This window comes from Lepidochelys olivacea (assembly GCF_965140295.1).
Source record: "Lepidochelys olivacea isolate rLepOli2 genome assembly, chromosome: 19".
In the NCBI taxonomy this organism is placed as follows: Eukaryota; Metazoa; Chordata; order Testudines; family Cheloniidae; genus Lepidochelys; species Lepidochelys olivacea.
The window spans coordinates 5,993,209-6,134,740 of NC_140429.1; the positions used below are offsets into that span (position 1 = coordinate 5,993,209).

Genomic DNA, 141,532 nt, shown 5'->3' on the forward strand with positions numbered 1-141,532 from the left:
TCTTCCATTTCACACCCTGCCCCGCCTGCGGGCCTGTCCCCACCCGCCTGCGCTCGGCGGGGTGAACGTGTCCCCAGCAGGGGCAGCGAGCCGCACGGCCCTGGGGACAGAGGGCTCACCCTGTGCTGGGACGGTGGCTTGAGGCAAGCAAATGAATTGGACGCAGCCGCAGCCTCCAGCCACGTTCCTCTGCCCGGTAACTGCAGAGGTCTTGCGGCAGAGCTGGGGCCCGGCGAGAAAAGCAACAGCAGGGTTCCAGGGTAGCTGCTCACTTTCTACCTGCTCTGCCCCTGCTGAGCAAGCACTTTCCTGGGCCTCCAGCCACCGAACAAAATGCAAACTGTCCTGGAGACTCCCAGCTGTGGGGAGGAATCAAAAACAAAGGGTCCAGCCAGTCCCGCTGCAAAGGAGCCAGGCAATTCTGTGGGCATGAAATTGCCAGAGGTAGCAGAGTGGGGCTCAGCGAGGCACGTGTGTGTGTCACTGTGAAGCAGGTTGCATCCCCCTGCCGTGGACGGGCGCTGGGCTCCTTGCGCAGGAACCCACGCACCAGCTGCAGGGAGCAGGAACCCCGTTCAGCTTGTCAGGAGGTTGGCCACGTGGTTAAGGCACAGGTCAGGGCGCAGTGCCCCGCTAGGCCACTGACTCCATGTGACCCCAGGCCAGTCACTGCTCGCTGCCTCAGTTTCCCCACCTATAAAACGGCAGCCTGGCTTCCTGCATGACCATGAGGGCTCGCCAAGGCTTTGAAGCTGAAATACGCTAGTGAGGTGCTCCAGCTTGATTCCCCAGCTCCCAGGAGCAGGGAGGATCTGCAGCCCTAGATCTAGGGCAGACCATGGGTCCCTGCTTTCAGCCACCGTATGATGGGAATGCACAGGGGCACTTCACAGCAGGAGAGAGAGAAACAGGCTGCTCAGTGGGGTTTTAGGAACAGTTTTTTGGCTGCCCAGGGGCCTGTGCTGAATCCTGCCTTCCCCAGCCCCATGTATGGCATTGGCACCGGCTTCAGCTCCCTCTACCAGCAGCCCCGCCCACTCCAGCTGCTGCGCCCTGCCTGGAAACCAGCAAAGGGGCGTATGGATGGTGCATAGCCTCCGGGTACCAGAGGGATGGAAGGAGCGGGACAGGGAAGGTGCAGCCCCTGATCCCGTCCCCGCACAGCACCAGCCCTGCAGGACGATGGCGATGCTCCTCGCATGATAATCCCAACACGTCAGCCCACCGGCCTTTGAGCATCTTCTCTGGGCTGCACCCCCGTGCAGGCCCAGTGAGAGCCGGCGGCGGGAGTGAGCAGATGGGGGGAGCATTCACCCCACAACATGCATGTCTGTACTGTGGGGAGAGCAGGTGGTGAGGACATGGGACTAGGTACCTTTGCCTGGGTTTGAACCCAAGGGCTCGGTGCTGCAGGGAGCAGGGCGGGGCTCAGTGCAGGGGGCTCTTCCCCCACACGGTCAGGACTGACCCCAATTCCCCAGTGCAGTGCTGGGGGGGGTGGGGGCTCAGTGGGGGCGGGGCTGACCCGTCAGTCCATGCTGACCCCAATTCCCCAGTGCAGTGCTGGGGGCGTGGGGGGTGGGGGCTCAGTGCTGGAGTGCTGGGGGGGGAGGGGGCTCAGTGGGGGCAGGGCTGTCCCGTCAGTCCATGCTGACCCCAATTCCCCAGTGCAGTGCTGGGGGGGGGGGCTCAGTGGGGGCGGGGCTGTCCCATCAGTCCATGCTGACCCCAATTCCCCAGTGCAGTGCTGGAGTGTTGGGGGGGGGGGGGGGGGCTCAGTGGGGGCGGGGCTGTCCCATCAGTCCATGCTGACCCCAATTCCCCAGTGCAGTGCTGGAGTGCTGGGGGGGGGGGGGGGGGCTCAGTGGGGGCGGGGCTGTCCCATCAGTCCATGCTGACCCCAATTCCCCAGTGCAGTGCTGGAGTGTTGGGGGGGGAGGGGGCTCAGTGGGGGCGGGGCTGTCCCGTCAGTCCATGCTGACCCCAATTCCCCAGTGCAGTGCTGGCTGGCACTGTGGCGATGGCGTGACTGATGATACAGCAGGGGGCGCCCTCCCCCAAGTCAGTACCAGACCCACTGCCCCAGCATGGCACCGGACATGCCACCCTGCCGGAAGAGCTGCCTGTCCCGGGAGGCCCTGCCCACTCATGGCTATCCTAGGGGCATGGGACATTTCTCCAAAGGAAGCAAAGCGTCCACGGGGCGTGTTGGTGAAATGCTTGGCAGCTCACCAGTGGTGCAATGGGCATCCCCACGATCGGGCTCGGGGGGGGGGCACTATCAGGGTGGCAGCACCACAAGGCGGGGGCCGATGACAGCATCTCTCTGACCCCCCGCACCCTGTGTCTCCGCTGCAACCTCCCACCCATCACAGCTCCGTGCCCCAAGAAGCTGGGGGTTCCCTCGCTCTCCCCTTGGGCAAGATGCCCTTTGGCTCTGCAGGCAGGCGGGGTGTGTCCAGCACGAGCCCTGCGCCCACTCTCTCCAGCCAGGGGTGGAGCTGGATGCGCCTGAGCCTGTCTGCTCCTGGGCAGCCTGGAATTGGCCCCAGGAGAGGCAGCTGGAAATGGGCAATGGCTGCAAGGGGACACGTAGCAGGAGCTGTTTCCTGCCAGGCTAGGGCTGTAGAAAGCAGCCCCGTCCTCTCACGCGAGCACCAGGGGGCGTCTCCTCTTCCCACCCCAGCCTTGTGCCTTTACAAGGGGAGAGCCGCAGGGCGGGGTGCAAAGCAGCCCGAGGAAGTAAAGGACGCAGATGGCAGGGGCAGCAGCAGGGCACGTGCCCCATGAAGCGCCCGCAGCTGGAGTGCAGGCCGGGAGCACATGCAGGTCACCCTCCTCCACCCATGCAGCGGGAGCCGGCTGGCAGGGGCTCCCTAAGCAGGCAACCAGGGCTCTGCTTCCCCCGCATCCCCGCCTGGCACTGCATGAGGCTGGCGTGTTGCAGGAGGGAAACCAGCCCCGCCAGCAGCACCCGCTCCACCCCGGCACAGTGCCCAAGGCAGCCGTGGCTGGCGCCTGCCCCCTGCCCACCCCAGCGCAGCACACGACGCCCCACACCACGCAAAGGAGGCCAGCGCCCCCGGCCGCAGAGATCCACAGAGAGTGAACTTTTATTTTCAACAAAGACAGCGCCTGCCCCATGAGATAGAAATGGGGGGGGGTGCGGGGAGGGGCCCCTCCCAAGGTGGACTCTGGGGTCTAGGGGATGGAGAGAGCCCCCTCCCGCCTGGGCAGAGCAGGCAGAGCGGAGGTGTGAAGAGGAAGAACAATGGCGGGCGCAGCGAGCGGCAGGGCGGGCGCCCCCCGCGGCGGGCAGGGGGGTGGGGCTGCTTCCATGGGGCGTCGGTCCCAGGTGCACACGGTGCACTGCGTGAAGAGATGCCCAGGTACAAAAGAGTTCGGAGCCGGCTCCCCCGCCAGGACGCGCCGCACAGAAGTCGGGTCCTGCCAGCGCCCGCAGAGAGCGGGGCTGGTGGCACTGGCGAGGCAGCAGCGGGCGGGAGGCCGGTTGGCGTGTGCGTGTCCGGGGGTGCGTGGCCCTGTGTGCGTGACCCTACAGCCGTGGGCGTGTGTCTCCAGGGGTGCGCGCGTCCCGTCGGTGACGACGTCAGAAGGGAAGAGAAGAGAAGAAAGCCCACAACAAAAGGCGAGAGGAGGATGGTGTGCCGGGGGGAGGGAGGGAGCACGGCCCCCCCCAGGCGGGGGGGAGCAGAGTCCAATGGCCGAACGAGGAAAACAAAACCCCCCACAAAAGGGAAACAAAATCCGATTGTCCTTTTGTTTGCTTCTCCCTTCTGCAGCGCAGCGTGGGGCTCCCCCCGGCTCACACCTCCGTCTGGAAATCCCCTTCTGACACGTCCAGGTTCATGCACGGGGGCTCCCAGCTGGCGCATTGCAGCTGCAGCTTCTCTCGCTGCTTGGGGGGCAGGGAGCTGAGCGTCATGGCCTTGAAGGTGCTCCAGCTCGTCTGCTGCTCCTCCGGGCTGGTCACTTCCTGCGCAGGGCGGAGGAAAGAGACGCATCGGGGATGTAACGGAGCAACAGCACCGGTCCCGCTGGGGCTCAGCTCCCCCTCTGGGCCTGGGCAGAAAGAGAGCTCCGTTCTCCCACCCTTGGCCTGCTCTCCACAGGCTGTGATCGCTGGGGCTGTCTGTCTCCCTGGGGCTGGGCAGCTGGGTCCCTGGGACTCGCTGTGATATGGTCATTATTAGGAACAGTTTGGCTACTCAGCCTGGCAGCACCTGCAGTGGAGAACTGGGGGGCAGGCCCCCTATGCCAGCCTGGCAGGGAAAAGGGGCCTTAGACCGGGCAGGAACCCAGAAAGCCACTCGGGGGAGGCCCCGGCTGGCGTAAGGGCTCTGCAGTGGCCCAGGCCCCCATGCAGGGTTGCCGTGGGAGTGCACCGCACCACGGCCAGAGGGGGCCCCGAGCAGCAGCACGGCCCTGGGCAGAGAGGGAGCAAAACGCAGCCAGCAGGATGTTTTGCACCCATTTTGCGCAGTTTTGAGGGGACACCTGAGGGGCAGGGCAGTGGGGACCCAGGGCCGGGCAAGGGGAGGATGGAAAGTCCCCCGCTCCCCTCTGTGTTCCTATTCCCTTCGCAGGGACCAACTAGCAGGCAAAGGGCCAGAGAGCAGATGATTTGGAAGCCACCTGGAGAGAAGGACAGGCCGGGGTGCGCGGCCAGAGGACAGGTGGGTGGAAGGCCTGGGCGTAGCCAGAGGACAGGAGGGTGGGAAGCCAGGACACACAGAACAGCCAGAGACTGGGCAGGATGGATGGGGCGCGTGCCCGAGGGTGGGCGGGCAGGACAGGGTGCACAAGGGCGTGCGGATGGGCAGAATGGATGGGGCGGGTGCCCGAGGGCGGGTGGCCAGCATGGGAACGAAGCCTGGGACAACATGCATCTGAGCCCCAGGTGCCTTTGCCTGAGATGAAGATGGAGCCTGGGGAGGGGCCTCTGGACCGAGAGCCAGGAGGGTGTGGGGACAGCATGCCGGGGGGGAGAGACATATGACACAAGGGGGTGGAGATGGGGTGGGGGGGCGAGGAGGATGGACAGACAAGCTGGGAGGCTTTGTATGAACTACAGGGTCACGCTGGGCAGCACCGCGGGAGGCCTTCATCCTGCAAGGGACAGAGCGAGGATGAGGATGGGGTGAAGACGCTGACGTGCCAGGATCCCTGTGAGCAGATGTGACGAGGACTCAACGGGGGGGGGATCTGCGGGGGCACAGGGCTCCCGAGGGGCAGCAGCTCTGCCCTAGGCTCCCGCCCAGGGATCCCCCCTCCCCAGGGGCTGGTGCTGCCGAACCCGCGGCTGGGGGTGTCCAGGCTCTTACGCTGGATGTGCTCTTCTCCGCCCCGGCCGAAGAGACGCTCCACCGCTTCTCTCTCTGGGGGGAAGCACAGGAAAGGCAGCTGGCGTCAGACACTAAGGCACAGGCCCCCCCTCCCCGCGGCTGAGTCCTATGGCACCGGCTACTGGACGTCACCCACCTCAGGTGCCTTATGGGTGGTGTGAGCCCCCAGGCAGCCCCCCGGCTTGGGGGGAGGGGTGGGCTGTGACGCGCAACGATATTGACCTCTCGATTCGACCATCGGCCTAAGCAGGTGCCCAGGGGTCCCTCCCAGCAGGGGGAGATGAAGGGAACGGGGTGAGGCCCCCCAGCCTCCGCGGTCCCAGCCTTCCCAGAAGGGAACAGCCTGGCAGCGCTGGCTGCGGCGAAGCGACTCAGGCCAGCAGGAGGCGCTGTGCAGCACAGATAACCGTGCGCGAGCGAGGTACGGATGGTCACAGTGCCGTCCGTGCGAGACAGCCGACACCGGCCGGGGAGCGACAGTGAAGGGCTTCCGCAAAGGCCAGCGACCGGCAGCTGCCTAGGTCAGTAACGCAGCCCTGCGCGGGGATGTAGGAACAGACCAGCCCTGCCCCACGCCGACAGCCTTACCTTGGCAGCATTGGTAGCAGGTGCCCGGTACCGATCCATCGTGTGGAATTTCTGGTTCAGCTCGCGGTAGAGTTCGGAGTGGCGCTTCCTCGTGTGCATGACTTTCTGCAAAGGGATTGGGGGACGGGGAACGTACGTACGTCGAGTCAGTGCCGTTTCCACGGATACACAGCATCATCCCCCTCACCCCCCCACCCCTGCTCCTGGCCTATGGGAATAATGGTTGTTCCTTTACTCGTTACAGCAGGGGAGCTCACACACTGGATTTCTGTAGGACCCACGAGAAACAGTCGCTATCATTGGTTTGTGTCTGACGTTTCTTGGCAACAGAGTGGCAGGAGGGACTCCAGCCCCCTTTCAGGACTCCCCCCCGTCACCCGCCCCAGCAGACTGAAACAGTCACACACGTGCAGCAGGTCAAAATTTAGGTGCTTAAATTCCTCGGCGGTTCCCCCTTCCCACCAGCTGAAATGACCCTGCCTGATTGGGAGCATCAGCTCCCTCCATGAACCTGGCGAAAATATGCCCAGCACCCCTCCGGCGTTTTCATCAACTGTGAGCGCTCTTTATTGCCTGGTATAAAACTCCCCGGAGCGCAGCTCCTATTTCACCGGATTCTGCTTCAATTGGGCCAGGGATGCGGTTGCAGGAGGGAAATAAATAAAGGAGATTTTATTTCCCAAACCCAGCCGAGCTCCTTGCAGGGCTCCTCCCCAGCCCCCACCTCTCCGCAGAGACCAAGCACCAACCACCCTCGATCCCTCTCGGCTTCGGGCAGGACGGCGCTCACCGTGCCACGGGTCCCCCGAAGCCCAGAAGGGAGCTCTGTCACCGCGTCGGTGCCAAGGCACCAGGGATCGCCGCATGAGCAGCAGAAGTGGGGCGGGTCTCAGCGGCGCTTACCTCGAAATCCAGATCTGAGTATCGTAACCGCTTCCTCTGGGGGTGAAATATACGCGCCAGCCAAACCAAACCGAAAACGGGGAGGGGGGAAAAAAGAAAGATCTTTATTGGTCTAGCCGGCAAAGGGGGGAAGAACATGCGCTGGGGCGAGGGGCTGGGAGAAGGATGCCCATTTACACCTGACTGAAGTGACTGCTATTCTCACTGACGTCAGCAGGAGACACCCCAGTCTGCAAAAACTCGGTCCCAGGACCGGAGGGCAGCAAAGCTCCCCCTTTTGGCTGGATTTCTCATCGCGGCTCCCTCTACTAGGATGGGACCTCCCCTGCCCTCATCTGCATATGTTAATTAGCCACAGACCCCTGATAGGCTAGCAGCTGATACCTGGGCTGCCCAAAGTGTTAGAGGGGTGGGTACCACCGCTATGGCAACCGTTACTATAGCGTCTGTCCATCTTTTAATGCAGTTAGCCTCCCAGCCCCGCTCTGATGTGGAATGTGGGTAACAGCTACGACCTCATTTTAGAGCTGGGGACTGAGTGACTCGCCCCACGTCACACACCCGGTCTGCGGCAGAGCGAGGAATTAAACCCAGGTCTCCCACGACCCAGCCTGGTGCTCAAAGCACTGGGCCATAGCAGCAGACACTTGCCCCGTGCTGGGGTGAGGATCACTCCAGCCCTGGGGGCTTTGTGATTCCTTGTTACTACCTGGGAGGGACGCTAGGTACCTGGGCAGGCCCCAAATCAGACCTGCTTTAAAAGAGCACCCAGCAGGGAAATGTCCTCTAGCCATGCGGCTTCTGTCTCTCTTTGGCAGCAGTCACTCTGTCACCAAGAAGTTGAAAGCGATACGAACCCGTTACTCACACAGTGCGGGCGCCGTTCATCGGAGGAGGTGAAAGCACCAGCCAGGTATTAATTTAACCTCCCCGGCCAGGCCAGTAGCATTATCCCCACTTGGCAGTTGGGTAAACAGTGCGGTGAAGTGGCTCGCACAGGAAAATTAGTGGCAGAGCCAGGACGAGAAGCCAGGAGCCCTGACTCCCGCAGACCCCACTTCCAGCCGCAGACAATAGCCACCATTTTGACGTGTCACACAGAAAAGGGATGTACAAGCGCCCCCTGGTGCTTTGCAGCCAGTGGTTAATTAACACACACTATTCCCAGAGCGGGCCTTTGTTCGAGGGGGGACACCGGCCATGGGGTTGGGGCTCAGCCAGGCGAACGCACCGGCTCCTTCTCCTGTTCAGATGGACCTTGGGGAACAGCAGTGAGCTAAAGGGAAGGTAAATGCAACAAGAGACAAGTGCTGCCTCCGGGCTCCTCCCAAGGGATGAGACACACCCCAGAGCTGGCAAGGAACTGCTCAAAGCCGGGTCACCGCACGGATGTGCACTGGGTGGGACAGTCCTGGGTACAAACGAATCCCAGCAAGAGCAGGAACAAGAGCCCCCTGTGCGTCACAGCACGATCAGTCCCCGAGACGCAGCTTCGCACACCCTGCTGTGCACACGCTCGCTCTCGCACACACCTTTGCACGTGGCCTTGCACACGCTCGTGCATGCGGTCGGTCACGCATGCTCAATAACGTTCACTGTCTCTCTCATATACTTGTTGCTGTTTGGCACATGCAGTTACCACTTGTGCACTCTCACACACCCACACCTGTGCATTCTCTTGCACAAACACACGTATTCACACACACACACTTTCTCAAACACACACACTTGTGCAGCCCCTTGCATGCACACACCTCACTACAGATGTGCACACTTTCGCCTGGTCCCGGGCCCACCCGCTCCCCCTCAGCCACCCAGGGCAGCGGGCTCTGGGCCCGGGAGCGGGTGAGCTCACCTCGAGTGACCCCACTTTCATGGCGGAGCCCGGCACCGTGCGCGGCATGGTGCGGCTGCGCTCTGTGAGCTCCGAGGCCAGGATCTGCCGGACCGTGGGGTGCTGCTTGAACTGAAGGCCATATGGGTGCTTCACCGTCCCGTAGGGCTGGTTCAAGTTCACATTGATGTGGTCCACCGAGACAAAGCCGGGGTAGACCTCCGACTCGGCCGCACGGTGCCCCTTGCCCACGTGTGGCACCTCATCCACCTTGATGTTGAGCTTGCCCTCCTCCCGGCCGAAGGGCTTGAGGCTCACAGTCCGGCGGGGCAGCACCATGTAGTCGCTCTCTAGCGCCGGGTCCGGCGCCCGCATCCAGCCGTAGTCGGCCTGCCGCAGGTTGCTGTCCGCGCACAGGTAGACGGGCCCCCGGCTGTCCAGGTTAACGTCCTTCTTGGCGGGCAGGTCGCTGAGTTCGTTCAGGCCCTTGTGCGTCAGCTTGGGCACCTGCACCAGGATGCCGGTGGGCGGGATGTTCCCCGGGAGGCTGGAGAAGCCCAGGCTTCCCTCGGAGCTGGGGTGGAGCTTGGGATCCTCATCGCCGTCCAGGGAGATGCGCGACAAGGTGCCCGTGATGGTGGAGGGGTTACACGCGTTTACCTCCTTGAAGAGGACTGGCCGGGGCAGGGAGAAGAGGAGACGTGGGTCAGACGTGGACAGGCAACGTAAGGGTGTCTCCCAACCTCCAGGGACACTGGGATGGGGTCAGACTGGCCCTGACCTAAGTGGTGTTAATACCAGGCTGTTAGCCCCGTATGGGGGGGTACCCACCCCCATGGCGCCTGGCTGGCGCTGCTCCTCTTAGCTCCTCCTCCTTGATGCTAAGCCCCAAGGGATGGCATGGATCTGTGGCGATTCACGTCCCTGGCTTGGGGGTGGGGAGGGGACACAGCACTGCTCTCCCTCCCAAAACACCCCACAGGAGCAGGACCAGGCCTCACCTGTCTGACACGCCAGGTTAACGTCCTTTTCAAAGTCTGTCTATAAGAACAGAGAAAGAGGGGGAGAGAGACAGAGCGGGGAGAGAGAGGGAGACCCGGAGGGATGAATGCATCACAGGCAGCAAGCAGGGCCAAAGGAGCCTGGCAGCAGGGTCCCCGGGGGTCTGGCTACACTGCAGCCGGGAGGGGCGATGCCCAGCGTGGGCAGACGCATGCGAGCTCAGTGCGAGTAGTGTGAATGTTACGGCCCTGGCTAGCCACCGAGTCCAAGCCCTCCCGACCCGCTGGGTACGAGCTGGGGTGGCTAGTCTGAGCTACCGCCAGGGCCACAGGGTCCATGCTGCTCGTGCATAGCCCAATCTGCACGGGCCCCGTGCTGCCCAGTCACCTCTGACCAGGGCCGCATGCCGTCTGCTCGCCCGGTCCTGCCCCAGCCCAGGCCCTGAGCTGTCTGCTTGTCCCCTTGCCGCCCCAGCCCGAGCCCCGGGCCGTCTGCTCCCCTGTGCCACCCAGCCCGTGCCCCGTGCCGTCTGCTTCTCCCCTTGCCGCCCCAGCCCGTGCCCCGTGCCGTCTGCTTGTCCCCTTGCCGCCCCAGCCCGGGCCCCATGCCGTCTGCTTGTCCCCTTGCTGCCCCAGCCTGGGCCCCGTGCCGTCTGGTCGCCTGGTGCCGCTCCAGTCCAGGCCCTGAGCGGCCTGCTTGCCCGGTGCTGCCTGGCTGATGCTCACTCACCATGATCTGCACCTGTCCGTTCTTACAGGAGTCGGGCGAGTTCTCGTTCTCGTCGCTCTTGCACACGCCGATCTGGCACTTCACTACGTCCTGCACCTGGGCGAAGCAGAGGCCGCGGTTACTGCCCTGGGGGTTGGCAGTGAAAGAGGACCCCTGCTGCCCTGCCCCACTCACAAATGATTACTAGGGTCTCCACAACAGCGCGTCGTGCTTACACGCAAAGGGCCCCCTTTCCACAGTGGGACCCCGCCCCGCCCCTGCATTCCCACCCGCTGTTTTGCACAGTCAGCGGGCGTGCAAACCCTCAATCGCTGGCAACGGGGTGTGCACAGAGCGCAGGGCTACTTGTTCCGCCAGGGGTGTGGGGGCAGACTCACTGAGACCCCTTTTTCTGCAGAAGGAGTGGAAACCATTGTGCAGCCGCTGGCGTGTGCAAGGCCAGGGGTTTGCATGTGCAAATCTGCGTGTGCAAATCCAGGGGCAGGCCGAGCCACAGACAGCTGGAGGAAGGGAAGGACAGATGGAACCTCAGCCCCCGGATCAGACCAGCAATGGAGTTAGAACGGCCCCTGCCAGGGCTGTGGGCGTGAGCGCTGATGGCGGGGCAGGGCAGGCAGTGTGGGGCCCCACCTCTCGGCGTAGGAAGCAGTGCACCGTGATGATGACGAAGCCCTGCACCGAGTTGAAGACGGCGAAGAGGACCTGGAAGAGGATGGAGCGCCGGTCAGTCATGGCGAGCACGGCCGACATCCAGGTGAGTGCCAGCAGGGGCAGGACCACGCAGGAGCTCCACAGCGACGCCCTGGGCGGGGAGAGGGAGGGACGAGGGTGAGACAGACGAGCCCCGGCGTCAGTCGGGGGGGAGGCTGCTGTTTAAGAGGAACGGCGGCCGTTCCCGAGGGAGCTGCGGGAGCCCAGTTGCCAGCGCTGTGGGGGGCTGAGCCAATGTCCCAAGGGCTAGGAAAACCAGTGAGTGCTTTCCGCCTGCCCTCACTGCAGTCTCGCTGGTGAGAGCTGAGAGATCCCGCCTGTCACCCAGGCTGCAGGTTACAGTGCGGGCACCGTCCAACAAATCTCCCGCTTGTAGCCCCCCTGGCACTGTCCCTCCAGGCACAGCCCAGCCGGTTCGTGGCCTCTCTGCCAAGTCTGCCAGACTGCGTGCCAGCTTCTCTGATGGGGGCATGGAAGAGAGACCCAGCAAACGCATTTCAGGTAGGCCAACACCATCGTTCTCAGATTGATCTGGATTTGACCCAGGCTCCTAATCCCATTCCCCTGAGCTGTTCAGCACTGCCTTCCCAAACTGCATAAAGGCCCAGAGTTTTAAAGGTATTTTAGGTCTAAATCCTATTGACCATCAAATGGATTCTGACTCCTAAGTGCCTAAATCCCTTCTGAAAAGGAGCCGGAGGCTCCTAAATCAATTAGGCGTTGCAATGCTGAGTGCAGCAATGCTTAAACACCTTTAAAAATCTGGGCCTAAGAGCCCCATCACCTCCTGGGGTGAGAAAGACCTGCATCTGCTGAGGAAGCTTGTAGCTTTGCCTGCAACGCCAGAGCCCATGCCCCAGCTTGTGTGGATGAAGCATGCAAACTCCTGCAGAAGTGAGCCAGGCTCTGCATGCAGAGGACAGAGTGGCAGGGGGAACGGCTCATGCACTCAGCTCGTTAGATTTAACTATCTTCTCATTTTAACCTCTCCTCTTGCTGCTCTGTTCAGCTGTTGAAAACTCATTAAGTGACAGGCAGAAGGCAAAGCCTCCCGGAGATTTAAGGGAGAGAAGTTGCAGAGTTGGGAACGGAGAGCCCGGCCTTCCTTGCCATGATACGGGTCTCAGCTAGCCCCGGCCCAAGGCACTCAGATCCTGGGCTTGGATTACAGCTAAAAAGTCCTTCCCCACCCAGCTTTAGGGGGAAGCTGAGATAGCAGGAGGCAGGGATTTCCCTACACCCCTGCATGGGGTGTTTACCCCCCCGAATTTCCCCAACCCCCACCCCCGAGTTTTGTGAACTAGTTACATGTTACATGCAGTGTTGCCAAATTAGTGATTGTTTGGAAATTTCATTTGAAACTAAAACATGTATACACACTTTAAAAGCATATACAGTGTATGATAAAATACATGTATCTGAAAAAGTAGAATAGATTTGAAAAGTATGAACATAGACTAGCTTCCTTGTACAGCTGTTTATGACCATGTCAGTGCATTCATTTCGGTGATGTTGGCCAACCTAATAATTTCAAATTATGATTTGTAAGCAAAGTCTAAATGAGCTCTCCCTGACAGCCAGTGATGAGCTGGGAGGGAAAGGCTTCAGGATTGGATTGTATTTACATTCACACCTAATCTACCTAGGTATCCAGCAAACAGAGCGGTGTTGCCCAAGTGATAGATTTTGGCTGGGGTTGGGTTACAAATCACTTGAATGCAGGGGGTAGGGGGGGAATGAAATGTTGTTATTCTTATTGTAGGAGTAAAGGGCAGTAGAACTGTCCTTAGCCTGTGCTGATTGAGGGCATCAAGAGAGAGGGTGGGGACAGCTGTTTTGCTTGATGGTCTGCCTGAGTCCCAAGTACTGTTTGACCTGCCTCTCTCCGCTGTTTAAAGACAGAGATGATTAGGCTCCACAGATAGTCTTTGTTTTGTTAAGTGACCACTACAGCTGAAATCACTGAGAATCAGGTCTAAGTGCTTAGGCCAGCTGTGCGACAGTGTTTCTGTGGCAGAGACGGCCTAGTCTGCACTCGCAGCGAGGTTCCCCCACTGAGAGCTCAGCTGAAATCACGGAGAGCTGGGTGGAACCTCAAGAGACCAACTCGCAGAGGTCACAGCGGCAGGTGGCAGCCGAAGGTGACGGCGCAGGGCCATTGGCAACAGAGCGATGGAGTGAACGGTGGCACAACGAACAACAGTGGCCAGAGCGAACAGTGAGCAGCTGGAGGAATGAGCGAGGTGCCTTCTTGCCCCCAACCTGGGAGGTGAACTCATGTGAAAGCACCTCTGAACGCTGAGTCTCCACTGACCAAGGACAACACCGGTGAGTGTTAATGAGGCTGTTAAGAATGCTGGAGACACAACACAGTTCATGCAAACAAACATGGCCGTGGCATCCTACTTTCTATTTAAGCAAGAGATACCACACACTGCAGACTGGAGGCCAATGTTAAGTGCATTGTCACGTGTTCATCCTGAAGTTGAACGCTGGTTCCGAACACAACCAGCAAATGCTCACTGTCTTTCTGCAAGAAACTCAACTGACTGGCTAGACATATGTGGTGCAATAGTGAAAGACTCAACAGTTGAAAAAGTGAAGACCTCTCTCACCACATTCAGAAAATTTGCATACATGGCTGACGAATGCACCAGTGCAAATGGTCATCAAGTATTAAGTCATTGTGTATGTTGATGTCAGGGGTAGGCCAGTAGATGCATTTCTAGATGTTCAAGTGATAGAAGAAAAATTGGCTGCATCTGTGACAATCCACATCTTAGAAGAGTTAAATGCTTGTCAATGGGATCCCAAACAGATGGCTGCTTGTGCATATGATGGAGCTGCAAACTTCTCTGGAAGACATGGTGGAGCACAAGCTTTGCTCAGAGAAAAGAGTAACCCTGGTCTCTCCTATACACACTGCAGAGGCCATCTACTCCAACCAGCGCTAGTACAAGCTGCAGACTCTTCAAAAGACATTAAAAAAGCTATAAATTTAATGTCTTCATTATATTCTTTTTTCAGCAAGAATCCAAAAAGACTGAATATCTTGGAAGATACAGAAGATACACTGGGACTGAAGTTCAAATTAGTCCAACCTAGGAAAACCCTCTGGCTTTCTCATGAGCGATCCTTGACTGTTGTCTCAAAATTACTCCAGCCATTATTACTGGCTTTGGAAAGTATCTACCAAGATGAATCTAAGTAGTGAGGCTGGTGGATTACTTTTGCTACTACCTTCAGAGAAGACTATTGCCATTCTCTCCCTTGTAAGTCTACTGTTGAAACCACTTGGGTCACTAAACAATGCCATCCAGGCATCTGCTACAACAGTAGTAGATCTTTGTCCAGCAATAGAAGCTACATTTGGATCAATCCGAGAGCTATCCACTGAAAAAGTACTGGAAGAAGCAAAGACTTCAGTCCAGAAGTTGACTAATGAAGGCATTTATATTGAATCCTTAAGTGAAAAGGCAAGAAGTGTTTGTTAAGACAACTGAAAAAGTACACAGACTTGATTCTTAAAAATCTACAACGACTTCTAGATTCTACTCAACCTCTACGTAGCTTTTACAGATCCCTGTCTTATAAAACACGACAGTTGAGTGGAGTGAGGCACTACCAGCAAATGGGCTGCCGTGTGCTCAGGACAGAACAGAGAATTTGAACACAGAGTGGAATATCATCCGACGAACGAATGAAGATTTGACTTCAACTTCTCTTTTATCATCACTAGTGGCTTGACCCGATCTTTACGCTCTGTTTCCTGGGCTGAAAGAAGTAGGAATGCATCTCTTGCTACTCCCAGTCACAACAGCTACAGCGGAGCGTTCGTTTTCATCATTGAACAGAATTTTGTGTTTTGAAAGAAGTCGCCTTCTGCTTGATCATGTGAATGAACTGATGAGCATATCAATGGAAGGAATGGAAGTACCGGACACATGAGAAGCCACCAAAGATGAACGCATTCAATTCAAGAAGTTCATTAACAGAGTTGTGCAAAATTATAACAAGAAACCAAGAAGGATGTAGATGGAGTGCTCCATAGAAGGCTTGAGTAGCTAACTTTAATTTGTGTGATGATTTTAAAATCTAATAAAATGGTCATGAAACATTTTTCAGTTTTTACTCTGGTGCCACACAGCCCTCCTTCACCCTCACGGTCTCACCCCTCATCGGCCCTGACCCCCACCCCCATTTCAATTCAATTCCTGGGGAAAACACTTCCGGGAGGAGAATGAAACCTGAGGGCCAGGTCTGATCTCGAATGCGCTGGGCTCCAGTTCCAAACTGCTCCACACCTTGGGCCAGAGGTGCAAGGAAGCGCTTGGTGCACTTCAGTGAGCTGAGTCATCATTTATACCAGTGCAAAATGGGCACAAAAAGGCCTTTTGGGCCGATGCAAAAACACGGACAAGGTGCAGAGCAGGGCTGGATGAGACCCACTGCATTTACACTGGTGTGGCTACTGGCTGGAGTCACTCCTGATTTGCACCAGCATGCGAGAGAATCGGGCCTGCTGGGGAAACCAGCAGGAGGGCCTCCCTCCTCATTTCTGGTGGCTATTGGCCTTTCTTCCACTGAGCCCTGTATTCCTGAGACAACATTCCAGGCGGAAAGCTGATGCCAGATGCCATTAGCAGTGATGCAAGATAAGCCAGGGGACGGCACAGAGTGTGCGCCCACGTGCCTCTCTCTCTCGCCATGAATAGCAGCAGAATAATGAGAAAGGATTCGGGGGAGGACGCGGGGGAACGAGATGATAGAGCACAGACAGATTAACCATGAGAGCAGCCTCTGACATGGAGATAGCCGGCTAGCAGCTCCCCTGCACCCCAGCCATGCACATGGACTGACGATGGCGGAGCACGCCCCCACGCGGGGAGTCTCCAGGGGTTCACTCCAGGCCTCTGGGGCTGGGCTGGGACCCCACAAGCATCGTGAGGATTTTGGATCAGGGGGTGCATAGCAGAGCCCAATGTGGGAGGGTGACGCATGGGTTAGAACAACGTGTGTGTGCGGGGAGCGAGATCTGGGGGAGTGTGTGGGGGCTGCGGGGTGCATGATGCATGCGGGAGTGCGGGGGGCTATGGGAGGTGTATGGGGGCACATGTGGGTGCAATGTAGGTTTGAGAGCCTGAACCTTCCCATTCCTGCATTCTCTGCCCAAGCACAAGGACTTCGATCTTTAAAAAAAGGATTTTTTACATTGTGCTTTTGGGGAATTTCCCCAACAACGTAAGGCCCGTTCAGCGTGGCCGTGTCGCTCCCCAGGGTCTCTGGCTGCTGTCAGCAACCCCACCACCAGCGTCCCAGTGTAAGGGGTTCTGGCACCGGCAGCCCTGCCCCGGGGCCTGGCTGGGAACATTCTCATCAGCTGCTGGGTTCGGCCTCCGGTCATGGGGAGCGAGGGTCCCCTCCTGCTGGGGTGGCCGGAACCAGCCCGCATCCCAGCACAGCCCAGACAGCGCCGGAGACTGGACTCAGCTTCCCTGGTTTCCACACATGCTGCCCTCCCTCAGAGGGCAGCCAGGCCCCCACGGGACATGTCCTCAGCCACCTCTCTGTTGTGATTGCCCTGGGGATTCTGGTGGCAGGAACCACTCGGCCTCTGGACTGTGACCCACCAACCGCCAGAAACGGACCGTCTTTTCATCACTGCTGCCATGGGCAGGATTCAAACCAGTGGTGGAGAGGGGAACGGCTCTGTAAGGCACTGCCAGTCCCCCTGAGCCATGGAAAAGGAACTTGACCTAGCCCCCCACTCCTGAGCCCCATGTTACACCACCACATGAGGTACAGGCTCCCTGCAGCAAGGACAGGGGACGTATCAATCCCCCGGAGCTTTTTAGCTCTTTGCTACCTTCCCACACTGGCTGCCCTCTTCCACTCACCCCCAGCTGGTCCCGACTCCCCTCCCCTGCTCATCTCCTCGTCCCCTCTTCCCCATCACTGATCCCCTTTCCCCCACAATCCGCGCCCTCCCCTGGGTCTGGGACCCCACCCCCTTAGAAGCCCTGCAAGGTCCCAACATACAGAACACAAAACAACCCAGCCTGGAGATCTGGCTGGTCATGGCTGCAAAGCCCCCGTTCCCCCATTCCCACCCCTGCCCAGGGAGGGAGGGGGGACGAGCCCCGCCCCACGAAGGACCTGCATGCACACACCCACACAGCCCCAGGCCAGCCAACGCAGGCCCCGGGGCAGCCCCGAGCACACGGCATTCTCCAGCCCCGGGGCGGCAGTGAAACGGCTGAGCGCCCACCAGGCAACGCCCCCTCCCTGCCGTCCCCCCGCGCCCCGGCCAGCGGGAGAATGCTGCGCCCCCAGGTCACGGGCAGCGTGGCCACACACGCGGCAGCGCGAGCGAGCACAGAGAGGAGCCAGCGAGAGACTAACATGGCGCTGCTGGCGGTGGCGGAGGTCAGGGCGGTGCTGGACACCACGCCGCATTTGGTGCATTTCAGCAGCAGGCGGCCGCAGGCGGGCTGCTTCCAGCTGAGCGCCCCACCCCCCACGGGAGAGCCATGCGCCGGCCAGGGGGCAGGGAGGGGCGGGAAGCGAGGGCACGAGGCAGGCGGGAGGGGACGGACGGACACATACACCAAGCAAATGGGAAAAACAGAGAGAGAAAGAGAGAGAGAGAGAGAAATTGTTAGTTGCAGGCCGGCACGCTGGATGGTTAGCGACAAGCACGGGGCTGGCAGCGCTCGCTGGGGGGCTCTGCAGTAGGATCCCCTCTTTCCCTATACGACGGGCATGCCCCCGCCCAAGCGCTCCCCGCCCCTCCCCCGTGGGGGAGAGGTTCAGCAATCTGGCTACCCGCTGGTAACGGGTGCAGGGCCTGGGCAGGAGCCGTGGGCACGTCTGGGTAACAGACAACGGGGCAAACACTGCCCACTTGCTGCGGCAGTCAGCTCAGTGCCACCCCCCATTCTGTCTCCCCAGGCCTCCAGCTAAGCCTCCTGGGCGGGGCGGGGCTGGGGGAGAGGGTGCTGATGGGTGGCTTGCGTGTCTCTCTTAGATCGGAGGAGGGCTCATCTGTAGGGTGGGGATGGCATGTCGCTGGAGCTGGGGGTGAAGGGCAGCTCCTGGAAATCCACACTCCACCCACCCACCCCGCTTAGCTATGTGAGCTGGGAGCCTGCTGAGGACTGGGCAGACTTCACTTCACTTGTGAATGGCTGGAGCCGAGCCCAGGTGCAACCAGGGGGCGCACTGACACAGCCAGGGTAAGGAGGGGGGCTCTTAACACCCTGAGCCTCCAGCCTCCCAGAGCAAACGGGACATGGACTGTCTGCCACTGCCCCCGCTCCTCCTGACTGCACCTGGGCCTCCAAGGGGCAGAGGGTATTACCTGCCTGTGTGTGCCCTCCCGCTCGCCCGCCCCACCCGGGGGCAGCCCTGGAGGGCACTTACCCGGCCCGCTGCTTTTTGGACTTATCTGAAATGCCGTCCCGAGACATGAGCTTGTTGAAGACAATGATCCCAATGAGCATGTTCACCTGGATGCGGAGGGAGAGACAGAGACAGAGCCCAGGTGAGGGGCAGGGTGGTGACCCCACACAGGGGACCCAGCACTGGGCAGCGCCCTCCCCTCCTGCTCTGCCCCCACCCCAGGGGAAGGGAGGGACTGAGCTTTGTGAGGATCATGGGAGAGTTCAGAGAGATTGTGGGGAGAGCTCAGCGGCAGGGTCTGGGCTGGGAACGGGCTGGGGTCAGGGGAGGAGAAACAGGGTCGTGGGGTGCGAAGGGGAGGGGCTCCCTGGGGCTGGGGGGCGCCAGGGCCCGAGGGGGAGACGGCAAGAGACAGGGGTTGGCTCTTTTCTTCAGCCAAAGACGTGCTCCCAAAGGGCAAACACCTACCAGCACGATGACAGCAGCGGGGCCGACGAAGGCATAGAGCAACCCGCCTTCCAGGGAGAGCCAGCAGCTACAGCGGGAACACAGCGCCATTAGGGGAGATGGAATCCCCTCCCTATGCCGCCCCGTCCACTCCCTGCCTCCCCACACTGACCATGGCCCATCTCCTACCAGGGAGCCTGGCTCCTCGCCCCGCCCCGCAGCCCCCAGCTCTTGCCAAGTCTGGTGTCCCTCGCAGCGCAGAGCCGGGGAGCCCCTGCGGCCCCAGCCCACTGTGCACCCCCAGCCGGGCTCATTCCAACACTCACTAGCTTGCTGTTCCGTAGCCTTTGGTCCGAGTGAAGCCGACAGAGACTGCAACCACCAGGGCTGGCAAACCTGGGGAGGGAGAGGAGACAATGGCCAAGATCTGCAGAGGGGCTCAGCACCCACCTGCCCCACTGACACCACTACCCTCCATTTCCTCCCCACTGACACCAGTGCAGCATCCCGCCCCCGTGGCGAACAACTGCCCTACTGCCCCCCTGAACAGTAAGAGCTGCTGGGAGCAGAGCCGGGGGAAGATCTGCCCCTGCCTGTGTCTATAGACCCAGGGCAGCAGCTGGAGAGCAGACAGAGCATGCAGTGACTGATGCACCAGCAGGGGACCCCAAGCCACCCAGCAGCGATGGGGGGCTGGGATGTTCAGCTCCAGCACATCTAGACGTGAAACAGCGCAGCGACCCACGGCGCCTCTGGGTTCAATCTGCCCTGATGAGAGCGGGGCTCATCGCACGGCTCAGGGGCTGGGGTGAGGGTCAGAGCAGGGACTCCTGGCTTCTATTCCCAGCTCTGCCACTGGATTTGCTGCGTGACCTTGGGCAAGTCACTGCCCTGCTCCGTGCCTCAGTTTCCCCACCTGTGAAATGGGAGTGATCGTCCTTAGCTCACCCCAAGGCGGGGTCTGAGTGTGACCACCATTAACTCATGCATGCAAGTTCTGACCACTAGACCCCGCCCCTTCCCTAAGCAGGACCCGCTGCTCGCGGGGAAAGCGAGCGAGGCCCCTTACCCCATCCCAGGCATAGGAAGCGCTTCCTGACCAGGCGTGTACGGATCCTGCCGATCACAGCCAGGTAGGACTGCCAGGCCTCGGTCAGCACCCAGCAGAAGGACGAGAGGAAGAAGAAATGCAGAAATGCGGCTGTCATGGTGCAGACGCCCTGCAAGGAGAGAGAGATGGCAATCAACACAGGCACACCGCATGGAGGTGTGGGGTGCTTGGCGCCTCTCGGGATCTGGCCCGAGTAGAGCGCTCGGGCTCCCCACACTCCCTGGCATTGTTAATAATGGGCTGGATTCCCCCTGAATTAGATGGCGTAAATCAGGAACAACTCCACTGAACCCAATGAGTAGGAGCGGTGTAAGCCAGAGGGGAGCTCAGCCCAGTGCTCTCATGGCTTGGATGCATCGGGCACTCAAATCCCTGGTAACAGGTGTGACGCTGGCAGACCAGGTGCCAGCTCCTGGCAAGGTTCCCACGTCGAACACTGACAGCTCCAGAGCTGGACTCCGTCTGGCTCACCTGTGTGTTAGCACGGCTCCAACAGGTATGAGATTGGAAGAAAGCTTGTGAGTCGCTGCCTGAATTAACCCCACTTATAACATCCGTATCCCATACGGTACAGTAATATCTCAGTGGTTGTATTCTGAGACTCTGAGACTGTGTAAATCACCAGACAGGAGAGAGACATTAATTAGTGTGACATTAATTAGGCCAGTCTTCCCAAAAGGAAAGGTCCATGGATACCAGACGGACCACTGGGGGATGGTGCACCTGGAATTTCCCTGCCTACCCTCCACAAGAGAACAAACGAGATTTCAGAGTAGCAGCCATGTTAGTCTGTATCCACAAAAAGAACAGGAGTACTCGTGGCACCTTAGAGACTAACAAATTTATTTGAGCATAAGCTTTCGTGAGTTACAGCTCACTTCATCGGATGCACAGAATGGAACATATAGTAAGATATATATAGATATACATACAGATAAGTTGGAGGTTACCATACAAACTGTGAGAGGCTAATTAGTTAAGATGAGCTATTATCAGCAGGAGGCAAAAAAAAACTTTTGTAGTGATAATCAAGACGGCCCAGTTAGACAGTTGACAAGAAGGTGTGAGGATACTTAGCTTAAAGAAATAGACTCAATACGTGAAATGACCCATTTCAGAGTAGCAGCCCTGTTAGTCTGTATCCGTAAAAAGAAAAGGAGGACTTGTGGCACCTTAGAGACTAACAAATTTGTTAGTCACCTTATAGACTAACAGACGCATTGGTGCACGAGCTTTCGTGGGTGAATCCCCACTTGAAGTGGGGATTCACCCACGAAAGCTCATGCTCCAGTACGTCTGTTAGTGTATAGGGTGCCACAGGTCTCTTTGCCGCTTTTACAGATCCAGACTAACACGGCGACCCCTCTGAAGCTTGAATAAATATGTGGACATATTGAATCTATTTCCTTAAGTAATGGCAGGTTTCAGAGGAGCAGCCGTGTTAGTCTGTATTCGCAAAAAGGAGGACTTGTGGCACCTTAGAGACTAAGTGAGCTGTAGCTCACGAAAGCTGATGCTCAAATAAATTGATTAGTCTCTAAGGTGCCACAAGTCCTCCTGTTCTTATTTCCTTAAGCTAAGTATCCTCGCACCTTCTTGTCAACTGTCTAACTGGGCCGTCTTGATTATCACTACAAAAGTTTTTTTTCCCTCCTGCTGATAATAGCTCATCTTAACTAATTAGCCTCTCACAGTTTGTATGGTAACTTCCAACTTATCTATATATCTATATATCTTATTATATGTTCCATTCTATGCATCCGATGCAGTGAGCTGTAGCTCACAAAAGTTTATGCTCTAATAAATTTGTTCGTCTCTAAGGTGCCACAAGTCCTCCTGTTCTTTTCGCAAAAGAGATTTGTTGCCCTGCTCTCCTTCTCCTCCCCAGGAAGATGAGCCATGTGATTCCTCCCATCGGCGGAGTTTGCAGCTCAGGGCACACGGCAGGAGGGGGATAAAAACCCCAAACAAAAGGAACTTGGTCTCTCTGTGCTGCTTGGAATCTGGGGGCCAAATGTTTCTAGGCACACGCAAGAGATCCCCAGGGACTCAGCCTGGGTTAGCCCTAAGGGCCATGTAGAACATGCTCATGATAGAAGCTTTTATTGCCTTTTGAAACTTAAGATTGTAACTCATTTGTGTGTCTGTTTAACCTTGTCACTGCGTCTCTGGTTTCCTTTTCCTAGCTCATAAATCTTTAGCTAGTTTATTACAGGACTGGCTACAAGCGTCTCTTTGGTGTGAGATCTGGGGTGCAACAGGGGTCCTGCTGCAGCTAGATCCCAGTCCTGGATGGGCATTGTGTTTACGGGGGGAGTGGATGGTGCATTCCTAATCCCTGTGGGCCACCTCTTTGGTGATATACACTGTAAACACACACCCGAGCATTCGGCAATAAGGGAGCACTGTGCCCCATCACTGTGGCAGTCCACCCTTTGTGTAGAGACCAGGGGCTGCTCTCTGGTCCCCATCGCTGCAGTGTCTGAGACCCTCATGGATTTATCCTCACACCCCTTGTGCAGGGAAGGATTATCCCCGTTTGGGGAAACTGCAGCACAAAGAAGGGCAGAGATTCAGCCAAGATCCCACAGCAAACCAATGGCAGAACTGGGGACAAAAACCAGTTCCTCTGAGTCCCAAACCAGGGAATCATCCACAAGACCAGCAAATCCAACCCTCTCTGAGAGACAGCATAAGCTCAGCATTTGAGGGGTTAATCCCCTGGCACCTAGGCTGGGTTTGCCCAGTGTGAAATCCACTGGATGTGACAAAGCCTCCATGAGATGTCAATCCCACACTGACTTAATCCAAATCCCATCTGCCTCTCCAGCCAGCGAGGGAATCCGGGGAGAGAACGCGCGGTCCTGGGGCCCAAGCCACGCCACAGAGATGGTATCTTGCTGTGACCATCAGCACACAAATGTTTCAGCACACAGTCCTTCCTTACTGCAGGCAGGGCCAACACACAGTGCTGGGACACACACTAGGATGCAGGTGCATGCTGCAAAGCAATTCAGAACAGGGGACTGTTCAGCAGGATGCATCGATTTAAAGGCCACATCCTGCCATTCCAAGCTGCTCTGCCCGCAGCTCTCCGGCTGCAAGGCCCCAGGGAAACGTCCACCAGGTGCCTGTCTCTCTCCCACTCCCCTTGCCCTTTGCAAGGAACACGGCGTGCCCTCACCAGGTGCCCAGCCGGGCAACGCCCCTTGGCAGCTGTAATGGGGCAGAAGCCAAGGAAGCCCTAGGCCAGACTCTCACCTTACTGAGCATATGGGACTGGCCCACCAGGATCAGCACATTGGAAGCCAGGATGGAGACGCAGAAATTCAGCAGGATGATGGAGCGCTCCGATTTGATGAACCTGCAGGGAGGGCAGAGGGAGGCAGGTTGAAGGGATCCTGGGGCTGGGCCCCTTGCAAACATTCTGGCCTGGTTTCTCTCTAGACCTAAGGTGGAGAATGCAGGAGATGCGCAATAGACTAATGGCCTAATCAGTCTGGTAGCCCGTCTCCAACAGCGGCCAATGGAGATACGTTAGAGGGCAGCACGGACCTTCACATAGTGCATGGAGTGTGTTGGCAGGCAGGGGACTCCGTCCTGACCACCCCACCCCCACTGGGGATCAGTTTATGTCCTGAAGCATGAGGATGGAGAGTTTATTTTATCCTAGGGAGTGTGACTCCAGGGGCTACCCCATTCATTTAACAAATACCCAGGCTGGGATGAAACACCTGCACTTCCACGGCACCTCGGGAACACACCATGCTACACAAACGTGAACCAATTAGGCCTTCCCACATCCCTGCGAGGTATGTGAGGGTAGGTCTCTGCTGCAAAGCGAAGGTATGACTCCAGCCCAGGTAGGCATACCTGTGCCAGCTTTAATCTAGCTGGTACCTAGGGTCCCTGCCGGGCTTGTGCTCTAGTTGCCAGCCTGTGCCACAACATCTACCCTGCTACTCATATCCATGCTAGCTAGATTAAAGCGAACATGGGTATGCCTACCCTCGCTACCATCACAACTTCACTTTGCAGTGTAGACGTACCCTTAGGGACACAGGGACGGCTTCACCTCTGGCGGAACTACAGCCCCTTCTGAAGCAGAACGTGGCAGCCATGTGAGGGTGCCCACCAACACAGCTCAGAGGCGATTTAGGGAAGCAGCCGATAAAATTTCCCTGAACTGAGATGTAAAAACGTTAAATACTAATTTCAGCTCTTTGACTTAATAGCATCCAGCAGCAGAGAGTCCCACAGGTGAAGGATCCATCACAAGGGGAAGAAACCAGTTCCTCTTCCCCCCCATTTCAGATGTGTCTGAGCCCTTTTACTTTCAATTCCAGGACAGAGCAGCGAGCCCCACAGCTCTTCTCTGTGGCAGGCGTCGTTTGTTGATAAACCTCCACCCTAACCGTCTCTTCCTCTCCTCCTTCGCAGACCGAGGTGCTCCTCCTGCAGACACTTCCGTGCATGCTTCCTTGTGCACCTAGGTGGCCCCATCGCATTCCCTAGCAGGGGTGTGTGTGTGTGGAAGGGACTGCAGGATTGGGAGCTAACCTGTCCTAGGTGGAGCTTGCAAAACTGACGAAGGGATTTGGACTCCTGGTTCCCGTTGTAGTGAACAGCATCAGCACTGAAAGCCTCATGCCTGTACAGCTCCTAGCACAATGGGGCCCCGAACCCTGCCCGAGGTTGTTAGGTGCCACTGTACATTAACGGCCCTCTGACTCTCTCCTCGGGTGGACCCTCCCCCCGCATCTCCGATGGTACAGCCTGGGGATCTCAGACCTTTTCATGCCTCGGCAGCAAGGGAGGGCCTGATTCTGCTGTCCCTCTTGCTGGTGTAAATCGGGAGTGACTCCGCTGAGCGGCACTGATGCAAGTGAGGCAGGATCAGGCCTTGCAGAGCCCTCCTGTCTGTGCCTCGTGCTTGTGATAGAATAGCCGTTCTAGCAGGGCACTACCATGCCCACCATTGTCTTTCATGTGCTAAGAGCTTTGTTCTTTTCCTGGAACAATAGATTCAATCACGCAGTGGCTAAGCTAGTGCTCTTTCCCTCCCCACCCCCTACTCCCGATGTCTCTTCCTCCCTCTGCTCTCTCGGCACACGCTTCCCGGCTGCCCAACCCTCACCTCTTCCCCTCCCGTTGCATCCTTCCTGCCAACGTGGCCTCTCCCCCACCGCGCCCGCTGTGCAGGGCCCTGCTCGAGGAGCACTGCCCTGGTCCTTGCTGGCACCCATCTCTGGGCCTTGTTCTGTTTCTGCTCAGTCCCTTGGGAGCCAACGGGGCAAGGACGGGCCCCCCGTTCATAGGGCACCATGACGTTCTCTCTATTATTGCCCATCTCCTTTCCACTTGATCTGGCCCCTCGGCCGATTTGACCGTCTCCCCCAGGATGCCTGGGGCGATGCTCGGCTCGACGTCCCGGCAGGTTATAGCTGACTCGGCCACTGTAGAAAACCTTGACACAAGCTCGGAGACTGACACTGCTTCAGTGCCCCCAGCCCAGCCGGCTTCCACCAAACAAAAATCTGTCAACCATTCCCCCCAGCCACCCAGCGGCTGTCCCCTCCTGCTGGCAATGCCCCGGCCTCTGGGCTGGTGCGGAAGAACAGAGGGAGAAGGGTCCGGGGATGGGGCCGACCTACCTCCAGAAGGTGGCATAGATCACCAGCAGGGTCAGCAGGGCCATACAGGAGACAGCGCAGCCGATCATGAGCGGGACGGAGGGAGTGCCTGAGGGGTCCATGGCCTGCCCGGGAGGAGAGAGGGAGAGAGGTGCTGAAAACGGGGAGGGGGAGGCGTCCCGCCGGAGCCAGGCTCAGAGGCTGGAAGGAGGGAGCGCCCCTGAGGAACAGGGGATGGAGCTGCCCAGCACGGGGGGGAAGGATGGGTTCGTTGCTGCCACAGGGTCCGCGCTGCCCCAGGGCTGTATCACTCGCGCACAGCCAGTGTCCCTGGGGTCCCGGAGGCTGCTCCCTCCCCACCCCAACCCCGGGAAAGCCCAATGTGCCCATCACACACCTGAAAAGCTCCTCCCGCAGTGAATGGGGCAGAGCCCAAGGCCTACGGCACCAGGCCTCTCTGCCCACCGCTCCCCAGCCCCAGGGGCCCACCGGCTTCCCGCACGCTGGGGCTTCGGGGAGGGGGGCTTCACCGCAGCCTCTGGGCTGCCCAGGTGCGTTCCTGGGGGCACCTCTCCATCGCCCTGCCAACCGGGCACGCTCCCAGAATACCAATGGCCCAGAGCGGCCGCAGGGAGCTGGGTGGCGCTCAGCTTCGGGGGGGAAGACCGCCCCGTCTGTGAGCGCTAGAGTGGGGAGCAGGCCTCCCAGACATGAGGCAAGATGGCTCAGTTCACATCCCCTCCCACCCACCGCTCCCCTCCTCACACGTTACCGCCTGGAAGACCTGCTAATGAGCCTTATAAATCCCACCAGGCAGCCTGCCTGTGACTGGTGCAGAGCTCTGATCTCACCACACGCTGCAGTGCGGGCTCCGAGGGGAGACCAGAGGAGTGGGGGGGGGGAAGAGTGGGGCACTTCCCCACTCTCTGCACAGCTGCCCCTGTGCCAAGGGGATCTATTCATGGGGGGGTGGGGGGAGGCTGGGCTTTGCATGATGGGAAACCTCCACGCAGCTGGGCATGGGACCCCTTCAGCATAGCTGGCCCCCCTCTCGCTATGGCCCTCACCACCGCCGGCCTCTCCGCAGCGACAGGGCAATGCCCCTTGGTGTGAATTCCAGTGCCCCGGTGTCCTGTCCCGCCCCTGGGCTCGCACCTCTGTGCCAGGGCTCACGCTCAGCCGGCAAGGCAAAGGAGAGAGTCCAACGTTCGGGGCCTCAGACTGAGAGACAGCACCTGGCTCTAGGGCTAGCAAAGCCATCGGAGCAGAAGCACGGCCCAACAGTGGTGGGCTGATCCAGACCCACCACTGCCACAGGACCGGGACCCATAAAGTATCCCCCACCCTGTACCCATAGCCCCAGGGGAAGACAGGGACACAATGCCCTGTCTCCCCACCCTGTACCCATAACCCCAGAGGAGTTTGGGCCAAAATGCCCCCCACCTCCCGCATACCCATAATCCTGGGGGAGGACAGAGACACAATGCCCAGCCCCCACCCCCGTACCCATAACCCCGGGAGAACAGGGACACAATGCCCTGCCCTCTACCCTTTATCCACAACCCTAGGGGAGTTCAAGGCCAAAATGCCCTACTCTGCCCTCCTGCCCCCCGTACCCATAACCCCAGGAGACAACAGGGCCAAAACGCCCTGCCCCCACTACCATTTGCCCATTACCCTAGGAGAAGACAGGGCCAGAATGCACCCCTCTCCCAGCCCCTGCACCCACAACCCTGGGGGGAGGCTGAGCCGCAGCAGGTGCCCTTTGTTGGTGCCACCCCCACCTGCCCCCAGTGGGTTCCTGGGTGCCACCCAGCTTGGGCCCATTGCTCTCAGCATGGGATAAAGCGGCAGGCAGGGGCCTGCGAGGAGCACCGAGCCCAGGCCCAGATTCTCCACCAGCTCCTGGCGCAGGGAGAGAGCCAGAGCCGGGGAATGTGAGAACAGCAGCGGGAGAGAAGGGAACAGGAAAGGCTCAGCGGAGAAGAGGCAGCGGGATGGCACAGGGGGCATCCCGGGGGGCCCAGCACAAGCAGCAGCTGTCCCCTTCCCAAGCTCTTCCCTCACGCACGATTCCAGCCTGTCATGAGCAACGGGGGACCCCCCATCTTATCCCATCTCCAGCCAGAGCATCAGCTCTCCCCAGAGCCTCCCGCAGGCCCTGGCAGACAGCACCGCCCCCTCCTCCCCACTCCAGCATCAAAAAGCCACCACCATCCTCCCACTGGGGTGGGGATGGCTGGTGGAGTTTGTGCACATCCCAGCCGCACTCTCCAAGCAGGGAGGGGTTATTGTTACAGAGCCCCAGAGATCCGCGCTGGGTCCCACCTCCCAGCATGGCACTGTCCCTGCGACGCTTCGGGACCACCCCCTACGATCAGACCCCCCTCCGCACACAACCCAGCTGGCGTTCCCGACCCTGCAATCCCACCCGGCTCTGGCTGCCGGTTCCCGTTCAGCCCAGGCCCCGCGCCAGCCAAAGACAAGAAGGGAAATTTGAGGGCGCTGGGCTGGCGTCACCTACCAGGTCCTTGGGCAGCTGGGCAAGCACGGCGTAGGTGGACAGGTGGCTACACAGGCATTTGGTGTGAGCCGGGAGGGTCTCCAGCGTTTGGCAGCTCTCAGTGTCCCAGTTTCCAGAGCCAGCATCCCTGATTAATGGAATGGGAGAGCAGGAGAGAGAGTGATTTAAAATGATCAAACACACAGAGCGCCCCCAGCCCCTCGGCTCCTGTGCCGACTTAACCCTTTGCTGGCGCTGCCCACCCGACGGCCGCATTGGGTCCTGCGGGGGGGTTTTGTCTGAGCGGCACCAGGGCACTGTCTGGGCGGCTGCTTTCGCTCGTGACCCAGATGCTGGGGCAAAACCCTGCCCTTCCCCCCTCCTTGCCCAGGGCTGCGCTGACGAAAGCCAGCTCAGCTCCATCCTCCTCCCGCTCTTCCCCACCCCCCAGATGATGATCCCTGGGGGAGCTGAACACTGCACACAGGTCTGATTTAATCTGAAGGCTCAGGTTGCTGGCTGGGGTCGGGGGTTAAACTCCAGCGAGGAAGGGAGGGGAGCCCTGTCCCAGGAAGGGTGGATGGAGGCCAGCCAGGGGTCAGAGCCAGCTCTTACCCCTGGGCTCTTCCATACCCCACCTGGCTTTGGGCTTTTTTTTGTTCAACCCACATGTATTGAAAGCTAACGAGAACAGAGGGGAATTAAATGAGCCAGGCCAGGATCCAGGCACCTGAGCCCTGAGTGACGCCGCCCAGGAGGGGGAGCACCCGTGCAACAAGGCATTACAGCCTGTGTGTGGGCAACTGCACACGGAAGAGCACACCTGCGAGGCTGCGCACGCGTGTGATACAGGGCACGATTCCCTGCACGCACGGGCTCACAGACACGTGGCTGGCTGCGTGCAAGGTCAGAGGTGTGCGCACAAAGGTATGCAAAGCTGCCACTCCCAGCCAGCTGGGGACACCCCTCCGCCCCCGATCAGCCTGGAGTTCACCCCTGGAAATCCCAACTGTGGCCTGAGCAACGCTCGCCCGTTCTGGTTACTTTAACCAACGGCAGAGCCGGCACTGTCCCCCCCGCGGGCTGGGGGCTCCCGGCATTAACTGAAGTGGGTGGGGCACCCTGTGCTGAGTCAGCCAGCCACCGATGCAGCCAGCTGGGAGATGCCTCTTCACCCCCACTTCGGCTCCCTCTCTCCCCCGCCCCCTGCACTTGCTCTGCTGTTTGGAAAGGAAATGGGAGGGAATGGAGCCAGCTGTACCAGGCCCTTTCCCCGCTGTCTGGGTCTAGGAGCCTGCCCGCCCTACCCATGTTCCTGCCCTGCGTGTGTTGCCGGTGCCAGTCACGGGCTCAGGAGCGCTGGTGCGATTGCCGGGAGGGGGGGCTGTTTCTGGCGGATTCATTTTGAACGTACCCACCTTCCTGCAAACCCTACTCTGCCGGGAGGGGCCATTCCACAGGGTCTCCTGCTGACCGGGACGTGCCCTGGTGCCCCGGCAGAAATGTGCGATAGCATCAACTTTGAAACACAGGACACCAAGGGCCCGCGGGCCCATGTGTCGGGCGGGTGTGCGAAGCCCTGCATCTGGGCGTGCGAAACCAGCAGTGAGGGGCACCGTGAGCCCAACGCCACCGGTGCCCAGGGCTGGAGCCCCCAGGCTCCCCCTGTCCCAATGGCTGCACCCCATTCCCTAACAGGGATGAGCATTTACAGCCCAGAACCCACGGCTGGCGTTTGCAGAGGTGCCAGGTGCCTGCAGTGCCCGTTGGCTTCTACTGGCATGCCGGGTGCCCAGCTCCTCTGGGGACCAGCCTCTGTGACAGCAGGCATCATGGACAGGCCCTGGGCCCCACTGCCCCTCGCAGAGTACACAGCACTGCCATGCAGTAACGGGGGGGTTCAGGGCTGGGGGAGCTGAATTCAGAGCTACCCAGGGCTGCTGATTTAAGAGGCACCCGGGCGCCAAGCGCTACCATGGCTATGGCTGGGGAAGATTTTACCCTCCTCCAGGCAGGCATCCCGGCCTGGAAGCCTGCAGCAATGGGCCCCTCATTACTGCTACCGGAAGGGACTGCAGGCAGCCGGAGCTGTGGGATCTCCCTGCAGCTAGGGCAGGTTCTGGGCCTTGGTGCCCCTTCTGAGCTGGTGCCAAGGTTCCTGCCCCACTGACTGCCCAGCCCCCCGCCACATCAAGGGGTTGGCAACTACCCACTCCGGGCATTAGAGAGCCCTTCCTGGGTGTTCACTAGCGAAGGTGCCGGCCCATCACTTCAGAGATGCCAGCGATACCTGCTCCCTGCGATGGAGCGCGAGCCGTGGCTGCTGCGGCTTGCCAAGGCTGACAGCGTTGCAGCGAGGTTGCTCTGGCAACCCGAAGGGAGGCTGCAGGGCCGGGAGGCTGCGCTTGGCTAGATCCAGAGTTAGCGAGGGCCAGAAGGGACCCCCGGGATCATCCCGCCCGACCCCCTGCCACGCAGGCCACCGAACTCCCCTCAGGGACAGACAATAACGAGGTGCTAAGGCCAGGAGCAACTCCCCCCCCCTTGGTACGGCCCCACTGGCCCCCAGCTCAGGCAGCACTGCCATCAGAGTGCACGGCCAGGACCAATGGAGGCCGCTGGCTCCCCCTCCCCGTCTCCCCCATGCCACGGCAATCTGCCCCACTTTATCGCTCTCCCTCCTAGCGCCGCCCGGCCCTGGCTCTCTGCTCCAGCCCATTGCTAACAAACTGCGTCTGGCAAGCTGCAGGCACCAATCTCCGGCTGCAAGCGGGTGCTAATCAATACTGGTGTTAGCAAAATTAACCCATGGCCACAGGGGGCTTGGCCTTGTTCCAGTCTCCTCGCCCTTTAAATGCGGACGTGACTGCCCAGCCAGGACAGGGAGAGGAGCCCGTTTGATCTCGCCTTGCTGTATAATAACCCGGGCACCAAGGATAACAAGATGGGGAGCTTTGCTCAGGGCTCTGCCCGGGATAACAGGGGAAGTTTCAGCTCGGGGGAGCGGACAGCACCACACAGGGCCCCCCACATCTGGCTCACTGGCTCCCTCCAGCCAATGGCCAGTCCCCTCCTGTCATAAACCTACAGCTAAGGGTAGCATAAAATCCCTCCTTTACTTGTAAAGGGTGAAGAAGCTCAGATAACCTGGTTGGCACCTGACCAAAAGGACCAATAAGGGGAGAAGATACTTTCAAATTTGTGGGGGAAGGTTCTTCTTTGAGTTCTCTCCAGAGACAAAGAGAGAGACCAAGCAAGTAATCTAACTCCTACTGAATGATACATCTAAACTTACAGAAATAGTAAGTAATAGCAAGGAAATGCGTTAGAGTATCTTTTGTTTTAGCTTGTGAATTTTCCCTGTGCTAGAGGGAGGGTTATCACTGTTTTTTGTAACCTTAAAGTTTTGCCTAGAGGGGAATCCTCTGTGTTTTGAATCTGATTACCTTGTAAAGGTACCTTCCATCCTGATTTTGCAAAGGTGCTTCTTTTACTTTTTTTCTTTATAATAATGTTCTCTTTTTAAGAATCTGATTGGGGTTTTTAGTGTCCTAAAAACCCAAGGGTCTGGTCTGTGCTCACCTGGTTTACGTATTTGGTTGGTAGATTATTTTCAAGCCTCCCCAGGAAAGGGGGTGAAGGGGTTTGGGGGGATATTTTAGGGAAACAGGAATTCCAAGTGGTCCTTTTCCTGAATCTTTGTCTAACTTACTTGGTGGTGGTGGCAGTACCCATCCAAGGACAAGACAGGATTTGTGCCTTGGGGAAGTTTTTAACCTAAGCTGGTAGAAATAAGCTTAGAGGGTCTTTCATGTGGGTCCCCATATCTGTACCCCAGAGTTCAGAGTGGGGAGGGAACCCTGACATCCCCAAACGCCAATGAGGTTGCAGTGGGGAAGGCACCAGAGCAGCGGAGGTATTTACACCCCGTTAACCCTCCAAGCGTGGGGGTCCCCTTCTCATCCTCCTCTCCTCCTGCCAAGAAACCACAGGCTCGCCTGGCTCACCCACGACCCCCCTCACACAGTCCCTGGTCCTGTCCAGTCAACCTGCCTCTCTGTACGGGGCTCAGCAGCCAAGGTGGGTGGGCAGTGCCTGTGGGGCGCCTGGGGGCCCTGGCAGCGTGTGGCGTAGGGGGGTCGGGGAAGGTTTGCAGCAGCAGGGGAGCGGGGAGCCTGCCCTCTCCACGTCACCCGCCGTTTCCTGTCGATTGCGCGCGGCCCGGCTGACACTGCAGGGAGGGGAGGTGGCTGGCTCTCACCAACCCGGACGTGCGTCCATCTCCCGCGTTCTGCGGTGGGAGGACGGTGTGTAGTGAACACCCTGCAGAGAGCCCGGCCTCCGGCACCGAGCCCTCAGCTACCCAGGAAAGGCAGGTGGGTACCAGCTCCTGACCCTGCAGGGGACCAGGCTCAGGTCCTGGTGCAAGGGCCTGCCAGGGGCTGGAGAGACCCTTCGAGACCCCGCCGCCATCCAGGGAGCCCCCCGAGAGACAGGCCAGGCCCAGAGCTGCACTCACGCTTTGGAGTAGTCCCAGGTGACGCACTGTGGGTGCGAGGTGCCCTGCAGACAGACAGAGCTGGGTTAGCAGAGACCCGGGGCTGGGACAGGGATGCCCCTTCTCTCCCCGCCCCCACTCTCACCTGCCCCTCTCTGGCTCCGGCCATGGCGGGCGGGAGGCGCTCTCCGATCTGAGCAGGGCCTGCTGCCCCCGCTAGCCTCATGACTACCTGCCCGCCACAGCACGGGCCCCTAGAGAGTGGCACAAGGGAGGGCACCAGCAGGGGCCGCGGCGTCTGGTGTCACAGCAGCATTGAAGCCAGGCAGACTGGTAACACGTGGCCATGGAGACTTCCTCCGCAGGCCCCAGCTAGGGCAAGCGGCAGCAGCTCCGGCCTGCGCCCCACTCGCCCAAGGTCAAGCCAGCCTCTGTGGGTGGGGACTGAGGGGCACTGAGGACCAGAATAGCCGGTGGTATGGGTCTGGATGGCAGAGCACTTGCACGGCTGAGAGGAGGGGCGGGCACACAGGACTGGGACAGCGGGAAGGCTGTGGGTGGAGCGGGTGCCCTCAATAGCAGGGCATGCAGGGGTGGGCGACGGGCGAACATTTCTCTCCCGGCTGAGACCCCCCTCGGAATGCACAGCACTTACATTGAGCATGTGGGAAAGCTCCACTGAGATCAGGGGCTCCGTGGGCTTGGTCAGCGGGCGGACGGTCACGGTGAGCACTCGGGACGTGACGGCCAAGGGGCTCCTGTGGAGACAAGGGAACGGGCTGGAGCCAGGACACAGTGCAGGGCGGTACAGGTGTCAGGACAGGGCTCTCTGGGGGCTGGCACGTCCTGCTGTTGGTCACATGCGTGTGTGTGTGAGCGTGTGTGCACACAGCGTTACAGGACTGTCTTTGTCCAGACAACACCACGTTGTATGATCTGAGTGTGCATCTCATAGATATTTAGGTCAGGAGGGACCATTATGATCATCCAGTCTGACCTCCTGCACAACGCAGGCCACAGAATTTCACCCACCCACTCCTACAAAAAAACCTCACACCGATATCTGTGCTATTGAAGTCGTCTCCTTACACACAGGATGTATAAATGGTAAGTAGTGAAGGGACCTGACCTCTGCCGTAACCCAGACCATGGGACTACCCTGACTTTAATTCCTGTTTGATCTAGACCGTACGTTTTAGAAAAACTTCCCAGCTTGATTTAAAAATTGCCAAGGATGGAGAATACACCACCAGCCTGGGTAAGTCGTTAATTACCCTCACTGCTTTCCAGCCGGAATTTGTCTCACTTCAGCTTCCAGCCATTGGACCTTGTTGGATCTTTGTCTGCTAGACTGAAGGGCCCATTATCAAATTTCGGCTCCCCGCGGAGGTACCTCCAGACTGCGACTGAGTCGCCCATTCCCATTCTCGGGGTTAGGCTAAACAGGTCAAGCTCCGGGACCCCAGCCCTCTAAAGCACGTTTCCCAATCCACTCACCATGCTGCTGCATATACACCACTGGGTTTGGTTTTCCTTGTAGCTGGGCATTGTGTATGAATGTACGACTCCTTGATTGTGCGTGTGTGTGTGTGGATACACACACCTCTTCTGTAGGTAGGGGTGGAGGGTGTGCACAGGTGCAGTTTTGTTTGTGCACGGGTGAAGTGCGTGTGTATATACACACACGCACGTGCCCATGAACGCATACAGCCCTCTCGGCTGCCCCACATTTCAGTCCTGAATTTTCCCCTTCCCACACAAACCTGCTGCTTCTCTCTCTTTCTCCTTCCTGTTTTCGGCGACTGACAGCAGAGGCAGGTTGAAGGAACCCTTGTTTGAGAGGCACTGGCTCCCCGCCTTGCATCTCTTGTACAGCAGCAGGCTAAGACATGGACTGCGGGAAGGCACTGCCTGGGGATGCTAAGTTACAGAAACCCAGACAGGTGCCTGCTCTCATCTGCTGCCCCCTCGCACCTCCAGCACCCACCTCCTCTAGGAACCAAAGCCTCTGCCCACATATGGCGCCATCTGTGCTGTCTTGTACCCTCCCCCAGCCGATTCCCCCAGCCCCAATAGGGTCCACCCTCTCCCTTACCCGCACTTGATCCTGAATCCAGGAACTAGATCTGCTCAGGGCTCGATTCTTCCCCCTAGCCCCTCTCCCCACACACTCTCAGGACATGCAGCAATAATTCCAGTGGGGTCACAGATCAGGGCCCACGGCTGTGGGTCGCCCCCCTGCAGGGCCCAGCCTTGTCTCACCCCCCATGGCTCCATTTCAAGGTAACGAGTGACTCGGGACCCCACCATCCCCTGCCCCATTTGGAAGCCCTGGTTACTGTCCCTACGCCCCAGCCACCCACCCACCTGGGAGGAGGTAAGATGAGCCCCAGAGTGCGGTACAGGATGGCCCCGATCACGAAGTACGATGACTCGTCCATTTCTGCAGAGAGACGGGAAGGGGACAGAGCCATGGTGAACAGGGGTCAGCACCCGTCCCTGGGGTCCGGCTCCTCCCATGCCCCCAGCCTGGGGACAGGGACCCAGCTGGCCCTCCTGGAAAGGGCTGCAAGTCGTTACGTGCCCCCCTTTTCCAATGTGCACCCTTCCTCATGGCCTGGGAATGCAGACAGGCCCCTTCCCCTGCCCTCCGGCAGTTGGAGGTGGCTCCATCCAGAGGAAGAGGTTACAGTGGGGGAATGGAAGCCAGGACTCCTGGGTTCTACTCCCTCCCTGCTGTGACTTGCTAGGGTACGTTGCTGAACGGCTCCATGCCTCTCTTTCTCCACCTGTAAAAGGGGGTTAACGGTGCCGACCTGCAGCAGTGAAGTGCTGGTAAGGGGAAGGGCTTTTAGCAGCCGTCCCCAGCTCCCGCCCCAGCACACGCCAGTCCAGCCATGTCTGTGTCCCAGGGTGCACTTGGCTACCCAGCCTGCCTCTCTTCCAGGGCCCACACATGAACAAGGACACCTGCAACATGGGGCTGCAGACACACATACGCATTTGCAAACCTGCATGCAAACACAGACCTCACCCCTGTGCACACACAAACCTACACACTCGTAATCACATGGGAACAAACACACAGACACGCACAAATAGCAGCCCCTGCTGCTCTCCTCCCGGGGGCCCCGGCCCCGCCTTACCAGAGGAGGAGAGGCTCAGCACCGACTTGGGGATGAAGAGCTTGTCCTCCGAGTGGCGGGCCCAGTCCTTCATGCCCCGGCGCCCCTTCATGGGGAAGTTGATGTCACTGGAGACGGCCGAGACGGGCTCTCTCTGGATGCTGATCACTGCCAGGGTGGGGACAGGGAGAAAGGGTCACTTCCAGCTCCCGCCTGCCTGGGCACATTGGCCAAGCTCAGGATGCCCCGGTGCCCCTGCCCACGGGCCTCCTGACACCTCCATGCCCCCAGGCTCCCAGCCTCTCTGCTGCTGCACTGCCCAGCGCTGCACTGGCCTGGACGCCTCATGCCCCCCTCAGAATAAAGCAGCCCCAGGCCCCGCCCCAGCCTGGCCACTCACCCAGGTTGTCGGTAACCACGAGGGAGCTCTGGAAGGCCTTCAGCGCATCCCCCACCAGGTGGATGAAATCTTCCACCACCTTCATGAGGTGCACGGAGCCGGGGGACACCTGCGGGCACAGAGAGGGGGAGAGGCTACCGCAGGGGCCCAGGTATGGCGGGGAGGGAGGGTAGCTCCTTGCCACTTGCCCCCACTGACAGGGAATGGGACCTGGACGGTTCCAAAGGGTCCCCCCAAATCATCCCCCCCAAATCATCCAAAGGGTCCCCCCCATATCATGTGCAGGGACACCCCAACTTCCCAGAGCGTGGGGGAGGGAGGAGAACAGGAGCTAGCGCTGATCCAGGCCATGCTTAGCTTTAAGGGAAGGGGGGGTGCTGTGGGGAGGGGGTTCCCTGCCCAGGCAACAGCCCCAGCCCTTTCATCCAGAGCCGCCTCCCCCTCAGCCATGCCAGAAACTGCCCCCCACAGCTCCAGCGCGCCCCGGTCACTCCGACCGCCCAGGAGGCTCCAGCCACCCACAGGCAGGGAGCTGGGCTCCCCCAATTCCACGGGGCCACCAAGTTGATACTGGCAGAGCCAACCTACTCCTCCCCCCCCCCCCTGTATAGCTATTCAGAGACCCCGGCCCATGGGCTTCCCCTCCCCGCCAAAGCCTGGACCCCCTGCATAGATATGCCCACAGCTCCCCCTCAGCCTGCCCCACCTCCCCAGGGCACCTCAAGCCAGAGACCCCTCCCCGCAGGCAGCCGCCAGCCCAATACCTCCCACAGCCGTAGACGAGGCCCCAGAAAAGCTCCCAGACCAGGTGCCCTGTAGACGGGGCTGAAGCCATCTGCTGACGGGGGCTCCTCCTCGCCCCTCTAGCCTGGGCAGGGCACTGGAAGGGCAGCCCCACAAGCTAGGCTGGCAGCATTGGCACCATGCCGCCCCCCGCTCTGTTGAGAGCCTGTCACAGCCACAGTTGTGCTGCGCCAGCCAAGCGCCTGCCTCCCTGGCCGGCTGGCGCCCGTCCCTGAGCAGCCGGCTCACCTGCTGGGCGTCCTCCCACTTGTCTCTGTTCTCCGAGTCCACCATGTAGCTGACCACCTGGAAGAAACGCTGCAGGGAGCGGAGGAGAGGAGAGGGGGCGTGAGGGGGTGGCTCTGCGACGCACGGGGGCATGGGACAGGGGGCTTCCCCTGGGCACGTCCGGGAGCCTCGAAATTCCACTGCCCTGAGAGTACCCGCACCTGCACGTCCAGGCAGCCCTGTCACCCACACCCCCAGACGGGACCCCCCAGCTCCAGCTGGGATTCTTCCTGGCCCTCCTTGGTTGCTCCCAGCCGAGGGTCACCAACTCCCCCCACCCTCCCGGTGGATGCCGAGCATCTACACCCCAAACCAGCTCGGATCCAGGCCACCTTTGGCTGCTGCTTGTCAGCCAGGCAGCGCCAGCCTGGGAACGGGGCACCCCAATGCACAGAAACCACAGAGCCAGACACAAAAGGGGTCATGCCAAGACACTAGGGGTGAGCCCCCCACAACAATGCCAGACAGAGGGCAGGGAAAGGCAGCCAGCAAAGAGCCCACGTTGGCCTTTCCACGGTGGCCCGGCCTCCCGCGTGGGACCTGGGCCGGGCCCCCGGCTCTTCGCAGGGGCTGGCCGGGCGGTACCTGCACGTCGTCGGAGGAGGGGATGTAGGTGGCCCTCTTGAAGGTGTCGGTGACGTTGCGCAGGATCTCCACCGAGAAGAGCAGGTCCCCGCTGTAGTACGTCCTGCGGGCCATCAGCTCCAGCAGGCTGCGCACCACCTGCGACATGCCCTCGCCCGCCAGCATGCGCTGCCCCTTGGCCAGGTGCTCCCGCAGCTTTCCATGCAGAGGGACAGAGATGGGGGAGAGGGGAGATTACCCAGCAGCAGGGGGTTCCCCAGGTCCCTCTCCCAACCCACCCTGAGGCAGCAGCCGGACAGGATTTCTGTCTGGGAACAGCACAGACATCCACAGGAGCCATCAGGGTGGTTACCCATGCCCCACCCCCCCCACACATGGCCCGTCCCGGGGAAGTTCCCCATGTCCCACCCTATCCCAGGAGCCACCATTGCAGGGCCCAGGGAAGGAAGGTGCCATACCCAAGCCAACCCCTCTCCAGGCCCCACACCGCAGCCCCTGAGCCCCTGTGGCCCCCCAAAGGTGGGCGTGGGGCCAGTGGATTAGAGTAGGGGCCAAGGAAATCAGGAACATTGGGTCCTAGTCCAGCTTCTCCATTGAGTCACTGTTCAGGGTGAGTCACACCCCAACCTGTGCCTCAGTTTCCCCATATGTCAAATGGGGATAACGCTAATCAAGGCAGCTCCTTGATCTACCGCATCAGAGCGCTTGGCCTTGCCAGGGAACGGGACACACAGCGAGAATGGGGAAGATGGCAACACAGAGGGATAATTAGCATCAGCCCCCACCTCTAACCTGGGGTGGGTGGGGGAGGGAGCCAGGGGCAAGGACGTTAATTAGGTTCCATTGCAATGAAATATTCATGCAAAGCAGCAATTTGGCTGGCGGGAGTCAGGGGCTGCTTGGCTGCTCTGTACTGGGGGAGCTTTTGTCTGCCAATCCCGAGGGTCAGCCGGTTTCTGAGCGCACCCTCTCTGGGAAAGGGGAGGGGGAGGGATTGGACATGGGGGCAGGCTGGCTTTGCAGGGGCTCCCCTCTCTCCCTTTAACAAGGCATACAGTGAGGACGAAACGGGCATGGGCGGGTCCAATGTGCGTGGCAAAGCCACACAAGGCCAGGAGATCAGAGCCCATTGCGACAGGCATGCCTGCGAGGTCTACCTGGCGAGCACGGCATCCTGCCCAGCCAGCGGGATTGCGGCCAGACTGGAGTCGCGGGTCAGTCCCCATGGCCTTGAGCTGCAATGGCTCCTTGGGCAGCTTGTGGGACTGGGGAGGGAAGGGGGCAGACAGCAGCGATCCAGGGGCTGAAGGGACTGATGAGGAGGGTCGGGTCACAGGGGATGGAGACAGCTGGGGCGCAGGGCTCCCAAGGATGGAGTGGGGCTCAAGGGCTGGGAGAACTGGAAGCCAATGGAGGAAGGACAGATCCGACAGCGCATCAGCGGCCCCAGCCCAGGGACCTATCGGCCCAGCGGGAGCCCCGTGGCCAAGGACGCTGGCCCGGGGGGCTCGACCAAGGGGACGAGGCTGATCCCGGGGAGGAGGAATGAGGCACCTTCTCCTGCAGCAACGACTGCAGCAATCCCCACCTTTGGAGAACGCCAGATCAAAGCCGCCCCCCGACCAGCCACTTCAAACCACGGCCCAGGCACCCGAACCCACTGCAAGCCCTGGGAGCCCCCAACCGGCCAAGAAACAAGAGCCCCCTCAAGGAAATGGCCCCTGCAGTCAGGTGGCTGGCGGCACAGGGCACACGGGGGGCGCTCAGCAGAGCGGGGGGGAGGGGGCTGGCTGGGCGGCTCGCTCTGTCCCTGTACAAGGGAGGCTCAAAGCAACGCGGCCAGCAGTGCCAAGGCCGTCCCGGCACGGCGCCGGCGAGAGAGGAGCGGGGAGAGAGTGCGTGGGCCCACCGGAGCGTGCACCTACTGAGAGATGTAGGTATCTGTACTCGTGGGAGATGCAGCGGGCAAAGCTGGGCATGCCCCAGTACGCCACCCCGTGGGCATTCAGCAGGCACCGACGGCTGGCGGATCCTAGACAAGAGGGGAAAAGAAGCATGGAGCACCCAGCCTGTGCAGCCCGAGCGCCCCCAGCCCCTGCCCCCACGCCACCCCCCAGCCCCAGTGCCCAGCGCTCACAGCCCCCACGCCCAGCTCCAGCCCGCAGCCCCATTGCCCATAGCCCCTGCCCCCCAGCTCCAGAGCCCACAGCCCCAGGCTCAGCTCCAGCCCTCAGCCCCTGCCCCTCAACCCCAGTGCCCACAGCCTTCCAGGCCGAGCTCCAGCCCCAGCAACCACCTGCAGCCCCTGCCCCCCAGTGCCCACAGCTCCCCAGTGTGCCAGCAGCCCCTGCCTTCCAGCCTCAGTGTCCACAGCCCCCAGGCCCAGATCCAGCCCCAGTGCCCGCAGCCCCCCCCCCAGAGCCAACGCACACAGATTCCCCCAAGTCCCAGCCCTAGCAGCAGCCTGCAGCCTGCAGCCACCCAAACCCCACCCAACAAGGTGCCATGGGGAAGCCAGGCCGGGGAATCAGCTCTTCTAGGAAGGCAGCAGAATTACTCAGGGGCCAGCAGCCTTAGCTCAGCTTGTTCTGGGGAGTGCAAGGGGGTCCCGGGGAGCAGGCAGGGTCATGAGAGAAAAGAGCCTGCCGGCAAGTGAATCCCATAGCCCACATGCCTGGCCCCCCTCCCCATTCGGCTCTCAGCCCAGGTGGGAGCTGGGGCAGAGATGGTGCCGCGGCCGCTCACCGGTGGCGTTGGGTGGGCATTTGTTGTAGATGATCTCGCCAGCGGCCGTCTTCTTCCAGGTCATCAGCATGACGTACTCGTCCTTGCACATTTCATGGTAGGCTGCCAAGGGAATGCGAGGGTGAGATGGGCCCCCGGACGGCTGCTCTGCATGGATGGGCCACTAGACTGGTGCGGGAGGAAGGGGGGTGCCTGCTGGGCAGGACTAGCAGGTATGTGGCCGGTCAGCTGGTGGGGTGGAGGGAGGACAGGCTTGAGAGAGGGAGCTGGACGGACAGCGGGCGGCTGGAAGGACGGATGCAGAGACGGTGGGTGGGTGGAAGGACAGACGGACAGGTGGAGAGATAGCGGGTGGGTGGAAGGACGGACAGACGCATGGAGGGACAGTGTGCGGGTGGAAGGCCAGACAGACAGATGGAGGGACAGAGGGCGGGTGGAAGGATGGACAGAAGGTGGGTAGGTAGAAGGACAGATGGCTACAGGGAGCGCAGGCAGGTGGAAGGACAGACGGACGGGCTGGCTGGGTGTCAGGGCAGGACAGGAGGAGGAGGAGCTGGCTGGACGGAAGGCATCACACCAGCTGGTCAGAGAGAGGCAGAGTCCTTGGGTCCCGAGGCAGGGGAAGCCCGCGTGCTGGGCTGGAGGCTGAGCAGGGGTCGGCAGACTCTCCACCAAGTACCTGGGCACTTCTTCTCATTGCACGTCTTGACCTCCTCTCCAGAGCCCTCGCATGGGTAACCTTGCATGCCCGTGCCCTGGCACATCCGGAAACGTCTCTGCCAGCCCGTGTCGCACGTCTTGGAGCACAAGCTCCAGTGGTTCCATGGGCCCCACTTGCCGTCGGCTGCGAGGGGGAGCAAGAGATGCATGTTAGGGCCCTGATGCAGGCAGGGCAGGGACCAGACAGACAGACAAGCGAGAGGGACTGCCAGAGACTGGGACACGGCCGCGCCAGCCCATAATGACTTTAATCAAATATTCTACAGATTATTAAACCCATTAATCAATCGTTTCAGCTTCATTTCAACCAAACGAGACAAATGTCCCCTTGTGTCCCAGGGTGTCCTCGGCTAATTAGCACCACCCCCGGCATTCCTGTCCTTTCAGTCCCAACACCCCTGCCCCCCAAGACCCACGCTCCCACCCTCTGCCTGCTGTGACGATGTGACGCAGCAGGGAGGGGGGAGTGTTGACCTGGGAATGTGCCCTGGGGATGGGAGACCTGAGAGCCTGTCACCTGAGCCAGGAGGGGAAGGGAGGTAACACCTCTGCCCAGGAATGTGGACGGAGGCTGCAGCAGGGAACCTGCTGGGTGGGTTTAGTTTCAGTTTGAGGCTGGGTGGAGGAACACAGGGAACCCCAGGGCTGGGGTCTAAGCTCCCTGCTCCCCCAGAAGGACTTGACTGAGGGGTCCTGGGTGTACCCACAAGCTCTGTTGTGGACTGTGTTCCTGTTGTCCAATAAACCTTCTGTTTTACTGGCTGGCTGAGAGTCTCAGTGAGTCCCAGGCAGAGGGGTGCAGGGCCTGGACTCCCCCACACTCCGTGACACCTGCCAATCCAGAGGAGCCCAGACAGAGCCCGCCTGCTCTCCCCAGGACCCCCTCTGCGGGCCCGGCTCCAGCCACCTATGCAGCTCCCCATCCCCCCTGCCTCTCCTCCTGATGCTCCCTGGTTCAGTCCATTGGTTGTACCCCTGCAGGGCTGGGGGGACCTCCACCCCCAAAGGGTCAGGGTCAGGTGCCACAGCAGAGTCCAAGGAGACGCCGCTGAGGTTCGAGGCATCGGCCAATGGTGGGTCAGTATCGCTGCCAGCCTTGCACAGATGGGGAAACCAAGGCGCGGAGCAGGGAAGCGACGCACCCTGGGACTCTCAGCGAGGGGGGTGGGTTTCGAAGCCAGGCTTCCCGCCTCCTAGCCCAGCGCCCCAGGCTTTGGGTCACGCCGCCCGGCCTCGCCACTGGCACGCAGATCCAGGGGGCGGAGCGTGCAGCCTTCGAGCGGCCCAGAGCGGCAGGTTTGCAGCGCCGCCCGCCGATCTCGGAGCCTTGTGGGGCTCAGCAGCTTGGCTCCGGTCTCCCTCCCCGGATTGTCTCTCCCCCCTCCGAGCAGCCTTGATGTGCCACGTGACCTGCCAGGAGCCGGCGCCCCCGACCTTTCCATGCAGCTCACGGCAGCCAAGTGATATTTAAAGGTCAGCAGGCACGTGACAGCAGCTGCCCTTGCTTTGCACTGGGCCGAACACCTGCCCTCCCTCCAGGGTTGGGTGCACAGGGCCTGTCTGGACCCACCCGAGGGACCGGGGCTGACTGGGAATAGGGGGAAGGATCAAGGCCAAGCCAAGAGCATCGTCAGGAGACCTGCCCGCCCCTGTCCCGGGGCCGACTCTCACAGACCGGCTCACCCCGCGCTGGCTGGCAGGTGCAGGCTGGCAGGAAAGGACCATCCTCTGCACCGAAGGGCCACCAAGGTCCGGGAAAGGTCCTTGGCTCCGCTCGGGGTGCACGTGAGCCTATGAGACAGCTGCACCCTGCACTGGTGCCCGCTTGTGCACACTTGCCCAGGCTGCATTTGCACATACCGACTACACTGAAGCACACACAGGCAGACCACGAGTGTGAAAGCGGGAGAGAACCCTGGGTCTTTGGGGCCGCCTGCTGGACTGACAGCAAACCTCCCCCGGCTAGCGGCAGGGCTAAGGGTTAAACCTCTCTGCGCGGGAGCCTGGGCTCACGCTGAGCCAGGCCAGCATCTCCTTGGATGTGTCCTTGGTCCTGGCAGCAACTGACCAGCCACGGGGCCCTTCGTCAGGGCATCTGCTGCTGCTGCACGCGCGCACGAGTGGTTCTGGGCGGTTGTGAAGGTTCACGCCTACATGTTCAGCTCCCCATGCTACCGGGCGTGCTCGTGCATGGGCGCATTCCCAGAGCTACATGCCGAGTCCGTGCACCTGGGCCAGCGGGCTCCTAGTGCCATCGCGAGCGCTCACACGGATGCTTGTGCCCCCCCCCGTGGGAGCCATGGACCCCTGGCAGGCCCACGATGCCGCCGTGCCATGGGGCTAGCGCTCGAGCCCAGCGGGGAGCCACAACTATCACCAAGCGAGCAGGAGCCCCCAGGAGATGGAGACGGGTGCTCCCCAGCTCTGGACGTACCCTGTCCCCCAGCTCCTCTGCTTTAGCTCTCATAAAAGCTGACCGATTAGCTCTGTGGCGGGGAGAGGCAGCCGGGGCCCATCTCTCACTGTCGCTTGCTGACGGGCAGCTCCATCCCCACTACTTGGGGATTAGCGATCCTATGGAGCGCAGCTGGTGCCGCAGACGGGTTCACGGGCCCTGTCTGTGGCTCAGTTTAAATGTGTTTACGCCGAGTCTGGGACCCAGCCCAGGGCCTGCCATGGAGCAGAGATGCCAGCTGCTGCGGTGGCCACAGGCTAAGAGGGACAGCCGGAGCTGCTGGATGCAGAGATCCCGAAAGAACAGCTGAGACCGGGATCAGAGACCCAGGACAGCAGCGGGCTCGGGGAGCAGGACAGAGCCCATTCTACAGCGAGCGCCGCACAAACCTGGATCCGGGAGACAGGGCACCCTGCACAGAGGGTCAGGCAGCTCCTCCCACTGCACATCAGCAGCGGGGCGGCTCAGTGTGAACAAACCCCCACTCACTAGGCAAACCATGCCAAGCGTGAGGACACATGGACCCCCCCCCCACCCCTGCACAGCACCACTGCTCACACACATTGCGACGCCCGGGGATCCTCCAACATGGCACCACGGGTCACACCCACAGTGACGCCTGGGGATCCCTGCACCCTGGCACGGCACCGCTGCTCACACTCACAGGGACACACGGGGATACCCCCACCCCAGCAATGCCGCTCACACTCACCGCAGTGCATGGGGATCTCCTGATGCAGCACCGCTGCTCACACCCACAGCGACACACGGGGATACCCCCACCCCAGCAACGCCGCTCACACCCACAGCGACACACAGGGATACCCCCACCCCAGCAACGCCGCTCACACTCACCGCAGTGCATGGGGATCTCCTGACGCAGCACCGCTGCTCACACTCACAGGGACACATGGAGATCTCCCCACCCCGGCACGGCACCGCTGCTCACACCCACAGGGACACACGGGGATACCCCCACCCCAGCACCGCTGCTCACACTCACCGCAGTGCATGGGGATCTCCTGACGCAGCACCGCTGCTCACACTCACAGGGACACATGGAGATCTCCTCACCCCGGCACGGCACCGCTGCTCACACCCACAGCGACACACGGGGATACCCCCACCCCAGCACCGCTGCTCACACTCACAGCGACACTTGGGGACCCCCCAACACGGCACCGCCGCTCACACCCACAGTGACCCACAGGGACCCTACCCCCAATGTGTCACTGCCACTCACGCACCCCACGATGCATGGGAACCCCCCCCCCCCCGACAGGGCACTGACACTCACATCCACCAGGATGCACGGGATCCCCCGACACAGCACCACCACTCACACCCAGGGCAATGCAGGCGCCCCCCCCCCCGACACAGCACCACCACTCACACCCAGGGCAATGCAGGCGCCCCCCCCCAACACAGCACCGCTGCTCACACCCAGCTACCGAAAGGGGGCATTTACCCACCCAGAGGCACTCCTACTCTCCCGCCAGAGTCCCTGTGCAGGGGTTGGGCCCCAACATGCCAGCACCTGCCACGTGTGGACTAGTCTGCACCAAAGCAACGCCCAGCACGGTGTCCCCAGCTTCTCCGAGCTCTGACGCCCTCCCCGTGGCCTGTCCCAGCCACGCCGTGCCCTGCTGCGCCCAAGCCCCCTGCCCCCCCACAGCGTAAGGAGCGCGCGTGAGCCTTACTTGGGCAGTTGGGGTTGATGCACTCCCTGGCGTCGGCGTGGGCTCCTTTGCACTCCGCCCAGCCGTGGCCCGAGACGCTGCATTTGCGCGTGCGCTGCTGGGTCCCATTGGAACACGACACCGAGCACCGGCTCCACGAGCCCCACTCCAGCCACTGACCTTCCACTGCCAGGGAAAGCACAGGAGAGAAGGTGGTTAGTGCGAACAGGAGCTGGGGGGACGGGAGGCAGGGGCAATTCCTCTAGGCCCTGGTGTCCAGATCCAGGCACGAACCTCGTCCTCCCCTATCCGGTTAGGAGCTTCGGCCACACATTGGCAAAGTGTGCATCACATCCCGCTCTAGTGGCTGGCCGGTTAGAGGGTAATGGCCTACTACTGCTGCCAGCTAACAGCTGCTCCTAGAGCTGAAACTCTAGCTGCCTGTGTTGTGGTGTTCGAGGTTCTGGGTTCACCTCCTGCCTCCCCGCGGTGGTTACGGTGCTGCCACCCAGGCAGGGGTCACCAGGACTCGGCCCGCTCTGGTGGCTCCTGTTCCCCTGCACGCCAACGGTGCTACAGTTCAGCAGAGTGCTGCCGGGTAACAGCCTGCTGCTCCCGCCGTGGGCTGCCGGTGCTTCCGGCGAGAGAGCCCCAGGCTCCAGCCACGGAGGGTGGGGGGCGCATTGCAGGGGGACTCTCTGCCTTAGCCCCAGGAGTGGTCCCGCTGCAGCGGCTCAGCGGACAGCAGGCCAAGACACACTTGGGCCTGCTCCCACCAGCCTCTTTACAGGAAACACTGGGGGGCGGGGGTCTGTGGGCATCCCCAGGGTGACCCCGGGCTGAGACGTGTGAGCAGCATCTCCGCTGCACGGCAGAGCCGAGATGCATCCGGAGAGCGGAAGGATCCTGCCCTGACTACGCCCCCCCACTTCCCCCACACCAGCAGAGCAGGATGAGCCATGAATCCTCCCGCTAGCCCTTAGCAGGGCCCTTACTGGGGTGCAGAGCAGACGCGACTCCTCCCCTCTGCAGCTCCCGGTGGCGCTCCCACCCGGCATGGATCTTTCCCCGGGGGGGGGGGGTGTCCTGCCAGGCCCAGGTGGGAGGGAGCGTTAACGAGCTGCCAGGCAGCCCAGAGCAGCAGGCTGGCTCTGCAGGAGCACCCGCAGGTCATCTAGGCCCCCGTCCGCCTCCTGAGCATCCAACTCCCAGCCCCTGGCCTGACCCGTGTCCTAAAACCACCACCATGGAAATGCAGCGGATCCGCTCACTGAAACCAGGAAGGAGAGAGAAACTAACCGACGTGGGGCTCGGGGATGGCCCCGCGCGCCAGGGGATGGATCTGGGAGACAGGCCCGGGTGGGGCAGGGTGGAGGCTCAGAAACAAGCGAATACGTTTCCTCCCCATCGCTCTCGATGCACTCCTGGCCCCAGGCCCCTGTTGGGATCACACAGCTATTCGCCCTCCCCACAGGCTGGTACCAGCCTGTCTGGCCCGTCAGCCGCCCAACAGGGCAGCGAAGAGTCAGCTGGCAATCTACTGCCACAAAATCAATAACTGGATGAGAGAGAGAGAGAGAGAAAGCGCTTCGGGCCAGATCCGCCACTGGTGTGGCCACCACCGCTCGACAGCAAGGGGACCCGGCCCACTCGCTCCAGTGGAGCAGGGCCCATCGACCCCAGCTGGGGCAGTTGTTCTTTGCCTCCCCTCACTCCCGTTTCCTCCTCCTGGCTCCTGGTGGGCACCGTGGGGCTCTGGGAGGGTTCCCACCCCAGCATGCCATGCCATCCCCCGCCCTGGGCCACTGCCCAGCTCTGCCCTGGAGGGAATTGCTCGTTAGCCCTGGACACAAAGCTGCTTACAAACGACCCGCCTGCAGCCTGCTGGGTGCTACTTGTCAGCTTCCCCCCCCACCGACAGAGATGAGCGACACCCGCCCACCATGCTGGGTCAAAGGCAGAGCCCGGAGTGACCCACTGCAGCCCAGGTACTGTGGGGCAGCAACCCTCCACCCCGGGCCTCTGAGCTAGGGAGACACCCTGGAGACATGAACAGCGTTCAGGGGGAAGAGCCCCCACATCCCCGATCTCTCGGGGAGTATCCCAAGGGGCCGTGTCAGGACTCAGCACGGAGGTGGGGGTTCCACAGAAAGGGGGAGCCCCTCGTCCTCTGCTCTCCCCCGGCCAGTGACGGGGCGGGCAGGAGTCACCGCTGACGGAGCTACACGCTGCCCCTCCTTTAAAGCAGCAGGCACAGATGGGGCGGCCACCCGCAGCCTCGCTGGCGATTTCACCTCGGCTACGTCCGCTGGCAGCCCCCGCCCGCTGGGGAGCTCTGGCTGCTGAAAGGGAACTGGCAGCAAAGTTCCCTGATGGGACAGGCCCAGAGCCCCCCTATGCCTGGCACTGCTCCCAGAGGGGTCTACTTACAATCTCAGCTGGCCCATTGTATGCTCCTGCCCCTATAGGGCCCCTTCTCCGAATCCCCACAGCTCCTCCCCCTTACTCTGCCCTATATGCCCCCTCACCCCATCCCACAACTCCATTCTTGCCCATAGAGCTCTGCGTACCCACATCTCATGCCTCACTACAGCCCCATCACATCACCCTCCTTTGCCCTCACACCTCCCTCCTCCAGCGCCCCAGGGAACAGCTGTGGCCTCCCGGCGCGCACAGGGCCTGTGAGCTAACAAGCCAGGCTGGGGCATAGCACGATATGCCACCCAGATGTCTCACAGTCCTGTCTCAGGAAGACTCTGCTCCCGTTCCTCCTCCCCAGCCCCCGGGGCTCTCCCCCTCCCCACAAGGGGCTGGAATCAAGGCGACCCTCTGGGGACGCTCAGTGTATTTCACGTGCATCCCGCACGCCCACAGAAATGTCACTTGCTGAGCCCGCCGGGGCCCCGGCCGAGCTGCCACACGTAGTGAGACGGCTGCGTTTGCTGCTAGCCCCCGGATCACAGGCACTGGCCCCATCGGGAGCTGGACGCAGGCCATTCAGCCCCAGAGCTGGGGAACCTGGGCTTTAATGTGGGGGGATGTCTGTCTAAGCTGGAGTCACGTATCCCCCTCCCAGTCACCCCAGCCGCCCTCTTCGCTCGCACTCACACCTCGCTCCCCTGGGTCACCCCCTGCCGGCCTCATTCCGACCAAACTCCCGTCCGAGTCCCCTTCCAACCCGCTGTCCTAGCTCAGGGAAAGGAACAAACGGGCATGCCTCGTCCGCTCCCCAAATCATCCCTCTCCAGCACGACATCTGCATCCCGTGCCACAGCCCTATCAGTCCCCCCGCCCGCCCCTCGTGATCCCCCCACACACACACACACGTTGCTCCCTGCACTCCGAGCCTGCGTGCCGGCTAGCGGATAGCTGAGGGGCAGCCGGGGGACGGAAGATGACCTCGGTACCAGTCTCTCTAGGCTGTTCCCAGGGCTCTCAGTCCCGGGGGGAACCTAACGCATAGGACCTCAAAAGGTCTTTGCCTTTGATTTCAGTCCAGGCTGGGAGCCTAAATACCTTTGAGGATCAGAGCCTAAGTGCCCTGAGACCGCCCAGGGACGGGAGCTGCCTTTTCTGAGCGTGGCGTGGGGCTGTCTCCGGGGGCGAGGCCACCTGAGGGCTTCGAGGGATGGCCAGGGAAGGCAGGCAAGCGGGAAAGCCGAGCGGGAAAGTGCGGAGGAGAAGAGCCAAGGAGCAAGTTACTAACCAGGGCAGATTGCGATATTGCAGGGCTTAGTCTGCACCTCGGGGCCCTCGCAGGCCTTCCCGCCGTGCTGCGGAGCTACGCACTGCCGGGTTCTCGTCCTGGCCCCTCGCCCGCAGGTCACGGAGCACAGACTCCACGGGGACCACTCCTCCCACAGGCCGTGCACTGCAATACAGCACACAGCAATCACGCCTCCGGCCTAGCCCGCGCGCAGCAGACGGCATGGCGGGGGACAGGGATTGGGGGCGCTCCGTCCCAGGAGTGCAGGCCCGCACCCAAAGCAGCGCCCCCACGGCAGAGGGAAGGCCTGAGCTGCTGCACTGAAGACCTGGAAGCACTTGTGAAACGGGGCTCAAATCCCACCGTGGCCAGGGAGGCATCACAACCCTCGTTCTACGGGTGGGGAAGCTGAGGCACGGATCAGCAATGTGACTTCTCCAAGGCTACACAGTGAGTCAGTGGCAGTGCTGGGAACAGAACCCAGGAGTCCTGACTCCCACTCCCCTGCTCTGACCACTGGAGCTCTCCTCCCTCCCCGGGACTCAACGATCACAAGAAATGTTCAGAGGGCAAGGGGGCCACAGAGATAGCAGAGGAGCGAGGGTCTGTCTCCCACACAGCCAGGTCAGACTTTCCTCCAGTCCCTAGTCTCAGCCACACCCCCTAGTATAACCTCCTAGCTAGAGCACGTTAACCCAAGGCAGCCTTTTCCTTCAGGCTGGTTCCAAAGGCTGCGGTGGCAGTGAGGTGGGGCCAAGAGTGATTAAAAGATCCCAGTGAACGCTCGACATGGTGGGAGATCAGCAGACTCCAAGGCCCAGGGGATCTTTGGGTGATGGCCACCACACCAGGGGGTAAACCGGGGACCTCCTGAGCTAACCGCATGAGCTGCCACAGCAGAAGTCAGGACTCCTGGGTTCTATTTCCAGAGCCGCCACTGACTCGCCATACGTCCTGGGAGGAGTCACTTCACCTCTCCGAGCCTGTTTCTCTCGCTGAGCCTCTAACAGACCCACATTCTCTGTGGGCATTGCACAGGGGTGGAGCTGTAAAACGCCCCCCACTGGGTTACAGCGGGCACCTAACGCCCTTCGGGCCTGTCTACACAAGAAACGAGCACTTATCTAACCTCAGGTGTGAACTGAAACCGATTTAGTGCAAGCTCCTGTGCAGACACCCTTAGTCCAGTTTCGCTTAAGTCGATTAGGAACAGGTTTATTTACGCCAAAATAACCTGAAACCAGAACAGCCACATGTGGCTTTGCTCCAGTTTAACTAAAGTGGTTTCAAAGTCTATTTAGATTAATAAAGCCTAAGTCTACAGGGGACCTCTGTGATCCTCTGGTCGGCCCTCCTGTGTAGCACCAGCCAGAGAAGTTCCCTGAAATAAGTTGCGTTAGTGGCACCTTCCCCTGCAGACAAGGCCTTGAAAACCTGAATGTCCGGCTGCAATCTGATGCGTGTGGATGGATCCACGTGGGACCCCACTGGCGACCCCAGGACCCTGCCTAGCTGTGAGAATCCGGTCACAGACTCCGATGGCAGGACCACACACTAATTGGGTCACAGGGTCATGGCCCGCTTGGGACTTATAAAAAAAAAATGGTTATTTTTCAAAATTCCAGTTTCTGATTTTTAAAAATAATTCAGGTTTGTTAAAAATAAAAGAGTCAACAAAGGAACTGAAGGACTTGTGGCACCTTAGAGATGAACTAATTTATTTGAGCATCAGCTTTCGTGAGCTACAGCTCACTTCACCGGACGCATTCAGTGGAAAATCAACATCCGATGAAGTGAGCTGTAGCTCAGGAAAGCTGATGCTCAAATAAATTGGTTCGTCTCTAAGGTGCCACAAGTCCTCCTGTTCTTTTTGCGAATACAGACTAACACGGCTGCTACTCTGAAATAAAGGAACTATTGCACGGGGGGCGAGAGGGGGGATGCTCCTGTTCCTCCGCTGATGTTTATAGGGGTCTTGCCAACCACAGTGAAACCGATGAACCAAGGAGGGGAAAGCAGTGAAACCGACTAGATGCAAAGGGCCAAGTTTCCACTGGTTCAGCACCGGCAGTCAGAGCCCTCGTGCTTTACATTTCCATGGCTCCGCCGGCAGTTTCAACACCTCGCCCATCTTCAAAGCCTTTGCATAGCATCTTTAGTCCTCAGGGAAGTGAAGTGAGCTGTAGCTCACGAAAGCTTATGCTCAAATAAATTGGTTAGTCTCTAAGGTGCCACAAGTACTCCTTTTCTTTTTGCGACTACAGACTAACACGGCTGTTACTCTGAAACCTGAGCTTTCTGAGAATCAAACAGCAGTTGGGAGGGATAACCTGAAAGCTCCGGGAAGAGGAGGAGAAGACCGAGCCATCACTGAGCTAAAAGCCTTCAGCCTGGAGAAAAATCTCCTCCTGGACTAGAGGAGGGGACACAGCCCGCGTCAGCCCGTGGCTGGGGAACGCAGAGGAGAGTTATGACATGACAAGCAGACTCTTTCTGCCCACGCTGTCATTTTATGACAGCCAGGAAGCCCCCAAAGGGGGCCAGATTAGACTGAGAGAGAGAATCCAGCTGCAGGGAAGCAAAGGCCCTGATCCTGTAATGACCGTGGCTCCTTGAGCCCACCCGCAGCTCATCCGAGGCCATGGCAATAGGAAGAGGTCAACTCTCAGAACAGCTCCTACCCCCGCCCCCACACAGCCCTCCTCTTGCTTGTGGGGATTGAGCCCATGACAAGTCTGTTGGGTTTTTTATTCCACTAGCACTTGCAATGAAATGAAGCCAGGCTTGGCAATCAGACTGGGAAGATCAGGAAGGGCCAGAAGGGTAGAAGATGGGGAGGCCCTGTCTGGACTAAGATTCAAGGCGTGGTCTTAGCACACACCTGCTAACACATATGGCAATCTAGGGTGGACAATAAAAATAACACCGAGCCCTTTTCGGCCCCAGCTCCCATCATTATCCCCACTGTGTCGAGGGGGAAATCGAGGCAGAGAACTGGGAAGTGACTTACCCAGGGTCACCCAGCAGCGGAGCTGGGAATAAAATGAAGGTCTCCTACATCTCAGCCCAGGGTTCTACCCACTAGGCCACACATGCCAGGCCGACTGTAAGTCAGCCAGTTTAGCACGTGTGAAAGGCTCTCGCTTGTAAGGTCACACCTCAGCCCCTGGCCTGGACAAGGCCCCTGGGCAGGTGGCTGAACGAGGGAAAACACCGATACCACTCACAGGTCTGCAGCAGAACCAGTGTGGTGCCTAGTGTCCTTCCCAGCCTTGGAGCCCCAGACCAGCCAAGGCCAGCGACACGCTGGGCCCAGTCCTCTCAGCTGACGTCTGTGGGAGCGGAAGATGCTCAGGACCTGGTCTGGCAATTCAAGGGGCTCCCCGCGCTGCTGGCCACTGAGCCTAGGGGGACCAGATGTCCCGATTTTACAGGGACAGTCCCGATTTTGGGGGCTTTTTCCTATATAGGCACCTATTACCCCCCACCCCCGTCCCGATTTTTTACACTTGCTATCTGAGCCTGAGCCGAGATGGATCACTGAGCTGGCTGGGTGCGTGTCAGGTAGGGAGACTTGCCCCCACTCGGGAGAAGCTGCCCACCTCTCTCTGAGCTCCCAAAGACAACGCCACCCCGGGGGGCGGCTAGGCTAGCCCAGTACGGAGCCAGGGGGTCGGGTGGGTCTGTAGTCGGATGGCCAGCCCGAGCCGCCACGGACACAGGGCTGTTTTTGGCACCTTCGCTCGAGCAGAGCATGCCTGGGCACATCTACCCGAGCAGGGAGTCACCCTCCCGGCTGCTGTGTAGACATGCCCTGAGTGTAACAGCACAAGGCACAGGACCAAGATGTCCCTGGCAGCCAGGGAACCTGCTCCCAACGGGCTGGCCATGCACAGCCAACACTCCAAGCGTCACGTGCCGGCTACCTGCGCTCTAACCCTGCAAGCTGGTGCCGGGGACACGGCAGCTACAGGCCCCGTCCTTCCATGCCATCGCATGCACCATCTCTATGGGATCCAGGCAGGCGCCGTCCTCCCCCGATTGAATCCCTCCTTCTACCCAGGCAAAGACTCGTTCCCTACCCTAAAATACCTTCCTCCCTGCTGGGGGCCTGTGTGGGGCATTTCCCGCAGCAGAGAGACACCACCTGGCAGGGGATTGCTGAGCGCTTTGGCCAGGTCGCCAGCCCTGGGAGTTTCAGTTCGTGCCCAGGTTCAGCAGGGGAGAGTCAGGGCACGCCTGGTCCCTGCCTCACTCCCCACTCGGGGGCTCTGGTTCTGTCCTGTGGGTGAAGGGAGCTCAGCCCCATGGCACTGCTTGAGCCTGCAAGCAAGTGTCGCGATGGTTTTTGTGGGTGCCTGTCTCCACTCGGAGCTGGGCTGAGAACCCACCTAACTCACCGCACCAACGTCATCATCAGGATTATCTGCTTAGCATATCAAGATCCCGGCTGGTCAGCGTAACGTTAGAGATAAATACACCACGCTCACACATGTCAGCGCCTCGTGCGTGAAGCCAAGGTTCAGTCCTACAGAGGTGTCCCCTGGGGGACAGGATATGGGCTACACCCTGCGTCCTGCACGTCTCTCGCTCAGGCCAACGGATTAACTACACTGGTGTAAATGAGAAATCACTTCTCCTTACCACGACAGAGTCACTCGGGATTCACGGCAGCATGAGCCAGCTCAAAGCCCGGTTCCGCATCCCCTTTGAGAGCTGGATCGGGATCTAACCCCGCCCACGCTGCACTGCCCCAGGACAGAATCCCCGCCCCGCGCCAGCACCTTGTGAGGGGCGGGCCGGGGTCTGGTCTCACATGCCCCAGGTCAAGTGGCTGTCCTGGAGCCAGTGGCTTCACCCCTCCCCGACACAGCTGAGATCAGGATCCAGTGGGCGGATCCCAGAGCAGGAAACCAGGCGTAGACAGGACAGGAGTTTCTCACTTGGCCCTTAGGATGTCCTGCTGCTGCTCCCCCAGGCAGGATGGGAATGGCTCATGGGGAGCCTGGGTCCCCCACGGGAGGGTGGTGTGGGGGCTGGGAGAGAGACCATCACTCCAGCTCAGGAAGGGGGAAAGAGAAGCCTAGGGTCACCCCGTCCCTGCCATCCTGATCCCCACAGCTCACCTACCTGGCCAGCTGACGCTCACTGCAGCCTGGGACGGGCGGCTTTGCGCATCCTAGCGATACAGCATCTCTGCACCCCCATGGGGCCAGTTTGTGCCCATGGCACAGCCGGTGGGTGAGAGGTGGGGGCAGGGGACCCTAGTTATGAAATGGAACCAAGTGCCACAACTCCCCCCTCCACGCTGCCAGCCCCCCCGTACCTGGGCAGGTGGCCGTGTTATTGCATATCCGCGTCTCCCGCAGCAGCCCGCTGCACAGCGTCCCGTAGGGAGACGAGACGCAGGAGCGTGTGCGCACCTGAGAGCCCTGCCCGCACGTCAGGGAGCAGACGCTCCACTGGGACCACTCCTCTGCGGCGGGGTCTCCTGTGGGGAGAGAGGGAGAGACACGCGTTGGCCAACCGGCCTCTTTCAAAACGCAGTGTGCCCCCCAGCCGGACACAGACACGCACACAATGCCCAATTGGCCTGCGGAACTCACTGCAACATGCTGTCATTGAGCTTAGCAGGGTTAAAAATAAAGGGACTGGACATTTATCTGGAGAGTGAGAGGAGCCAGGTTTACACTGGGGAGGCTTAATAAAACACAGGAGCTTTGGGAAGGAATCAAAGCCCTCCTGCCCCAGGGCTAACCTCTAATGGTTCTAACTAATAGGGGTCAGGAGCGAATTTCCCAGGGGGCAGGTTATCCCAGAGCTGCAGGGTTTATTGCACCTTCCTCTGAAGCAGCTGCTGTGGGCCAGTCGGAAGCAGGACACTGGGCCCTGATCGGATCCAGTCTGGCTCCGTTCCTAGGAAAGCTCCATGGCCAGTGGCGGTTGGGCTGGCAGGCCCAGCAGCTGTTTGGCTGTGTGGGCCCAGGGCTCCATCTCTCTTTCTCCGGTGAGCAGGTGTGATATTGACATTTACAACAATCCGACTCTTATTAAGCTTGATGATCCGTTTGAAGTTACTGGACAGGCCAGCAGTAGGGATATCCATTCAAATTAAGAGTGAACGTACGCAGGAGGCCTGGGAAGGGGATTATTATTTGCTGGAGACAGAGAGAGTGGAGATTAGCTGGAACGGGGCTCCCAGCAAGGTGCTCACACACTCAGTCAGAAATTAAAGGGTGGGATAGAATTTTGAGCGGTTATTACCCATTACAGGCTGGGTCCTGCTCTCAGCTCCGCCGGTGTAAATCAGAAGTAACATCACCGAAGCCAGTGGAGTCAGCTAGTGAAAATCAGCATAAATACTGACCTCAAAGGAGCTGCGCAGATTTATACCAAGTGACGATCTGGCCCGCTGACCTCAATGGAGCTAGGCCAACTTACTGGGGATCTGGCCCACTAGATGCAGGGTATCCGGCACACCACCTGATTCGTTCCATGGTACTTGAACGCCAGTGTGTTATCTGGCACGGTTTATTATCGTAGGGTTGCTGGTGAACAGTGGGGCTGTGCCCTTAATTTACTACAACTGTAACAATCCATGGCACCTTGGCAGCATTTTTAATCCATGTATCTCAGTGCCCATCGGCTTGATGATCAGTCGTTTGTTATTGTAGGGTTGCGCGTACGCACCACTTTGTTGTTATAAAGCTCCTAGGCAGGAGCGCTGGGGCCGGCCACACCACTGCAGGGCTGGACGCTGGTTTGTTATTGTCGGGTTGCCAGGGCCGCACACACTCCTGTAGTACTGTAGAGGTTCCCGTCCCAAACCGGGAGCTTTAACTCACCACAGTTCAGTGCGTGTTCACGCAGCACCAGGTTCTGTTCAGGTCTCACAGCCAGCGAGACACCCAGACAGTAGGATAAGGACCCAATCCTGCTCCCAGGAAAGTCAGTAAGTTTGGCTGCTGACTTCCACAGCGACAGGACTGAAAGGGGCAGGGAGGTGTCCGCTATAGGACAGCAGGGCTCTTCTGCGGGCCCAGCGTGTTGGCAGGCATTGATCTCACTGGCAGGGTGGGGGGCTCGTTAATGCCAACCTGAGTACAAGGAGGACGAGCAGGAGCCAAGACAGAGGAAGTCCTGCGAGGGAAAGCTGCTCCTGCCCCTACCAAAGCCGGCTGCAAACCCCCCCTTGGATTTCAACAGGGACAGGATCAGGCCCCTACATGGGAGCGATCTCCAAGCCGTGGGCATGGCAGTATCTGAGATCCGCAAGCCAGACTCACTGCACCCTGATCACTCCTGCGATTCAGGCTCCATCCAACTTGCCAAGCACGGAGCAGCCCACAGCCTATAAATCCGGGAGTGGGCAACAAGAGGCGCTCAAATGACCCCGTTGAATTCGCTAAATAAATATGTTTGAACTAAACAATTAACAGATTTTTTTTTCACTCCTCTAAGGAAGGTGCAAAGAAAATACAGACATGGAGCAAATTAAGTGGGCGCACAGGCTGGGAACAAAGGAACTCGCTCCATCTCCAGAGATCGCGCAGGGCACATGTAAATGGAAGCCAGACAGTTGTTTTTAAACTGTCAGGGTTTTCTCCTTAATTAAAACGCACAGAACTATCATCATCCCCGGGCTGATTTATGGGACAGCCCGGTGGAGAACTGGCTTCCCGTCACACACAGCCTGCTGCAGAGTGCCACTGAGGCTGGTCAGTTTGGCCCCTGCTCCATCCCAGAGGTGGCTGCCTTACAACACTTAGCATTAATGTTCAAAGAGCTGTGCAGACATGAGCTAATTATACCTCACCACAGCCCTGGGAGGGAGGGAAACAGTATCGCCCCTGGGTATTTTTTTGGTTTTACACATGGGGAACTGAGGCAGAGGGGCAGCGGCCCAGATCTTCAAAGGTAATAAGGTGCCTAATTCCCAGAGTGATGTGACAAGGCCACACAGTAAGTCAGTGGCAGAACTGGGATTAGAACTCAGGGCCTCCTGCTTTTTTAGAACCACCAATGGGCCCCAATCAACAACAAGGCCCTATTGTGCTGTACATATTACTATTCATTGTGTTTATTATGGTACTGCCTTGGGACCGTCCAAACTCATTGCGCTAGGTGCTGTACATACGCACAGCGAGACAGTCCCTGCCTGAAAGAGCTTACAATTTAAACAGCCAAAAGGTGGGAGAAAGGGATAGAACATACAAGAAGCCAATGGGAAACCGAGTGCAGAGAGATGAGGTGACTTGGCCAGGTCACTCAGGAAGCCAGTGGCAGAAAAGGGAACTGAAGCCAGGCCTGCTAGAGCCCAGTCCAGTGCCCAGCACAATGGGGCCCTACTCTCTGCCTGGGACTCCTAGTAATACAAATAAATCATCATCACCATTAACCCCAAACCCCGCCTTGCTATCCTTCAGGGCAGGTTGGGTGGGGCCCTGGCCCTACCGTCTGGCTAGAGAAGTCCCACAGAGCTTGGCTCTGGGCCAAGCCTCGTCCAGGCCCAGCAAGCGCCACCGGCAGCTGCTGCGTTTGCTTGGGGGCTGGCGGCACTTAGGGAAGGGCCGATGATGCTGGAACGTCTCCCCCAGCCTGCGGGTAGATTCGTTGCCTCCAGGGGAGGCTGCAAGTCTGTCCATTTCCCCCAGATTTCCTGCAGGAAGCACACACCTGTGTGTGTCCGGACAAGATGGCCCACAGGGACCGGCCAGCATTGTGCAGGGTGTGGTACTTCCCCAAGGAACTCGCGCCCTGGCTACCCGTCTCCCAGTTTAAACGCACCGCCTCACCCACAGAACCTGCCCTCCCAGCACCGTTACCTGTCTGGGCCATATGAACCCCGGGTTCGTCCGCCGACCGCGGCCACTGTGTTTTCACCTTCTGATTCTCTTCCACGTCATCGCCTGAGAGGAGGAGAGGGAGACACTGGTGAGAGAATGTGGGGGGGCGGTGGTATCTGTGTCCTGGCCTACAGGAGTCTGGGGCTGCTACAGGGGTCTGTGCGGGCTGCTCACGGCAGACCTACACTGGGGGAATCCTCCCCACCCCAGTCACTTGTGGGACCTTTACGCCATGGGACTGGTGGCCAGAACCGTATTAGTATCCCCATTTTACAGACAGGGACACAGGAACAGAGAGATTTCCATGATTTGTCCGCGGTCATGCAGTGTACAGGGGTTAGTGCTGGGAAGAGAACCCAGGAGTCCTGACTGCCAGGCCTGTGCTCTCACCACTAGACCAAAGGCCTATGTGCTTCCCTTAATGGTTCCTGGATTCTCTCGCCCTCTTCCCCTGCCGCCAGCTCCTCCCTGCCCCAGCACACAGGCCTCGCTCTCTCAAACAACTCAGGGTGCAGGTGCTGGGCTGGGCAAGGGCAGACAGGCGGGGAGCAGGCAAAGCCACCTCCAGATCTCCGAGGAACCGTTCCTGTCCCCACCCACAGACCTCGCAGCTTTTGCCCTGGCCAAGGAATTGCAGTGACGTGTGAGCCTCTAATACACAGCAACACACTGCCCTCTGCCTCTGACCGCACTGCCTCACTGCCGGGCACTGCCCCCTGCTGCAGCATCACTGCGCCCGGCCTCTGACCTCACTGCCGGGCACTGCCCCCTGCTGCAGCATAACTGCGCTCGGCCTCGGACTCACTGCCGGGCACTGCCCCCTGCTGCAGCATAACTGCGCTTGGCCTCGGACTCACTGCTGGGGACTGCCCCCTGCTGCAGCGTCAATGCCCTCTGCCTCTGACCGCACTGCCTCACTGCCGGGCACTGCCCCCTGCTGCAGCATAACTGCGCTCGGCCTCGGACTCACTGCCGGGCACTGCCCCCTGCTGCAGCATCACTGCCCTCTGCCTCTGACCGCACTGCCTCACTGCCGGGCACTGCCCCCTGCTGCAGCATCACTGCGCCCGGCCTCGGACTCACTGCCGGGGACTGCCCCCTACTGCAGCGTCAATGCCCTCTGCCTCTGACCGCACTGCCGGGCACTGCCCCCTGCTGCAGCATAACTGCGCCCGGCCTCTGACCTCACTGCCGGGCACTGCCCCCTGCTGCAGCATCACTGCACCTGGCCTCTGACCTCACTGCCGGGCACTGCCCCCTGCTGCAGCATCACTGCGCTCGGCCTCGGACTCACTGCCGGGGACTGCCCCCTGCTGCAGCGTCAATGCCCTCTGCCTCTGACCGCACTGCCGGGCACTGCCCCCTGCTGCAGCATAACTGCGCTCGGCCTAGGACTCACTGCCGGGCACTGCCCCCTGCTGCAGCATCACTGCGCCCGGCCTCTGACCTCACTGCCGGGCACTGCCCCCTGCTGCAGCATAACTGCGCTCGGCCTCGGACTCACTGCCGGGCACTGCCCCCTGCTGCAGCATAACTGCGCTTGGCCTCGGACTCACTGCTGGGGACTGCCCCCTGCTGCAGCGTCAATGCCCTCTGCCTCTGACCGCACTGCCTCACTGCCGGGCACTGCCCCCTGCTGCAGCATAACTGCGCTCGGCCTCGGACTCACTGCCGGGCACTGCCCCCTGCTGCAGCATCACTGCCCTCCGCCTCTGACCGCACTGCCTCACTGCAAAGCACTGCCCCCTGCTGTAGCATCACTGCACTCTGCCTCTGGCCTCACTGCCGGGCACTGCCCCCTGCGGCATTGTCACTTTGCTCAGCCTCTGACTGCACTGCCCACTGCAGCGTGACTGCTTTCTGCCTCTGACTGCACTGCCAAACCCTGCCCCCTGCTACTGCATCACTGCGCTCTGCCTCTGACCGCCCCGCCCCACTGCAGGGTGCTGCTCCCACACTGCAGCATCACTGCATTCTACCTCCAACCACACTGTTTCACTGCAGGGCCCTGCCCCCACTACCCAAGGCATGCATCCTGCATTGCAGTACGCCACCCACTGCCTCGTGTTGCCGTTGAGCAGCATTCACAGCATCCCAGTCCATCACCTCACTGCAGATTCTGCCTGGCACACTCTCGCTCCATCCAGCTCTGAGCTGGCACCAGGGCAGGCCCAAGCAGCGGGGGTTCCGGCCGGACTGGGCTGGGTTAGCAGGGTGCCATGGGTGGAGCCATGGAACAGCAGGGGGGGTGGGCACAGATGCAGCTGCAGAGCTAGAGGCGTGGGGGAGGACGAGGCCTGGAATAGCAGGGGGAGCTGCGGGGCCAGACTGCGATGCATTGGCAAGGTGGTGTTACAGGGTAGGGCAGGTCTGAGATGCACCCACCAAGCTTGACTCTGGGCAACAGAGTTAGTCCCCTGACACTTAGGAGAGCCCATGTTAAAATAAACCTTCCAAGAGAAGGCTGATCTTGCCCCTGCCGAGCGGGGCTCCCTTCCCCCTCGGGGTGATTCGACCCTTTGCACCATCTAGTTCTTTGCTAAATCCCTTTGCGGATCCCTGCGATTTCATCTGGTTTGCACGCTTCCCTCTGGAGGCCAGGCAGCCGGCAAGGCTCATTTCTGGAACGGGCAGCACCCCCGTGACCTAGAGCCACCGTGCAATGGATTTAAGGAGCTCCCATAAGCACATCCACTCTGGAAAGCAGGCACACCACTGCCCACTTGGCCGGCCTGCTGCATGCTCGTGGAGTACTTCACTGCGGTAGCACCGGGAGGCCCAACAGAGAACAGAACTCCTTTGTGCAAGGCGCGGTACACACACACCCAGCCAGAGATAGGTCCAGCCCTGAAGAGCTTAACAATACACAAAGGGTGGGAGGAGAAGGGGAACCATAGAGAGCAAGACTTGCCCAGGTCAGAGACAGGAAGAGAACCCAGGAGTCCTGAGGCCCAAGCCCTGCCCACTGGGCCATGCTGGGCACATGTGGCAGCCAGACCCTGGGCAGCATCGTCGCAGCCTTTGCAAGGGGCAGGACGAGGATGCCAGCAGCACACAGGGTCTAGTGACAAGAGCTATAGGTGTCGTTCCACACACCGGCGAGCTCACACAGCCCCTGCAATGGGGAGCTGAGCTGATCGCTGACTGGCTCACAGGATTTACTATGCACCAGGGCAAAGCAGATAGCAAATGCTACGGAGGCAGGATGCCCGGGTCCCCTGCTTGGATGCTGGGGGCCCGGGCAGGGCCAGGCAGAACCTGGCCCCAGCTCTGTGGTGTTCCTCCCCCAGCCCCTGTCGGCGAGTTTTGCAATACCAGGTGCGACGCGGCTAGAGGCAGGTGCACAGTCCAAGCACCTTCCTCCTGCCACGTCCTTGGGCGCACAGAGCACATGCCAGGAGAGCGCCCACCTGCTGGAGAGAGCCGAGCGCGCGGCGTTTCACAGCCTAGCTAGCACCCTCCTGCAGGACCCACGTCCAGCAGCCGGAGCACAAGAGAGACGGACGGGAGGCTGGGGGGGGATCCACGTGAAAAGCCAGCGAGAGGCACGGCTGATTCCGGCCTCGTGGTGGACAAGGCTGCAGTGGCTGAGGCCCTGGGAGTCTGCGTATCCCCCCCGCCAGCAGAACACAGTGCTCCCACCCCCCCGCCCCAACCACGCCCTCCAGAGCCGCGGCCAAGCCAGGAGCCTTCCACCACTTCCCTGAGAGAACCACGTCCTGTGGGCCCTGCATCTCCCCAGCAGCTAATGTCACCTGATGTTCAGCTAACATTTTCCTTTGCTCAATTTCACCCAGGCCCCCTGTTGCATTCCTCCCTCCTCCGCCCCCAGGGTGCGCACCCTTTCCCCGAACCCCCTAACAGCTGGGCCTCCCTCCTCTGATCTCAGATCACTGTGAGACTTTGGGCAGCTTCAGGCCTTTAGCTGCGACCAGCCGGGGAGGCTGCCCTCAGAGTGTCAGCTCGGGCAGTCTGGGGGAGCCAGGGGTTCCCCTCGCCCAGCAGGGCTGGAGGAAATGGGCCTACTCACGAGGGCTGTGCAGCGGATCCCTGCAGCCGAGCTCCCAGAGAGGCGCCTGTGACGTTACTGACTTGAACTGGAATCGTATAGAACAGTGTTGCAACCAAGATCCTGTAGTGGCGCCAAATCGTGTATAAAGGGGGTCAAACAAGGCGTCTAAGACGAGGTGATGGTTGGCTGGTTCGGATTATGCTGTCTGTTTGCGTGAATCATTTTTGTATTTAAAGATATAAGTATTGGCTCTCTACTGTCTGTATTCCAAACTAATGCTATGCTTCTGGGGGACACCCCAGACAAGTTGGTGTCAGCTCTGCCTAGCCTGCTGGATGGCCCATTAGGGACCATCAGCTACACAACTGACCCACTGAGAGAAGGCAGACTCGCCTGGGGACTCAGCCAGGTGTGCAGGGACCTGCCTATGGACAGAACTCTGAGGTGTTTCCAGGCCATGTGAGGGGCAGCTTGTCTTTGGGACAAAGAAAGAGACCACATGGCAAGAGACTATACAAAGCTGCGGCAGCTCCTCCGTCTTGTCTTCAGTCCTGCTTCTGACCTCTGGAGGGACTTTGCTACACTGAAGCTTTGAACCAAGGACAGAAAGACCCATCCCAGCTGTGGGTGTTCTCCAGAGACTGGATTTGAACCTGCCGTTTATTCCATCACTGCTACAAGCCTGAACCAAGAACTTTGCCATGACTGTATGTCATTGATCCCACTTAACCAATTCTAGCTCTCATCTGTATCTTTTCCCTTTTATGAATGAACCTTTAGATTTTAGATTCTAAAGGATTGGCAACCGCGTGATTTGTGGGTAAGATCTGATTTGTATATTGACCTGGGTCTGGGGCTTGGTCCTTTGGGATCGAGAGAACCCTTTTTCTTTTACTGGGGTACTGGTTTTCATAATCATCTGTCCCTATAACAAGGGACACTGGTGGAGATACTGGGAAACTGGAGTGCTTAAGGGAATTGCTTGTGTGACTTGTAGTTAGCCAGTGGGGTGAGACCAAAGTCTGCTCTGTCTGGCTGGTTTGGTTGCCTTGGAGGTGGAAAAACCCCAGCCTTGTGCTGTAACTGCCCTGCTTCAAGGAATTTGTCCTGAATTGGCACTCTCTGTTGGGTCCTGCCAGAACCAGCCTCGTTACAGCGTCGCAGCAGAATTCAGCTCAGACTGAGCAGAAGGGATGCGGGTTGGGCTGGGGTGAGCATCTAAAGGGCTCCCATGTTCATCCTCTGTAGATCCCGGACCCCCAAGCTCTTCCCCGCACCGGTCCCCTGCGAGCGAAGGTCAGCGGGCAAGGCGCCAAGCGCTGGGATCCCAGCCTCGCAAATGCCCACCTGCCCCCTCTGCGAGCCCAGCCCCTCACCACCCACCCCGTGTGCCCCGCTGACACGATAGCCGAGAAGGGGGCCACGCCCGCCCCGGTTTGATTTGATGGCGGTGTTCTTCGCTCGCCACCTGACAGATTGCTGCAGCGAGGTGCCACAAATTGATGGCTTGGCTCACCAAAAATAACAAGAGATCCATCAAGGGTGCTTAGCGTGAAATTAACAGGCATGTGGATGTGCTCATCAAAGACGCATGCCAGCCACAGGAGCGGGGGCACCTTTGACTCCTAGGCCCCCCCCAGCTCTCCCACCCCCCCAACTCCTTATCCTTCCCTCACACCCTCCCTCCCCCACCCATAGGACGACAGCGGACATCTTGGGGAAAGAATCTCCTCTCTGTGCCACGGCTGGTGGATCCCTGCGTCAGCCTAGAGAGGGGGGAGCCCGCAGACAGGACCGCATTCCCAGTGCAGGGCTCCCTAGCACAACTGCTCCCTCGACTGCAGGCCTCAGTGCCGGGAGCTCTGCTGAGCAGACCCCCTGAGCTACACGTGCGACGCCACCAGCTGGCAGCAGTAGTAGGCTGTTATACTCCTTTGTGGAGCAGCCGACGAAGAGTGACGTGGCACTCAGCCAGCGTGCAGCATGGTTCTTTCCCAGCAGAGGCCTGCCTGTGTAGCTAATGCCAAGTGTATGGGGGCACACAGAGCCCCCCAGCTTCTCCCCCTGCTGTTCTCTGAGCAGGGTACTTCCCTCCGTGCAGCCGCAGGGGGCCGGGGGATACTAAAAAGGAGCCCCCCATGAACACACACGTACACAAAGCACACACGCAGATGCACAAACACACATGCCCCAGGACATGCACTGATGCATGCACGGACCCACACACACCAACACATACAAACACGCTCAGACACATGTGCAGGCCACCGTACTGGCTCTAACAACCTCCTCCCCTCCCACCCCGAATGGATGCTCTGGGAGGGTTTGCAAGGCCATTCACTGCACTGCCCAGCCAGCTAATAGGAACCAGGCAGCGCCTGGTGGTTTCACTCGGTGCAGAAAGCTTTGCTGAGCCCCGTCTGTCAAGGGGAGCGTGCAGGGGTGCTCCCCTCCTGTTATCCCATCTGGCCCAGTGCAGGGAGGTTGGGGGAGGCTCTCCGGCAGTGGCTATTGCTTTCTGCTGTGTGCATCTGCCCGTCTGCGGCGCTCCCAGAGCATGGCTCTGTCACTGGCCTGCAGATGCTTCACGCCACCGGAAACAAACAGCAGCGAGCTCCGGCGATGATATTGACCGGCATGAATATCACAGATAACGGTCCTGTGCAGAGACGATTGGAAAGAGGAGGAAACCCCCCCCCCCCAGAACTCCTGTTAGGCTCCCAGCCGCTGCCAGTGATGGCCCTAGGACCACCACCCTGGAGAAGCGGGCTTCCAGCAGCGAGACCTTCCCCACAGCACTGCCCTGGCAAGGCCGGCTGGGCGTGGAGTGGTGCCCACTTCCTAGCAGCAGTACCCCAGCAATGGCAGCTGAGATTAGTGGAACGTGAACTTCCTCCCAGCAGTGCCCTGTGAGAACAGGGCAGCAACAGAGGGCAGAATTGGGAGTGAATCCGTTCCAAAGCCCTCCTCCCCAACCCACACACCCCCACCAAAACTGGACTTGCCAGATGCCCATTGCGGTGCCTGTCCTATACCCACAGGAGAGGGACCCTTGGCCTCCCCCACCCTGCCTCCCCACGGGGCGGATGCTGCTGCTAGGTGGATTAGGCACCCGCCTTGTCAGTATCTCTGCTGTGCATGAAATACACTCAGGCCGCTGACTGTGCTGATACTTATTGGTGACATAAAGGGACCCAAATTTACTGACTGTTGCTTCCGACTCAATCTACTCCGTGCCCCGGCGCGTCCCCTTTGGAAGGGCTCAGGACACACGAGCAGGGAGCGTCCGAAGATCTCCCCAGTTTTGGGGAGTTGGGAGCAGCAGACGGGGGGACTGGAAGGTAGATAAAGCCACCAGCTGAGGGAGAGTCCGATGGGGGGAGTGCCGCTATGCAGAGCCAGCCACCCGCTTCCCCACTGGAAATGATCAGGAGTTATGAACGGTGCAGCGAGTGCCCAGAACAAATAATAAATTCACAGGATATATGAGGGCACTTTCCCCACTTACGTTGAACAAAGAAACCAAATTCAATTTCCTTTGGAAAGTACTAAATCCCGGGCTGTCGCCTTGCAGAGTCTCCCGCGCCAGGGAACCAGCCCCACCTGTCCCCTCCTTCTCAGGTCCCTTCCCTGCCACATCCGACTCTCATTCCCCTTGCTTGGGCTTTTGCCAGCACAGCTCTGTACTTCGGGTCTCTGGCTAATGGTTCTCAGTGGAGCCACTTGTCTCCTCCGCTGTTCTGCCCTCAGAGCCACGGAGTTGGGTCCTGGGAGTGAGGGAGGGGGCTGTGCCAAGGACAGCATGGGCAAGAAAGAAAGAAAGAAAGAAAGAAAGAAAGAAAGAAAGAAAGAAAGAAAGAAAGAAAGAAAGAAAGATGAGGGAGGAAGACCAACCGAGAGGACCATTCCTCGAGTCATCTGCTGGGGCCCTAATTTCTCCACGGGGTGTGAGTAACAAGCAGAGACTCCCGTGCACACAGGAAGCTGGAAAGCTGGCCCAGAGGAGCTGGCAGGAGGCCCTGGTGCAGGAGCACATGGTGATCCCATGGCAGAGCCTTGCTCCGTGGGCAGCAAAAGGCGAGGAGCAGAAGGGACAAGGCCCCACGGGAGACGATTGGGTCCCAAGTTAGGAAACGGCAGCAGATCCTTCCCCAAATCATGAGCGAAATGACCCAGCTGCCTCTGGCAGGGCTGGCATCCCAGCCTGGGAGCAACAATGCAGGCACCTTGCATCGGGGCAGCCAGCACAGAACTGGTCGGTCACAGGCACCGCCATGCTCACGAGCCGGAGGAACGACCAGGGACACCACGGCAGTGAGTCTCTGTCATTTTGATCTAAATAGTTTAACATGCAGGGAAATCACATCCCCAGCTGTGGATCCCCATCCACATCTCGGCTAAGTTCATCCAGCCTCACAAATCTCTTAGGCAGATCCCAGTGGAAACTTGGACTCTTCACATCCTATCTAAAGCAATGGGACTGTTAAACAGCTACTGCGCTGCGCCCCAGAGGTGGCTGCATTTCAGTGGCAGGAGAAGGCACAAGATTTCTCTATAGATTAGAATGGATAGACAGAGGGGAGTTCGAGTCTGCTACCCTGAATTGATGGGGGAGGTGGCGTATTGCAGGGCGGAAGTCGGCCATCGCATATAAGGAGCTAGAAAACGCCAGGCAGAAGCAAAGGAAGGTAAAAGGGTGCAAAGGGGGAGCGATCCCCCGGGACTCTCCAGCTGCTTTGCCCCGATACACGGAGCAGAACAAACACAACGTGACCGTGATCGTCCACGTTTGCTTAACGGAAACCCCGGCTGGGCAAGGGCTGCAAATACCCTCACGCCACGAACAGCCAGGGCTGCGATTGGAACAGACACGACAATGCACCCGCAGAGGGCCTCCCCACTGACTTCCGTGCACCGCACAAGCCTCCCAAAAACTGTCCCCCCAGACTCCCCCAGACACAGGCCCCACAGCCCCCCCGATGAAGTCCCCCAATGCACCCCCATAGAGCTCTTCCCGACTCCAACCGCCCTGCACACTCACCCCCACATGCAGGACCCACATTGAGTGCCAAGCACCCTGCTCCAGCTTGGCTCGCTCTGCTCCCCGCAGGCAGGCCCAGTCCGACGGCTTTCACAACAGGTCCCTTCGTGAAGTGCTGGAGCCAAGAGGTCTCTGCCTGTCCCCCACATTTATCTCCATCTGCCCCCTCCTGGCTTGCTCTGCCTGGGGCTTTCTTTAGTCATCAGCTTCCAGGAAAATCCACTCTTTTCACCTCACAGGGGTGTGTGTGATCACTGGACAATCTGCTCCACCGTGCATTTAGCGGTGTGTTGGGAGTACCTCTCCCAGCCCTTCAGACCAGCTCTGTGCAGCTCAAAATCTGGGCTCTCCCACCAGCAGAAGTGGGTCCAATGAAAGATCTTACCTCCCCCACTCATCTCTGCTCAGAGGAAGGCAGAGAAGCACTTCATGCTGACACCAGAGTGATCCCCATAAGAGGGGAGAGGGCAAGTCAAACACACACCCTGGGCTCCCCTCACCCTCCCCACGGGCTTACGTTCCCCCAGGAAGGAGGGGGACTGAAGACAGAGAAGAGCTGGCAAGCTGCCCAGCTGCTAATGGCCTGTTCTCTTGGGCACCCGGAGATACTAAGACCCGGGGCCCCACCGCTCTGATCATCTAGCCTGGCTACCCAGGTGACACAGGCCAGAGCAATTCACCCGGCGACTCCTGCCGCCCCGGCAATGACCCTCCGCAGTGATGTACGTGATGGACAAAGCCGAGCGCGGCTGGCCAGCCTAGCGGGAGATCTGTCTGTTGCCTTATCCAGCCTGTCGTCGGGGTATCTGAGCCTCTCCTGCCCAGCACTGCAGGTATCCTCACATCCCCTCTGAGACAAGCCAGTATCATCACCTCCTCTTTTACTGATTGGGAAACTGAGGCAGGCATCGAGCCAGGAATTGAACCCAGTCACACGGGTCCCAGCCCACGGCCTTGCCCGCATGGCCATTCTTCCACCACCAGTACCGTGGCTTTGGCATCTTCCCGGGGATTGCACCAAGCCCACCCCATCAGGATACGTCTCCCTTTGGTCCGTTCCATCCGATCATCCACCCCCCAGGCCCGGCTGCCACCTGCCCAAATCTCACACGCTTCCCTTCTTGTTCATCGCCCTTCCGAAGCCAGTTCCTGGCAGCGTGGCGGTTGCCATGGCTACCCGACAGCTTTCAGCCACCTCTCGGCAGCGCTGCGGTCTCCCACGTGGGTGGTGGGACTCGGGGGGCGGGGCGGGAGGACAACTGCAACCAGCTTCTTCCAGCGGGCTCGGCGGGATAGCGCCCAGCAGGATTCGCACTCAGCGCTCTGCCCCCCACAGCATGCGGGCCCCGCAGGCGCAGGGGGAAGTTTGGTCTCCCCAACCGAGAGGAAGGGCTTCGCGTCCCAGGCTGCTAGGAGTGCATGGCCCACCTGTGAGCCTGGACCAACAGAGGAGGCGGCTGCAGGGGGGACCAGTCCGGCATCCTCTCCATCACACCTCGCCGCCTGCCCCTTCTACGCCTCCGGATTGGCGCCTCCCCATTTCAGCAGCAAGTGAACCTGAAAATTCAGAGCAAATCCGAAGCAGAATGCGCCGTGCTGGCTCCGAGACGGAGCCGCCAGAAACACACCGGTCCGTGTGGCTGGGTGGCTAAACTAGACACTGGCCCAGGCTCGCTCCAGGGAGCCCTGGCCCGGGAGCCCTCCAGGGTTAGCAAACCCAGCTCCGTTCTGCCTGGTTCAGCTTCCACCCAGGGCACTGCTGGGCTTCAGTTCCCATGGGGACTTTCCAGCGGCCCCAACCTCTGTGCAGATCTTTGCCAATCGGGGCTGCTGTACAGGGCAGGGCTGGGGTCCCTTGGCAGCCCCTTCCCCCCGCCCCCCCGCTGGTGATGCTTCTTTTGCAAGCACCAGTGTTTTCTCACCGTGGCACAGATCCTGACTGTGCTCTGGAGGGAGGCAGCCGTGAACAGCTCCAGGCGTGGTCACAGCTAAAATCCCCCTCCCTCCCCCACAATCTCACACTCACACTCGCCCACAGCCTCTGGGCTGGCACGGAATTTGCCAGGCTCCTAGGGATGATAAAGCTCCGTGCAAACGTGGGCAGCGCACGGATGCCGGAAGGAAGCGTGTGTATATGCATGTGCATTCACAGCAGAGTAAGCGAGCGGGGAGGTGGGGGTGCACGCCCACGTGCAGGGAAGGCTGGCAGAGTTCACATGCAAGCGTGTCTTTGTGCTTGCCCAGGAAATGAAGGCCTGCAGCAGATCCTCCACCGAGGGCCTTCTGCCCTGACACAACAGCCCAGACCCATCCGGGGATGGGGCATAACCAAGGAACGACTCCGCTCACCACCGAGCACTGCCCCAAAGCTCTCTGAGCCAGTTTCAACCCTCTGCCCTGCACTGAGCTCCGGAGGAGCCAGGCCTGGTCCCATCGGGAGCAAGCAGGCCGGGGGGAATGTGTGGCTCTAACTCCCTGGGGGAGGCCTGATGAGATCACGGCTGGGCCTCTGCCAATGCTGAATAAAAGGCCCAGCATTCAGCCCCACAGCCCAGCCTGCCATGGAGAACCTGAAAGGCAAACAGGGGGCTATTCTTAGCAGTGTCTCCATGAAGCCAGGACTTGGGGGGATGCCAGGTGTGAGTCCCGGCTGGGGCAGGCTAGGGCCCCCCCCCCCGCAACCCACCACCTTCAGCGAAAGCCGTGCTCGGGAACATCAACAACTCTGTCCTCTCGTCTGCCGCGATGCTCGCTGCTTCTCCAGCCAGGAACAGGCAGGCTTCCCGCTGCAGGGCACTGGAGTGAGGCCGGCTTCTCTGTCGCCAGCTGTGGCCTCACACGCATGCACACAAACTCATCACAACCACACACACACACACACACCCTTTTCACATGCTTGCTGACACTCTAACAACAAGCTGGAGGTTTATCAGACCTAGCACATCAGTAGCTGTTCTCTCCACAGATTAACCCGCGTCTCTTGTCAGTTCCTGGATGCGCTGCCCCCTGCTCTCTGATTGTGCATAAAGAAGATCCTGTGCATTTGTGTTTGTGTCCAGGTGTGTGCCTAGTGCACAAAAACACACACAGCCGTGAGTGTCTGAGTGTGCATGAGACCGTGCATGAGCATATAGCCATGAAAGGAAAGTGCAGAAGGCAGAGGAGAATACGCACAAGCACATGGGAATACAAATACCTACAGCAGCAAGCCAAAGAACACCCGTGGGAAAGCTGGGATGTGAGCGACAACGCGCACAAGCATGCAGCTATGCAAGGTTGAAGAACGTGCACGAGAGTGAGGGAGCCACAGCATGCACAAGTGTGCAAATGTGAAAAACGATGCATTGCGTGCCAGTGCGCAAGAGTGAAGGATGTGTCTGGGTCAGCGTGCCATGCCACGCACAGGTGGGCTAATGTGAAAGACGGTGTGCAATTGTGTGAGAAAGAAGAGTGCGTGTGAGCGTGCAAGAATGTGAGGGCGAGATCAAGCACACACGCGTACACGAGTGTGCGGGAACGTGCGGCGCTCCTAGAAAGGTGGGAGCCCTGATCCATCCATAAGCTCTGTATGGCAGAGGGGCTGCTGAGCTGCGTGAGAAGGGAGGACAGGGTCACAAACCGGGGATTCAGGACAGGCGTGCGAGGGACGCAGTGGCACTAAATGCCAATGCCCAGCGATATGCCAGTCCGGTAGTGGCCCAAATCCGGCAGCCGATCCCGCGAGCAAAGCTGATGGGGCCGGGCGCCACATGCCGGCATCCCAGCCCGGCCCAGGCCGTCGTATGCTCTGTGGCGCGAGCCGTCGACGCGCTCCCAAGGCCCAGGCTGTCTCCAGCAAGCCCTGCCAACCCTGCCCATGATCATCCTGCCAATAAAATGAATCACCCCTGCGACTTCATCTCTACAGTAACATTTTACATCCAGGTGCCTTGTGGGTTTAATTGAATGTCAAACATAATTTGGCGAAGTTCAGGCAACTGCCCTTCCAGAACAATCACCGCTCGGGCACGCACAGAGACACAGGAGCCTGCTCAGAGCAGCAGCCTCGGAGATCCCCAGGGGGCACGAGGGGGCCTGGCGCACGACACGGGCGATTGAGCCAGGCAGCTCTGCTGGGCACCCCTCCCCTCGAGGCCGCCCACTTGCAGCTGGCCCAGGACAGCGCTGGCTGCTGGGGAGCTGGCCTGCAGTGAGTTTGGAGGGGGTCTCTGCCCATATGGCCGTACCACGAAAGCCGTCACCCCGACAGGCCTGGGCTGGCAGCGAGAGACCAAGGACAGATTGCACCCTGGAGATGCCCACTGCACTCCAGCGTACCCTGGGATCCGGAGAGCTCCAGCCTGCTAAACATGGCCCATGCTGCACATTACCGCTTGTATTACAGCAGCAGCTACAGCCTCAGCACAGAGCAGGGCCCCACTGTGCCTGGCTCTGCACAAACACACAGCGAGAGACAGCCCCTGTCCCACTCCTGTGATCTACACAGACAAGACAAGCAAGGGATGGCAGAAAGGGCATAGCCTCCCTCCCCAGATGCAGAAACTGAACCCCGAGAGATTCAGCAAACATTTCTATCCATACATATGTAAGAAACCCTGCTTACAAATAAACATGGATATTCTCCATCAAAATTATCAACACACGCAGGCAGAATGCTGCCCAAGCCAGCTACCCAATAGGCCGGTCGAGAGCACACTAGCCTCTTCCAGCAGGGAACCACAGGGCGCCTCTAAGCTGCAAAAAAGTCATAAACAAACACGGGGCAGCAAGTCTCAGAGCCTGGGGCAATTGACTCAGGCTTGTGCTACAGGGCCAAATCGAGTAGCGTAGACGTTCCTGCTTGGTCTGGAGCCTGGACACTGAGACACCCCACCTTGCCGGCTTTCGGAGCCCAGCAGGAACGTCTCCACCGAGGTTTAGCTCTGTAGCGCAAGCCCGAGTCAGGTGATCCGGGCTCGGAGACCCACAGGGGTTGTTTTTGGCTGGGGTTTTTTTTTTTGTTTTTTGTTTTGCACTGTAGACGTGCCCCTAGACAACAGGGCATCAGCGCCCACTCTTGGAAACCCACACTGTCCCAGGGCTGCCCGAAGCCAACCGTGGCATTACTCCGCAGACAGCCTACGGCCCCCAGTACTCACACACAGAGGGCAAGGCAGCGTGCTCCCAGGACACACAGGGGGCGCCGGCTCTCCCAAGCCCTGCGGGGACCTGTCCCCATCCCGTGGGCTCTGCAGGGCTCCAAGCGCGAATCCCCCCAGGGAAAGCATCTGCGCCAGGCAGCAGGCTCCTAGCCTTCCATCTAAATCTGCATTTGAAAAAAGCACACCAAGATTTCCCGTGGAAGGAAGCGGTTTATAACCACGTGGCTGGAGGAGAGCAGGAATTATTCGGAGGGATTTGCCCAGGAAGACGTTTAGCTCCCAGTGGAAACACTGAAGCCCAGTAAAGAGTAGCCAGTAACGCTACAGGCCTGAGCCGATGAGGATAGCAGGAAGCAGCACCCCAGATAAGGATATGTCACTGCTAAACTGCTCCGACGCCCGTCCCGCCAGCCCTGGCACCTGGGGGAACATCTGGCCGGCTGCGATGGCCCACTGGGGGGCTACTCCTGGCCACAGCTCCCAATTCCAGTACCAAGGCAATTTGGATCTCGTACTGTTTGATTTACACAATGCTGCCGCTGCCCTCCAAACACACAGAGCCCTCAGCGGCCCGATGGTCCCCATATGGAGGAAGTGACCCAGAAATATGGACTAGCGCCTACCCCTTAAAGCAAGGGGCACGAGTAAGCTGAGTGCATAAGCCAGCAGGGATGCCTCTCTGGTTACTGGCCACTGGTCAGAGGGCTCCAGGGCCCAAAGGGCCGATCCACCAGCCAGCTGTCACTGAAGAGCCTGGCAGGGGAAACAAAGAGCCAAGAGTCTGAAGAGCAAGGTCGCAAGGCAAACAAAACTCCGGCAGCATCTCAAACGGACATTTGTTCATGTCAAGAAACCACAGCATAGTTCGTCATTAATGTCAGTCAAGGGAGGACCAGGGCCAGAAGAGCAGGGGGCACTGTGGGTCTGGACTGAGATGCCCTGGCGGAGCTGCCCCAGACTGGCTCAAAGGGTGGGGGCCGTGGCAGATGCTGACTGGCCCTGGGAGAGGCGACCGTAAGCCCCCCCTCACACTTCTCTAGGAGTGGCTCAAAGCAGCAGCAGCCCACAGCACGGGCCACCCAGCCCCACTCTGCCGGGGCCGTGAGAACCAGCCCAGCCATTGGGCAGGGAGGCTCTGACGCTTTAATTTCACTTTAGGTTCATGAGATTCTACAACAAGCAAATGGCCTCATTCCTCCCGGTTAATAGCCCACAGAGCTCTGCCGTGCACCTGTCTATCCGGCCTGGAATAACAGGCACCTGGCCTGCTGCAGTCAGGCGTAATTGGTCACAGGAATGGGTCATTTTACCTGTCAATTGTTCGCTGCATCTCCGCCAGTGCGGGATGACAGGGTCTCCTGCCCCAGGCGCTCCAGTCATCGCGGCAGCCGCAGGAAGCTGGGGAGAAGCCCCCAGCCTCAGGAGGGAGCACAGGGGCTGCGCTAACTGGCTGGGGACGTGGGGCAGGACCAGCAGGGAAAGGCACCCCAAGTACCTACTTTCCCATTGCTGGGGGAAGAGGGGGAGGAGGAGAAATCGCCATGGCCTGAATTCACCCATCCCAGGGGTAAGTTGAGGTGGGGGGGGGCAGAATCCTGGGGCCTGACCAAAGCCCTTGGATTCCCGTCTTTCCATCGACTCCAGTGAATGGTGCAGCCACCGGCTGGGTTCAGGGCTGGATCCCCCTGCCCACTGCCCTCCAGTGCGCACCACCTCTTCACCCCCGCCCACCCCCACCCCAGTTGCTTTTCCATGCCTTCTCTCGGTGTGTCAGATGATGCCCCGGATCCACCCCCGTGAGGGGAGTGCAGGAGAGACAGGCAAAACTCCAGCCCTGTCTATGGGCGCAGCTGCCCCCTTGTGCCTTTCACTCTCTCCTCCTCGCAGCGCCAGCCTCAAGCCTCCCGCAAAGGCAGCTGGGAGGGACCGTTGTGATGGGGATGAGAGATCCAAGGCCTGGGATTTAGGAGAGGCTGCTGGGAGTCCCTTGGAGGCTGATGGGTCTGGGCTGGGCCCTGAAGTCCATTCTGTCCCCTGATGGACTTAGCACCCCACTGCACTTGGCCTTTCCCCTTCCACGGCGCCCTGGGGGAAGCGCACGGAGCCATCTGCACCCAAGAGAAACGCCTCGGAGCCGGGAAACTGCAGCAGGCCAAGAAAGCTGGCAAGACGCTGCAAGTTGACGTGCTCAATTCTTCCCAGCCATCAAACCTTTCCCCTTCGCCAGCCTGAAGCCAGGCAGCTCGGCACAGCCAGAGTGCACGGTTGTCGCCGGGGGCCCTCTGGGCAGGCTCACGATACCCCAATGTACCCCAAAGCTGCCAGGTCCCATCACGCGACAACCTCACAACCCAGCAGCGCATCGGGAAGCAACACATTGCGCCCGGCTTGCGCTGCAGCGGCTCCCTTGCACACACACCCCGCACACATCTGCTCCGGGAGCCGGGGGCGGAGACTGGAACCGGAGTCGAGCTGGATTCCTTCCAGGCCAACCGGCAACATGAACTCCCAGCAAACACAAGGGCAGGATGCTAACAGACCGAAGTCCATTGTGGGCATCGCTAGGACGGACTGGAGCTGAGCGCTCTGGTTATAAACCAACTCCACTAGCTCCTCGTCTCCGCTCAGCACAGACTGGAGCCAGACGGGTCGCTAGCCGGATGCACTAGCCCGCGGCTGTAATCACTAGAGATGACCTCTAACGTGCACGAGCGCCGCTGCCCTCTACTGGACGGCATTAGAACTGCCCACGCTGGGCAACCTGCCCCCTAGAGGGCTAACAGGGGAAGTAGATTGTCGGCGGCAGAAGGGGCCAAATTCCATCCCCCCTCTCAGCACCCAACGATCAAATGGAGCCCGAGCCAGCTGTGGCTCCCTTCCTCTGAACCCCCCGCCCCGCCCCAGGCCCCGGCGCCCCCTTACCGTATTTAATCTCCGGCGCGTATAAATCGTTCGCATTCCCAGAATGCAGCTCGGTCATGCAGCACTGGCTGCTGCTCGCGGCGGCCGGGGTGCCGGCTGGTGGCAGGGCATTGGAGAGGGTCTCGTTTGGCCGGGGCGCCGGCGGGGCCTCGGCCTGGCAGCTGCAGCCCGCCTGGGTGAGGCCACAGCGCTGCCCCCCCTGCTCCCGCAGCCGCAAGCACTCCTCGAACCAGCGGCACAGCACCCCACAGGTGAACTGGCTGGAGTTGTTGTTGTTGATGAGCAGAACCTCCACGAAGCGGAACTGCAGGGCGTCGGGGGCCAGCAGCCGCGGCGCTGCCTCCGGCTCGGCAGCCAGGCACAGCTGCACGAAGTTCTTATCGAAGTGCAGGAAGGTGATGGGGCTGGCGCCCTGGCACAGCTCCAGCCGGGCCTCCCCTTCCTCCTCCCCGTCCTCTGGGCCCCGCAGGGGCAGCCCCGCGTCGCCCTGCGGGCCGCAGGTGTAGTTGGCGAGGTAATGGTCGAGTGGCAGCACCATGGGAGAGAAGTGGGCGCACACCTGCTCCTCCCGGTTGAACTTGAGGTACAGGGAGTACTTGGTGGGGTCAGGGTTCTCCAGGGTCCACGAGCAGCCGGTGGTGATGGTGGGGAAGAGGTCCTTGAGCGAGAACGAGCCGTAGAGAACCCCGGAGGCCAGAGCTGAGCAGGCGCTGGGAGCTGGGTCGAAGCCCCGCGTTAGCCACAAGAGAGACGATATCACAGACAGTAAGAGGGGACCAGCAGGGGTCATCCTATGTCATTTGCCCTGCAGGAGAGAGAGACAGACAGAGCCTTACTGAGCTGCAGCAGAGCGAGGGGCTGTTATTACAGCAGAGTGCCAGGGATCCGGAGTTAGGACATTCTCTTCCAAGTGCCGTAAAATCCACATCCTTACCCGTATCGCCTTGAAACTTGGCATGCCTCATGGGCACATGCAGTAGGGCTAGTGATCTAAATTTGGGGTCATTTGAGCAAGGGATTTCTGAGATACCCACCCCCCCCAAATATATACATTACGGTAGCCTGAGCCTACAGCTATGCTAGATGTTGTACAGGCCGGTAACAAAGGGGATTGGCCCTGCCCAGGGCACGGAGCATCTGCCCCGCTGGCGGGTAGAGCAGACAGACAGGCGGGGGGAGGACAAGGGAGAACAGGGCAGGGAAGCGGCAGAGCATCCATTCCTGACCAATGCCAGGCAGCAGCATCTTGCGGGTGTCGCTGCAACGGTGGGATTTAAGGAGTTTAAGGGGGCGGAGCTTTATGACTCTTGAGGGGGGTGATTCCCATCCAAGGCCCCCCAAGTCCCTCCATCCCAGTCTCCGTCTCCCACTCAAGTCACACACCCTGCCATCCCCCACCCATGAATCCTGCAGCTTACGCCGTAGCGGGGGGTGCGAGAGAGCTGGGGAACAAGGGGGTGCCCCACAGCTGACCCTTCGCCCACAGGCTGGCCAGGGAGCACGGAGCTAACGAGGGCACCTGGCACTGACAACAGGTGCGAACTGGGGGCTTCCTAGGGGCTGAGGATAATAAAGACTGCTCCAGGGACACAGGGTTCTAGCCATGACTCGGCAGGGAGCGGGCGGCGAGGTTAGAACAGGACACCTGGGATCCAGTTCCGGCTCCAGCCTGACTCACTGGGTGGACTCCGGAAGTCGGTTCCCGTCTTAGAGCCGGCCTCACCGTTTCCCCACCTGCAACGGGGCGAACGCCACAGGGCGCCTGGGAGGCTCCGCTCGTGTTCGCCAAGCCCCCGGTTCACCCTTCGCGGGAGGAGGGTGGAGAACAGCCGTGCTTTCCTCTGAGAGCGGGAGAGCGCCGGCCGTATTTCCTCAGCGCTAATCCCAAACCACAAACCAACCCCCCGTGGCTTGGCCAGGCGCCCGCTGCCGAAGGGCCGGCGTCTCCCTGCAGCTCCCAGCCAGGCACCACTGACACAGACCCCTTTCTTCAGCGGGCTTAGCCTCTGCTCACTTGGCCACCAGCCTCCACAGGTCCTGCTTTACCAGCTCACAGATCATCCCATCCGAGCCTCTGACAAGCACAGGCCAGAGACCCCCGGCCGCTTTCCACTCCTCGGTGCCGGCCCCAGCGGCTCTTTCGGCTCCTCCCGGGGCAGGGACACAGGGATAATTCGCAATTTATGCCCACCTGCTGGCATGGTTTGTAATGTGGTCGCGCCAGGCCCTCGGGCTGCAGGGGGGCTAGGAAGCAGAGATTCTCCATGCCGGGAGAGACTCTGAGACTGGGATGGAGGGACTTGGGGGGGCCTTGGATGGGAATCACCCCCCTCAAGAATCCCAACAGAAATCCCAGTGACGCTGCTTTCTGGAGATACGCCGCGGGCAGTGCCAGGGCCTCCTGGGGCCCTGTCCACCCACAGTACCCGCAGCTCGTGCTCTAGGCAGCCCGCAGCCAGCAGAACGAGGCGAGGGAGCTTCCTTCACACAGATTCACTCAGGGGTGTTCCGGCTTTCCCCGCTCTCCACACCAGCCTCCTGGAGCTGCCAGTGCCCTTCCGGGGCTGTGAGCACCACCCGCCGGCCCACAGGCCAAGAGGCAGCTAATGGGAGTGACCAGCACGTCAGGGGCTGGGGAAGGTCCCAGCTTGACAGCCCAGCAAACAAAGTGCTCCTGCCCAGAGTGGGTGCTGGTAGCTCAGGCTCCCGCTGGGTCCCCAAGGCCGTTGTGCCCTTGGCATGGAGGCAGGCAGTGCCAGATGCCCAGCAGGCTGCATTACAGCGGCACTGGGCCCCGGCGCCTCGTCGCCCTCAGCTTCCCATCCATCTCCCATAGTGAGGGGACACACTCGTTACCATCTGTGCCCAGTGGGTCCTTGTGAGCTCAGCCAAGGAGATGGACCCAGCACTGGAGCCAGACTCAACCCTGTCCAGGGCTGCCTGTGTGAGCCCGGGGCCATTCCCCGAGGTTTAAGCTAGGCCTGAGAGCTGAGCCCAGGCACCGGAAGGCAACGCTGATCCCTTTGGAGCCAGGAGGGTTGGGGGAGGTGTGACAAAGCGGGACTTGTTCTTAATGTTTCCTCTGAATACTGTAGGAGTGCCTCAGTTTCCCCTAGGCATTTCTTAAGTCTCTAGGGGGTGGGATAAGGGGGTGTAATTGTTGCAGAGCAAAGGGCCAGTGTACATAAGTGGCCAACACTCTGTCCCCTGGCCACTGATGGCCTGGCCCTTCCCCCCTGCAAGGTGAGAGCTAAAGGGTTGGAGAACAAAGGAATCCGGTGACCTCCTGGAACAGGAAAGGGACAAAGCCCAGAGGAGGAGGGGCTGGAGGGTGAGTCAGTTTGGGGCTGGCTGGGGACGAGGAGTGAAGTGCAGACGTGGTTGTCTGGCTCACTGCCCCCACCCAAAAAATGGACCCAACTGAGGGGTCCTGTTCTCTGTACCTACAAGCTCTGTTTTAGACCGTGTTCCTGTCATCTAATAAACCCGTTTTACTGGCTGGCTGAGAGTCACGTCTGACTGCGGAGTTGGGGGGCAGCACCCTCTGGCTTTCCCAGGACCCCGCCTGGGTGGACTCGCTGTGGGAAGCGCACGGAGGGGCACAGGATGCTGAATGCTGCCAGGTCAGACCCAGGAAGGTGGCAGCCATGTGAGCTGTTTCCCCTGCAGACAGGCTGCTCCCAGAGAGGAGGAGACCTCACCAGGCTGCCTGGCTTCGTAGGGAGCAGCTCCAGAGCATCGCCCGGGGACCCCGTGACAGGAAGGCAGGCCCCTGCTGGCAGGGAAGCCACAGCCCAGCTCAGGGTCACAGACAGGCCCATGACTGACGGGGTGGGGGGAATCCAGGGGATGCGCCTGCAGAGCCAGTCCCCCCAGCAGAGTAGGGGCAGCTGGCATCAGCCCAGACACTGAGCCTTGCCAGAGACGTGCGCAGGCCGGGTGGGCAGGGAAAGCCCCTCGGCGCCCCCAGGCCTAGAAACAATGGCCAGGGGCTCCCCGAGGCTCGGAGCACAAGGCCGCAGGGCTCTCCTCCCAGGCCAGGGGAAATCTGCAATCACGGCCCAGCGGCCACTCCAGATAGGCTGTGGAGCGACAGGATCCCTGCGGCGGGGGTGCCGTGCGCCATGCTCTGCACATGGGCACCGCCAAGCAGGGGCGCTGCGTGAGGGGGCTGGGCAGGGACACAGGGCTGGTGCTTCGGCTGGCTCTCTGGAGGTGCAGGGATCGTCTGTCTAGGGGGGCGAACAGGGGGGGTGACGGTCGCCAGCTTGGCCAGCCCCGGGGATCAGCCTGGCCACCCAGCCCCAGTACCTATCACACACACGCGTGTTCCACCACTGCAAAGCCTCTTGCCCAGGCACAAGGACAGCATGTGGACGCGTGCACACACCGAGAGGATCGAGGGCCCTGCCGGGCGTGTCAGCCCAGGTGAGCACTCACAGAGGCCCACGCGATCAGACAACGACGCGGTCACCTGCCACCTGGCCCTGGCTCCGTGCGGGGACTCGGGGAGCCCAGTGCAGATCCCCACCACGCAGGGCGAGGCACGGGTAAGGATGGGCCTCCCCGGCTGAGAGACGAGGCGCCCCATAGGCTACCAGACGCTGGAGAGAGGGGAGGGCAAGGAAAAGACTGAAAAGGACTAACGGACATGTATGCCCCACTGCCAGGCCTGCACCAGCCTCTCCCTCCCAGGGCCCCGCACACAGCCCCTCCCCCTCAGCACCCTTCTCCCCCAAGGGCCCGTCACTCGCTACAGCCCCACAACGGAACCAAGCACATCTGGCTCTTCATTCTGTTTGTCCCTCTTCCCATTGCTGTGAATTCCCATGCTGCCTGGGCCCCAGGCCACTGCTTACTTCCCCTCCCATGCAGATACCCCCCTGCCCCATGCCTGCCCCACTCGCCCCCTCGGCATCCGATCACAGCAAGCACACGCACAATTCTCCCAGCACAATCGTGACAGCTGCTTCCTTCCCCACGCCCTGGTGTTTCCGCCTGCTTCCTCCCCCCGACCCCGCCACCAGCCCAGGCAGGATCCGTCCCTGGTCCGGATGAGCAGCGCCATGGCTGGTGGGAAAGGAGGGGAGTCAGGCCAGCTGACTGAAACGGGAGGAAAACAAGCCTCTCGGAGCACCCAAAAGGTTTACTGAGCTGGCATCTCCAATCTGTCCTGCTGCCACTCCCACTGTGCCAAAGCAAGGCTCCTCTCGCCGTCACCCCACTGAGGAGATGGATGGCGTGCCCACCTCTAAATGGCGCACAGATACCGTGCGACGCTGCCCACGGCAACAGCCGGGCATAGCGCCAGGCCGCAGCAACGGAGCCTTCTTGTTATTTCTTCTTATTTGTTACAGGCTTTGAACGCAGCAGATGGCTCTCTCAGCGCTTTGCAAATGCATGTGAGCCAAGTGCCCACGGCCCTGCATGGGAGGGGTCCTGAGCGTCCTTTCACAGGTGGAGAAACTGAGGCACAGAGCAGGGCGTGACTCGCCCAAAGTCGCACAGGGAATCAGCATAGATCTGGGAATAGAACGCAGGACTCCTGGCTCCCAGATCCCTGCTATAACCACTTAACCATACTAGCCACTAGACTGCGCTCTCTCGCCGAGCCAGGAAGAGAACCCAGGAGTCCTGCCTCCCTGCCCCCTGCTGGAGCAGAGCGCCTGCCGTGAAAAGCACATGTCTGCACTGCCTTGGGCCGCCCACCTCCCCTAGGGCCATGGATTTCCCTTCCTTAATGTGAGCACAGGAACCAGAACCTGAAACCAGCCCTGGTCGTTAGCAGCCCAATGTCATGACCATCTGGCATCTCCAGTGCCCTTCTGTCTGGGTCTTGGCGCTATTTGGAACATCATCAGAGGGCACCTAGAGCTGGCCAGCCCCCCTGCTGGCAGCCAAAGCTCAAGCGGGTTGCAAAGAACTCCCCCAGGCACGGGGAAGGGATGAGTCACCGCCACAGCCCCCCCGCTGTCTGCAGGAATTCACAGGGGCTCCGAGAATGACTGGAGCTTCCCCACTCATCTCCCAGAGGGGAAACTTACCCTGGGATCTCTGCTCTGCATCTCCTGGAGGGTCCCAAAAGAGGTTGGGACATTCACAGCCCTTCCCCCCAAACTCAGCTTCCCCAGCCCGGAGGCAGGACCGAATCAGAGGCTGCCCGATGCTTGCCTGACGCAGAACCACCCCAGCCCATGCCATGGCAGAGCCCGATGCTGTTTTCTCCTTTCCCGTGAATTGTTTAGATAATGGCATACAGAGAACACTTATTAAGTCTGCGGATGATACCAAGCTGGGAGGGGTTGCAAGTCCTTTGGAGGATAGGATTAAAATTCAAAATGGTGTGAAGTAAATAGAATGAAATTCAATAAGGACAAAGCAAAGTACTCCACTCAGGAAGGAACAATCCGTTGCACACAAACAAAATGGGAAATGATGGCCTAGGAAGGAGTCCTGCGGAAAGTGATCTGGGGGGCCATAGTGGACCACAAGCTAAATATGAATCAACAGTGTAATACTGTTGCAAAAAAAAGCGAACATCATTCTGGGATGTATTAGCAGGAGTGTTGTGAGACATGAGAAGTAATTCTTTTGCTCTACTCCATGCTGATTAGCCCTCAGCTGGAGTATTGTGTCCAGTTCTGGGTGCCACATTTCAGGAAAGATGTGGACAAATGGGAGGAAGTCCAGAGAAGAGCAACACAAATGATTAAAGGTCTAGAAAACAGGACCTAGATTGAAGAAGATTGAAAAAACTGGGTTTATTGAGTCTGGAGCAGAGAATCATAGAATATCAGGGTTGGAAGGGACCCCAGAAGGTCATCTAGTCCAACCCCCTGCTCGAAGCAGGACCAATTCCCAGTTAAATCATCCCAGCCAGGGCTTTGTCAAGCCTGACCTTAAAAACCTCTAAGGAAGGAGATTCTACCACCTCCCTAGGTAACGCATTCCAGTGTTTCACCACCCTCTTAGTGAAAAAGTTTTTCCTAATATCCAATCTAAACCTCCCCCACTGCAACTTGAGACCATTACTCCTCGTTCTGTCATCTGCTACCATTGAGAACAGTCTAGAGCCATCCTCTTTGGAACCCCCTCTCAGGTAGTTGAAAGCAGCTATCAAATCCCCCCTCATTCTTCTCTTCTACAGGCTAAACAATCCCAGCTCCCTCAGCCTCTCCTCATAACTCATGTGTTCCAGACCCCTAATCATTTTTGTTGCCCTTCGCTGGACTCTCTCCAATTTATCCACATCCTTCTTGTAGTGTGGGGCCCAAAACTGGACACAGTACTCCAGATGAGGCCTCACCAATGTCGAATAGAGGGGAACGATCACGTCCCTCGATCTGCTCGCTATGCCCCTACTTATACAGAAGACCGAGGGGGGACATGAGAACAGTTTTCAAGTGCATAAAAGGTTGTTACAGGGAGGGAGGAGGGAGAATTGTTCTCGTTAACCTCTGAGGATAGGACAAGAAGCAATGGGCTTAAATTGCAGCCAGGGTGGTTTAGGTTGGTCATTAGGAAAAACTTCCCAACTGTCAGGGTGGTTAAGCACTGGAATAAATTGCCCAGGGAGGTTGTGGAATTTCCATCATTGGAGATTTTCAAGAGCAGGTTAGACAAGCACCCGTCAGGGACGGTCTAGATAATTAGTCCTGCCACGAGTGCAGGGGACTGGACTAGAGACCTCTCGAGGTCCCCTCCAGTCCTATGATTCTATGATCCAAGGGCACCGTACAGGACCCAGGGATCGCAGGGATGGTATAAATGGCCACGGGGAGAGGATCCTGATTGGCTGATTTAAGATCTAGTATAAGAGGCAGTGCCCTGGAGAATCGGGCACATAGTGCCAGCTCCAGGCTATCCCACTGCCCACACAACAGGCCTCAACGCAGCGCTGAAGGGCCCAGCCGTCTCCTCTGCTGAGCTTGGTTAGCACCAGCCAGGCTGCTGGCATCTCTCACCAACCGGGGTCAGCTCTGAACTGGGAGGGTAACAGGCTTCATAGCCCCTAAACCACCCGGCATCTTCACCAGAGCCGCCTGGCACAGGCTGCAGCAGCAAGGCCCTGGGGGAAGGGAGGGAGCGAGCCGGGCGAGCGCTGAGAATCAGAGACCAAAGGCATGTCCCCCTGCTAAATACGGAACACAGGGGCAGCGTCTGCTTGGCAAAGGAACAAGCCAGGACCCGGGATGCAGTCACGTGGCACCCCTCCCTCCCCCCGGACCCAACAGGTACTGGGTCAGCAAGACAGTTCTGGGTCAGAACGTCCTCAGTGTCTGGGGCCACGGCGACCCACCCGCTCCCGTGCACACATCTGCATTCACACACACAGCCACAGAAGGACAGCAGAAAGCCCCCTCCCCACAGCCCTGGCTTTGCTCCAAATTGCTGCACACGACATAATCGCCGCAGCCTTTTAAACGCTATAAGGATGGACGGCTTCAGCCAGGGTTTCGCTGGCTCCATCAGACGCTCCCCGGGAGAATGCTCAGGAATTAATGCAATCCGCTGGCTGCATCTCTCCAGCCCCCCTCGATCCCTTCCCCTGCCCTTCTGCGAAGATCACAGGCAACAGGTAATTTGAGTCGAGAAGCAAGTGAGCGAGTGCCCCCACCCCGTTCAGCAATGTAACGAACCAGGGCAAGAGCCCTTTTAATTAACAGCTGACTCTGGCGCAGGGATCAGGGAGGCCGTGACGAGCTTGTTATCCTGAGCTGCGCTTCACGAGCCGCCACAGCCGTGCAGGAGGAAACGGATACACGCATCCCCCTCGCCATCCCAGCAACCTTGCTACTGCCAGGTTGTTGGTTCAAATCTGGCCCAGGGCAGCCGGGTTACTGGTGAGCGGCCCACGTGCAATGAATCTGCTAGGTCTCAGTCCCGTTCACACCTCGCCTTGATGACCAAGGACTGGGTGAGCTAGAGAGACCTGAACTCCCAGCAGCGAGGCACTCAGATACTGCAGTGACAGGCTCCCGGGGGAGTTGCAGGGAGCCAACAGGCTGTTCCCAGTGCCTGAGCCCCCTCCCCATGGGAGGGCAGGTAGGGGATTCCAACTCCTCTCGCTGGAGTGGAGGCGGGGGGGAAACGTAGCCAGTATCTCTACCGGTCTCGGGGAGATAGCTACACCGGGCTTTTGATAAGCTAGGGGGAGAACAGACCAAATGCTACCGACTCTCCTATTTCCCACATCCTATCCCAAGCAAGCACAGCAGGGACTGATGGATCGGTGGCTTAACGGAGGAAACCTTCTACCAAAGGCGCTGGGGCCAAGACAGCGTGGGGGGCTCTCCGGAGGCAGGAGGACACCTCATCAGAGCGGGAGTCTGCGAATACACTGAGGCTCCTGCGGGCACCTGTTGTACATTAACGAGGAACCAACGGATCATTAAAAACATATTTCTTGGGAATGATCCTAGAGCTGCAGCTGCTTCGCCTCAAACGGGATTTTAATAACTCATTAATAAAATAACGGATGGCAGCTGCCTTATTAAATCAGGGCGGAAGCCTCGCTTTTAAGAGGGGCTTTGCATCTGCGACGTGAGCTGGGCCGACCTCGGAGCCGAAGGAGGCTGCAGCATTAGCCCATGTGTGACCTGAGACGCAGCCAAAGTAGTGGGGAGAACGCGAAAGGTGGGAGATTTGGGAGGGAGAGGATCTGTGTGGGGAGGTCGGGGCAAGGCTGGGTTGAAAGTCACACCGGTGCGAGGATGAAGGTTTGTTCTATTCATGCGAGCACAGCGCACCCAGAGCAGACAACAGGGACCTTTTCCAGGGTCCGATCTCACAAGAACCACCAGCGTGAGCCCGACGTTGCGAAAGATGCCAGCTCTCTGGCGGCACGACACACCTGCCGGTAACGTGCAGCTGGAGACACTCTGGCTGCTGCAAGGGGGTGAGGGCAGGAACAGGGAAGCTAGCGAGCTTGCTGCAGCATTGTGGTTGGCAGCGCCAAGGCCTCAAAGCTAGCCAGAGTCAAAGGAACTCTGGGGGGGCTGGAAACCGCTGCCAAGCCCGGGGCCTGGAGCAGAGGATGCTGGAGTCCCCAGCTCGCGGGTAGATGGGAAGGTGCTGGATCTGACTGGAGGTGGGAGGAATATGCCCCGGAAGGTTGACTGGTTTGGCGAAGCTTTGCAGAAGGGTGCGAGGCTCGTGGCTTCACGGCAGAACTGGTGGGCAGGATGGGGAGCAAAAACAACACATGGTTTTGCAGAATCTGGGTAGCTGGGGACTCTTCCTGCAAGGTGCTGACCCCATCAGCGCCTGGTGATTTCAAAAGGAGAGGGGGCCACACAGCACCACACAGGATAGGGCTGGGGAGCTGCAAAAACACTAGCAGGGAAGTCCAGATCTGGGTCCCAAGAGATCCAAGCCCCCCTAGAAGAGAGGAAACAGACTTACTGGTTACATGACCCTAGGGAACGCATCTATCAAGGTCTCGCCAGCAGCAGCCGCATGAATCCCAGAGGAGTTCTGCTTTGGAGGCCCGGACTGCGCCTTTCCCCGCCCATCCTTTGAATTCAGGAAGCTCAGCAGCTCCCCCCAAGACAGGGTCCCTGCATGGGGAAAGAGGATCCTGGTCTCCATGGTACAATGCTTGGGGTCAGAGTGCTACCAAAGCTCTGGTAACTCACTCATGTCCGCAGACCTTCCTGCTGGGCAACAGCGTTACCACAGCTGGACACATGGGGAAACTGAGGCATGGACGGGCAACGTGACTCCCTCAAGGTCACAGACAAGCTCAGTAGCAAGAGAACTCAAGAACCCCTTTGATACATATGTCCATGCACCCATCCAAACTCAACCCCAGCCCCCACCGTTTGAGACCTAAGCCCCAGGCAGCGACTGGAGGCTCACAGGCCTAAGTGAAATGAGCTAACGAGTGCGTGGCACAGGAATACTATTATGAATTATTTGCACTGCCGGAGCACGTCGCGGCGCTAGTCCCTGGCCAGGAGCATGCAGTGCTAAGCTTTGTACAAACACAGCACACAGACGGTCCCTGCCTCAAAGAGAACAGACCCCCGGAGTCCTGACACACGGCACACAGCTCTAACGACCCCATAGTAACTTCTAGGGAGAGTCACAGAAACCATGGGTCCTGACCCGCAGCCCGAGATGCCAGCCACGAGATTGCACCGTCTTCCAGAGAGCAACAGAACCCAGCCGGCCTGACACCCAGCCTCCTACCCACACTCCTGCGGAGCCAGGGGTTCAGCCGGGCAAGACAGAGCCCCCATCCGCCCCGGCGCACACTCTCGTCAGCCTCCACGCAGCTCCGACTCCAACTTCGCTGCTGCGCTTTCCACAGGAACAAAACCCTTTTGTTCGCCAGCGTCATCCTTGCACCAGCCAGGAATGGGGTAGAAATCGGCGCCACCTCCAGGGACTAAATCAACTCTGTTCCCTCGCGTGCTCTCCGGAACCATTGCTGGGTGGGCAGATGCCAACCGGCCCTCGCCACCTCCTCCTCCCCACCCACCTGCCAGGCCTATTTCTTGGCCTCGCAGCCCGTTTGCCCAGGCCAGTCGTCTGCTAGCTCCTCCCTGCCAGCTGGACCCCGGGGGCAAAGCCCCTGGGGGGCAGGGACACAGTTGCAGTCAGTACCCCTTGCCGGGCCATTGGGATGAGAAAGACACCTCCCCCAGGGAGGAAACACTGGAATAAAAGCTCCACGAGCCGCATTGTAAGGGTCGGTCGCTGGTGCCAGCCATCCCAACGGAGGAGCGAACCCGTCCCGGGCTCCCCACCCTCGCCCAAGGGACCCCACTGAAGTGACCTCTGGTTCAGCCAGTGACTGGACCCCTGCGGGACGGGGCTTGTTCCGCAGCAGCCTTGGCGCCGGGATTGTAGCCGATCAATGGTGGCTGCGGGTCCCAGCGAGCGCACGGCTGAAGCCAGGACGTTCCGTCGTGTCTTGGGGCGTGTGCTGCAGCGTGACGAGGGCCCCTTGACCCCTGCCTTGTAACAGGAGGACGCTGCATCGCGCTACCCCTGCACTGCATCGTCCCCCCAGCTTCGCAAGGCCCTGCCGTGTAAGCGGCCGTGCCACGAGGCTGCTCCCCCACGCCGCGCTGCCAGAGGAGACTCACCATGGCGTGATGCTGGCGCCCCGGGAGAGCAGAAGGCCACGCCACACGATGCCACGCCCATCACAGATCATGCCTTTGCCCCACCAGGCAATGGCCGGGCAGGCCCCTGGTGGCTGGGGTTTTGGGCGAGAGCAACTCAGGGATAGACAGATCCCAGGCTGAACCTTGGAGCCTCCTGTCCCCGGTCGTGCCGTAGGCAGAGGGAACCTCAATGCGAGAGCTGACGAGGCAGTGATGTAGCCAGCTCCTCGTCCGACAGGCAGGCCGGTGCTCGGCCCCGTGAGCGTGGGGAAAAGTGCTCCCTCGGGAGCATGATTCTCCAGCTTCCCGGCTCTTCCTTTTCATTAGTTCCAGCAGAGCGAGCCCTGGACGTTTATTCTTCCTGACGGCTCCGTATTGGCACTGCCAGGGCCAATTCCCCAGGCCCCGCGTGAGGCCCAGGACTGGGCAGGGTCCCGGTGCAGGAGGCAGTGGGCCCCGCCCCCATCACCATGGGGGAGGGTGGGCAGAAGGGGGAGCCAGCCACGCTAGAACCACTGGGAGGGCATTCACCAGGAGGGTCGCTTGAGAGCAGCAGCTGGAGATCTACCAAGCGCCCCTCCCCAGGGGACCATGTGCACAAGTCCTGGCACTGTGCACACGCAGCTGCCTGGAGTGGGCAGGGGGGTCAGCAGGGGGCGCTCTCCTCTTCAAGTTAGTGCTGATCCAATACTCCAGAAGAGCAGTAGGGGGCGCTGTGCAGATGGAGGCATCATCCATCCAGGAAACACGCCGAAGCTCTGGGCTCTGGTGTGGATGTTTGAGGCCCTGTGGCTCCTCACGGAGCAGCACAAATGACTGCCCCCAGGCTGCATGCAAGATGGGGGGCTGCATGCAGAACCCACAGGAAGGGAGACAGGCCGGGAGGACACACAGAAGGAGGCAGGAGCAGATATTAACTGAGCCACTAACCCAAACCTGGCCCATGCCTGACCTCTGCAAGGAGAAGACTGCAGCCTGGCTCCTCCTCGATGCCGCGTGGCCTGGCGTACCCTGGCCAAGGGCATGGCACAGAACAAACCAGCCGGGAACAAATTCCTCTCCCACGTCTGGTGTCTCAGCTGGGAAAGCGGCACGAGACGCCCGCAGTGAGCCGGTGCCCCTCCTGCGCCAGCTGTGAGTCACTCTCCCGGCCCTCGCTGCCATCTGGCAGGACTAGAGACCGGCAGCAGGGCCTGGCTGACCGTGCCTTGGCCGCTGGGGCTGAGATCGGGACCGGGGGGAGATCACGCTGTCTGAGGCTCAGCCCAGACAAGGCAGAGATGGTCCAGGGAGGGAGGGGGCAGGTCGGGGGCGGGGGGAAGAAGTGAGGCATTCAGGCAGGAGGGCTCCACGCTGGATTTTATTTCTCTGGAGACCCACGGTGGGCACCTTATAAATGGAAAAATAACCCAGCTCACGAGCAAGGGCCTCTTGCTGGCTAGCGTCTCTCCTCGTTCAGCGGTTGTCAGCCCAAGCCCACACGTGACACTTGGCAAAGCAGACCAGCTTCGACTGCAGGGATTGAGAGACTGAGCCCAGCACAAACAACAGCCTGGGGTCAAGTCCCCGCCTCCAGAGCCGGGATTCGAACCCAGGTCTCCCAAATCCCAGGGGAGAGGCCCAGGCACTGGGCGAAAGGTTTTCAGGCAGAGCCTCCTCCTTAGCTTTGCGAATCAAGCCTGGAAAGTTTTTGTGTGGCAGACTCAAAAGGGTTCATTTCCATGGTCCTGAAACGTTTGCTTTTTCGTTTCAGCCACACCAGCTGGGTGACGGTGACACGAGTCGGTGAAAGGATTCGGCCAAAACCAACGTGCATTTTGCAGCGCAAAAATAAAGAAATAAATAAAAGGTTTTGGCCCAAAAACCCTGTGCCCAGCTCTAGCGAGGAGCAGAGTGTAAGAGCCCACGCAGAACACAGCACACCAACACAAAGCCGACCACCCTCACCCAACCACACATCCCCCCACACACTAGCCTAAGTACCCTTCTACAACCTCCCCCCCATGCACACCCGTGGGCACGCTCTCCTGTGTATACTCCAACACATACACCCAGTGCAACACAACGTGGACAGCCCGCTCTCTGTCTGCGGCCAACACGAGCCTGCAGGAAGCACTCTACCATTACTTTTGGAACATCAGTTCACAGCTGGGTTGGCCACAGTACTTCATTTAAAAGGCAGAATTTACTTTGACACCTTTTATGATTGGCAGCTCCCCGTTTTAGGAGGAGAAAGCTAATCCTTCCCAGCCCAGGCCGAATCAAAGCTCACAGAGTTCTCACTTGGAAGTACCAGTGAAGGAGAAGCCCATGGAGAGGCGCCAGCCTCATTTGCCAAATGCACAGCATCTACCCTCTGCACAAGGCATGCTGGGAACTTGAACCCACAGCCACTAATATGAGGGGCAGGAAGGGCCATGCCCCCAGGCCACCCATGACTAAGGGCTTGGTCACATGGGGAATCTTACTAGCATAGCTCTAGTGCAATGAACTATTCTGGAATATCTCCCCATGCGGACGCTCTACACCAAAATTATTACAGTACAGCATAATTATTATACAGTAGTTACTTGTAACCCACTGATGGTGATCTCCAAGGAGAGGGGAGGAAAAATCCTTTTGCATTTGATCTCGCTCTGCAGTTGCCAGCTCCTGCGATATCTGGCATGTTTCTTCAAGCCCCAGCTCCTGGAGCCCCGGGATCGCATCAGAATCTCAATTTGCATTTACGAAACAAAAGCAAACAAAAGTTTGAAATGTGTGTATTTCAAACTGAGTAATTCTTTGGGTACCTCCAGCCGACTGCACAAGCTGATGGGGAGATAGGTGGGCAGGAAGCTGGATTTAGATTGTCGACTCTTTGGGGCATTGTCCATACCATTTACTGTATGTCCGTATAGTGAGCTTTGAGGGACTGGCACGTCGCAGGGTCCCAGAGCCTGGGCAATGACACGCAATGACACAGCCCCGCAGCCTGAGCCCTGCGAGCCCCAAGTCGGCTGGCATGAGCCAGCTGCAGGTGTCTAGTTGCTGTGTAGCCATACCCCAAGCCAGCTGCGGCCTCTAGGCAATACTCCAATGTCAATAACAGCCGGTAGGAGGGGCCTCAGCAGGATTTGCACATTTTTGCCCACACATGCACACCCACCCCTGCATGCCTTCTCCCCGCCCCCCAACGTACTAAGGAGAGTACAATTGCAGAAGAGGAGACCTCACTTTTGTGGGTGAAAGCTGCCCCCGCAATTTAATTGGGTTGCAAAGTCCTGCGCTCGCATCTTCTGCCACCAAACAGAGGGTGCCAGTCGGGTGGCTGGAGATGCGATCCCTTGCATCTGCAATTCAACCCTCAAGATTCAACAGCCACCCCTCCTTCTCAAGCCACCCCCCCACTTTCCCTTAAGCCGCTACCTCTCCGGACCAGTCATGAGCAGCAGGCAAGGGAGCGGGAGCCCAGCCCGGCCTCGCTGTGAAAGCGTCTGCTTTGCAGCGATAATGGGAAGGTCACTCACAGGGTGGAATGTGGGGCACCAGAGACTCATTTTCTGTTTACAGGTGTAAAGAATCCACTGAGGACCTGGGGCCCCCGGCAGGATGGCTGCCCATCCCCACTCCGTGGAGCGGCAGAGAGAAGCAAGTCAGACGGGGACACGCTATGCACTTTGCCGAGGCCTCCCCGGGCCTCAACACTGCATAGAAGCATTTCCGCACCCTGGCGGGGCACAAGATGCAGCCTCCTCCCCTGGCCCCAACGCCCTTTCCCACAATAATACAGCGTGAAGCAGCACAGAGCCACCCTCCGAAAGTACCCAACAGCCACACTCCTGACCCTGCCTTGATACAGCCGCTGTCAGCCACTAAGTGCCTTGCGCACTGTGCCGGCTGCCGTACGCGTCACCCATCACGGAAATGCAGCGACCTCTGGGGTGGGACGTGGCAGCTCTAACACCACACAGCAACGCTACCCAACCGTTTAGGACAGGAAGGGAGAGGAAAATGGTATCTCTTTGAAACCACGCCGGCCATTTTGACAACCAGGGTGTAGTTATCCAAACGGGCCATCATGGTTAACGCCCCCTGCTCCTGCCAAATGCATCCCGGGCTCTTTAAATCATCTCATCGTAACCTTGGTTTTCGGCCTCTCCCAAAACTACAGCGTGGTATCGCCGAACAATGGGCTGGGTCACCGGGGTCAGCGATAACTCAGAGGAGAGCGCCCCCTGCTGACTCACCCACTCCCCTCCCCTGCGGCACAGCGCCCCCTTGCACCACACTGGGGCATGGTGCTTCAGACTGACTCAGAGGAGAGGGCAAACCCTTGCCAAGCCACTCACGCCATCTTCGCTGCAGCTGGTTCTCCCTGATCTAAATCCTCCGAGACTGCTCAGCGTGTAACGTCGGAGGAACCTGCAGCTGGAAGCGGAACAGGAGCGAGTAAAGCACAGACAAAGGTCAAAGATCAGAGAGCCCCGGCAGGGCAGCTGGACATCACCCTGCCCAGGGAGACGATGCCCGATCCACACCCAGGGCCCTGGTAAGGAGCCTACAAGGCAGCAGGGGAAGCAGAGGATATCTGAAGCCCCAGGCTGCTCATTATTTCTGGGGTTTCCTTTGCAGCCCCACAGCATGTACACAGTGACACTGGAGGGGTCACCAGCAGGCGCCCGAGCCATGGAGGGCACAGCTGGAAGAGGGAGGGGAGCAGCAGCCAGGGCTGGATAATACGTGGCTGGAAGGGGGAGGGCTTTAGCAGCCGATGCCGTGAACTGTAACGAGAGACTGTCCCATCAGTGGGGACGACAGGCCGCTGGGGAAATCAGCTCCACAGTGGCCTGGAGATCTGGCCAAGAGCCTTGGCAGGAGGGATCCGTGCACTGTAGGGAGGGAGGCCTGTCCCTTTAAGGCGTCCAAAATGAAGGGACAGCTAAAAGGCCACCCAAACCCCTTCCCCAGAGGAAAGCAACCGGCAATCAACTTAGATGCTGCATGAACATTCCCAGTCACTTCCAAACGCTCTACATGGGCCAGAATCAGGCCAGGCGTAAGTGGACACAAGTCTGCCAACCTCCAGGAGCCAGACCCCCCTTGCTGGTGTAAATCAGGGGTAGCACCAATCATTTCACTAAAAGAAAAGGAGTACTTGTGGCACCTTAGAGACTAACCAATTTATTTGAGCATGAGCTTTCGTGAGCTACAGCTCACTTCATCGGATGCAAGCGAGCTGTAGCTCACGAAAGCTTATGCTCAAATAAATTGGTTAGTCTCTAAGGTGCCACAAGTCCTCCTTTTCTTTTTGCGAATACAGACTAACACGGCTGTTACTCTGAAACCAATCATTTCACTGGCGTTACACTGATTGACCCTAGCTGAGGATCCTAATCAGGCCATATGGGTAAAGAGCGCCTGCCCATTTGAGACTCTCTCTCCAGACTGTGTGGCATGCCATCTATTAACCCGGCCCAGCCTGCAGACTGACCAGAGCAGCAACAATCTGAAACTGCTGCCAACCTTCCTGACCTTCAACATCCCCATAACATGAAAATTGATGCTCTCTCTGTCCCCCCCGATGGTGTGAAGCTGAGTGGCTCAGACGGCCACCAAACCTGGCTCCTTTCTGGAATTAGGAGGAATTCCCAAACACTGGTGGCTCCTCGCTGGCTGCCTCGCAATCGCAATTCATGTCAGATCTTTCATTCTGCTTCTGTCCCTCTCGTTTCCCATTGCGCTATAGAGCCAGTTTAGGGTTTGGGGGGGTTTAATTAAAAACCACATTTAAAAAGCCAAGAAAGCGATTGTGTAAAACTGGCTTCCTGGGGTTCCTGCTTTTATCCTTGTGCTCTGGCAATTTCAGAGCAAATCCGTGGCACACGGCTTGCAGATCAAAAAGGTGATTTTTTTTTTTGTTGCTGTCGCAAACTCAGCCGGACGCCTGGATTCTTTCTACCGCCTAGGACGTCGCCACTGACAAAGGCTCGGCCATCAGAAGTCGGCTGCTCCTCACTCGATGATGCGCAAAGCGAATGCCCAAAAACTGGGCTGGGAGCATTGCAGCACACACAGGAAGACCAGGTTGCCGGCCCAGAGTTTATTAATTATTTGTATTCGCAAAAGATCTAGACATTCCAGCCGGGATCAAGGCCCCACGGTGCTGAACACAGAATATCCAACCCAGATAAGAGGTGTGGGCTCCTCACTGCTACCCCAGCCGCCTCTTTCAATCCTGGGTGCCAACAGTCGGTACTGAGGCACTGGGCCGGATTTACCAGCCGCACATTGCACTGAAGGTGCCGTGCAGGTCCAGCACTTCGGAAAGCCTGGCCATCGGCTTCAGGGCCTCCAGACAGCACCCGACTGCCACATGTCTGAAGCTCATGGGCCAGTGCAACCGGCAGCTAGCGCAGGACTTGGCGGCACAGGGGAACATGTACGCTGGGGGGAAGGTTCTTGTTTGACATCAATGGGGCTGCCTGGGTGAAACGGATGGGCTGGATGTGGCCCCTTCAACGCCCCTTCGCCGTGGGGCGGTGTCCCTCCCGCGCCCAGCCTGCAGCCTCCGTTCTAGGGGGGCTACATGGCTGAGGTTTGACCCAATACAACCTATCAGCAGCCTCACCTTCCATTCGCGGATCTGTCCCATGGAGATGGCAGGTCCCAGCAGGCAGTGCGCTGCGAGCCCGGCTGGCCAGAATCATGACAAACCATTAAAAGCCTCGCTTCTAATCCCCACCCTCCAGCTCTGCTACACGACCCCCGGCCTGTGTATCGTAAAGGACGGTGGTAAAGTGCCCATTAAAACCTTGTGCCCTTGTGCAGCACCCAGGATCTCGGCGGCTGCCCCTCTTTAAACCCCTTTCATAGAAACCAAGGCACCCAGGACAGTGATTTGCCCAAGATCATGCCGCAGCTCAGTGGCAGAGCCGAGCGCAGCCCCCAGGAGCCCTGACGTGCCGTCCCCTCCGCTAGACCGTGAAAAGTTACTTGCCCAGACACAGGACATCCCACACAAAACGCAAGAGTCACCTCCACGCACACCAAGTCTCCCTTCGCCAGGGCACTGCACTCGGCGGCTGGGCAGGCTGCACACAGGGTGGGTGCAGAGAAGGGGCTGCCCGCCACGTTGCGACGGGAGAGGCAGCTGTCGCAGGGCTTGGCAAAGGGACCTACCCGTCAGCTGGTGCAGAATTTGAACCTCCCGGCCGTGGCCCAATGCAGCGCCCGCCTCTGGAGTCTGCAGGCACCACCGAGCGACCGGCTGCGTTCCTCTCAATGAGGCGTTCGCACCAGCCCGCCCCAGGTTCACCGCTGCAGGTCTAGGGCTCCACAAATCACAGCCCGGCAGGAGCTAAATACCCTCCCCCACTTCCAACCCCCTGCAAGCACCAAGCATTGAGGGAGGAGCGGGAGGTTTGTCGGGGCATGGCTGGGCATCTCTCTCTCTCCCCTCAGCCCTGGACGCTAGGGGTGAAATTCAGCCCCACGCAGGGGGCAGCACCAGGGCTAGGCCCAAGGGACCTCGCCCTAGCAGGGCTTATGTGGGCCGTAAGAGGTGCATAGGCCTCATGCTGGCCCTGTGCCCGGGGTGAATTCTTTCCTCAGAGTGTGCGGCAAAGCCACCAAGGCCCCTGCATGCTAAGGCCTTGGTGAGATGAGAAGCGGTCTGGGCCCTCTCCAGAAACACAGCAAGGATCACGGCACATATGGCCTGCAGTGGCCACCGCCATCCACCTTGTCAGCACTCAGCTCAGAGGAGAACTGGGTGGGTCGCCTCGGGGCCAGCAATTCAGGAGGGGGCTCTCTGCCCCGGAGAGTCCCTGCTGCTGACCCCAGTGCCCCACTACCTTGCCGAGGGGCACTCGACGGCATGGAGCGGGACTTGTCATTGCCTTACATCGGTACTACAAATGCCTCAAAGCAGTGCTGGGAAGACGCCATACAGCTGGAGGCATCGTCTTCTGGATGAGACACAAACCAGAAGTCCTGACTACTCCAGGACGTTAAAGCTACCACTGCATTCCCCCCAAGCATCAGCGTGCCCCGGCCAAACTCCTAATTCTAGCTGTCTACGTTGTCCTTGCCGAAGCTCTGCATCATGCATGCCCCCTTCCCTAAAATCCCAGAGGGAAACGCAACCTTCCAGGGGATGAATTAGGAGGCAAGATGCCAAACTGGAATCTCAGCAGCAAGGTAAAAAGATCAGGGCATGCTTCTGTTTACACACAAGTCTCTTGACTATCACACCCATATTGCACTTACATTGGTGTAAATCCAGAGTAACGCTACTGACATTGGCAGAGGTTCAGCAGCATAAACATAATCAGAATCTGGCCCCTGATCTTTTAATTGCATAGTATAATGATCTTCAGTGACCTAGTATCTTACCTCCCAATGGAAGCCAAAACTCTTTTCAGACTAAGGAATTTCATCACCTGCTCCTGAAATGCAGCCATCTCTGGGGTGGAATGCAACAGCTGTTTTATAGCCACACACGGATGCTAACTGGGGTTTTAGGGATAGAAAGAGTCTATCCACCTGAAACTGCCTGGTGGTTTTAGGGAGGCACAATGTAATTACCTAGGAGGGTGAAAATCCCAACGGTGGTAAAAAGTGCCAGGGGATCTTTAACGACCACAAGTGGTCAGGCTGACCCTATAAATCTCATCTTTAAACAAAAATAAACCACAATTCTAGCAGCGTCACGCAGGGCTGACTCAGACAGAAGAATGCATCATCAAAATATCTGTCATGCAGGTGCATTAACTCTCCAGAGATCTCCTTCCAGGAGGAGAGAAACCCAGCCCTTCTGAAACCAGTTAAAGTCTCTGGGGTTCATCTCTCTTGAGGGAAGGTGTTAAATACCTGCCTCACACATGATTATTCCCAGCTGCAGCACGGGAAGCACAGAAGACAGCTTCTTCCGGCTCAGCCTGCACAGAGGTTCCCCAACGCTTCCCAACAAGAGATGACGCCTTCGTTCCATGTTGTGACTACAGAGGCCTCAGTCAGGATTCGTTATTCACCAGGTTTTTGGGGGAAAAAATATAAAACATCTATAGGAAACCCGAAGTTAACTCAGCAGCAATTAACCTTCAGCTTGCTGGGATTCCCCCAACCCTAGGGGCTCGGATCAGGCTGCGCATGGAGTCTCTGGGTTCATTTCGATTTTTCTGGACTAAGGCCGCATTCAGCACTCTGGGTGCTTCTGACAGTCTTTGAAAAAACACAGGTACAAACAAACAGACCCATCAAAATCAAATCACGTCGATATAGAAAAGTTAATTAGCCCCCCACACCTCCAGGCTGCCCCACTGTCATTCCCCAGCACTCCTTATGTCACAAAGAGTTTGTCAAGGAGGAAGGTTCTGCAGTGTTTCCTGAAGACAGACAGATTTCCAATTCCCCCCGTCTCCTCCGGAGGTTCATTCCACTGCCGGATGCCCTGGAACGAGGACGTTTTGTGCCCAGCTTTCATGCCCTTCATCCCGTGCTATAAACGTCTGCCCAAAGTGAAGACTAACAGAAATGCATCCAGGATGTTTTCCTTTAAAAAGGCCAGGGGGAACAATTTAAGGAGACCCCACCAATGTGAAAGTCTGGAAACTGTGTGTGTCTCCTCTTGTTACCAGTGACTCCAGAGAGAGGGGAGAAACTGGGTAGAGCAAATCTCTCTCCAGGTTGTTTACTTGTGCACCAGACAAGTCAGATTCACTGCACAGGCCCCACATCTGCAAACACATACGTAACTTTACATGAGCGAGTTGCCCCAATGAGCTCAAGGACACAACTCGTGCTACAGGCCCGCATGTTGACACCCTTTGTCCGACCAAAGTCAATGGGACCATTTGAGTAAAACGCTACTTATGGTATCAGAAACTCCCCTATTTGCAGGATCGGGTCAGAGCCAGCTAGAAAGGGAGACCTGGATAACTAAAAAGGCCCATATAAACATCTCCACAGGGAGCAGAAAAACCCTTATAATAAAAATTAAGGATTTAAAAAAAAAAAAATCGGGACAGACTGTACCCAACAGGTTGAGTCAGACACTGGGGTTTTTTTCTCTCCCAAACTGACTCATCTAAAAAAAATCCCAACACTTATTTCGACAGTGACCCTTGAAAGCAGACATTGTCCTGCAGCGACTGTGATCCAAACACCGAATAATTATTAATAATAATGATTTTATATTGCGGGAGTGCCTAGGACCGAGTCACGGACCAGGTCCCCTTTGCTAGGCGCAGAGCAAACGCAGAACACAAAGATTGCCTCTGCCCCAAAGACCGACAGCCCCAAGGACTCAGCCGAGGCCTTTCCAAAGATTTCAGTGGGAGATGTATTGGATCTTATAGGCAGCAGAGGGGACCCTGAAAGTGAAAGGGACCTGCAACAAGAAGTGCGACTCCCTGGGTGCTTGGAAAGCACCTGGCACCCTCGTCCTGGCTGTCCAAAGGTAACAGGAGGAGAACAAAGCTGTTCCCTCTGGCCCATACATACCGGCCCTCCCTACAGGGCTGCGTTTCCAAACCCCCGATTTCTCCTCCCTCCAGCACAATTTTAAAAAACCCCTTGTCATGGAGTGTGGGGGAGTCCAGGCCCTGCACCCCTCTTCCTGGGATTCACTGAGACTCTCAGCCAGCCAGTAAAACAGAAGGTTTATTGGACAACAGGAACACAGTCCAAAACAGAGCTTTTGGGTACAACCAGGACCCCTCAGTCAAGTCCTTCTGGGGGAGCAGGGAGCTTAGACCCCAGCCCTGGGGTTCCCTGCGTTCCTCCACCCAGCCCGCAACTGAAAACTAAACCCCACCAGCAGGTTCCCTTCTGCAGCCTCTGTCCACATTCCTGGGCAGAGGTGTTACCTCCCTTCCCCTCCTGGCTCAGGTTACAGGCTCTCAGGTCTCCCATCCCCAGGGCATATTCCCAGGTCAACACTCCCCCATCCCTGCTGCGTCACTTCGTCACACCCCTGCCCGATTGTGTGACGACCACAGACGGACCTAACTACTGTTTGCTGCTGGCATCAGACCAACAATCGGAAAGAGCCTCTGTATGATGTAATTACTGCTCCTGGCCCTGGTGAACCAAATCCATCTCTAGTGTGACTCCATTGAAACCACCGGCAAACCTGGCCCGGTGTCTCGAATTCTCATAGCCTGAAGCCATGCCCAGATCTGCAACATCCCTCCTGGGGAGCATGAGTGTGCGTGCACATGGTAGGGAACAACACCTGCTGTGGGGGTTCCAGCAGGAACCGTAGGCTCTCTATGGTGCCTGGAGACAAGTGCTTGCTTCCCCTCTCTCTCTCTTTTTCATCCCTTCCTCTCTCACTCCCCCACTCCCTCTGGCTTCCCAGGCATGCTGCCACCACCCTTCCTGAGCAATGCATCCCGGCAGTGAAGCCAAGCGGTAATTAATGGCGCTGTTTTGCCAATCACTGGATCAGACTCGCTACCACTGGCAAGCACAGGGCCTTTTTATTTATTTTACTTAACGGCTGTTGGTAAAACTCCACTCCGAGTGCAAGGCCAGGAGCCGGAGCGACGAAATCCCCTCCAGGCTTAAGGACAACGCTCTGCCAGAGAACACTCCGTTCATCCCTGCCTCCCGCCCGGTGCAATTTACAGGTGGGGGGCAGGGGGTCCATCTAACCAAGAGTCCGTAGCAGGAATACAGGCTAGCAGGAACTGTATAAAGTGGCTATTCTCTTTGCTATGCAGGAGCCTGATAACCTCTCTCTTTCTGTGTCTCCAAAACACCCCTCCCTTGGTTATCTTCCCAGCCTTCTTCGTCACTACAGGAGCTCAGGCCAAGGCACTGAGGAATTGATCCAAAGCCCACAGAAGCTGATGGAAAGATTCCCGTTGACTGTAGGCCCCGGAACAGCGGAACCTGCTCGCTGCATCAGTCATTCCCAAGCTACTTCGCTAACCCTAACCCCAACCATGCCTGGAGCTGACCAACACCCAAGCTGAGCTGCAGAAGAGAAAAGAGCCCACAGCACTCCTCGGATTGGATATTTTGTAGACGGCTCCGTGGTCCACATCCCAGTTTGGTCACAGCACTGGCCAAAAGCCCCTCTGATGAACTATTCGGTGGCCTGCATGAAACAAGCTACACCCAGCTGCTCGGTCAAGTTCTGACAGGACATCAAGAAAGCAGAAGGGGACAAAGGGACAAGATGGTAAGGCTCTGGCTCTGCCCATAGCCTGCTGAGTAACCGTGGGCAAGTCACTTTGTCGCTCTGTGCCTCAGTTTCCCCACCTGTAAAATGGGCGTAATGATGGGACTGACATCCTTTGTAAAGTGCTACTGATCCGAAGCACTCTGTAAGAGGTAGGTGTTATTACTGTTAATAAGCTGACAGCTCAGATGCAGTCCTGTTCCCATTAGATGTCTGTCTGGCGGCTAATATGAAATGGGTTTGCTAGGCCTCAATCCACATTCCCCATGATGAGATGTCTGCATCAGAAAAAACACCACCACACAAGGCCAAGGGCCAAACAGGATCCGAAGGCTGCACCATCCTCCCACCCTGAATGGGGTCCCCCGCAGGGAGGAGTTGGGGAGGAAGGCCAGGGTTGCAGAAGCTCCTCACTACTTTTAGGAATTAACCCCTAAAACCATCAGTCGGGCAGAGGGGGAGAGACACCATCCAGGACTAACACCTCCCCCCCCCCCAGCTCCTCTCTGATCATTCTCATCACCCCAAAATCGCACCATCAAGGTCATGCCTCACCAGGGGCTCGAAACCCTCATTTTCTTTGCAGGTTTCTCCTGGGGCCAGATGCCAAGGCAATGGGCACGTGCCCACTGCATACACAGGTAGATGCTGAGAATAAGCCACACAAAACCCACCCACCTTGTCAGCCCCCGGCTCATGCCCAGCTCAGGGAAACGAGCACACGCATGCATCTTAGGACAACACCCCACTGGGCCGCGAGGGGAGACAAATCACAGAGCCAGAGGTCTGCTGCCACCAGCCTCCAGTCAAACCCGCCCAAGCCAATCACAGCTGCCCTTCTGGGACAAGGGTAGGAAAGCCAGCCAGCTAAGCCCCTGGTGGCTCGGGTATCCCCACACAGCAGGGTTACGAACCACATTCATAATCCGGGCCACACGCTCCGTCGCATCGCACAGGCTTCTGTGAGCGTGACAGCGCTGGGCGCGGAAGCCACGCTCCATGCGACCACATTGGGAGATGCTGCCTGCCAGGCTGGATTCTGGCTGCGCTTCATGTCCACCCCACTCCTCCGGATCTCTGCACCCCCCATCCCCATCGATTCCGGATGCACAGATGGCGCATTTCTGCCAAGATGTTGCTACAGTCAAGGGGGGGGAGGGTTGGTTTAAAATATTCACACACCCACCCCGAACCTTTCACCGATGGGGTTTCAGCCTCCCATGCCCTGCCACTGCTTAACTGGGCTGCACGATCCACAGGGCAGAGCATAATTAATTCCACATCCCCTTATCGGTGCAGAGTGAAATGATCTACTAAGAAGCACCAGACAGGAGTCCGAAGATGTGAGTAACAATCTGCCTTTGCCTACGGCAGCGCCCCCCTTCGGGCAGAATTCCCCCTCCCCACCCCGCGTGGAGGGGACATCCTCTCCAAGAGCAACAGCGAGGTGCACAAGTGTCCTTTCCCTGACTGCACAATTACACTGCACGTCCCAAGACATGTCAGTGACTCCAGTGAGCTCGCAGAGGGCTGGGAAGCACTGGCGCAGAGAGCATTCAAATCTGACCTAGAAAACCAAAGGGTCGCTCAGGCAAGACGTTAGTAAGCGTCCCTGCCGCAAAGCAAGCGGGAGCAGTGAGCTGTCACGGTCCTTGCCCTCTGACCACAGGCATGGTTCGGGCTGGAAGGAATACAAGCATCTGACGCTGCAACAAGTTACTGTCTTTAAACCAAACCGTGATCGATCTGCACACAGGTCCAACTGCTCTCTGCTCCCAGCCGCTCCTGGAAAGAGAACTCCCTCTCCGCTACCCATCCCTGCCCCCCCTTTACACTGCTCACACAAATCCAACACACACGTATGCACGGACACGCACACTGTGAATGCACGCGTGGCAATATGCCTGCATACACACCTGACAACATGCCCATGGTGCCCAGAGAAACGGATCCAGCCTTGCAGACCCAGTGCTCACAAACCCAGGAATGCACCCCCACAACACATGCACCAGCCAGATCTAGCCAGGCACTCGCACCCTCATGCTAGTGCAAAGGGACCCAAGCACACCTGCCACATCCAATAGAAAGGCCATATGCCCATTCTACAATACACACACTCAGATACACCTACACCCTGGTGCTAGGACAGACCTGCAAAGCACACTTACACACTACAGCAGTGCAAACAGCCCCAGCAACGCACCTGCCTGCCAATGCCTACGCACCCAGTACCCTAAGTGCACGAGAGCAGAACCCACAAATCCAACCTACCGGCTTCAAAAGACACAGACCCCGCATGGCAAAGCCATTACCTGCCCACAGAGAAGGAGCTGCACGCGCTAATTCAGCCCTGGCTGGAATCGAGTGCATCTCAAGGAGCGTTTCAACCCCTACATCAGGGCTGACCTTGTCCCATCTTGCACCAGGGCATTAAGAGCAATTCCAGCACACTTTCAGCCTCACTCCAACTCACGTCTACACATATGCAGTGGGACATGGGTACCACACACCAACGCACACCTTTCCCCCACCGCCCCCGCCGTACAAGCACGAGCATCCAGGGCACTCCCGATCCAAGCTGTGTCAAAACCCCGACCTCTCTTATTCTGGCTGACGTGCCACGGATTGTTCATCTGGATCGGGAGCCTTGACACCTACACACCCCCACACCCCACACCCACACTCCCATGTGTCTTGCTTTCAAAACAGAAATGCATCCGATTGATACGTGTAACGAGAGCCCTTCCAGATGGGCAAGTCTGGGCAGCAAGAAAAAAAATAAATACCCACGCAGAGCTGAGGGTGCCATCTCTCGGGGCGCCCCTAGCAGGAGCCAGAGAACCCTTTTCGCAAGAAAATTCGCCCAACGCCTTTTCACGGTAGGTTTATTTTTTTGGCTGTAGAGAATTGAGAGTCGATTTAACGGACAGAGCCTGGGAAGCTCAGGAGTCCCTCTCTCTTTCCCATCTTCTTGAAAGTCGGCCCCCGATCGGAAACCTAAAACCCCCCACGTGCAAAGAGATGGTCAAGCATCCCCCCAGCTTCCTCGGAGGAGGAGGAGGAGGCCGGTGTGTCGCTTCCAGCCAACTCCACTCCTGTGGCCGCTCAATCCAATTCAAACTTCCCCACCTCACTAGGCAGCCATCGGCCCCCCGTGGAAAGGGGGGGAGGGGGGGGAGGATACTGTCGCTGAGCCCCATAAGCAAGAATCCTGCCTGGTCTCCCGGCCCCACCGGCGTTTCCAACCTTCGCTGAAGGAAATCACAGCCCGGCCGAACACGCAGACTATGAAGATGCGTCCACAAAATGCCACCCCGGGGCAGGTCTCCGCGTGCTTCGCCACGCCGATTCCCCTCCCGCTGCGTTTGCACGAAGAGATCGATCCCCCCCCTCCCCCCACAAGTCATTACAAATAAAAAGCAGTCTTGTGTTTTCGCATTGCATGAAACCCGGGGCGGGGGGCAGGGGCAGGGGAAGGCGGCTTGCTGCTGCAAAGCGGACGGGGAAGCAAAGACCTGAGCACGGATGCATCACTCCGGTCCGCGGGAAACGCAGCAGAGACAGCGAGGAAGAAGACCCGAGCCAGTTGCAAGCTTCGCCTTCCCAGACAAGCGGGGGGGGGGGGGAGAGGGGGGGCACACCAGGGGAGCATTTATTACCCGCAGCCCCCTCCTCTAAACCGATCGGCCCGCCCTGCCACGAAGCAGAGCTGCGAACGGCCCCCGCTCAAGGGAGCCCACTGGCCACGCTGCAGTTTGGTGTTTGTAACCGGCACAGGACCCATCAACCCAACTCGGTCCAGGGCGCGGGGGGCTTTTGGAAGTAAACTCGGGGTGCCCGCTCTCTGCATCCCAGCGAGTCCTTCCACCCCCCCGCGCCCGGGGAAGAGCTGGAGAGGAGCCGGAGGGGGGGGGTTAATTCCGCAATAAATTACAGCAGCCTCTAATTGCCATCATTTTCCCAGTTGAGTAGTAGGCGTGATGGCGGACGCCCGCTGTCTGGGGGGTGGGGTTTTTTTTTGGGGGGGGGAAGAGGCGCACAGTTTGGTGGCATGCCACCGAGCATTAACTCTTCGCCGCCCGCTGCCCCGCTTTCTGGGGGCCCCGCTCACCTGGTCTCTGCTAGCAGTAGTTTAAGCCCTTGCAAGACGAGGGGCCCGAGCCGCTGAAGTTTGCCATCCCTGAGAGCCAGCCTGTGCCTGCAAAACGGGGGCGGGGGGGAGGGAAGGGGGGAGGGAGAAGGTCCCTGTTTAGGAGGGCTCCGTGCGCTGCAGCTGCTCGCTCCAATCTTCACCCCCCCCCGCAGTGTGAAATGAGGGGGGGGCCGCAATTAGCAAAAACAAAACAGCAAACCCCTTCTCCGGACAGGGGTCCCCCTTCTTCTCCGGACGGGGGGTCCCCCCCCCTCCTCGCCGCAACTACTGCCCGCGCGTCCCCGCCTCCCCGGGGGCTCCCCGCGGCAGGAGGCGGCGCCCGCAGCCGGCGCCCAGAGCCCGCCCGCGGCGGGGTTGCATCCTCAGGGGCGGGCAGAGGCTCCGGGTCCCGGCCCGGCTGCGCCCCTGGCCCCGGCTCCCTGCGGCAGGGCTGGGTCGGCGCGCGGGCACGGGCGGCCTCGGCAGCTCGCGCCGGGCCCGGGGCTGGGGAGCTTGCGCGGAACAGAAGAAAAAAAACCCGGGCGGGGGGGTGTGGGGGGGGGGGCGAGTCCCAGGCTTTAAGGAGGCCCCGGGCAGCTCACGGCAGAGCCGCGGGGGCGAGGCTGGGCGCAGCGGGGAGATGCCTGCGCCTGGCTGGGGGCCGCTTGGCTCGCTCCGCTCCTCCCCTTCCCCTTCCCCTGCCCCCTGCCCGGCCGAGGGAGCAGCGGGATTTAAGGTGACCCGGGCATGTTGGCTGCAGGGGGGGGGGGTCCTTTCCCCATCCCTCCCCAGCCTGGTCCCTGACAGGTTCTGCCCCTAGCTGGGGGGGGGGGGTCACGGGCGCCGCCGCGTTGCGGGAGCCGCGGGGGTGCGCCCAGGGGTGTGGGCATAGCCAGAGGTGCGCCGCGCACAGGTGGGCACGGAGCTGCGCCTGACGGGGGGGAGAGGTTTGTGGGGCACGGGTGTGTTGTGGGGGGGGGGCACGGTGGTAGCGTGTGCACACCTCGGTGTGTCTAGGCATGAGCCTTTGCGTGGCCAGGTGTGTTGGTGAAGACGTGCTGGGGGCGGAGGGGGGGACGGGGGGGGGTGTAAGTGTGTTGACTGCCCAGATCAACACAGGCAGGTTGTGTATGGGCACGGGGGGGCTGGAGCCTGTGTCGATACGCAAGTAGAGAGCACGCAGGACACACGTGCCCCTAGTGTGGTTTTTTTTTGAGGGGGGGGGGGCTGTGGGGCACAGATGTGTTGACGTGAGCTGCGTACCCTTGAGCAGATGTGAAATGTGCAGCGTGGGTGTCCTGAGAGCTCAGACGGGCACACCGGTGTTGTATCACGGGTGTAGGCGTGCACGGGTGACATGTGTGCCCAGATTGGGTGTGTCCATGCCTGGAGATGTGTGCCCGTGTGCCAAACATCTCCACGTGCATCCGGGTGAGGTCTAGGTGCACATTTGTGTTGTGCGACCTTTCCAAATGCAATCGCCCGACAAAGACACGGCCCGGCAGCAGGGGTGCTGACAAGGGTCACAGAGTTCTGGCTGCCTGGAACGAGCCTGGACTCGGGCGGCCTGTTTCTATGAGGGTGCCAGAAAGTGTTCCCGGGCCAGTCAGCACAGAGCGACAGAGATCACATTGCAACCAGGCCCAAGAGCCTCCCCGCATCTCCCATAAGCATCAACAGCGTCACAGGGGAGCAGCCTGGCTTTAAACTAGACTGATTCCCATTCCTTAGCCCCAGCCAGATCCCCATCATCTCCAGGGACTTCTTCAGCTGGCAGCTTCCCAGCCCTCCCTCTCCTCTGCCGGGGTTGCTACCCAGCCGATGCTCTTCAAACCCCGTTGATTGTTCGCGGCGCAGAAGCAGGGTGGTTTTGCTGTGTGGGCAATTCTCCACCAGGGGATTGGAACAGTTTTCATTTGTGACGTCGGCCCAACAGCAAGGGGTCACTCAGATGGCCGGGGCAGGGGAAACGCTCAATAATTTCACAGGCAGGGGGAGGATGCACAATAAAACCGCATTTCCTTTGTAGTACATCACACCCCCTGCACCTATATTAAGGCATGGTGTACAGAAACAGCTGGGATTTCTGGGCACTGCTGCCCTCTACTGGAGAATATCCAAACTGATCAATAGTATCATGGTCCCTGTACTGTTTACGGTTAATGGAAAGTCAACTGACAAGAGACAGGCTGGGTCAGTGGTTAGAGTGCTAGCCAGGGACTACGATTCTTTTCTTCTTCCACCAGCTTCCTGTGTGATCTTGAGCTAGTCAGGCCCTGAGCCCCGGCTCCCCATGGGGATAACTCTACTTCTCCATTTCACAAGGTGCAATCAACCTGCATTAAAGATTTGAATCCACATTGGTGGGTTTCTCTAACAACATTTTGACAGGGAGAGGTTCTTGGCCTATTGTCCAAACTCCCACCCAGAGCCCCAGAGGACAGGCTGCATCTGGTTCCCCCCACACACCCCCGGACCTGTCCAGGTTGGGTAGCCCTACTCAGAGTTCAGTCTTTCTCAACATCTGCACAATGTGCCCAGTCGTTCGATGGCGTCAGCATCAGCCAGGTGAAGAGCCTGGAGCCCGCCGTAGAAATAAGTCAGCGGGCACTCAGCAGGGATATGTGACAGTCTGGCATTGACCGCAGCTGCATTGTGGGTCGTTCGAAAAACCCCATTTAAAGAGATTGGCTGCACAGCTGTCCTGCCCTGTTCAGAGATGACGCCAGGTGCCTTGGCAGATCAGAAGCTGGTGGACAGATGGTAGGGTCAGTGACGAGAGTGTGATTAACGATTGTCGTCGCTGGCCAGTCATTGCGCTAAGCACATTCCCCCGTCATGCCCTGTGATGGCATAAAGGGCGTCTAGAAGACAGGCGAGCCGGCGGGTGGTTGAAGAGGTCTGCGTACAAAGGCCAGGTCACTATTCTCGCAGATCCTGGTCAGCAGCATGACAGAGCTCAGGATCGCAAGGGGACACAAGCCTGACAAAGGTGCAAGCCGCAGGGAAGGAACAGTTGTGGGGTGTTCAAGCCCTGGGAGGCAGCTAACTATGATGAACAGAATGGGGGGAGGAGGGTTATCCTTCCCTTTGCATTGATGAGAAAGTCATTAGGATGGGAAATACCCCATAACAAATAGTCCCAAATACAGTTAATTGCAATTAATATGATTGTAAGAGGGAATATCCCAGAAGAAATACGCTCTCACTCAGATAATTGCAGCTTGCCTTCACCATTAATAATCCCTCAGTCAAGGTACAAGGGTCTTTGTTCATTTGATGCACTTTCTGTACTGAAAAAACACCACCCATCCAAAAGCAAGTGTCGTGAAACCACAGCAGACAATGCCTGTGATTGAACAGTGTCGTCTGTGTGTGCTGGGAGCTGACGGCCCGGCCTGGTGGATTGGCATTCGTGTCCCTGTTCCACGCTCACGTTCACCCCCTTAGCACCCTGCGTGATCTCACGGCCTGGTCCTACGAAGGGCAGAGCACCCTCACCTCTTACTGACTGTGGTGCAAGGCCAGGGTGCTCAGCTCCATTCAGGATCAGGCCCTCACGCCATGTATTCCTGGAGGGAAGTCCTGAGCCTTTGGGCAGCAGGATAGCACAAAGCCTTCGCTTTTGCCTCTGGCACAATGCCCCGCGTGTACATAGAAATACAGCACAAGAAGAGACCAGGGACCAAATTCCCTGTTGGTGCAAACCGGCACATGGAAGTCAATGGACCTGGTCCAGCTTGCACCAGCAAAGAATTGGGTTCCAGATCTCAGGCTCCTCCCTTCAGTTCTGAAACACAGAGGCTAATTCCTGCCTCCTGGCACTACCCCGCCCCATCCCCCCCAGCCAGGCAGAGGAAGGGATCTGTGGCTTTTGGAGCAGGAAGGGCCCAGCAGTATCCTCACTATTGCCAGGAGAACGGGGTGCTTGCTCCAGAGCCACAGCTTGGTTCCGGAACCATTGCAAACCCCTTTCCTAGGACCAGCCCTGGAGGGAATTCCACACTGCTGGCAGGTCAACTGCAGAGCCCCATATCCTCTCCTCCTCCAGAGCAAGGGAAGCACAGGCCCCAGGGAAATCACCCCCACCACCTCCTCCTGGCCTCTCTGCCTATAGCCTGACTGGAGTGACTGCTTGATGGGGACACTGCGGAGTGCGGCCTGAGACCCCACAAACTCATTTCCTAGGAGCCACTGGTCACGCAGCTCGTTAGACGGCAACGGCTTTCAATGGCTAGGACCTGCCAGGCTGCATCAGATGCGTGAGCCCACCTAGCTCAGTGTCTTGCCTTCGACTTTGAGCAGCACCAGGAAATTCCCCGGGAAGGAATATCCCCTGCCTGGAGGGAAAGCTTCTCTCACCCTCTGGGCTCCATCCTGACAAAGCCGTGGCTTGGATTCCCACCTGTGACCTCGAGAGGAAAGGCTCAGTGACCTCCTCCCAGACCCCGTCAACTCATCCATTCCCCTCCCCTCCAAAAATTAAAGTTCTCAGCAGCATATGATGAACAAATTAATGCAAATTGTAAGGTACCATACAGCCAGTGTAACCAGTGTGGCACAAAGGGCATAATTAAAGCAGCTGCAGAGATTATGAAAGTTGTAACACTGGGGCTTTGTGGGACTAATGGAAATTAGACCTGTCCATTAAGGCAGTAATAACTAGCCAGGTTTACATGGGTCTCCTCGGTGCCTGGGCATTTATTATTTATTTTATTGTTTATTCATTGCACTCGTTCCTAAAGCACCCATCACCGTCTGACGCGAGCTCTCCGAGCTGAAACAGACCGACGCAAACTTGAGATGTAGCAGCTTCCCCTTGATGCTGCTGGTTTGAGGGGCTTTTTGCCCCCAGCCCGCTTTGTTCCCCCATCACCACCCAAATTCCATGCAATACTCTGCTATTAACACATGCTGCTTACTTGCCATCCAGGCTCACTCAGACAGAAGGAGAGGGCCAGGATTTTCAGCACCAGAGCTGGTCGGAATTTTTTGGACATCAGAAAATGCTGATTTGTTGAAACCCAGCCTCGTCACGGGAACGTTCTAGATTCAACCCCACTTCTGTGGAGAAGGCTTCGCAGGTCCAGGATGGAATTTCTGATTAAAACCAGAGAGAGACCAATCAACAGCCCAGCGGTCACTACACTCGCCTGGCACGTTGGATAGCCAAGTTCAAGTTGCTGTTCCGAATCATACAAAGCAGGGACTTGGACCTGGGTTTCTAACTTAGCAGGTGAGCGTCCGGCCCGCTGGGCTATTGGTTATTCTGGGGCTGGAATCTCTCTGGTTTTTCCTGACAGCTTTCAGAATATATTGGTTTCCTCCCTGTGCAAACCAGTTTTTTTCAAAATCTGAGAAATTTCCAAGGGATTGGAACCCCATTTCTCCCCCTCTTCCCCCCACAACTCTGTTCAGCACCCAGGAAAGGGCAAGGGTTTCCAAAGAGCTTGGCACACTGGATACCAAGTTCTTTTTGAAAATCCAAACCTTGTTTAGCTGCCTGCCTCCGTGGAAGCTGAGCTGATGGAAATCCGGGCTTGTTGGCCTAGATCCACAAAAGTAGGTAGGCTCCTAACTTCCATTGATGACCTACCTTTGCGGATCTGGGACTCAACCCCCTTTTAGACACTGCAATAAGCAGCCAGATTTTCAGAAGAGCTTAGCACCTAACAAAATGGGGTCTCGATCTCCGATAGGACGTCTCTGGGCTCTACTGCAGGTCACGTAACGATAAAGGAGCAGGCCCCAAGAATCTCTCCACCTGCTAATAATTGCAACCTCCCCTTCGAATCTCTTTTCATAAACTTTGCTCCGAAGAGCAGGGGCAAAGAAGCAAAAGCAGCAATAAAAGGGAGATTTGGTTTGCAAGATTATCTGTTTTAATGGAAAAAGGTAATAAGGACCCAATGAAGGTGTCTGTGTGAGGCACCTTAAAGAAATTTACGATGCCTGGTCACTACCACTGCCCGGCCTGTTGGTGCATACAAATTGGTGCATCTCCTCCATGCAGCGCTCTACACTATGGGCCACCAGTCAGCTGAAAGGCGATTTAAGGCTTTGTTTTTCCAGGGAGGGGGGAAATATGAAGGGAAACAAAGGAGTTTAAGTGCAGCGTGCACATTAAACAGAGGAGCAGTAATATGAAAATGCCCTAGAATAAATTTCAATGTATGGGTTTGTCAAGGATCAAGGAACACTGCTGCGGTTCTCAATCCAACAGCAGTATCCCCAGTGGTTCCAGAATAACATAAATACCATCATTTAAGCCAGGAAAGTACATTTCAGCAGGGGGGTTTTTATTTCCTTTCCAAGTGCCGCACGGTCTGAAGAACTGGCCGCCAGTGACGGTGCCGCCCTCTGTGCTGAAGGGGAAAGAAACAAACAGAGCAAGAACAGGGCTGAAGGGAATTATTCATGCCTCCGGGCCAAATCCTCTGCTGGTGGAAATCAGCAACCTCTGCTGAAGCCAGCGCTTCTCCCTGGCATTAAACTCAGAGCTCTGCCAATTTACATCGGTGGGGAGACTGGACCTCTCCGTTTAAGTTGTAGGCCTGCTTAGCTAGGATAAAATATCAACCATGACATACATTTCTACAGCACCTTTCACCCCAGCACTTCCCAAGTGGTTTGCCTCACTCAAGGGGTCAGCTTGCTGAGCGCGTGGCTGGCTATGATAAGAATAATAACGCACATAGCAATAACAGCATGTGTGTTGCAGGCCCTACAGCATGGAGAATCTAAAGTGTTTGGAAAATTTTTGAACAAATAGACACACAAATGTACAGAGGAGTCCCGTAACCCACTACTGGAGTGCATCCTCCTCTGGCATGAAGGCGGGCAGCTGATTTGTTTTTTCCAGTTCCAGTGCCAATTCAGTAAAGCACATGCTTAAGGTCCATTGATGACAATGGGACTTAAACACATGCTTAAAATTAAGCATGCGGTTTAGTTCTTCCCTGAAGTGTGGCCTAAGAGCACATGGCAATGCTACAAGAGAATACGGTATGCAAATGAATCTGCATATAGAGACACGGTGCAATTACTCCAATTGCAAGAAGTCCTGGACCCCAGGCTTGCACTCCTGCTCTTGCAAACAGGGCCTCCAGTCTCCTGAATTATTTCCCGTGGACAGGACTTGTTTTACGTCTCATCGGAAAGGCTGCCCCTCCCACATTACAGCCTCCCACCTTGCGTCTTCCCTCCTCCCCCCCGAATCGTTTGTTCCACCCCGACTCAGAGGGGAGGGCGCCTTCTCCTGAATCACCACAGCTGCTCGCCTCTCCTGACCAATTTCACACGGTCTCAACAGGGCAGTGCCGGGAAACTGGCACTTCAGATCTTAAATGAAGATCTGGGACCGTGAAACGGGCTAATGCAGATGGACACGGGGGCAGTTACGCTACAGTCTGCGTCGTGCCTTACTGGGCTGGAACGGGCTCAAGTGACAGAGCTATCGGTAGCAAATTCCCTCTAGCATTGCCGAGGCTTCCTCAGTGCCAGAGAGATTGCAGCTAACCGGGGCGACACAGTGACAGGCCACAGAGATGACTAACATGCTGGCAATTCTTAGCAAGCAGGGGAGATTAAAAGAATGAGATATCTATAGCGTGGCCAAAGGATGGCTTGGCAGGGGAAGAGCATTTGACGGGTGCAAACAGGATGGAGGGGATTTTTTTTCCCCAGGTGTTCCCAGTGAGGATGAGCCATTCGGGGGGGGGGGGAGGGGGGAGAGAATTAGGCTAGAAGTTCAGGATCAGGCCCTTAGTAAGACCCAGCAGCATCCCCTTCTTGATCTGTTTGTTACTTTATGGGCCCAATGCTGGTGCCACTGAAGGCCTCGGAAAAGGCACAGGGCGGCAACCCTGGGCATGTCTGTTACTCATCCTCACTCTCGCAGTGGGTCCGGCCTTTTCCATACCAGGACCCCTCTCCCACCAGCCAGGACACCCCCCAAAATCCCATTTAGCAATACAGGCAGGGTAGGGGGGGTCCCAACTCCCCCAGTCCTTGTTTGCAACCCCAGGGTTCATGACTCCTGATTAAGAATCCCTGCAGACTTCAGTGGAAGCTGGATTTCACCCCTAGTGCCTCGGTGTCTGGCAATGGATCATTTTGCCGCCACAACAATTCCTCCCCCGAGCAACGCTGAGCCCGCTCCCCAGTATACAGGGCCCCATCTTTCCAAACCCAAGTGGCTTGTCTATCAAAGCGAGAACGTTTCTTCAAGCTCGAGGGAAAAGGAGCTATTTCGCCTAACGGATAGTGGGGGGTGGGACACAGCAGAGACACCAGGTGTGAACACGGAGGGAGTTTATCAAAAGTGACAGAAGCCTTATTCAAGCATGGGGCAGAGCTGCCGCTATTAAAGGCAATCGGGGGGGCAGTGCAGGCTAACAAATACCTACTGTGCTGTCCAGGAAGGTGCAGATAATAGCTAGAGGGGGAGGACGGTCTACTGGTTCGGGCACTGGCCAGAGACCTGGGTTCAATTCCCTGCTGTGCAACAGGTGCCCTGTCTGGCCTTGAATAGATCATGTCATCCCACTGTGCCTCAGTTTCCCCATTTGGAAAGTGGAGATAATGGCACTGTTCTCCCTCCCAAGAGCCTGCAGTGCTAAGGTCCCAGGGCCATGTAAATAGCTATGATCGCTGGCAGCGGGAAGGGGGGGGCGCTGTGCTCTCGGCTGGGTGTGGGTAGATTGTTATCCCAAGGGGCGCCCAGCTTCACCCATCACCTTTGCTCCCGCTTGTCACGGTTCATTTGCCTCAATTGCCTGGAGCCGTCAGGTTGCAGCTCCGGCAGGGCGTGCATGGAAATCCGCTGCCGCTGGATTATCCGGCCCGCCGTTAGGGCAGCGGGGACAGTACTCCATCCCTGGCACGCTCTCTGCAGATGCTGACTCACTGCAAGTGGCTAATGGGAGCAAACAGAAACGGATCCCCCCTCTTCACTGCGACGCTCCTGGCATCTGCGTGAGTTCAGCACAGGCGCCTGGCAGCAGTCTACCTTAGAGCTTCTCCCTGGGACGAAGGACTTAATTAAAGAGGAAGCTACAACAGACGGGCTTTATAACACCCAAGAGCCAGGCGCTTTATTCCATGGGTCCCAATACGCTCGCTGCACAGTGCATAGGCTGCTACAACCTAGTTAGACCCCAGACAGCGCGCGCCGTTCAAGGGTTTAAGAACATCTCCCTGTCTTGGGTTGCGTGCTGTGGTAGCCGTCTTTTAATCGTGTGTTTAGCTGTGCCGCTCTGGTTCCCTCTGTGAAGCTCGGGGGCTTGTCTCTTTTCCACCCGCTGAAGTTGGTCCAATCCAACACGTTACCTCACTTGCCTTCTCTCTCTCATATCGCCATCTCTCATCTGAGGATCATGGACTATTTTACCAACCTCAGCTTCGCCACAGCACCCCCAGGGAGCAGGATGGTGTTATCACCCCATTTTACAGGCAGGAAAACCGAAGCACGGAGAGAGGAGTGACTCCCCAAAGCCCTGCACAACAAGTCAGTGGCAGAGGGAACCCAGGAGTCCTGATACCCATTTCTCTACTCTAACACCCTAGCAACCACCTCCCTTTTTATTCTCCCCCAAAGCCTTTTCTCATTCCCCTGCTTCTCTCTCTTCATCTTGTCCCTGAGCCCACAACACACCTATTTCCAGCGGTCCAAAATGCAACAACAGGCCAAGAGCTCCTAGCCTCTAAGGGAAGAAATCCAACCTCGCATCTGGACATCTGAGCCTTCCTCTCGCCCGTGCTATGAACGAATCGTTCAAATAAAGAACACGCCTGCAATACAAGCCACTGCTCCAGAGCCGGAAATGTTGCATAAATATTCATCTCAATTAATATACATGAAGGCTGGAGCAAGCGCCACTTAAGCCTTCGGTGGGAAGTGTTATCTTTTCAGCTCTGAAGCTGTACATTTAAGACAGAAATCCAACAGATTTTCAAAGCAATAAACCAAAGCTTTAGCTGCTCTAATGTTTGGGGGGAGCAGCCTTTCCCATTCCCCACCACCCCAGAGCTCATCACTGAGGGAAGGTGCACCTTCAAGCCTCCAACTAAAGGGATTTCTTTCAGAGAAACCTTCCTGTGACCATTTTCCAGGGACACCAAAACCCAGATTCTCTCCAGCTCTGTTCCAGGCAGCGTCGAACCGGGACGGGCCCGCTTTGGCTGCCAGCTGGGACAGAGAGTCGCAATACAATCCACAGAGCCGGTTTGCTCAATCGCAAGGTTGCCCAGTGATTTCCTTAGGAAACCCCCTTGTTGTCAGCGTGGGGGTGTATCTCCAGCTAGTGGCTGGATCACAGGATGCGTCTATGGGCCTGATTCTCTTTGGCCCAGCGCCTCATCGTCATTCCCACCTGGGCAAAGCGGGCATAAAACAACTACCTGCTCACCAAGCAGGGGTGTAAATCTAGACTGCATACGTGTGCCGTGTACTAACTGGCCACCTGGGCCTTGCTACCACGCACTAAAACCTCCTTCGCATACCTTGACCCACTCCCGTCAAATCAGGCAAGAGTCAATTCTTTCTTTCCAAGGCAGACAACGTCAGTGTGAGTCTCCGAGGTGAGCCCTGTGACCCTGTGTATCTAGGCATCCTTGGGGCCCTCGCTGATTTAGTATCCAAACATCTCATTGCTCATCGGCCCTGCTGTAGCTATGCCATAACCTTGCAGTGTAGACGCAGTTAAAAGAGGGTTTTCCATCGATGCAGGAACCCCACCTCCCCAAGCAACGGTAGCTACATTGACACAAGCATTCTTCTGCGGACATAATTGTGTCTACACTGGGGTTTAAGTTGGCATAGCTCCAGTGGTCAGAGGTGTGGGTTTTTCATACCCCTGACGGATGCAGCTTTGTCAACCTACTTTTTAAGTATAGACCAGGCCCAAGGGAAATTAATCCAAATTAAATACAGGTATGAATTCAAAGTGGATTAGTGAAACTGCATTAAACCCCTGTGTGGAGTATCTCATGCAGATTGAAGTGCCCTTAATTTAGTTTATCGTCTTACTTTATTTCCAAATTCTGAATAAGTGTCCACACAGGGGTTTAATGTGGTTTCACTAATCCACTTAAGTTCATTTGAATTAATTTTCCTGAGTGCCCCCATGTAAACAAGCCCAGAGGGACTTACCCAATGAGATAAGTGGCAGAGCTCAGAACTGAAATCAGGTCTCTGACATTAACACCCTTGCTGGGTACTTCCTTTGCAGTGCGTTGGTAGCCCAGAGGTGGCACATCTGGCTCTGGGATCCCCTGCCTGGAGTGGGCCCCGAGCTGCGTCTCTGCTCGTATGGAAATGCCACGTCCGTTAGGGTTTAGAATTCAGGAGTCAGTGGGATCATGCAGGATGTGAGTCAAAGCGCAGTCTCACCCATGGGCTTTAACATGGTAGCTAGTTGAGGGGAGGGAGGTGTGAAAAGCCCAGGCCTGACGCAGAAATGCACCCCTGCAGCACGGCAGCAGTGTCACTCAGCCAGCAACCAAAATCCCAAACAAAAACGCTTGACATTTCAACATCCCTTGCAGCCCCCTTTGATAAACGGAGAACCGAACTAGCAACTTAACGGGGGGACCATCGCTGGGGAATCTAACAGCTCGGAGGTGCCATTAGCTCTGCAAGGGGCTGCCTGTGCCCTGCGATGCAGCGCTCGGGAAAAGGAAGGAGTCCCTGTTCGTAGAACCCTCCCCGGTCTCACGCCAGCCAACCGCCCAGCCCCGGGCCGGAGCACTCCCTGCCTCTTGCCTGGCTGCGTCATTCACGCCTGTGCAAAGTGGCTGTAAACGGCGTGCGTGCAGAGCTGTGACGGGGGAGCGTTTCACACCCACGCTGCACAGGCTTGACCGCCGCACACGCACATCCCCAGTGCCCGGCGGGGAGAGCTGCCGGCTCCTTGGCCCCAGAAAACCTGCCTGGAGGCACTTTGGCCTTCAGCGTAAACTGCATGGCTGGCCTTTCACCTCTCCCCTGCCACCTCATCTGGCACAGGCCTCCTTGATGCCCTTTCCCTGGAACTGCCAGCCAGAATGGCTTCCTCTGCTCCCTGCAAGCTCCCCTCCCCCTCCTCTTATTTACCTCTAATTGCATTACAGGATCAAAGAGCCTGGAGTGGAGGAGACAGAGGCGTATAGAGAGAGCTGGTCCCCCAGGAGGAGCAGAGTGGGGACAGCAGATATAAAAGCGGCACTCCACTCGATTGTGATTGTCGTCAAAGGCTGTTTCAGCTCCAGAGAGCACTTCTTGGAAAGACACTACAAGAACCAAAGTCCTTTTAGGCTGTAACAGCCCCCGGAGAGGGAGGCGTGTGGAAGCTTGGATTTGGTTTTCATCTAGCACTCTCTGCAGCTCAGGCCTAATGTGTTTGCAAAAGCACTTACGGCCCCCTGAAATGCCCTTGACTCCCGCAGGCACAGGAACCAGAGACCTGAGCAAGGAGAGGCTGGCTCGGTCGGTGTTCTTCCCGTTGCCAGGCCTTGGCTTTTCTGAATTTCCTGTAGGTGACTTGGGAAGGTGGCCTCGGACCGACATTTAAGGCTTGTAATTAAACAGTGTAGAATTTGTAGTAGAAACATTCCCACGAGCCTCCTTCAATCCGACAATTGGGCTCAGTAAAGGGGTAACTGAGGAAAGTTCCCTGGCCTGTGTTATACAGGGGTCAGACTTGATGGTCAGAATGGTCTTTTGCAGCCTTAGACTCCAGGAACAAAGACCACTGTGTTTCCACTAAAGGCCCCTCACTCCCGAAAAGTTTCCAACCCAAATGTTGCAAAAGTTACTCCAAGCAGAAGCGGGGAAGGCTGGTCTTGTGGTTAAGGCACTGGGCTCAGAGTCAGGGGTCTGGGCTCAATTCCTGCTTCTTCCACGTGCTTGGGGTGAGTCACTTCATGGCTCTGTGCCTCCGTTTCCCCACCTGTAAAGCAGGCGTAATGCTCTCACAGCTGGCCAAGAGAAATGCGCCCATTTGCTGATATTCTGGTAGCACGTAGGCCCAGATCCTCAAAGGTGTTTAGGCACTTAATTCCCCTTGATTTCAATGGGCATTAGGCAGCTAACCTTTGTGGATCTGGGCCTTAGAAACCCCCTAGCTGAGTTCAGGCCCCATTGTGCCAGGCGCTGTAAAGACATATAGTAAGAGATGGTCCCAGCTTGCAATCTAAACAGACCAGACAGCTAAAGGATGGGAGAAATGGCTGAAATACACCTGCAGAAGACTGGGGACAGTGACTTGCCCAGGGTCACACAGGGAAGCAGTGGCAGAGCCAGGAACCGAATGCAGATCTCCTGGATCCCAGTGCTCTAGCTACAGGGAGCTTTCAGGGTGTGTAGAGCTACGAATCACCAGCGCTCTCCCTCGAGGCCCAACCCATTTGGCTGGCCGGACTTGCCAGGCATTGGGAGATGTTAAGGCAAGAGGCTAAGCCATGCAGACTGCGCCTCTCTTGCTGGCTGTTGCGCTTCTGGCCATGCACAGCCTCCCTCGAGGCCTTCAGCTGCCTCCCTGGAGCTCCCTTCCTCTGCCCTTGTTAATAACTCAGTGATCCGAGCCGGGGCGGGGATGATCCGACTTGCAAATGGCCATAAATAAAGAGGCAGTCGGAGCATCTCGCAGGTGTGAGAACAGAGCCTCTGGAGACGGGCACGAGGAGGCAGCCGGCGAGGGGAGAGGGAAAGGACACAGTGCACACCCGGAAGGATGGGGGAGCCTAGGTCAATGCAGTCAGGTGCTGAGGGGGACCGAGGCGAGTGTGACTGGGCAGCAGACTGCTGCCGGCGGGGGACGGGACGGGGGACACGATGGGCACGGTGGATGGGGTCACAGCAGATGGGCACTGAGGGGAAGCAGGCTGAATGTGCGAGCAGGAGGGGGACTGGGTGTGGGAAATGAGACAATGGACGGACAATGGGGCACAGTGGACAGGCACTAGGGGGTAATGGGGAACAGTACATAGATGCTAGGGGGGCCATGATGGGGCACAGAGGATGGGCACTGAAGGGGGGGGTTACGCAGGGGCAATTCTCTGGGGGACCAGGGGAGGCTGACAAAGCACAGCGGATAGGTGTTGATGGGCATCCAGGAACCTCAGATGATTATCTTGGGAAGATCCCCCAATCCCCCCATCCCACTCCTGCTCTGCCATGGCCCTCCCTCGGCCTCCCGTCGCCTGGCATTGGAGGTGCTGCCCAGCCCACTGGCCCCGCGTGGAGCTGAAATCCATAACCCTAGGAGGGTTTGTGGGCAGCCTTGGCACCCGGCACATCACCATGGAGACATCCCCACCCTTCGCACAGTGCTTCATCACCGTGACGACCACCTGCAGGGTGTAGAGGGGTGCTGGGAGCAGGGCGAACAGTCGGGGGTTCGGGGAGCACGGCCAGAGAGTCCGGCAGCTCTCCATTCCAGCCACGGCCTGGTGGATAAAATCAATGAGAGCAGCTAAGGGCAAGGGGCCCTGGGCAGGCATCCTGGCTTGGCTAAAGGGCACGGCCAGCCTTCGTTAGGCCAGGCCAATGGCAGGACAATAGAGACCCCCAGCACAAGGAGGAGGGAAGGGCGGGAGAGACAGGAGCATTTCCTGGGGTCAGTGCGCACTTCAGAACTCCCTGTCCCCCCGCCCCGCAGGAGAGACTGATCCCAGAATGAAGCTAAACAGACGTGACAGGGGATCCCTCTCCCCTCCTCGAAGCAGGCCCCACCCAAGCACTGCCCCAGGGAGATGCACTCAGCCCCTCCCTCCCCCCGGCTCCCCCCCCCCGGTCACGTCCTCCATGGGCTAGCGCCCTGCACCCAAGAGACACGGATGGGGAAAGAGACAGCTGGCTCTGATGCACATTTTAAGGCACAGGAGGCTCTGGGTACGGGCGGTGCAGAGACAGCCTCTTCCTGGGTACCAGCCCATCCCAGAAGTGCAGAGACAGGTGCCTCCCAGAGTGGGGCGCGGGGGCTCATTGTGGGTAAGAGGCCCAGAAACGTCCCCCTACCCAGACAGGGTGGGGGCCTCCTAAGAACGGCCATACTGGGTCAGACTCTTCTAACAGTGTCCAATGCCAGGTGCTTTAGAGGAAACAAACAGAACAGGTCATCAAGTGATCTATCCCCTGTGGTCCACTCCCAGCTTCTGGCGGTTGGAGGTTTAGGGACACCCAGAGCCTGGCACTGCATCCCTGACCATCTTGGTTAATAGCCATTGATGGACCTATCCTCCATCCACTTATCTAATTCTTTTTTGACCCCAGCTCTATGTTTGGCCTTCACAACATCCCTTGGCAAGGAGTTCCATGGGTTGACTGTGCATGGTGCGAGAACTTCCTTCTGCTTGTTTTAAACCTGCCACCTACTAATGGTGCCCAGCTGGCAGCGTGCCCCATTTCCATCCCGTGGGATTCTGGTGGGGAGGCGCGAGGAGACAGCACCCGCCAGTGCGGGACAGAGCAAACAAAGCACCAACCATGGAAAATTCCACTCTGGAAAGGGTCCCCCGCCCTCTCGGCGCCAGGCATGGAGAAGGGGGGATGCCCTAGCTCAGAAAGAAGGAATGACTGGCGGTATTTCACACTCCATCAGAAGCCCAGACATTAAATAGCTCCACCCCCTCAAAGGGCAATGCCTTCCTACAGTAACAAGACCATTGCAAACCACGCATTGGAGCAAATGTACATGCAGCTTATTAGGTTCCCTGAAAATACAGGCAAACCTAATTCAAACACATTTTAGTGATAAAATGATATTGACTCCGAGTAATTAAAAATCATTTCCATATTCAAAGAGGCTGATTGAGGAGAAATGGCTTCGTCTTAATTGCTTGACGGGGAAATTATCAACTCTCCACTTTAGCAGCCTAGCAAACAGCTCTTCGCTCACTGGTGCATGCTGAATTCAAGGAGGAGGAGGGGAAGGTCGGGGCTGGGGAATGAGAGAGGGTGGAGGGGGAATCGGGGAAGATGGAGAGGTGGGGAGCTGCAGGGGCGGAGGTGTAAATGGAAAGCAGCAATGGGTCTGAAAATGAAACTTACCTTCCCACTCAGGCGGACTGAATTAGAGCAGGAATCCCTCCTGAGTGGGAAGGGATCAGAGCTACCAGAGCCTACAGGAAAACTGAACTAACGGCATGAGCCACGGCTAATCTCGCGCACAGCCAATGCCATGTGCAGACCTGATCCACAGCCCTGGCTAGCCATGGCCACAGCTAACACCAGCGTGGGCCTGATCCAAGGCTCAGCAAGTCTTCCCACTGACTGTCTATGGAATTTATCTGCCCCCCATTATTGCAGGAGATGACGGTCTTTAACATAGTTACCCTGCCAATGCCCTGTGAGGCAGGGCAGTACTACTATCCCGGTTTTACACATGGGGAACTGAGGCACAGGGAGGCTAAATGACTTGCCCATGGTCACCAGGAAGTCTGTTGCAGAGCAGAGAATCGAACCCATGTCTGCCTAGTGCCCTAACCACTGGACCATCCTTCCTCTTCAGATCTCATCTGGCTTTGGAGCAGGGAACTATGCCTTTCTAACGGTGCCCAGTTTAACCAGCAATATTAAATCAATACTCAGGTGTCACACAGGGCTTTTCCAGTATGGATCCAAGAGCATTCTGTAGGGAGTTCTGAGTGGTACCCTCAGACGGAGGCACACAAAAGGGGCAAGTGGCCAAATTACAACCCCACTGACGTGTCAGTTGCCCAGCCGAAAGTCAGCCCTGAACAGAACCCTGGGCTGCACACAACACTCCCAACAGAGATCAGATGGTTTGTACCCAAAATGTTAGTTTTACATAAGGAAAAAAAAAAACCCCAGCCATCACAGAATCGAAGACCAACAGCATCACTTGTGCCATTTTAATGACAGCAGTCTCCAGCCAACGATTTCCCCACACCACATTTCAAGAAGAGCGGACGGTTTCTGCAAACATTTCATTATGTCCAAAACTTCCGTTTCTCATCAAAAAGAAGATCTGCTGAAAGATGTTTGACCAGCCGGGGTTATCGCGCGACCCTGGGCCGATCTGAACAGAAGGGAATGGATACCCACCAGCTCCAGCTGCTGCAACAAAGCCCACGAGTTCTGCACAGCCGTGCCGTCTTTGTCCTTTGCACGTAAAACAGCACTGATGGAGCACTCCACAGCCCTGTCCAGGGAGCAGTAATGTCTTCACGCCCATAGGGCTGCTTTGCAGTGTGAATAATTCCATGCCGGGGCGGAATTATGGCTTTTTCTTTGTCTTTTTTTAAATGTGGCAGATAAAAGGATTCTGGAGCCTCCGGCTGACACAGTTCTATTCTCTCTCCTCTCTTTAATTATACCGATGCCTCTTAACGAACCACTCTGAAGCACCAGGGCAGGCCTCAAGAATCAGCCAGCTTCCCGCAAGCAACAATGGGTGCAAGTGGATTCCAAAGGGTTGGGGCAAAGGCATGAGGGGGAAGGGAAACAGGGAACACAATGGATTCACTCACGAGCGGAGTCCCGGATCCAGGGTTGGAAGCTGGACGCTCTCTTCAATCACATGGTAACATCTGGCCATTTCCCAGAGGACAGAACCCTTCCTGCAGGAGCAGGGGGTGTGCCAGAGTGAGGTACATTGGCAGAGCTGTGGGGAAGTCCAGGTCTGGGATACCAGAGAGGGCTGTAGTTGGGATTGGGGCATCTATTGGCAGAGCGGTGCGGGGAGTCCCAGGACTGGAACAGCAGGAGAGGGTCACAGTACCTGCCAGCCGTTGCAGGAGATCAGACTCAGACTAAGACCAGAAGGGACCATCATGATCTAGTCTGATCTCCTTCAGGCCACAGAATCTCACACACTCGCCCATTCCTGCAATCGGCCCAGAACCCCCAGCTGAGTTACTGACGTCTTCCAATCTCAATTTAAAGACTTCAAAGTTACCATGAATCCACCAGTGACTCTAGTTCAAACCAGCAAGTGACCCATGGCCCACACTGCAGAGCAAGGCGAAACCCCCCCAGGCTCTCTGCCAATCTGACCTGGGGGGAAATTCCTCCCCGACCCCAAATACAGCGATCAGTTAGACCCTGAGCACATGGGCGAGACCCAGCAGCCAGACACTTGGGAAAGAATTCGCTGTAGTAACTCAGAGCCCTCCCCAATAGCGTCCCATCCCTGGCCAGTGGAGGTATTTGCTAAAAGCAGTCACAGACAGGCCATATGCAGTTGTAGGCAGTCTCATCATCCAAATCCCTCCATAAACAATTGCCACCAAGAATAGAAGCATACAGACTAGCCTAGGAGCCCACGCACAGACTCAGGCTAGCCAAGGTGTGCAAAGGAGGATAAACACAGCCTTTATTATCCAGCACTGCCAGCCCCAAATATTCAAAACCATGGCCTGGTTGGCTTAAAAATTATGAGTGGTGGGTTGTGGCTATCGGTCATTGGATTTTGGAGCCTTTAAGGGTCACATTTGCAAGCTTTTCTCTGCACCCGCGAGGGCTAGAAACTTATTCTATCTTTTTTTAAAACAAAAGCTGAGATTCTCCCCCCTAAATCCCGTGACTCCAGCAGCTGGGGCTTTCAGAAAAACACCAACTATGACGAGACTGGTTTGACTCAGCAATGCTGATTCTAGAGTATCCTTTCTACTCTTACCTCCAGCCCGTTTTTGCCTTCAGGTCCCTATCCTGCTCCTGGGGAAGTCCCCGGCCAGACTCCTGGTTACTGAAATGAACGTGGGACCCTGCCCTTAAAACAGCAGCTGTCCACTCTGTTCTGCACCCACCCAGTGGCTGAGAGACTAGAGTCTCTTTGCCTGGCTGCAGAGCTATTGTCTGGCTCCTCGTTAGCTGTGCACCTTGGGCTTGATTTCCCCATTGGAATACCCTAAGGAGCTGATCAAGTGAGGGGCTCCCGCTGATGAACTCAGGGTGCTCAGCACCTTGCAGGATCAAGCCCTGCCCATGACCTGGCTGAGATTTTGGTGCAAAGATTCAGACAACCGCGGAGCCCTGATCTTTATTCCCAAACCTTCCCCCCAACCCGATGTCCCTCTCCTTCCTCCCCTGGGACGGCAGGCCGCCCACGCGCCCTGCACCTCACGCCATGGAGATGGCAATCATCAAGACTCTCCTTCCTGGGGGCACCTGGCGCTCGCTTCCAGCAGCAGGAGCCGAGGGAGCTCATTTCCGTGCTCCACTGCCCTTGAAACAGATTAGGGAAATGGCGTCGCTTTGATTTCATTGATTTATTTTTTGCACATAACAGGATCAAGTTTTATTTCTGAGTTTCCCATGAGTGTGGGGTGTGGGGGTGGGGGGGCATAACATGGGGCTCCTCCCCCCCACACATGCACCATGCACCAGGAGGACAGGGAGGGTGACCTGGGGCATGCGCACACAGCAGGGAGGATAAAACCAGCAAAGCCCCACTTAGCTCACAGCCTAGGTGTGTCCCACTGGCCATGGGTGCATCCACAATCTGCCAGACCCTCCCCGATTCCCCCCCACACACACACACACACGACAACAGGTTGCTATAGCCCTGCCCACAAAGACCTGAGACAAACCACAGGAACAAGGAGAGCGACCGGCCTGCAATCAGACAGCAACGGACAACAAACGCGGCCGTCTGCGTGGGTGCCAGGCGAGGCCTGAGGGCTGACGTCGCTCTCCAGTGCCTGTCTGGTTTGATGTCCAGTAATCAAAGAGGCGAAGGGGGTGGGGGGGGGGGAGAATAAAGAACAAGACAACACAACGTCCGTGGTCTCCAGCTGGCTCCGGAAGCCACCATCCCAAACCATTGCAAATCAGTTATGTCAGCTCTAACAAGGGTTTCCTGATTTCCATTTGGTTCCACTCCAGCCCCACCCAGCCCTGCTTGTAAAGAGTGACTGCAGCAGTGCAGGGAAAGCAAAACTTCAGGAACAGAGATTAAACTCAGCAGCATCTTCCTCAACGCATCATTGGGCCGAGACCTCAAAGACTTCTGCTACCAGAGACAGCCCGGATCACACCCATGGATCCAAACACTCCCAACCCAAAGGCATTGGGCAGCTGAGGTTCCAAGCTGGCTCCTGCCATTAGAATGGGCCAAACCTCCCTTCCCACCAAGCTAAACTTCTCTTCTTCAAAAACCTTCACTAATTTCAGACCCGGCTCCAAGCACAAGGCCCAGAGAAAGGAGATTCCATGGGGGTGGGGGGACTCCAGACCCCGAATCTTGTCATGCTTGCGCCTTCCTATGTGGATGCTGCGTGGGTGGATACTTCACAGCCGTTCAAGGCAAGCGCCAGAAGTAGCCAGCTGATAAGTGCTCTGGAGTTGCTTCGTTTTAAGATCCTGGGAATTGCCCAGTGAGTCAGCCCATCAGCCCAGCAAAGTCTGACTGTGGCTGGCTGCCTGCGCTGTAGAAGGCAGAGCCCTGCAGTACTGCCCGGGCCCCGTTCTGCAACGGGCGAGGAATCCTTCTGCTTTTCCATACATACGAGTACAGTGCAATTGCAGAGTCCACGCAGTCTCATTCCTGCCCCCCTGAAAGCCTAGACATGCCCCCACAACAGCAAAATCTCCCCGGGACAAATCCGAATCCAAGTCGGTCCAACAGCTCACCTGGGAAGTGGTTCTTCGCCTCGAATGGGTGAGCTGTGCAGTGCGTTCCCACGCCCAGCCTCGGCTACGGCCCAGCTCTGAGCAGGGCAGTGCATTTCCCAGCCGCCTTGCCGGGAAGGTTGAGCCAGTGTCATTGCTCAGGGTGCCGTGCTCACCTCCCGGGCATTGCTAACGAGGAAGCATGTGCCGGAACCCCAGAAGCCCTCCAGAGGCCGGCGTGCAGGTGGGGGATGCACGTGGGTCTGTGCCCAATTGTACAGGGCTGGCTGCAAGTGCAGGAGGAGCAAGAGGGCAGCAATGGAAGCCAAGGAGAAGCCCAGCAGTGAGGCGAGGGGGGCAGAAGAGAGGTGCGAGGCTGGGAGTCCTATTCATGCACAGCGTGGACAATAGCTGCCCGCGCCTTCTGCAGCTCTGTCCAACCTGGCCCCACTCCTGACTTGTAGTAACTCTCATCTAGAACTGACCCATCCAGCTGGGCCCGCTGCCTGGTGGGCTTAGCAGGGCCCTGGCGGGGGATAAGCGGGGAGACTTCCCGGGCCTTGCAGGGCTAGTAAACTCACGTTGGAGCTGCACCCTTGATGTCAATGGCTCCAGGATCCCGCGCCCTGTCAATGAATGGAGATGCCCAATGGAACGCCAGAGCACAAGTGATAAGTGGTGGCCTGCAGGTAATGTAGCCATGTAGAGCCACCACCCAGCTTAGACAACCTGCTTTACAGTGAGAGACTCAAGGAGCTCAGTCTATTTAGCTTCACGAAGAGAAGGTTACGGGGTGACTTGGTTACAGGCTATAATGACCTTCCAGGGGAACAGAGGAAGGTCCAACACAATCCAACGGCTGGGAGTTGAAGCTAGACACATTTGGAGGGGAAATAAGGCATACAGAGTAATTCACCCTTGCAACAATTAACAAATTATCCTGCCCAGGCATTACGAACCTGAGCACCAGTCCACTCCCAGCAAAACCCCACACTCCCCTCTCCTCGCAGAGCGGACGTGGCTGAGAACTTTTAGCACCCAGCTCTGAAAAACAGACACGCAACCGCTATTAATATTGAACAGAGCCAACACATCCGATTCCTCATGCAGCGTACCGAAAAAGTGTGCCTAGACAGGCCGCTGTCCGGGCACGAGGAGGCCTGACATCAGTGGGCTCAATGCTTCAAAAGGTTCTGAGGACAAACAAACTTGCGAAAGGAAAAATCTCCAGTGAAAACCGCTCTGATATTTTTCCTGGGTAGAAATTAAGCATTTGAAAAAAATCAAAGAGGTCCGGTAGCGTGGAAAGCCAGAAAGAGCCTGGATCAGTCCTGTTACACTGGGACTGAACTGGTAAGATGGGCTGGAAAGAGAATTCTCTTGGGTATGGACCACAGATGACATTTGCCAGTTCTACCTTCAAGGCCAGTGGGCAGCCATTGAGTTTCCGCTCACGGGTTTTGTAGCTATGGTTAGTTTTGTAACTACAGGTACAATAATTAACACAATGGGGCCCCTACTAAAGAATACCCCACCGTTGTCTAGAGTAGGTAGTTGTCATAAATATAAAGGGAAGGGTAAACCCCTTTGAAATCCCTCCTGGCCAGGGGAAAGCTCCTCTCACCTGTAAAGGGTTAAGAAGCTAAAGGTAACCTCGCTGGCACCTGACCAAAATGACCAATGAGGAGACAAGATACTTTCAAAAGCTGGGAGGAGGGAGAGAAACAAAGGGTCTGTGTCTGTCTGTAGTCGTCTTGGCCGGGGGCAGAACAGGAATGGAGTCTTAGAACTTTTAGTAAGTAATCTAGCTAGGTATGTGTTAGATTATGATTTCTTTAAATGGCTGAGAAAAGAATTGTGCTGAATAGAATAACTATTTCTGTCTGTGTATCTTTTTTGTAACTTAAGGTTTTGCCTAGAGGGGTTCTCTATGTTTTTGAATCTAATTACCCTGTAAGATATCTACCATCCTGATTTTACAGGGGGGATTTCTTTATTTCTATTTACTTCTATTTTTTTATTAAAAGTCTTCTTGTAAAACACTGAATGCTTTTTCATTGTTCTCAGATCCAAGGGTTTGGGTCTGTGGTCACCTATGCAAATTGGTGAGGCTTTTTATCCAACATTTCCCAGGAAAGGGGGAGTGCAAGTGTTGGGAGGATTGTTCATTGTTCTTAAGATCCAAGGGTCTGGGTCTGTAGTCACCTAGACAAATTGGTGAGGCTTTTTACCAAACCTTGTCCAGGAAGTGGGGTGCAAGGTTTTGGGAAGTATTTTGGGGGGAAGGACGCGTCCAAACAGCTCTTCCCCAGTAACCAGTATTAGTTTGGTGGTGGTAGCGGCCATTCCAAGGATAACGGGGGTAATATTTTGTACCTTGGGGAAGTTTTGACCTAAGCTGGTAAAGATAAGCTTAGGAGGTTTTTCATGCAGGTCCCCACATCTGTACCCTAGAGTTCAGAGTGGGGGAGGAACCTTGACATGGTGGCACAGTGGTGGGATTAACCTGAAATCATTTTGAGATCCAGTTGAGATTTTTTGAACTAGAAATACAGATTTTAAAAAGGAATTTTTAGGAAGTCCAGAAGGCAGCTTTGAAACTGAAAGCAGCTTGGTTTCTCTCTGCTTTGTGGCCAAGCAGAGACAAAAGGGGATTATCTTGTGAATTGCAGGTTTTCTTTGCCTGGAGGCAGGGTACTTAACTCCTGCAGGGAAATTCACAGTCTTCCAACCCAAAGGTTTTTTTTTTTTCTTTTCTTCCTAAAAGTAAATAGGGGGTGTGTGCTCTACCCATTTGCCTGGAGACAAAAGTGGCAGGGTTTTTTTTAGGATTTTGATTTTTTTTTGTTTTACAAGGAGCACAGGTTTGAAAAGAAATTTTTTTTCTTCTTTGGGCTGGGTAAGCAGGTTTCCAAGTAGTTGGAGGTTTTTTGCTTTAATTTGGGCCCAGAGCAGAGACAAGGGAATTGTCTTTTTCTGTAGGCTGACAATCACTATCAGAGAATAGGTATTCTATTCCAGCACAGCAAAATTTTACAGCCAAGTTTTGTTTGTTTATTTCTAAACCTCGGGTGTAAAGTTAGTTAAAAACAGAGAGGTTAGAATGGCCAAATCCTCAGCTCGACTACAGCTGGAATTAGCCAAATTTCAGGCTGAGGAAAAACAAAGGGAACATGAAAGACAGATAGAACTCATGCGGCTGAAGGAGGAGGAGAAGGAAAAAGAGAGGAAGCATGTGGAGGAGATGGAGAGGATAAAGGCCCAGCAGAATATACCAACAAACCCTAGCAATCCTTCTCCAGGTACCACTTCCCATCCCAGAAAGTTCCCCACCTACAAGGCAGGTGATGATACTGAGGCCTTCTTAGAAAACTTTGAAAGGGCCTGCCTTGGGTACAACATCTCTACTGACCAATACATGGTAGAGCTGAGGCCGCAGCTCAGTGGACCCTTAGCTGAGGTGGCAGCTGAAATGCCTAAAGAACACATGAACAAGTATGAACTGTTTAAATCCAAGGCGAGAGTCAGAATGGGGATAACACCCAAGCAGTCTCGTCGGAGGTTCAGAGCCCTAAGGTGGAAACCAGACATGTCATTTACCCGACATGCCTACCACATTGTAAAACATTGGGATGCCTGGATATCAGGAGCAAGTGTTGAATCTCCAGTAAATTTGCCCTTCCTAATGCAAATGGAACAATTCTTAGAGGGTGTTCCTGAGGAAATAGAAAGATACATCCTAGATGGGAAACCCAAAACTGTAATTGAGGCAGGAGAGATTGGAGCCAGATGGGTGGAGGTGGCAGAGAAGAAGAAAACTGGTCGCAGTTGGAGCGGAGACCAGAAGGGACCACCCCAGACCACACCCTATCACCGGGGGCCGCCCAAAGCCCCACCTACCTCCCAAAGAACCCCCCAGACCCCTTATCGTCCCACCACCCCGTTCTCCAGCAACCCTCCTCGCCCCAGTGACCCGTCAGCTGGACGATGTTTTAAGTGTAACGAGCTGGGGCATGTAAAGGCCAACTGCCCCAAGAACCCCAACAGATTACAGTTCATTGCACCGGAATCACACCAGAGGTCCACAGGCCCAGATACCTCCCAGATACCCTTGGAGCGGAGGGAAACTGTGAGTGTGGGTGGGAAGAAGGTCACCGCGTGGAGGGACACCGGAGCACAAGTGTCAGCTATCCATGCTTCCTTAGTGGACCCCAATTTAATCAACCCAGAGATCCAAGTGACGATTCAACCCTTCAAGTCCAACTCTTTCAATTTGCCTACAGCCAAGTTGCCTGTCCAGTACAAGGGCTGGTCAGGAATGTGGACTTTTGCAGTCTATGATGATTATCCCATCCCCATGCTGTTGGGGGAAGACTTGGCCAATCATGTGAAGCAGGCCAAGAGGGTGGGAATGGTCACCCGCAACCAGGCTAAACAAGCCGTGAGGCCTAGCTCTGTTCCGGAAACTTCTATCAGGACCCAGTCAGAGGTGATGGACCTGGACCCCAGGCCAATGTCTGCAACAGCAGTAGTGGATCCAGTCCCAGAGACCCAGACGGAACCAGTCCCAGAACCGGAACCAGCCAAACAACCAACACCAGACCCCGTGTCAGCACTGAATCCAGTACTTGCAACCTCAACACCAGAGGGCCCCACCGAACCTGAACTGGCAGCAGCCGATAACCCTACACAAGAGGCTCAGCCGGAGCCTGAATCCCAACATAGTGCACCAGCGGAGAGCGGTTCACAGTCAACAGAAACAGCTCCATCCCCTATATCGCTTCCAGAGGGACCAAGCCTAGGTCCACAATCCCATGAGGAACTGATGTCTCCAGCATCAAGGGAACAGTTCCAGACCGAACAGGAAGCAGATGAAAGCCTCCAGAGAGCTTGGACGGCGGCACGGAGCAACCCACCGCCTCTCAGCTCTTCTAATCGATCCAGGTTTGTTGTAGAAAGAGGACTTTTATACAAGGAAACTCTTTCTGGGGGACACCAGGAAGACTGGCATCCTCAGAGACAGTTGGTAGTTCCAACTAAATACCGGGCCAAGCTCTTGAGCTTAGCCCATGATCACCCTAGTGGCCATGCTGGGGTGAACAGGACCAAAGACCGTTTGGGGGGGTCATTCCACTGGGAGGGAATGGGCAAGGATGTTTCTACCTATGTCCAGTCTTGTGAGGGGTGCCAAAGAGTGGGAAAACCCCAAGACCAGGTCAAAGCTCCTCTCCAGCCACTCCCCATCATTGAAGTTCCATTTCAGCGAGTAGCTGTGGATATTCTGGGTCCTTTTCCGAAAAAGACACCCAGAGGAAAGCAGTACATACTGACTTTCATGGATTTTGCCACCCGATGGCCGGAAGCAGTAGCTCTAAGCAACACCAGGGCTAAAAGTGTGTGCCAGGCACTAGCAGACATTTTTGCCAGGGTAGGTTGGCCCTCCGACATCCTCACAGATGCAGGGACTAATTTCCTGGCAGGAACTATGAAAAACCTTTGGGAAGCTCATGGGGTAAATCACTTGGTTGCCACTCCTTACCATCATCAAACAAATGGCATGGTGGAGAAGTTTAATGGAACTTTGGGGGCCATGATACGTAAATTCGTAAATGAGCACTCCAATGATTGGGACCTAGTATTGCAGCAGTTGCTCTTTGCCTACAGAGCTGTACCACATCCCAGTTTAGGGTTTTCCCCATTTGAACTTGTATATGGCCGTGAGGTTAAGGGGCCATTGCAGTTGGTGAAGCAGCAATGGGAGGGATTTACACCTTCTCCAGGAACTAACATTCTGGACTTTGTAACCAACCTACAAAACACCCTCCGAACCTCTTTAGCCCTTGCTAGAGAAAACTTACAGGATGCTCAAAAAGAGCAAAAAGCCTGGTATGATAAACATGCCAGAGAGCGTTCCTTCAAAGTAGGAGACCAGGTCATGGTCTTAAAGGTGCTCCAGGCCCATAAAATGGAAGCATCGTGGGAAGGGCCATTCGTGGTCCAGGAGCGCCTGGGAGCTGTTAATTATCTCATAGCATTCCCCACCTCCAACCGAAAGCCTAAGGTGTATCATATTAATTCTCTAAAGCCCTTTTATTCCAGAGAATTAAAGGTTTGTCAGTTTACAGCCCAGGGAGGAGACGACGCTGAGTGGCCTGAAGGTGTCTACTACGAAGGGAAATGTGCTGGTGGTGTGGAAGAGGTGAACCTCTCCATGACCCTTGGGCGTATGCAGCGACAGCAGATCCAGGAGCTGTGCACTAGCTACGCGCCAACGTTCTCAGCCACCCCAGGACTGACTGAACGGGCATACCACTCCATTGACACAGGTAATGCTCACCCAATTAGGGTCCAACCTTACCGGGTGTCTCCTCAAGCTAAAACTGCTATAGAACGGGAGATCCAGGATATGTTACAGATGGGTGTAATCCGCCCCTCTGAAAGTGCATGGGCATCTCCAGTGGTTCTAGTTCCCAAACCAGATGGGGAAATACGTTTTTGCGTGGACTACCGTAAGCTAAATGCTGTAACTCGCCCAGACAACTATCCCATGCCACGCACAGATGAACTATTAGAGAAACTGGGAAGGGCCCAGTTCATCTCTACCTTGGACTTAACCAAGGGGTACTGGCAGGTACCGCTAGATGAATCTGCCAAGGAAAGGTCAGCCTTCATCACACATCTCGGGCTGTATGAATTTAATGTACTCCCTTTCGGGCTGCGAAATGCACCCGCCACTTTCCAAAGACTTGTAGATGGTCTCCTAGCGGGATTAGGAGAATATGCAGTCGCCTACCTTGACGATGTGGCCATATTTTCGGATTCCTGGGCAGACCACCGGGAACATCTACAAAAAGTCCTTGAGCGCATAAGGGAGGCAGGACTAACTGTTAAGGCTAAGAAGTGTCAAATAGGCCTAAACAGAGTGACTTACCTTGGACACCAGGTGGGTCAAGGAACTATCAGCCCCCTACAGGCCAAAGTGGATGCTATCCAAAAGTGGCCTGTCCCAAAGTCAAAGAAACAGGTTCAATCCTTCTTAGGCTTGGCCGGTTATTACAGACGATTTGTACCGCACTACAGCCAAATCGCTGCCCCACTGACAGACCTAACCAAAAAGAAACAGCCAAATGCTGTTCAGTGGACCGGAAAGTGTCAGAAGGCCTTTAACAAGCTTAAAGCGACACTCATGTCTGACCCTGTACTAAGGGCCCCAGACTTTGACAAACCGTTCCTAGTAACCACAGATGCATCCGAGCGTGGTGTGGGAGCAGTTTTAATGCAGAAAGGACCTGATCAAGAATTCCACCCTGTAGTGTTTCTCAGCAAAAAACTGTCTGAGAGGGAAAGCAACTGGTCAGTCACTGAAAAAGAATGTTATGCCATTGTCTACGCTCTGGAAAAGCTACGCCCATATGTTTGGGGACGGCGTTTCCACCTGCAAACCGACCATGCTGCACTAAAGTGGCTTCACACCGTCAAAGAAACTAACAAAAAACTTCTTCGGTGGAGTTTAGCTCTCCAAGATTTTGATTTCGACATCCAACACATCTCAGGAGCTTCTAACAAAGTGGCTGATGCACTCTCCCGTGAAAGTTTCCCAGAATCAACTGGTTAAAATCGTCCTTGAGATGTGGAAAATATTGTTAGTCTTTATGTACTTGGTAGTATATTTAGAGATGCATGTGTTTTATTAACTCTGTTTTCCTAGAGCTCCAGGAAGAAATCCCAGCCAGTGTTTCACCCTAGCTGAGATTTGGGGGGCGTGTCATAAATATAAAGGGAAGGGTAAACCCCTTTGAAATCCCTCCTGGCCAGGGGAAAGCTCCTCTCACCTGTAAAGGGTTAAGAAGCTAAAGGTAACCTCGCTGGCACCTGACCAAAATGACCAATGAGGAGACAAGATACTTTCAAAAGCTGGGAGGAGGGAGAGAAACAAAGGGTCTGTGTCTGTCTGTAGTCGTCTTGGCCGGGGGCAGAACAGGAATGGAGTCTTAGAACTTTTAGTAAGTAATCTAGCTAGGTATGTGTTAGATTATGATTTCTTTAAATGGCTGAGAAAAGAATTGTGCTGAATAGAATAACTATTTCTGTCTGTGTATCTTTTTTGTAACTTAAGGTTTTGCCTAGAGGGGTTCTCTATGTTTTTGAATCTAATTACCCTGTAAGATATCTACCATCCTGATTTTACAGGGGGGATTTCTTTATTTCTATTTACTTCTATTTTTTTATTAAAAGTCTTCTTGTAAAACACTGAATGCTTTTTCATTGTTCTCAGATCCAAGGGTTTGGGTCTGTGGTCACCTATGCAAATTGGTGAGGCTTTTTATCCAACATTTCCCAGGAAAGGGGGAGTGCAAGTGTTGGGAGGATTGTTCATTGTTCTTAAGATCCAAGGGTCTGGGTCTGTAGTCACCTAGGCAAATTGGTGAGGCTTTTTACCAAACCTTGTCCAGGAAGTGGGGTGCAAGGTTTTGGGAAGTATTTTGGGGGGAAGGACGCGTCCAAACAGCTCTTCCCCAGTAACCAGTATTAGTTTGGTGGTGGTAGCGGCCATTCCAAGGATAACGGGGGTAATATTTTGTACCTTGGGGAAGTTTTGACCTAAGCTGGTAAAGATAAGCTTAGGAGGTTTTTCATGCAGGTCCCCACATCTGTACCCTAGAGTTCAGAGTGGGGGAGGAACCTTGACAGTAGTCTATGGTGATAAAATGGTCAGCTGGTAGCCTGGCAGTGTGGGTTTGATTCCTGGCTTTGCCCTAGACTCTTTCTGTGAGCTCAGGTGAAGAACAGCCTCTCTGTCCCTCCCTTCTCCATCAGCTCCTTTCTCCCACCCTGTGTCTGTCTGATCTAGCTAGACTGTGAGCTCTCTGGAACAGGGACTGTGTCTTGCATGCATGTACACAATAGCCTAGCCCAATACAGCCCACATCTCGGCTGGGGCCTGCTGGCACTCCTCTAGGAGAAATAACGACCAGCAGCTACCATTGAAAAATAAAAGCATATATCGGGGGGATTTCAAAAGGACTAAGCGGCTGCGGAGCAGAAGTCAATGGGATTTGTGCTCATGACACGGACCTCCTTTGTGATACCTCCCTCTCCTTTAGCACTTAGTAGATCTCAAAGCACTTTACAAAGAGGCCAGTATGAAGCACACAAAGCCCACCGGACTCATGCTCCTAAATCACTTTGGGGCTTTTTGACAATTCCACCCATTCGTAGCTAACCGAAATATCCACCGCCAGCTTTGAGACCCAGATCGCTCCTTGCTTAGAGCTAGAATTTCCTATTCTGTGTGTGTGAGATCGCTTTCGAGCCGTGCCTTGGTGGAGCAGAGGACGCTGTGCCAGTCCCAGTTACTGCCATTACACAGCTCCTGATCCAGTGAATTACTTCTAGGTCAGATCATTTGAATGTAACCCTTGTAGCTGAGCTCGTCAGGTTCCCATTTATGTGTAACTCAGATTTGAGCAACATGCTGCTGAGCAGAGAATGCAAAAATAAAAATTCTGACCTACCTTACAACTGTTATCAGCCAACCTTGCGAAATCCAACTCAGCTGCACTGGGATGAGGATCAGAAGTGGGAAGGTGCAAGGGGCTGCACAAGACAGCCCACCCCCAGGGACACAGAAATCATGTCCCAGGCACCGCAAAAATCATGCAATTTATTTTTAATGTCGCTGGGGTTGTTTTTCTTTCTCTTCTGATTTTTGAGCCTTTAGGGTTCATGTTTTCAAAGTTTTTCTCTGCAGCCATGGGCGCTAATAATCTTTGTTTTGAATGGAACTGAGATGCTGACCTAATGGCATCGTTCCGGGATCTGGGGCTTTACGACACCAAACATCACAGGAAACCCAATAAAACCATGAGAGTTGGTGTCACAGGGTGTGGTCCCTTAAGAGGAAAGAGGCCAGTGCACCTGTGACTGCTCAGCCAACCCCTACCCCCCTAATTAGGCTTAGAAGAGGGCCCCTGGGCCCTAGAGAGGGTGGGTCCCTGAAGGAGTGTCTGACCGATTGGGTGAGTGAGGGGATTGCCAAGTGTGAGCTACCAGCGATCAGGAGACTGGAGAAGATCTCTGGGGAAACCTGCACAGAGCAAAAAACTTATCAGGCCCTCCCTGGAAAGAGGGAGGTGCCTGCTAATGCTGAACCAGAGAGCTGAAGCCAGAGGATCACAGACAGCTGAAGGATGGGGATGAGGCACAATGAGATGCTGGGTGGGGCTTGTTATGATTTATATGCAAGGGACTTTTGTAATAAGCTAACCCTATCCATCCATCCATACACACACACACACACACACACAAAGGTCTTAAGCACCATTTCTGGGTACTCTGAAGGGGAAACTGAGGCAGGTGTGCCTGTCATGCTGCAGCCTGCCACCAAAGGGTGCCCCAGGCTGGGCTGCCGTATGATCATTGGCAATTCTGATAGCTCAGTACAGCCCTTCTGAGATTTCTGACCTCCATATCCCTGGTCCGCCTTCCTCCGAGCCTTTGAAATTATTAGGGGGCTGGAGCATATGACTTATGGGGAGAGGCTGAGGGAACTGGGGTTAGTCAGTCTGCAGAAGAGAAGAGTGAGGGGGGATTTGTTAGCTGCTTTCAACTACTTGAAGGGGGGTTCCAAAGAGGATGGAGCTCGGCTGTTCTCAGTGGTTGCAGATGACAGAACAAGGAGTAATGGTCTCAAGTTGCAGTGGGGGAGGTCTAGGTTGGATATTAGGAAAAGCTTTATCACTAGGAGGGTGGTGAAGCTCTGGAATGGGCTACCTAGGGAGGTGAGGGCATCTCCATCCTTAGAGGTTTTTAAGGCCCGGCTTGACAAAGTTGTGTTAGTTGGTGTTAGTCCTGCTTTGAGCAGGGGGTCGGACTAAATGACCTCCTGAGGTCCCTTCCAACCCTGATATTCTATGATTCTATGATTCATACTTCTTGTCCATTTAGAGGGTCAAGTTCTCTCGAGCAAGAACTGTCATGCGTACAGCTCCTAGCACAATGGGGCCCGGATTTTGACTACGGCCTGTGAGCATGGCTGTAAGAAATGCCATTCTGTCACCTTCCAGCAGCACAAAATTCAAACAGCGGGGAAAAGAAAACAAAATATTATTCAAGACCCAGTCTAATTCTGAGGAATTATAAAAACATAATTGGAGAAACTATTGCTGCGTGTTCATGACAGAATATGATCATTGTATTTGCCTCCCACGTTCCAGATGGATGCCTGAGCACCGCCGCCGAAGTAGGAGTGAGTCTGTACAGTGTGAGTGTGAAAGAGAAAGGGAGGCCAGGGATGTGTGTGCGGAGAAATTGAATTTTTTATCTGTTTCTATGTAGATTGTGTTTATTCATGTCTCCTCTCCATCTCCTCTCCTGCATCTCCCGGTATCTTTTACAAAATTACTTTCCTCCTTTGCCCTAATTTTGTTTGTACAGATAGCAGCTGCTTTCTTCCATTTCAGCATAAAAAAAAAATATCATCTTAAATGATGTGCTATACAGCCCCGGTTGAAGTTTTAGCAGCTACCCAACCACCATTAGCCTTTTGCTCTCTCCCGCCTGGCTGCATTTCCATCAGACAGAGCTAATGTTTCCTGCCTCCCCTTGCAGAAGAGGTGGCTGACACGTTAGCCAGAGTTTGCAGAGGGTTGTAGGTGGGTCGCAAGAACAGCCCCAAGGTCATTAGGAAAGGGATGCATCACACACACAGACAGACTCTTGGTGGCTATCAGTAGGCCAAGTGACTGGAGATTGCAGGTGTCTCTGTTTCTAGTTGCCCAACTTGAGATGCCTTAAAGTTCCCTGATTTTCCAGTGGATGGAGGCTCTGCACTTTCCGGGCCCCTTTAAGTGTCTCCGGTTGGGCATCGCTCCCCACTTTTAAGGATTTTGGCCATCGGGGATGGGCCGAGAAGTTGTCTCTCTCTAGGGCCCAGGTTCTCAAGCCAGGGGTCAGGACCCCGGGGAGCAGGATCATAAAGAGGTTTCCACCACCCTGGATGGGAGGAAAGGTCATGAAGCTTTTGGTTGCAATGAGGTATGGGAGAGCTCAGGGAGAACATCTCTGCTTGGGATTTAGCCACTGCTAGCCAGCAACCCATGCAGCTGCATAAACGCAAAATCTGAGTGGAACCACCCTTGGGTGGTTGCTTGGAACTGGGACAGGCTCAGCTGGAGCTGTCAGGGTTCCTTCCCCACTCTGAACTCTAGGGTACAAATGTGGGGACTCACATGAAAGACCCCCAAAGCTTATTCTTACCAGCTTAGGTTAAAAACCTTCCCAAGGTACAAACTTTATCTTGTCCTTGAACCGTAGGCTGCCATCACCAAGCGTTTAAACAAAGAACAGGGAAAAAGCCCACTTGGAGACATCTTCCCCCAAAATATCCCCCCAAGCCCTACACCCCCTTTCCTGGGGAGGGCTTGATAAGAATCCTCACCAATTTGTACAGGTGAACACAGATCCAAACCCTTGGGTCTTAAGAACAATGAAAAATCAATCAGGTTCTTAAAAGAAGAATTTTAATTAGAGAAAAGAATCACCTCGGTAAAATCAGGATGGAAAATACTTTACAGGGTATTCAGATTCAAAACACAGAGGATCCCCCTCTGGGCAAAACCCTAAAGTTACAGAAAACAGGAGTAAACCTCCCTCTTAAGAGAGGGAAAATTCACATAAAACAAAAGATAAACTGATCCACCTTTCCTGGCTTACCTAGACTGGTTGCAATACTGGAGACTTTGATTAGGATGGGTTGGAGAAGATGGATTTCTGTCTGGCCTCTCTCAGTCCCAAGAGAGACCAATCACGTAAACAAAGAGCACAAACAAAAACTCCCCCTCCCCCCCAAGATTTGAAAGTATCTTCTCCCCTTATTGGTCCTTTGGGTCAGGTGCCCGCCAGGTAAGCTGATCTTCTTAACCCTTTACAGGTAACAGGATTCAGAGTAACAGCCGTGTTAGTCTGTATTCGCAAAAAGAAAAGGAGGACTTGTGGCACCTTAGAGACTAAGCAATTTATTTGAGCATGAGCTTTCGTGAGCTGTAGCTCACTTCATCGGATGCATACTGTGGATGTTGCCTCTGGCCAGGAGGGATTTTATAGCACTGAATACTGAAAGGTGGTTACCCTTCCCTTTTTATTTATGGCAAGAGCGAACGCAGCTTTCCTTGCCTATGCTTGGAGTTTGCACTGATGGCTGTTAGGGTGACCGCCGCTGGCTGAACTGGGACTGGTTCTGTGTCCAAACAAGGCCCATGCGTACTCCATAAAGAGAGCGGCCATGGGTACCTTCGGGCAGTCAGCCAGGAAACAGCAACACCAAGCTGCCAGGGCTGTAAGGTCCACACAAGCCTTGTGCATTGGGATGGCAGGCATCCAGGGGCAAAGCTAATGCTATCCCCGGTGCCTTTCTCTGAAGCTGGGCGGTGATCGCATGAGAACTCCGTCGCTAAGGAGGGCAAAGCCAGGATTGTAGTGGATGAGAGACCAGAGTCTTAGGGTAGAAGCTTCTCCTTAACTCAAAGCACTAGGGCCCAGATCCTCAAATATATCAGGGTTCCCAACTCCCCTGGGTTTCCATGGGAGTTAGGCACCTAGATACCTCTGAGGATCTGTACCTAAGACTCCCTGGCGATGGAAGAAAGAGCTTCATTCCCGCTGAGTCTACGCTGCATGGGAGCCACTCCACATTCCCAGCCCCTGGCCTCAGCCTGTGCTGGGCTCAGTGTGAAATCAGCGACAGAGGCTCTCCCGGAGTCTGGTGGGGAGCTGGAGAGGGGATGTGCTCCCAAGGCATTTCTGAGCCCTCCAAAGGAAATGCCGGGGGGGGGAGAGCGCTGACTCAGAAGGTCGTGATCTTACCAAAGGGAATGCGCCGGGGGGTGCTGTGGGCCTAGCCCGGCACAGGACACGGAAAGCTGAGGTCCTCAATGTTTTTGGCCATTTATAGGGAGCATTTTCATGCGAGTTGGTGACGTTATAAACCCAGTGGTCCTGGCCTAGTTCCAGCTCAGGCAATTCCAGCCTGGCGTGAGTACTTTTCCCTGGATCCAATGTTCTTCATGTCCCGTCACGGCTTGGTGTGTAGAGTTCACACCTGCTGCTATGCAGCACCACTGTTCTACCCCAGAGATGTCCGCTTTCCAGCACAGCAATAGAAGACCTGATCCGCAAATATCCCTTCCTTCGCGCCAAGGTTTCACAAGGCTTAGCTAATATTTATTAAGTGCTCTGGCCCCCTTCCATGAATGGAGCCGGCAGTGTGCAGAATACCAATCAGTGCGTTTTCAAAGCTGTTCCTAGAAACTCCCGTCATTGCGTCCCTCTCTCCAGCGCTGTGAGTGCAGCTGGGCTGCAGGCTGACATTTGGGGAGCAGTTCAGGGCAGAATCTGATTGAGCCGCAAATGATTCCAGCCCCTTGGGGATCGAAATCTCCTGGCGTTTCAATGTCACAAAGGCCGGACTAAAACTGGATCCAGCCCCATTCCTCGATGGTTATGATCAAAAGGGACCATGTGATCATCTTATCTGAGCTCCTGCTTAACGCAGGCCAGGGGGGTCCTCAGAGATTCCTGCACCGAGCCCAACGCCTCGTGGGTGAAGCTGATATTTTAGACCGACAGCCATTCTGAATTGAAAGGCTCCCACCTCATCGTTTGGGAACCTGCTCTAGTAGTGACCCTCCCTCTTAAATAATGCGAGTCTTTCTTTAGCTTCAGCTTGGCCGATTTATAGAGCGGGCCAGAAAACAAGAATTCCGTGCAATGAAAAATTCTGAGCTTTCGAAATTTACTTTCGTTCTGACGTGGAATGAAAATGAGACCTTTTGTGCAAAAACAAAACAACAACAACAACCCAAGAGCAAGAGACACCCACCCCAGAATAGCTGATCGCCCCTGAGGCAGAGGACTCACCGGGGAGGTGAAAGACCCAGTTTCAAATCCCTGCTCTGCCCCATCTGGGCGTAAACCTGCGTCTCCCACATCCAAGGTAAATGCCCAGACTGCTGGGCAATAGAGTTGGTTTCTCTCTCTCTGCCCCCAGGAATATTTAATTATTTACACAAAGTGGACCAGCTCCGGCGAATCGGCATTTCCCGACAAAAAAACGTTTCATTAAAAAAATTCTCAATCATCTTGAGTGCTTTCTTCCAGCCCTTCTTCCCAGGCTGGCGTCCTTCAGCCTCAAATGTATGGGACAAATACCCCCTCCTCTACACTGCCTGTAACCAGTTCTCCCACCAGGTGCTGTCTCTCACCAGCCCTTGGCACCTCCCTTTAGCCCCTGCCTCCCTCCCCCCCCCACCCCCTGACCGCCACCCTGCTTGCACTGCTGTTAGCCCCCTGCCTTGGGGAACGGCTGTTCTGAACGCCGTGTTCTTAAATGAAATCGCATCATGTTCGGGAAACGCAAAGGCCTGGCCTGATTGATTTTGCTCTAGGGGCCTCTATTAAAAATGTATGGAATTACTCATGCAAAATCCCTTTTACACATGGGGCCTGGGCGAGGAGATTAAAATCCCGTCGTTTGTCACTCACTTCCCCTCTGTTTATGATTCACTCCTTTATTTCTGTGAGCAAATCGGCATTGGGTCTGTGTTTGACTCCTTACGTGTCACGCAGGGTTTCTCATCTTATTCCAGGGGGAGTGGACGTTCGAGATGACATGGCTCAGAGCTACTCTCATCTCTGCCACTGACCTGCTCTGGGACCTCAGGCAAATCATTTCATCGCTCCGTGCCTCAATTTCCCCATATGATGCAAGGATAATGATACACACCTTGTGGAAGGGAGGTGCTGCAAGGTTTAATTGATTAAATGGCTTGACATTCTTGCTTGGAAGGGAAAGGCTTGGATTCACTTCACCTTGCTTCAATTCCTCTCTGCCACAGCCTTCCAGCATGACCCTGGCCATGTCACTTAACCACTTTGTGTCACACCCATCTATAATGCTTCCCCTCTCCCAACCTTTGTACGGCTTGTCTTGTCAGGATTTTCTCCCACTGTGTGTTTGTACAGCACCTATCCCAAGGGGCCCCAATCTCAGCAGGGGCGCCTAAAGGCTACAGAAATACAAGAACAGGCTCTAAAAATGCAATGTAGCAGCATTACATATTGCATCAATGGGGTTATTTTTACATGGAGGAAGGAGGACTGGATCGTGTCAAGTTTCTCTAGCTCCTGGCTTTAAAACCCTGCCAGCTTTTAATGTAATTTCCCTCTGCACTAGTTCCCCTGAGCACCTTGTAGAGCCCATAAAGCAAATTTCCCAAGTCTGATCAGGTCAATGGCTTCCCATCAGAGATATTGGCCACGTTCCCAAAATGGCTACTGTCTTGTAACAGACTTCGCCCGCTCACGCCCTTCCGCCTCGCTGCTGCCCAACGGACGTCGACACTTTTACCAGCTGCCCCTCCCGGTTACCACAGCGCGAATCCAGAGCAACTCCATTGACAACACAGGGTCTTATCCAGAGCCCGATGGAATCCAGAAGAGTCTTTATATTCCAGTAGTGCCCAGAGGCCCAGCTGAGATCTGGGCACCATTGTGCCAGCTGCTATAAAAACACCGTGAGAGCCTCTACCCCGGAGAGAGTCCCAATCTAAACAGAGCGGACAGGGATCCAGCGTTGCCAACTCTCGTGGTATTTGGTTTTGATCTTCAAGTCTCAGGCTTCTGCAGTCCTGGGGTTATGTCCTATTTTTACATGCAAGGCAAGATTTTAAGTGTCTGTTTTTAACCTTCGTGGTGGCAGAAAAAAACCTGGAAAAAGTGCACCGGACGGTTTGAAAAACAGAAGGCATATTTTTTAAAAAATTAGCATTTTTAAAGTCTCAGGGGTTTTAAGCCAATTGCCATTTCGAGGGATCCTGGGGTGTGATTTTGGCTCGTTTGGGATTGGCTTACTTCATCTCTCAATGCCCTGGGCCCCTGCCTAAGGTCACACAGGGAGTCCGTGGTGGAGCCCCGGGCTCCGAATCCAGCACTTTGCCAAGACCAACTCTTCCTCTCAAGCCAGTCAGGCACCCAAAACCGAGGAAGCAGCCAGTGGGCAGACTTGTGCGTACAGATGCCCGGGTGGCCACAATGCCTTTGTCTCACGACTTGAGGCTTGCTGCGCTTTGGCCAGGATTTCAACAAGACTGTGTTAGTGTAGCAAATACAGGCTCTCAAACGTACGGCCAAATGGCTGTCCCACCAACGGGTGGGCTTTTCTTGCCATTGATTTCAATGGGACCGCAGGATGTGGCTGGAGTTCTAAGTACAAATCCGGTTCTTGGTTAGATACCGTTCCACAACATTGGCCAGTAATTGCAGCTCCCATTCAACCTGCTCTGCAGCTTAAGAACCAATGCATTATTTCTTTACCCCGTAATGACATG

At 57.1% G+C, this 141,532-nt stretch overlaps 1 protein-coding gene across 5 annotated transcripts; it reads right to left on the reverse strand.

Moving 5' to 3' along the window:
- Positions 1–3,095: 3,095 nt before the first annotated feature.
- On the reverse strand, positions 3,096–104,105 carry ADGRB2 (adhesion G protein-coupled receptor B2). Of its 5 annotated transcripts, XM_084652470.1 has the most exons (33): positions 103,574–104,105; positions 85,579–85,733; positions 75,175–75,979; positions 58,038–58,121; positions 54,539–54,703; positions 49,213–49,377; positions 45,528–45,692; positions 41,332–41,496; positions 40,653–40,754; positions 39,833–39,939; positions 37,908–38,102; positions 37,284–37,352; positions 36,252–36,360; positions 35,873–36,019; positions 35,094–35,169; positions 33,382–33,484; positions 32,748–32,791; positions 28,250–28,376; positions 25,747–25,850; positions 23,354–23,456; positions 20,051–20,201; positions 19,308–19,377; positions 19,003–19,069; positions 18,556–18,641; positions 17,536–17,634; positions 11,053–11,224; positions 10,423–10,518; positions 9,693–9,732; positions 8,713–9,365; positions 6,858–6,893; positions 5,955–6,059; positions 5,346–5,399; positions 3,096–3,997 (listed from the first exon to the last, which is right to left on the reverse strand). In XM_084652470.1, exons 3-33 carry the CDS (start codon positions 75,962–75,964, stop codon positions 3,827–3,829), a joined length of 4,620 nt encoding a protein of 1,539 aa, XP_084508596.1. In that variant the 5' UTR covers positions 75,965–75,979; positions 85,579–85,733; positions 103,574–104,105; the 3' UTR covers positions 3,096–3,826. The 5 variants fall into 5 exon arrangements, with proteins under 5 accessions (XP_084508596.1, XP_084508595.1, XP_084508598.1 ...); XM_084652469.1 differs by lacking the exon at positions 85,579–85,733; XM_084652472.1 differs by lacking the exons at positions 49,213–49,377; positions 85,579–85,733.
- Positions 104,106–141,532: the final 37,427 nt, after the last annotated feature.

Excerpts from the sequence above, each read along its gene's own strand:
- ADGRB2 (XM_084652469.1), bottom strand. The coding sequence starts at position 75,964 with ATGACCCCTGCTGGTCCCCTCTTACTGTCTGTGATATCGTCTCTCTTG. Across the intron at positions 17,635-18,555 it reads TCCAAAAAGCAGCGGGCCGG|CTGGAAGCAGCCCGCCTGCG; the intron begins GTAAGTGCCCTC and ends TGGGGCGCTCAG. Across the intron at positions 9,366-9,692 it reads TAACCTGGCGTGTCAGACAG|TCCTCTTCAAGGAGGTAAAC; the intron begins GTGAGGCCTGGT and ends TGCCCCGGCCAG.